Genomic DNA, 139,283 nt, shown 5'->3' on the forward strand with positions numbered 1-139,283 from the left:
TGAAGCCAGTGAGAAATAACCGCAGGGAGGCTGGCAGCTGGCGCAGCGGGCACGTCTGTGCCATGGGGCAGGGACTGTCACCACGAGGTGGCTGTGCCTGGAACAGGGACTGTCACTGTGAGGTGGCTGTGCCATGGCACAGGGAATGTCACTGTGAGGTGGCTGTGCCATGGGGCAGGGACTGTCACTGTGAGGTGGCCGTACCATGGCACAGGGGGTGTCACTGTGAGGTGTGCCTGGCACCAGGGAACAGGGATGTCCCATTCCGCCGCATGATGGCAGCTTCTCCCAAGGAATGAGCATGAGCCAACCCTGCTGCGGCCAAGGAGCCTGTGCCACAACCCCCGGGGAAAGCCTGATGGAAAACCATCGGGAAGGCTGATTCCTTTTTGGCCGTGACGAAGTGAGGAGAATCAGGGGGTTTGTTCAGCTTGGAACCCATAAATCAGCAGCTCCCTGCAGGTGGGGGCTCAGGTGCTTGGAAGGAGTTGTGGTGGCACCGTGTCGGTGTAACAGCGGCTCTGTCTGCGCAGCTCAGCAGCTCCGAACAGAAGGAGCTTTATCCAGGGCTGTTTACAGCCGAAGGGTCGCTATTCCAGCAGGAAGGCTGGATACTTCACACGATCAACAGAGAGGGGAAAGATGCTATTAAAAAGTTGCAAGAACTTCTTTAATAAATACTTTATTAAAAAGTAATTTGAGTTTTTATGTAGTACTGTATTTATCAGCAGAAGCCTATGATGGCCTGTGAAATGGCTGAGTTAATTAAATGGAGGCAGTCGGGGATCAGGGTCAGCAGTGGCTCGGTGGCAGCCCCTTAGGGCGGTGCTGGTTCCCCGGGATCTCCCCAGGATCCCCCAAAATCCCCTCAGGCGGTGCCGGTTTCCCCGGGATCCCCTCAGGCGGAGGCGGTGTCGGTTCCCCAGGATCCCCCGGGATCCCCCAGGGTTCCCCGCTCCCCTCAGAGCCGTTGGCGGGAGCTGCGCTCGTCCCCAGCCACGTCTCGCACCTGGCGCCCACAAGCGCGCACGCGTACAGAGCGGGTCGGCCAAGCGGGGTCACGGGGTGCGCCGCCATTGGTCCGCGGCCGTGACGCACTCAGGAGTGGGCGGGGCGATGGAGCGGAGCGCGTCGCGATTGGTCCGCAGCCGTGACGCGCGCGGCGGGGCGGAAGTGGCGGTTCCGGCCATGGTACGGGCTCGGGGGCTTGGGTATGGGTCATAGGAGCGGGATCTCGGGACCGGGATCGGGATCGGGAGCGGCATTCGGAGTCGGACTCGGACATGGGTCATAGGAGCGGGATCTCGGGACTGGGATTGGAGCCGGGGCCGGAGCAGGGGCCTGGGCATGGATTATAGGATCGGGACTGGGACCCGGAGCGGGACCCCCTCTCATAGGCCCCGGGCGAGCTGCGGGGCACAGAGGCGCTTCCCGCCGTCCCAAGCCCGTCCTAATGATCATTTCTCAGATCACTGTGTAGGCTTGTGGCTTAAATCTTCACGTTCGTCCCAAATTAATTCTGATTCCGAGGTGCCTCTGGTTTTCTGGGTAACGAACACTGTCCCGGGTTGAAGTTGGAAACGGTTTTCATTTTCCTCCTTTGCCTCTGTCCCCACCTCAGGACAGCAGTGATGACATTGAAGATGTGTCTCTCTTTGATGCAGATGATGATGTTTCCAGGAGATCCAAAAAGTCAAAAATAAGGTCAGTGGTGACAGAGGGAGTTTCTGAAATGTCTCTTCCTTGTGTCAGCGTCCAGGCAGTTCTTTCCCATATTTCCAGAACACTGGGTTCATGTTCCTGACCCTTATCCTCTGCATTGCTGAAAGATCCCTTGGTAATGTCACTTGTCTGCAGGAGCTGTGACTGTCCTGTCCTTCATTCCAGGCACCCAGTGGCATCATTTTTCCACTTATTCTTCCGAGTCAGTGCCATCATTGTGTACCTGCTCTGTGAGCTCTTAACCAGCAGCTTCATTGCCTGCATGGTGACCATCATCCTCCTCCTGTCCTGTGACTTTTGGGCTGTAAAGGTGAGTTCTCCTTGTGCTTTTTGTTATCTTTGCCTTGCTGTATAAAAATAACTGACAGGGATATTCATGTCTCAAAAAAGTCATTTATTTGTGCCTCTCTCACAAAAATGATAGCCCAAAACACCCTCAAGTACTGTGGTGGATTATAGAGTTATGAAATAAACTCTGACATTTCAGTGTACTTGGTTCCTTTTGAAAGTTAAGTGGAGAACATTTATTAGACTCCCTTTTGAGGTAGCACAGGCGTTGTTATCAGCTCAGAACCACCACAAATCTGCCCCTTGTGCTGGATCTCTGAGAAGATGGATTGTTGTGGATCCTGTTCTCCCAGATGTGAGGCAGACAGGCACCCTGGAAAGCAGCAGCACAGGCACTGAGCTTTGGGAGAAGGTTTCTTTAGCAGAAGACACAGAGCTCATGGGTTCTCTTCTCTTTCAGAATGTCACAGGGCGCCTCATGGTTGGCCTTCGTTGGTGGAACCAGGTGGATGATGATGGCAGAAGTCACTGGGTTTTTGAAGCCAGGAAGGTCAATGATTTTTTTCTAATCTTGTCCTTGTGTCTGCTTCATGAACCCCCTGGTAATTGGTGGTTCTGCTTGTGAGGGGACATTGCACAGGGAACATTTACTTGCAACCACAGATGTGTGACTGTTTTGTGTAGGCTGCTGGATGAGCTTTTTGATTGTTGAGTTATGAAAAAATGTTTGTGATACATTGATCTGGCTTAATATAAGTAATGTAAGTCTGTGTTTTTTGGAGGTAGGACATGACTCTTTTGGCTGTTTCTAAGCTTTGTAACTGAACCATGCAGAAAATGTCACTTTTCCCAAACTTACGTTCTGGCCCCAAGCATTCCAAGAGGTTTTGATGCTGCTGCCTCCAGTGATTCTGAGAGAAAATAGAAAAGATTTCCTTAAATGGAAACACTTCCTGTTGCAGAGATGTCTTTGTGTGATGTAGGAATTAGTCTTGGAAGTGCTGTTGTGTGGAGGGAAATCCCAGGGAATGTGGGGATTCTGCCCCAGTTTTAAGGACATCTGTAGGATGGAGTAGCTTGATCACTTCATTTCCTTTCTGTTTCTAGGTGTCAGCACAAGGGGGTAAAACCTCATCTGAAGCAGAGTCACGAATTTTCTGGCTAGGCCTGATCACCTGCCCCATGATCTGGGTGATCTTTGCCTTCAGTGCTCTCTTCTCTTTCAAAGTGAAGTGGTTGGTGAGTCCCCTCCTGAGCTCCACGCTGGATCTGGCCCTGTCTGAGCCTCCAGGTGACAGCTGGTGATGTTTTTTCCCTTTCACAGGCAGTGGTGGTGATGGGGGTCGTGCTGCAGGGAGCCAACCTCTATGGCTACATCAGGTGTAAAGTTGGCAGCAGGAAGAACCTGACCAGCATGGCAACCAACTACCTGGGGAAGCAGTTCCTGCGGCAGGTGAGCTGGCCAGGGCTTTGGGATCCCTGGGAGAAACGGGAAAATGAGCTGTGCAGTGGGACCCTTCACACACTGCTGCCTTGGGAATCTGAGCCCTGTTAATTAAGGCACAAAGCACTGCTAATTGCTGCCATCTAGCCCCATGTGCAGCACTATGGTATTGGCTGGTGCCATGGAGAAATGCCACGGGAATTACTGGAATATGACTGGTGTGGTGGAAATAACACTCCTGGCTAAACGGACTGCCAGTGCCCTTTGTCTTCTCTCCCACTTGCAGCCAGCTCTTCTCAGCAGTTCCTCTTCTCCCCCAGCTCTGAGTTTCTTCCTTCCAGGAAAGGGAACAAATGTTCCAGCAGGAACAACCACGTTCCACTTTACTGCTGCTGGGCTGCTTTTTCTGGCTGCATTGATGACTCTGGCAGAGGTGTTTTGGCTGGCACAGGTTCACAGATATTTGCTGGAATTTCTGCCATTAGTGTTATCAGAAGCTCAAACACTGATGGACCTTTCTTGGCATTCTGTGTTGGGCCCATCCCCTTGGTTTGCTCCTGAATTCTTGTACCCTGGCAAGGGTTACCCAGATGCCCAGGCCACTCTCAGGCTCTGGCAGAAATGAATGTTATGCCCCAAAATCCCAGCAGTGACTCACAGAGTTCTCCTGCCCTCTTTGATCTTGCCTCCTGCAGACAATGGCTACAGAGGACCAAGCAGCATCCTGAGTGTGGTGGGAGCCTCTAGCCAGGCTGTATTCCCAGCACTGACCAACAGAGAAGGTTGCTCTGACCAATTTGGGAGCTGCACACAAGGTGTGAATCAAAAGAAGTAAATAAATTGTGCAAGACTTGAAGTTAACACTCTTGGCAACTTATATTCCATTTTCCAATAGCAGTTTATGTTTAAGTTCGCTCTTTAGTTTGATTAACAAGAATAAATTTGCTTAAACTTTAAATTAAAAGATAGCCTGAGTGGGTAGCATACAGGTTTAGAACTACTGGATGAGTTAAGAGAAAACTGCTGGAGATTCTTCAGAAAAGCCATGTACAAGCTGAGCCTTGGGAACTCTCTTGATCCTTCAGCACTTGGTGCCTGGGTACTTTCAGTTATGGACAGGTTTTGCTCTTGGAGGTTGTTGCTGCTTCTGTTACAGTGTGGGGAGTGATTTTTTGGCCCTGCATCCCTCATCGTGTGACTCGAATGGCGCTGAGTGGTCAGGGAGGCCCATCTGAAGGAAATGGAGCTGCTGGGAAGATCCCTGAAGTCTCATGGCAGCTGCAGGAAGTGACCTGTGAGCAGGCCCTGGTTTTCTGAAGCATTCACAGACTTGGGGAACATCCTAAAGCCCTGAATCTGTGGGAATCCCTGCAGGCCTGGGCCTGTATGGAGAGAATGGCAAGAGTAGAAGCAGTTTCCAGGGATGGCTGCACCCCCATTCCAGCCAGGGAAGAGAGCAGCCTTTGTCTGGCCTGGCACACCGGGACCATGAGGTTCCTCAGGCCAGGAGCGTGTGGGGATGTGACCAGCACTTCCCTGGCACAGGGGTGGGACTGGCAGGGTTGTCCCCAAGCTCCCTGAGGAGTCTGAGCTGGGAAAAGCCCCTTGTGGGATCATGGCTGGAGTGCTCAGTGGGATGGCAGTGGGGTGTTCTGAGCTCATCTCTGCAGAGGGGTCAGTTCCTTCTCCTAGTGTTCTGTCCCTGGAGCTTGTGCTTCCACAGCAGCAGGTGCTGAACGCTGTGGTTGAGGAATTGTAAATGAAGAATGTGGTTTCTTTTAGACTCCTGGGCACTGTGAATTGTGGGGTTGCATTAACCTGGTTCCTCTCCCTGTGCTCTGCAGTACTGGCAGCTGTACATTTGTTTAACTCTTTGGATTGATACCTTCCTTTTGTAAACACCTATTTATAAAATCTTGAAATTAAAATATTGCCTTGTTTAACCAGCCCAGATATCCTTTCTGTGCTTCATCCCTTCTCAGCTTCATTTCTGCCCCGTGTCCTTGTCAGGCACCTTTAGCAGGAGTTTATTGTCCATTTAAACAGTGCTGTTCCTCCAGCTCTGGCACAGTTCCTGTCACCCAGGTCTCTGCAGAGTTTTCTCTGGGCAAACACTCTGCCCAAGCTGCTGGAGCTGTCACCATGCAGAGCTGAAGTTGTCTCTCCAAGGCTCATCTCCTTTTGAGGGCACTCAGACCCTGCTCAGTGCCCACACCAGAGGAACTTCAATGCCCATTTACATCCAAGGGATCAGTTATTTCTAGGGAATCAATGTAAAGAGGCCAAATTCAATCAACCCCCAAGTAAAGACCCTTCAGCAGCCACATGGGGACGTGCAGATCCTGCAGGGAGGAGCTGCAATCCTTCCTGCTCCAGCCCAGCCAGCCCCTGTTCGCTGCTGAGCCAAGGGGCTGGCACAGCTCCAGCCACGAGCTGCTGCTTCTAAAATGTGTTAAAAGGTTTGGACTTAATGTTTGTTCACCTGCTGCCAAAGCTCCCCCCAGACTCCTGGAAAACAGGACTTTTCTGGAAGTTGCAGTTTATTTAGCCAAGGACAGAGGCATTTCTTAGTAGGTGCCTTTAAATAGAGCCTTCTTTGGGTTATTTTTAGCTCTTGGCAAACATTCAGGGTTTTGGCTTCTGAGAAACTGGCAGTTTATTGCATTTCTGTCATGGATCAGAACCAAATTTCTTATCTCTGCTGCAGTTGGGTGTGAGTCTGGTTTGATTCTCACCCGCTGTGTGCTGGGGTTTCCTGGGGAGCAGGAAGTGGGAGTTGCCTCAGAGCAGAGAAATTCTCTGAATGTGCTTTTTTCCACAAGCCCCAGGACTCCACACTGAGCCAGCTTCTTGAGAATCAGCTGGGTAATGCTGGCCCCACCTCAGACCTAGGTGGGGCTGAACTTGGAGGGTTTACAGAGCAGAAATACTCCAGGAGTAGTAATAATAATAATGATAATAACAACAATTACTCTTTGCTCTGAAATAGTGGAATACGGCTGGGATGGTGGAAGCACAGCTGGAGGGTGGGCTTGGGATTATCCTCATTTCACAGGCAGAGCCCTGTTTGGGGTCCTTGAAATTTGGGCCATCAAGGGAGGAGCTGGGCTAGCACAGGCCCTGGGGCACTCTGGCTGTCTGAGGTGCTCACAGCTGTCGCTGTTTGGTGACATGGGGACCTGTCCCCTCCCCCCTCCCTCCCCCTGTGCAGGTGCTGGGTGCTGATCCCTGGAAGGTGCTGGGTTTAGGCACAGAGGCAGTGCTTTCTCTGGCCCTGTGCTTTAACACATTCCTGGGATGCATCAGGATGTTCTAACCCCAAAGACCTTCCTGGGCAGTTTTTCCCCATTCCCTTCCCTCGGTGCTGTCCAGGATGCTGGGGGTGCTGGGCAGCCGGATCTGGGCACTTGGAGCCTGCAGAAGCTCCCTTCTGCTGCCCTCTGCACTCTGGGGGTGTCCAGTGGGCACAGCTTAAATCCAGAGGTGGGGGAGGATGGCTGGGTTTGCCTCTCATGCAGCTTGGGAAGGGAAGCATCCTGCTTTCCTAAGGGATATTTCAAGAGGAGGAGGAGGAGGAGACAGGATTTAAAGTCCAGGAAGTAAACCCATGGAGCTGCAGCCCCCTGAGGTCATGTCGGCTACTGAATTAATTATTGCCCAGAAAAACGAAATCCGCTTCCAACAGCTGAGTTTGCTCCTATGGAAATGGCCTCTCTGATCATACCAAAGGTCCCCCTAACTCAAGCTCCCCTTTCTGAGCCTGCTTTATGCTGCTGCTGCTGAGGAAATGCTGATGGAAAATCATGAGCAGGAGCCCAGAGGCTGTGCCTGCACCTCCGGCTCTGACAGCTCTGAAGCTGCCTCAGGAATTACGGCATGGAGACCCTTCCATGGCAATGTATTCCATAGGGAGACTATGTGTTCCTGGGGAGCCCCTCTGGTGACCTTCCCTAGGGACAGAAACTCCCATGCTTTTGTTTTATTCCCATCTTTTTGATGGATTTCCTCCCCTCAACTATTAATTTATAAATTACTCAATTAATGGCTGTTAATGCCAGGTCAGCCCATTGCTACACATTTCCAAGAGCTTTAATATTTCCCAGAATGTTTGCCAAAGCCATGCTGAGATTCTTCAGCTCATTCTCTTCTCTGTGAACCCTGGTCTGTAGAAGTCCCAACATTTTGCAACATGGGAGTTGGACTTTTTGCTCTGTGGTTCCTCACATTCCTCCAAGAATCCTTAAAATCCACCAGGATCACACTTGTCCCATCCCACCCATCTGGCACCAGTAGAAGCATCAGTCTGGGGATTAATTGCTCCTGAGTTCATCCCTGAGCCCTCCAGACTCCTCCTGGAAACCTCCTGGGCCTGTGGAGTCATTCCTCAGAATTATCCCTCTCTGTGTCACCAACCTTATTCCATTTAGTTAATTTTGGGTGAGCTCTCCAGCGTTTTTTCCTCCTTTATTTTTCAATCCCAAAGCACTGTGTAAACAACTCCATAGTAACCACTGGAGCCCGTGAGTCATTCTGCTTTTCTGCCACGGCCACGCTCCCTGCTCCTGCTGCTGATTCCAGAGGGCTCAGCTCTTACTCACCGTTTCCTCCTCAGGGCATTCCTGTAGGGCCCAGCCCTGTTTTATGGTTTGTGTCGCTTCTGCCCTTCAGGAGGATGTTCTGCCCCGGTGGCACCTTCTGTGCTTGTCACCTGTCCCCTCTCCTCTAAGGTTTAAACACCTCCGTTTCTCTTCACCAGTAGCTGAATTATGTTTTGTTCTTATTGGAGCCCTCCCTCACATCCAGACCCTGTTGTAGAAGGAATTGGTATCACCTGTGGTCTTGGGAACTCCCACATCTCCTTCCCTGCTCCTGAGAGCCACCTGTGCCACCTGTGGGCAGACGTTCCAACCCAAACCGTCACCTAAATTCTCTTTGGATGAGGAAAAACTATTCCCTTGCCTTTTGTGAGCCCTTGATTTCTTGTGTTTTAAATTGCAGAGTTGTGCTTGGAAGTTTGGTTTAATTAGGACTGGACTGGATGGAGATAGGGACAGGGACTTTGCTTGGATCCTGCTCCATCCCTGGCTCACAGAGCAGATCCTTAGTGGGGCTCAGCCGGGAGCTGGGGCAGAAGTGGCCAGGACTGAGTGCAGGTTGGAGTTCTGGGATGTGGAGCCTTCACCAGGCACCCCCAGGCACATGTGGGGGATCAGACTGACCTCCCCAGGCTCTTCGGCAGCTGCTGCACACGGGACACCCCCAGTCCTCAGCACGACAGGAGAAAAATGCAGGATCTGGAAATCCCTGTGGGATTTTCCTTGCTGTTTGCAGCAGGATGGGGAGGGCAGCATCCCCCGAGGTGTGACCAGGCTGGGCAGCCTTTAGGGGACATCAAACCAGCGAGCCCCCGGAGAAAACCTCCTCATCACCACGGCCCTGCTGTCTGAGGGCAGCAGCAGCAGCGAACATCTGGAGCCGCACAGCTGGGCTGCCCCTGCCCCAGGTCCCTCCAGCATCTGATCCATCCTCTCCTCACCAAACCCTCACGGCAGCAGAGGGAGCCCTTACGCTTTTGTTTAAAGAACAATTAAATAAATAATAATTTAAAAACAGAGCAGAGGAAGCTTTCAGGACGAGCTCGTTGGAAACAACTCCCGGGATCGATGCTGTGCCGTGAGGAGCCAGAGCCACCTGCGGGTGGCACCGCGGTGTGCAGGGCGTCACCTCCCCGGGTGCCATCCTGGCCACGCTGCCGCTCCTCCCGTGCCTCGCAGAAGGGTGACAAAGAGGGGGACAGCCACCAAAACCAACTCTGCTTCCGCCAGCGCTGGGGCCGGGCAGGGAGAGAGCGGGATGTGAGGGGATATAACGGGAACATGATTCACTGCTCTGCTGTTACAAGGGGGTGTGAGCAACCCTGCAGCTGGAAAAAGGCAATAAAAAGTGAATTTGCTGCCAGCTCTGTGTGTGTGGGACTGGCTGACTCCTCAAACAGCCCTCAGGCCCACCCCGATTTGGGGGAATAAGCTGTGATTTAATAAATGCTCACTAGGAAAGGATTCGGCCCGAGGCCTCAGGTGGAAAAGTCCATTAAAAATCAGAGTCCAAATGGCCAGAGGAAGATTTTCCATCTGCATCCAAGTCTGCAAGCAAATACAGGGCATTTGTAGAAAGAGCTGTCATCCTGCAAGGATTTCTGCAAAAAAAGAGAAAGTCCAGGCAGGGAATGACAAATGGGAGCGGGTGGGAATGAACTGATCCCTGGGCTGATCCATAGACTGATCCCTGGACTCATCCCTGGACTCATCCCTGGACTGATCCATGGCTAATCCATGGGCTGATCCCTGGCTGATCTCTGGACTGATCCACACACAAGCTTGAGGATCCTGCAGAGTTTGGCTGTTGCTGCCTGGCTCCACCTTGCCCTGTGCAATCTGGTTGAGGGAAGGCAGATTTCCCTGGAAATCCAGATTTCCCTCTTCTGGGATGGCCTTTGCCAGGCTGGGAGAGGAAGACGTATGGCAGGGTTGGTGGGATTTGGCATAGATTGTATGGACTTTTGAACTTCAGTGGCTGCTTAACTTAAGCTCAACACCACCCAAAGGTAAGGAAGCAGCAGGAGCCTTGCAATTCCCTCAGGGAATAACTCCCAGCTCTGCCTCCTGAGCATCCTCCTCCACAGCCCCAGATGTGAACCCACAGCTTAGGTCTCTCCTGCTCTAAATATGTACCAGGAAGAAATTCCAGCCCTGGCTCCTCTTGGCAAAGCTCTTGGCTCTGCTCTCATGGTTTGAGCCGCTGGACCTCTGACTTCCAGCTGCAAAAATCTTGTAGTTACACAAGAGGAAGCGGCACAGCTCATGTGCACAGGAATTATCCTGTGTCTAAAGCTCTGCTGGGCCTGGAAGCCATCTGTGTGACCCTTCTCGGGGTCGGAGGGGAGACATTCCGTCTTCTCTGTGTCATTCCAAATCAAAAGCCAAAATCTGGCTGCTGCTTGCAGCCCTGGCAGACGCTGGGTCCGTGTGTAGGACACTCGGAGCTGTTTTCCTTAAATGTGATTTAGCAACGCCCAAGCCTGTCAAGCCGGGAGCTGCCGGATCCCGGGGATATGTCAGGGCCTTCAAGGAAAGGGAATAAAAAATGAGAACAACTCAAGGGCTGAAACATTGGAAGTCTGCAGGACTCAGCAGCTGCGAGGGGAAATGGTGACGATCTCACTGTCTGGAGGGAATTTAAAGCATGGACATAGATCCAATCTCTGTAAGCACTGCCTGGACACTGTGAGATGTGGTATTTATTGCAATTCATTGCCATTCATGACCTGTATTTGCTGGTAGCTGAACAGTATCAGTCACTGACAACCAGAGAAGGTTCCAATTAATTGATTTAGCCTTTAGTAATTTGTTCAAACCAACCCCATACAGGTGAAGTCAAATCCACCCCATTTTAAGCCCATGGAGAAGCCCTCAGGACACCCCCACATCCAAGGAATCACAGTGTCCCAGGAGCTCTCAGCAGGTGGGTTTGGTGTGTCCAGCTCCAGGTGTGACAAACCACCCCCAAAGAGCCTGTTTCTCTCAGGATAGAATAGAAATTACTTTTAATATTTCATTACTGGCGTTGGAGCTCGGTGTCTCCTCACTGCCCCTCTCCTTCCCACCAACACACACGTGTGCCAGGGCTGTGCAGATAAACCATCAATAAAATTACTTCCCAGGAGAGGTTCTGTGTCTGCTCCCTGGGGTGGGATCTTGGGGGAACACCTGGCTGGCTGTGCACTTCCACCACGGGAAGGTCACTGCAGGTTCGCTGTGTCAGACCAATGCCAAAGCTGCGCAGCAGGAACCTTTCATCCTGATACTTCCCAAAAAGGGGGGGTGCAAGGCCAAGCCCTGTCCTCACACACCGGGTGGGAGATGAGGTCAATGTGACTGTGGGTGACCATGCCAAGTGCCACAGGTGACAAAGCTCCCTGCCCCTACCAGAGGGTCCCAGGGCCTTGTCTGAGTCCCCCAAACCTTCTCCCAGTCCATCCTTTGGAGCTGGCACTGCTGAGATGGGCTGGGGAGCCCAAAACTGGTACTTTCCTCTGTCAGCAAAAGGACCAAGCTGTGAATGGGGACAGGGGGCTGGCACAGGAAGGAAGGAAGGAATTCCTACAGGGAATGAAGGAGGGACAGCAGCACAAGGAGGAGGGGAGGCAGTGACCCTGACTATTCACTGAGCTCTGCTGCTCCCCAACAGGAAAAGCTGTCCCTGCCCTGTCCCTGCCCTGGCAGGGCTGAAGTTGTTTGGCTGTGTCGGGAGAGGCTGGAGCTGTCCAGGCACTCGCTGGGACAGCACTCCCACCGCTCCCACCCCTTGGAACACCAGGGTGACTCAGATTTCCCGGAGATGTTCTTATCTCGTCCTGCCCTCTGCCATTCCCCAGCTTGCCGGGCTTTCCTGTGGATCCCACACACTCTGGGAGCTGGGAGGGCTGGGCAGCCAGACCAGGTCTGTGGCCCCAGTTCAGCTTCTCCTGCAAGGAAAGGCCACGTGGAGCTGGGCATGGCTGAGCAATCCTGGGAAACCCCTCCAGAGGGTTCAGCCCAGCCCTGAGGGTCTCTTAACCAGGCAGAGGAGGAAGAATGTCATGCTGGATGGAAAGGGATTTTTTGGGACCGTGGTGAGACCTCTTGGAAGTGATCCCAGGGAAGGAATGACTTGGAGGTGGCTTCACAGGCATTTCCCTGTGTATCCTTCATAGAATGAGCACCTCTGGCTGTAAACAATAAATCATGGAAATTGTTCCACTCCCCCTGCAAATCCCAAAGGCACCTGGAAAGCAGCCCAGCCCTGGGGAGGAGGATGGTGCAAGCCATGCCGAGTGTCCGGCTCTGCAGGGACAGGGATTTGGTGGAAGTGATGCAGAGTTTGGCCGGATTCATGTCACACCAGCACTGGCCTTGACTCCCTGTCTTGCTAGAGCCCAGCCTGGAGCTGTGCTGGCTCCAGTTGTCCTCATGCTGCTTTTTCCAGAGCAAGGCTCTTCCCAGGGCAGGGGGCTCCCAGAGGAAGGGATTATTCATTTCCAGGAACGTTTGAACCAGAGGGAGCTCCTGGAATCCTCAGTGCTGGGTGTGTTTCCTCAGCACTGGATTGCTGTGTCCCCTGGGGCTGGGGAACCCTCTGGCATCAGCTCCTGGTGCCACCTGGGCAGCTCCAGGCTGGGCTGATCCCTGGAGCAGCACAGAGCCTGTCAGAGTGGGCAGGGGGTGCTGACACCTCCTGTGCAGGGCTGGGCTCTGCCAGGGCAGGGACTGTTCGAGCATGAGTGCAGATAACTCTTCCCGATGGAAACCTCTTCCCTGAGCTCCCCGTGGCCCTCACAGCAGGACAAGCACAGGACCTGTGCCCCAGCCTATCACAGAGGATTCACAAACCGGAAAAAAACTCTTTTTGCTTGTTGTGAACCTGCACCCCCTGCTCTCGTTAGCTTAGCCTTGCAGGGCTCAGACCTCCCTTGGGGGTTGTTCCCTTCGGCCCTCCCGCTGCTCTCATCCCTCTGGGACGGGCCAGCAGCATCCCCTGAGCAGGAAACATGCAGTTTTCCAGGTGGAATAATGTCATCCTCAGCTCTGATGCCTTTTCCACCCTCTGCTGGGTGCACCCTCCAGCCCTCATTCCCTGCATCCCTGCTGCTCCAGCACAGGGTGGGGACACGCTGGGGCTGGGACAGGAGTGAGCTCAGCGCTGAAACTCCCGGCACTCGGCCCTGGGTGTGGGCCAAAAGCTGCTTTATTCACGGTGCTCTGTGCAAACTGTCACCGCCAAGGGGCTCAGCTGCAGGAGCACCCCGGCTCCCGGAAAGAGGGATGGAGGAGCCAGGCCATGCCCAGGAGGTGCCAGGGGTGGGGATGGAGCTCGTGTGACCCCCTGTCTCTGCCCACCCGTGAGAGGACCTGCCCCGGGCGCAGATCAGCCCTGCTGCCGGGGTTGCTTTGGGTGGAGTTCCTCGGCTCACTTGCATTTGCTGGTTTCTCCTGCTGTCTTTCTGGGAGCATCCTCCCATGCTGTCCCACCTCAGCCTATTCCAGCTCCCACCCTCTGCCCCTGACTGCACTGCTCAGGATTGTGATTGTGAAAAGCTGCTCCAAAACACGATAAAGATGTGCTGTCCTCCCCTCCTCTGGGGACACGGAGGGGTCACACCCTGTCACCGCCTCCGGGGTGACCCTGCGAAGGGCGGCAGCGCCGGGGCTTCGGGCACTGCCAACCCTGTCCCTTGGGCTCGGAGGGGAGCGGGCAGTGCCTGGGTGGTCCAGCTGTCCCTCCCTCCCCCAGGCATCCCCCGAGGCTCTCGTGGCACGAAAGGCTCCATTACAGACATCGCAAACTCGCTGCTCCCTGCCAGAGACGTTACTCAGAGCAGACACAGCGAGCGGCCAAATCGCATCCCGTGTGCAGCCGGGCAGGAATTAGAGCCCGGGCCCCACGGAGAGCCCTCCCCACTGCTGCAGGTGAAAATCAGCTCTTCCCACCAGGGCTCCGTGTTTCAGGTGGAAAACCTCTGCTCTGTGCCTGCGGGGGATGGCACAGCCGGGGCGGCTGCAGGGAAATCTGCCCCCCTCCTGTCCCCCACACAGGGGCCAGGAGGGCAAGCACAGCTCCGGGCAGAGCACAGCCAGCCCTGCACTGCGGCAGGAACAGAGGATCAGGGACAGGATGAAATCCCCGGAATTCCCTGGTGACCGGGCTCCTCCCCCAGACTCTGCTTCTGCCATTTGTGGTAAGGAGCAAACGGGAAGCTCTGGGAGGGATCACAAGCTCCAGTTTGTTGTAGAGAGGAAACTGGAAGCTCTGGGAGGGATCACAAGCTCCAGTTTGTTGTAGAAAGGAAACTGGAAGCTCTGGGAGGGATCACAAGTTCCCCAAGGCTTTTTGCAGAAAGCCTCCATGAGGTCACCCCATTCCTGCTCTTGCAAAACCTTTCCCTCTGTGGACCTTCTGTGTAGGGCGGAATCTGCCCTGAGTCAAACTCCTGCTCAGCAGCTCCTGGGGCTAGGCTGGAGATTTTTAAAATACATGGAGATAAAAGCAGAATCTTTAGAAGGGTCTGTGAGGTGATACACAAACAGCAGGGATCCATGGCAATGCCCCGTGGCTGTGCTAGTGCCTCTCAGCCCCCTCTGCAGGGACACCGCCCCTGCCCAGGGCACGGGGCTCACAGACGAGCCCACAGCAGCACCTGAACTGTTATTTCATGGCTAAGACCAGGAACCAGCTTTTATAGGACCTGCACTGCTACGGTGGGGATTCCTGTAGGATTTGTGTCAGCTGGCCAGGAAAAGGCACATCCTTGTGGAGAGGTAACCAGGAGACAGAGAAACACTTGGAGAGACAGATGAGCTGTACAGGGGCCATGTGCAGGACAGCAGGAACAACTGGAGACATCCAGGCTGATTTTAGGCTGGTTTCCTAAGGAAATGAGCTCTGGAGCACTGAGTGCCCCTGCCCTGGGAGCCCTCAAAGCAGCCAGCAAAGGAGGAATTCCCCAAGACCATGGAAACCCCTTTGGGGGGTGTGCGGGGGGTGGCTGGGGCTGTGCCCAGCCGGTGGCACTGACTGAGGAGGTGGCTCTGGGGGATACAAGCAGCTGGGCTGGGTTTAACCCTCCCTTTGACGGGGGCTGGGAGTGCTTTATGCTGTCACGGGCACCAACAGGGGCTGCGTTCCTGGGTGTGTCCTGGGCCTTAATTCCAGCAGACGCTGACCTGCTCTGTGCTTGGCTGCCGTATCCAGGGACTACGGTGGGAAAATGGGGATGAGTGAGGCTGGGACCTGGAGAATGGAGGGAGGAGCTGGGCTTGGGAAAGCAGCAATGAGAGAGAGGGCATGGGAAAGGAAGGCCAGAGAGTGCCTGCAGCCCTGGTCTGGATGCTCTGCCCAGCTGTCCCAGGGTCCAGCAGCACCTCGTACCCCAGTGCAGGCAGTCTGGGTTGGGAGTGTAACTCCAGGACAGCTCCTGACTGCACAGACTGGGAAGTTTCCTTAATAACCTGGGTTTAAGGAACACATGGTGTGGGAGGATGGGGCTGAAATATCTGTCACCAGCTCGAACCCTGGCTTTTCTTTAGAATAGGTGACTTTCCCACCTGCCTGTGCTTTCCAAAGCTGTGAGCTCCGTGTGCAGCATCCAATGCTCCAAGGCAGGTTCCAAGGCTTCCAGTTAGGCTCACCTGTGCTCCCCAGCCAGGCAGGAGAGCACCGGAACATCTCTGCAGGAACTCTGGCAGAGAGCAGTTCCCTGCAGGCTGCTCCTGATGCAGAACGTGGGTGCTGATTCTTTACACACCGCTCGGGGTGTACGAGAAATGGGCGTTTGTGTCTCTGAAACGGGTCCCTGTGTCTCTATTGGCCTCACGCTGCCCGGGTTGGTTACAGACCCGGCGAGTTTGACCTCCGGCCTTTAGGGGAATGGACAAACGGGTCTGTGCAAAGCCCACAGCAGAGCCCAGGGAGCTTGAATTTCCCAGCTTTGGAGTGAAATGTGCACAGACAAGGGGGGTATATGAGGTAGGTGGTTCGGGAAGGCTTCCCGGTACCTCAGCTGAGGGGGAAAGGAAGAGGGCAGCACAGGGCTGGTAGTTTGGGATAAAAAGAGGCTGCATCCCCAAAATCTCGAGAGAGACCTCATGGGGCATGGCCCAATGGACTGTCCCTTTATTCCAATACAGCTGTGGACTCTTCTGTCTCCTTTTTGGACACTGGCCTTTCGTAGCGCAATTTTTCACACACTCCTGACCTGTTCCTGAGGGAGAACAAAGGAAATAAAAAAAACCTCGTGGCCACGTAGCCAAACACTAATTTGTCTGTTTTGTACCCCCACTATAGATTCGGTGAGACAAATGGGGAGTTTTTTAAAGAAAATCCTGGAGCCATCAGAGCAGGATGCATTTGACCACTTGACATGGATGGAAAAACCTTGTATCAACATCGCGGGCCTGCACTCAGGTGAGGGCAGGGTCACAGCAGAGGATCCCCAGTGTGCACCTCCAGTGTGGGCATTTCCCTCGCGCTGCTTTCCTACAAAAATTGGGATATTTTTACTGATAACCTTAAATCTCCCCTGGGCTGAAACTCAACCCGTGGCTGTAGGTGGAGATGGTTTGTGCTGGAGCTCGGGGTTCTGCTGTGCCAGGGTGAAGGGTCAATGTTCTGGTTTTCCTTAGCTGTGCTGCCGTGCGTTCCTCCAGCACTGCGGGAAGCTTTCGGTCCGTCGGAATTTCTGCATCTCCCAGGGGAGTTAGATTTACTCTGATAAATGTGGGACGCGTTCCCTGAAATACCGGGAAATACTCGGATTTTGTTTCCGCAGCGCGGCAGAAAAGTGAGCCTCACTTTTAAGTTCTTGTAGCAGTTCGCTGCCCCAGGTGTAACTTCCCCCTCCCTGATTGCCGGTAATTGATGTTAATTAGTGGCTAATTGCAAGCATTAGCGCCTCGTTTGTCTCGGCTGCTCGGGCAGCGAGTTTGTGTTTGCACCAGGTGACACCGAAATGATTTTCTGGGTATTTGGGCGTGGTTCGTGCAGAGTGAACATTGAATTTTGTTGTGAAACATCCTCTGTAGAGATACCGGAGCCGCCCTGTGGGTGTGCAATGTCTTCACTCGTGTGTGGGAATCAGGGGGCGGAGTCCTTGGCATAATGAAGTCTGTAATTTAATTCCGGGTCGTTTGAGTTTCCCTGCATGTTTTCACCTTCTGGCAGTTACGTATTTGCTGTGCACGTCTGCTATGTGACTCCTTGGCCCAGCTCTGTAGCCACCCCAGGGTCAGGTGGAGAAGCCCTTCCACCCAGCTGCCAGGGTGCAGTCCTGCCCCAGACACCCCAAAATGTGCGACTGACTCCCTGTGGAGCCCTGGCTTCCCCCGGCCCGTCCATGCCCAGCTGGAAGGGTCGTGTCCGCCCTGCGTGCTGCAGAATTGCTCCGGGTGGCTCTGCTTGGTTTTACCTGTCAGGGTTGAGCTGCTTTCCAGCCCCGTTGGATGGGCAGGGATCCCTCCTGCTCTGTTTTGTCACCTCACCTGGTGCCGGGGGGGGATGTTCCTCAGGGAGCCCCCCACCCAGGTTTGCTGGGATTCGTGGCCGGTGGTGCTGGAGCAGACGGAGGGCCCTGCTGTGTGCAGACAGACAGACAGAAGAGTTCTGTGTGCACCTGGAGCGCTGCCAGGGGAACATGGAAAGCAGATGTTGGATTGGGACCTGCTGGAGAAGCCCTGGGCCGTGGCTTCCTCCTGTGCTTCTGTGGTCAGGGCTGGAGGCAGGAGCTGTGCAGGGATCAGGCGGGTTCAGTGCAGCTCTGGCTGAACGTGATGTCTGCTCATGTGGCGTTTGCAGAACGCAAAACCAGCCACAAGTCACGTTACATAGGAGCTGATCCAGAAAGGGAGGTGCTAGCCCTGCTTTTCCCAGGAAGCCTGGAGGTGCTCTGAGTTACTCTGGGGTGACCACTGTGGGCAGCTGGGTGTGAGTCCTCCTCAGAGCCTGCCCTGGCCACCCAGAGCTGACCCTGCTTGTTCCTTGAGGCTAAAACTGGTGATCTGGGCCCTTGGGCCAGATCCTCACATCCGTTTGAACTTCCCGAAGAAAGACCCCGATGGGTGAGATTCCAGCTGGGCTCTACAAACTTACCTGACTTCCACAAGCCAAGGAATGGGAATTCTCTCCCTTCTCCTTTGTCCTTTGCTGTGCCACCTCGTGCTTGCTCACCAGATATGGGGGCTGAGCAGTAGCCGATGTATCTGGGCCATGAAAAACGATCCTAATTCGAGTCTCTCCAGACATTTCCATTCCTGCCAGCCCTGGCTCTTGCAGCTCGGATGTGGCAGAGGAGCAGTTCCTGCAGCATAGGAGGTGTCTGGGGAAGCTGGAAGCCTTTCTGCAGCTTGGGGTTTCTTTGCTCTCAACAGCAAAAAAAAAAAGCATGAATTTTATGAATTTTAAGCTCTCTCCCGTAGGCTCTGCTTGCAAATTTCCAAAGGGGTTTGATGGTTCAGGGCTGGAGAGAGCAGACAAAGGTTACTACAGGGAGGAGGGATTAGTAATCTTCAGTGGAGTGATTTTGCTCTTGGAGTGAGGAACAGGACTGTTGGGAAATCCAGGCTGGAGAGGATGTTCTGAGGGACTTGTGCCTTTCCTGCTCCAGGCCATGTGTGCAGCTGGAGCAGCCCCAGCCCTGGCTGACTTTCAGGGTGGATTAGGGAAACTAATTGGATCCAAATGCCCTGATCTGGCTCTTCTAGCTATGGAGTATCTGAGACCCAATGGGTGATTAGAGGTGTTAAATGCCTCTTGTGTAGGGCTGAGTCCCACAGGTGAGGGCCTAGATGTGGCTCGTGGCTTGGACAGGAATTTTCTCTGGAAAAGAAAACCAGCACTTTGGAGGGGATTAACCTTTTGCCGAGGAAACTCCAGCCAAGGGTGTGTCAGTGTTGGCAAGAAAAATCTCTGGATGCTCTTGGACATAGTGGTCTGTGCTTTCATTTGAGGGTGCCTCTGTTTTTAGGATTCAAGTGCTTTATGGAGTGTTAATCCGAGACATCCCTTTCCTACCAGCGCAGGGGAAGGGCAGGGTGGGGAGGGGGGCACTTTGGTTTGACTGTTCTTGGCTTTTGCTTTCCTTGCCCCCAGGAAGATCGTTCTGATCTCCACTTCCATGTGCCATGCAATGGAGCTGAGGCAGGAGGAGGCAGAGGGTGCTGGAAGGCTGAGCTGGGGAGAGGAGAGTGAGCTGTTCTCCAGGCAGGAATTCACTGGCAGGTTTTCTTGAGCACAGCTCAGGAAAAGCAATGCTGCAAGTGATGAATCCTGCCGTGGGCACTCCTGTTTCTGGGGAGACTCGTGCTCCTGGTGCCCAGGCTCCTTTGGTGCTGGTGTCTCTTGGAAATCACACCCAAAGCTTCTGTGCAGGAATGTGTGAGGAGTGCAGGAAAGTGCAAGCAGAGCTCCTGGGGACACTTGGAGAAAAGCAGAGTGCAGGTTTCACTGTGGGTGGCTGATCTGAGGTTTCAGTGTGCCATCAGGTGTCCTGTTGGCTCCTCTGTCCCTCCAGCAGCTCCTGGTGGCCTCTGTCAGTCCCAGTGTGTCCAGGGCTGAGCCCTGCTGCTGGAGCAGCATCTCCTCTGGACAAAAGGATGAACAGCTCCTCCAGAAATCACCACAAAGCTCCTCAGGTCATTCTGGATGTGCTGCAGGACTCTGGGAATGCTGCTTTCCCTTCTGGTGAGGTGTGGTGTGAAAATGGGAGAATTTCCTGTGCTGAGTAGGTCTGGAGGCTGACAGAAAGCTGCGCTGATGGCAGACACAGAAAGGGTGACACGAGTGGTGACACAAGTGGTGACATGAGTGCTCTGAGTGTTCTCTTGATGACAAAGCTGTTCACAGCTCCAGCTGTCAGAAGTGACTTCTCAGCTCTGGATCATAGGGGAGAGGTTTGGTCAGGGAAGGGCTGCTCAGGCACAAAGCCCATCTCCCTTGGGAGAGTGCTCCTGCTGGCTTTGTGACATTCCCGGGAGAATCCAGGCCTGTCTTTTCCTCTGGGAGATGAATGGGTCTGTGGTGTAGGACACTCACTGGGTTGTGCTCATGAGGAGGAAAGTGAAGTCATCCAGACGTTGCTTCAAGTGACCTCAAATCACTCAGGTCGTTCCAGGAGGCTCCCAAAAACACACAGCCCCCATCAGAACTCAGCAACCACAACTCCTGGAGGGAACTTCTTCCCTGATGTGTAAACTTTATTTTTATCCTCGTGTGCAGCTGCTGCCCTGGCAGAAGCTCTGGAGACCCCGGGGCTGGGGAGGGATCTGTGCTGGGGTGCAGGAGGAAACACAACAGAAGGGTGGGACTGCTGCAGCTGAAGCACTCCAGAAAGTAATTAATTAAACAATAAATGTGAAACCGAGGGATAATCAATGTGCAGGACAGGTCTTGCTGCTCATGTGCTCCAGCCCTGCCTGGGTTATATTTGGCGGTGGGTCTGGGCAGGTTTTCCTTTTCTGCTCTTGTGTTTGCTCTCTTGTTTGTTGTGCAGGAATGAGGGGTTGGGGAGCCCATCCTGGCTCATCCTGGGTTTCCTGGGGATGGGCAGGGGAGGTTCCCTCCTCATGGAAGGTGAATTGTTCAAAGTGAGACAGAGCTGGTTGGACACTGAATGTTCCTGTCTCACATTTCTGGCGTGGCCGGGAGTTGTCACAGCCCTGCAGCATCTTCCTGCTAAAAACAGCTGCTGTCCCAGGCCTGCTCCTGCTGCACGTGGTGTCCAGGACAGTTTGTGTCCAAAGGCCCCTCCCAGGAATGCGGGGTGGGTCGGGAACGTGTGCTGGGCTGCCTTGGCATGCATGGGTAGGGGGCGTGGGGATGACATGGCCTTGTCCATCCTCTCCTGCTCCACGAACAGCCTGCCCAGGCCAGGGTGGCATCCCCAACACTTGGGGACAGGCTTTAGTGGTGGCTTTGGCTGCGCTGGGGGAATGACTGGACTTGGTGATCTTGGAGAGCTTTCCCAACCTAAACAATTCCATGAATCCATGATTTCAAAGGATAAGGTTGCTCAGGCAGGGCTGGGATATGAAACACTGAGTTCAGCAAAGCCAAAAGCCTGGAGCTGCCTGGAGCAGGGAATTGTGTGCCGGGGCGATGCTGCTGGCTCAGAGCTCAGGAGATGCTCGGGCAGTGACATCTCCTGCAGCTGGAGGGGGCTCAGCTCAGCAGGGGCCAGTCTGGGAGCATGTGACACCCCAGCAGGAACAGCCGAGCCCTGTGCCTGCAATGTCATGCCTGGGGCACAGTGTCACTTGTCCTGTCACTTCTTCTCTCAGCCCACGTGCTGATGGGGCTGGCTGGGAATGTTTCCCTGTGCTAAGGGGAATTTCATGGCAGAATGAAAACAAACAGTGCAAGTTTTCCATTTGGAAGGATTTTTTTCACTGAAAAGTGAGACTTTCTGTTTTCTTGCCTGATCACGTTTTTGATGCAAAGTGGATATTTTCCAGTTTTCATCTTGTCAAAAAGTCAACAGCTCTGAAAAGCAGATTTATTCCAGCAAAATACTTTCAGGCTGGAGCTTTTTCTTCCCAACTCCTTTTCAGCCAGCTCAACTCATTTTAGCTGTTGGGGTTGGATGTCTCCTCATATGAGTGCCTTCACACAGAAATCCTTTTCCCATGTTACAGAGCAGGATTTTAGTGAAAGAAGAAAAGACCATACAGCAGAAGACTCTCCATTCTGTTATTAAAAACCTGCTGGGCACTGCCCAGGCTCCTCAGGGAGGCTGCCAGAGATCCAGGAGCATTTGGACAGCGCTGCCAGGGATGCTCAGGGTGGGATTGTTGGGGAATCTGTGCCAGGAGCTGCACTGGGTGATCCTGTGTGCTCCCCCCAGCTCGGGACATTCGCTGACTGTGATTTCCAGCACAGCATGTGCTGTGGGTGTGTGGGCAAGGCTGTTCCCAGCCTGGGGAACGGGAGCTGGGGCTGGCTGCAGCTGCTCCCCGGAAGGCTTCCATCAGATGGAGCTGGAGATGTGCTCTGGGGTTTTCTTTCCGTCCTCAAAGTCTCACAGTGAACTGGGAGGACATTTCTGTGCCAGCTGCCCTGCGCTGCCTGGGAGGTGCCGGTGCTCCCTCGCACAAAGCTGAGCTGGTCCCTCCCGTGCCGGCTGGGAGGACACGCTCCTGCTGCCACCGGGGGTCACACGGCAGGACAATGGGGGCTTTGTCTCCTGTGTCAGCAGCCTTTGCACCGGAGCTGTCCTGAAACGACCTCTCTGCCCTGGCCGTGTGCTGGGCACGGCTGGGAAGGGGAAGGTGCTGAGGCTCCGGAGGGAAGGGAAGACACTGTTCTCCCTTCGGTGCTGAACGGTGAGGAGGGGATGTGTCTGCAAACAGCAGCAGCTGCAGCCTTGGTGTTAATGGGACTTTGATCCTACAAACTTATTTCGGAAGAAGGGGTGAGGGTAGGCAGGCCCAGGCACAGGGTGCCCAGAGCAGCTGTGGCTGCCCCTGGATCCCTGGAAGTGTCCAAGTCCAGGCTGGACACTGGGGCTTTGAGGACCCTTCCAACCCAGACCATTGTGGGGTTCTCTGGCTGCTGTGTCAGGGTTGGGTTTCTGTCACTTCACTCCACTGAGGCATCCCAGCCTTGGCTGTGCTGGATGTGAGCCCTCATTCCTGTCCCAGCTGCACTCCCGGGGCAGAGTCTGCAGAGGACGAGCTCTTCTATCACACATGGGCAGAAAGTGCCTCAGGGATGTGAGGAGCTTCAGGCTGAGCAATGTGGTGCAGTCTGTGCTCACTTTAGCCTTTGAAATGGCAGGAGTTCCTGGAAGGTCACCCAGATACATCCGAGGACCTTTGTAGGCTTGGAGAAATCCCTGCTTTTACCAAGAGGAGCTGCAGGAAGTGCTGTGTCCTCCAGAGGTGCTCCTGGGCTTGGCTGCTGTTTCTGGGCTGGTCCAAGCCCTGTGGGGCAGGAAACTTTGGAAGCAAAACCGTGGTGTGTAACTTCCACAAGTTAAACAGGGAGGTGACCTCAGCACTGATGGAGCAGAGCTGCATCCTGGTCCTTGCTGGGACAGGGATGTGCATGGACAGGGAGCTGGGCAGTCCTGAAAGCTGCTGTGGGTGGGCTTGGTGTCAATCCTGGGGACAGCTGAAGCTGGAGACTCATGTAGGATGATGGGCCCGAGGCAGTCTGGTGCATGGGCTGGGTCAGGCACAGCCTGGAGCTCAGCAGGGGTGGGGTGGGAGCTGCTGTCCCCTTTCCAAAGAGGGATGGGTTCAGCACTGGCTCCCTGCAGCACCTCCAGGTATGGTGGGAGCAGCTGGGAGCCCTGGGGCACCTCCAGGCTCTGCCCCTGTGCATGCTGGAAGCACTGAGGTTTTGTGGGGGACACGATTTTGGGGAGGCTGTGGCAGCAGCAGGGCAGGAGGTGGATATGGAGCCACTTCTGGACATCTTGCCCTTTGCATCCTGCTTCATCTGCACTGGAGTGCAGGGCACTGTGTCTCCAAGGGGAAAAAATGCCCAGAAATTCCACAGACCCTTCAATATGGTTTCTGTTTTACAGCGAGACAAAAAGGGGCCCTTTGTGTCAGGGCTGAAAGGAACAGCCCAGTCCCACAGCCTCCCCAAAAGCTTAATGTCAACTATTTGCCTCCTTGTGCTTTCACATAAACAAGCACTTTCTCTTGAATTTCTGTGCTCTGGTGGCTCCCCCAGCTCGGTGTTCCCTATTTGATGGCTCCTGTGGGATGGACACGTCCTTGCTGTCCATCTCCCAGCCAGGGTGGTGCCCAAGCAGGGGAGCTGGGATGGCAGGGGGGGAATACAGGAAAGGCAACTAAAGCTGGGCTTGGGGAGAAGTGAGCAGCTTGAGCAGAGTTTAATTCAAGACTGCTGCTTTTCTGACAGCAGAGACAAGCCCTTGCTTGTAGATCTGAGCTGGCTGAAGCAGCAGCAGCTTGGTGAATCCCCCCTGTTTACACCAGCCTGCTCCAGTACCTTCTTCTGGTCCTGCTGGGGCATCCCCATCCTGCTCTGGGTTCAGACATTCCCCTGCTTTGGTGCCTGTCAAACGAGCAGCAGCAGCTGAGGAGCTGCCTCTGCTATTCTGGGGTTGTTTGCATGGGCACTGGAGCATCTGGGGTGTAGCACCAATGATTTCTCTCCTGAGTCCACCTGCCCTATGTCTGTGTGTGTGTGTATGTTCTCTTCCCCTTTATAAAAAGAAAAAACCAGAAGTGCAGGAAGGATTGATGATGTGTCTGCAGAGACCAGAGCTGGACTGAAAGTGAGAGTGGCAGCATTCCTGTAGTTATTGCTCAGTGTTCCTGTTCTGTCCCCAGGAGCATTGTCAGCAGTGTCCCAGGAAGCCTGGGGATGCACTGCCTGCATTTTCCTGCTGCTGGGGGAACCCTTACGCTCTTTCCTTCTCTTCCACTGGCACTTTCCAGCCTTGGGGCTGTTTGTGGGGGGTAGTCCCAGAATCTGAACGTGGCTCCTGGGGTTGGTCAGTGGAGTGCTTGCTCTGGAGAGAGTTGAAGGGGATGTGATCCACAAGGATTCATTTCCACCTCCGCATCTGTTTGGAAGTATTTGGGAATGTGGTACTCCCGACCTTGGGTCCCCCCCAATCCACAAATCAGCCACCCCAGCTGGCCCCTGCCTCAATTCCCAGTTGATCTCAGCCCCATGAAGGCAGTGGATGGGCACTTGCCCACTCCACCTGATGCTGGATCAAGCCCATCCTGGAATAAACAGGAATGAAATACTTGAGCTATTTGTTTCTTCTGTTGGATTTTCACTGTAGCCCTAACACCTAGGCAAGGTTTTTCACCTTCCCTGGAATCTGTCACAGGATCCTGACTTCCCAAATCTGCCATGATGCCTCTTCTGTTGATCTGTTCCTGCTCCTCCCCTTTCAGAGCCTGTGATCCTCTCTTTTCATCTCCATCAAGCAGCCCCCAGTTCACACACACAGGGAGGAGCTTGGCTTGAGAGCTGCTCATGGAGAACTTCAAACAGTAGAATCAGATGAATGAATAAAGGGGATTTTTGTTGCTCCTGTCCTTTCATCAGCTTGATTTGCTTCCCAGCAGTTGATTTTGCAATTGCTGTTTCATCTTTGCGCTTAGGGTCCAATTAAAATCCTGCTGGAGATGGGAACAAAGTGCTGTGGAGTTGTACAGGACAAGGAAGGGCTGAATTTTCCTTCTGTCAGAGGAGCACTTGGTTCTCCTCATTTTGCTTATGCTGAGAGGTTGGAAAACCCTTGGGTGGGAGCCTTGGAGGCAAGGAAGTCTCTGTCCTGAGGATCCCCCAGCCATGCAGGCTAAGCAAGTCAAATGCAGCACTAAGATGTTCCCAATAGTGCTTGTCAGCCTTCTTGGCCTCCCCAGGCTTTGGGGCAGGAGAGACATCAGCTTCTGCTTCCTAAGGTAGTGCAGAAGTTTTCTGTGCTTCTCCTTGGTTGTAGGAAAAGATGTTTCAATGTGAATGAAAATCCCCTGTCAGTGGGAGCCATGAATACTGGAGAAGGCCCTGGGGCTGACTCCAGCCATGGATCTCACACTGCCACCCTCACCCCAGGGCCCCATTCCTGTGCTGTGCTCTCCATCCCAGGCAGGATCCTGTCCCTAAGCCTAGGCTGCAGGGATGTGTGGGTGCCAGGCTGCTCCTGCCTCCCCTGGCCACAGGGAGCCACGTGTGGCATCTCCTGTGCCCCAGCCCTTCGATCTGTCAGCTCCTGCAGGCCAGGCTACCCCAGTCAGGAATGTGGGAGCCACGTGGCCAAAGCCAAGTGAACGGGAAGCTGAGGGGGCCCAGGGCCTGACAGCAGGGACTGGCTTAAAAACAAATGAAAGAACAAAGGGAGAAATATTTCTAATGATTGTAAACTTTAGAAACAGAAAATAAAAGCTTATTCTTTTGCAGAGGTGCCTCTGCAGCCTGTAATTTCATTTCCCCCATTTGCTTTTACTGCTTGCTCTGGGCCCTGTCAGAACCCCCTGATTTACAGGCGACAGCTTTGGCTGTTTGTCAGGCGAGGCTCTCTAAATATAAGAGTGTGAAACCTGTCCCACTGCCAGCAACTCTGAGAATTAAACTCATGAGTTCTAGCATGAGGCAAAGTGCTGGGTGCTTTATGACTCAAATGGCTCTCAGAAACGCCACCCTCCTTTCTTCCTCTGGGGAGAGTTTTTCCTTGCATTCCACAGAATCTCTCGTCCTGCAGTCGGGTAATGGAAGCAGAGCAGGCAGGGCTGGCTGCTCCCTGCTCAGCTCTGTGTGCTGGCACTGCAGTGCTCGGCACCATGAGGCACAGCTTTGTTGAGCAAGGGTTTAGCACCAGGGCTTGGTTTCAGGTCTTGTTTTATTCTCATCATGAAAAGGCAAAGAAAATGAGCCAAATGAAGCCTCACACAGTGGCTGTGATACAGCACAGCCTGCTGAAGTGAATTGATAATTATGTCTGAAAATTGGGGAATGCCTGAGCAGATCTCAGCATGTGCTTTAAGCTCTGGCTGATAAGGAAAAGCTGTGTTATCTGTGTGATGATACTTCTGTGTATCTGTCTGTTCCTGTCTTTGGTGGTGCTTTTTTAGATGATGGTAAAAAACTGTGAACTTTTGCCTGTCAATGTATTGAAGCTCAGCAGTATTAATTTGAAGTGGGCCATGCGTGTCCCCACTCTCCCAGAAATCATAATTCTATCACGAACTATAAAATTCTGGGTTTGCCCATTTTCAGCATCACAAAAGGGTCATTGTTTGAGCAAGGGGTTTGTTACACTCTGCTCTCCAAAGGGGGCTCCTGTGGTGTCCCAACACCCTAGGCCTGATTTACAGCCTGACTGGGCTGAGCCTGGGCTGCTGCTGCCAGACCAGGGGAGAGCAACCTTAGGGGGCCCTGCCTCTGCTCTGGCTGCTGCTGAGCACAGCTGGATGCAGGGGGCAGCAGGAGGGGAGCCAGACCAGTTCTGCCTTTCCCAGGATCCCAGGGCAGGGCTGGGACAGCTCTCGCTGGCAGGTGCTGCGAGGAGAGGAGCTCGTGCTCAGAGCATTCCCAGGGATATCGTGGAGCCCTTTCTCCTTGGCCTCTGGAATCAGTTCCAGGCCAGTAGCCAAGCACAGACTGTAAATAACAAAGTGTGGCTGATGATCCCAGCTCGTTTTGCTTCAAGATGTTGTCAGCTCTGGGCTTTCCCTTGGCACCCTGTCTCCAGTGCTTTGCATTCTCATCCTCAGCTCCCAGGGCACTCTTGTCACGCTCTTGGTGTGAAGGAGTCGCTTCCGTGGGGGCCACCCCAGGGATGAAATGCAGGGAAAACTGCTGGATCCAGGCTCTGCAGGCAGGGAATGTTTGTGTGTCCTTTTGCTGTGGCTTCTTTATCATTTCTGCTTTGGGAAGGGTTAGAGAGAAGTTCAGAGGAGAAATGTCTGGGATTTATTTGCATCGGCCTCTGTCTCAGCTCTCCAACATGGGAAATTTGGCAGATCTTGTGGCCTTGTCTGGGGTTCTTTGCAGCCAAGCACCCACAACCACACAGGAAAATTCAGCTGGTGGTATCCAAAAGTTCCACATACCATCAGAAATCCAAACTGGGGATGTTCTCCATCACATTGCTTTTTTTTCTCTCACCATTTAGGAAAGTGTAAAACCCCTTTATTGCACTGCAGCTGAGCCCAAGGCCCTTTAGAGGCCTCAGGAATATCCCATGAGTGGCTGTATCTATCCAGGACTAAATAACACAGTAACCATTCCTGCTGCATGCACATGTCCTGCTGTCCTGGACGTGTGAGCTCAGCCAGTCTCTTCACTCGTGGAGCTGGGAACATCTGACTTGGTGCAGGGAAGGAGAAGGTTCCAAGGAAAACTCCGGTGGGAGGAGTGGGCTGGCTGCACATCCCAGTGCCATAACCCCCGTCCTTCCCTGTTCCACCACTCGGTGTGCTCATTCCTTGCCTTTCCAGCGCGCAGTTGGTGCCTTGGGTGAGGGGCTGAGCTGGATCTTCGCTCTGCAGAACGCGGGGGTGGCTTTGTTTGCTGGGGATGAGTCTGGACGAGTGTCCCTGTCCCCGCAGGGAGCAGGGATCACTGCTTGTAGGGAGCACGGGGGAGGCGAACAAACCCCCATCCCTTGGGCAGCGAATCGCACCCTGTGCTCAAACACAGAAATAAAGGCTCAAAGGCTGGAAATGATGGATATCAGCCGTTTCTTCCATGGATTATTTGGGTCTCGATGCAGTGCAGCCACAGGCACTGCTGTCCCTCGGTGCTGTCCCCACGGCCACAGTAAAGCTATGGCTGATCCCCGCGGGATCCTTGGCTCCAAAGAGCATCCCTGGTGCCACCAAAGGACTCCTTTGTGACCCTTCCCGGGCGGGGAACTGGCGGCAGCGCCCGGCTGTGCTCTCACGATGTGTTTTTGGGTTCTAGAGGATGTGCCTCCCTCGCCCAACGTGGGTCTGCCCAGCGTCCTGATCCCCCGGCAGCCGCCCGGGCCCGCCTACGTGACCCACACAGGGCGGCTGGTGCGCCTGCTGCTGCAGCAGGAGCGGCCGGGGAGGGCCCCGGCCCCAGCTCGGCCTGGCCCGGCTCGGCCTGGCCCAGCTCGGCCTGGCCCGGCTCGGCCTGGCCCGGCTCGGCCTGACCCGGCTCGGCCTGACCCGGCCCGGCCCCGCTCGCAGCCCCGCACAGAGCCCCGGGGCGCTGCGGAGCGGAGCCCCGTGCGGAGCGGCACCGCCGGCATCCAGGAGCGTCCCACGGGAACTCCCAGGGAGAAGAGCACTCTGGCACTGCCCACTGTTTGCCACAGGGTTATTTTTGCAAGAAAACCTCCCTCGACTGTGCTGCCCCAGAGCCCGGCGTGTTCCAGCCAGAGGGAATGATCTGGCTGCAGCTGAAGCAAAGCAAAGCAAAGCAAAAGAAGATGCTACTGAGTGTTTTGCAGACTCCATTAAACTTCCCTTGTGAGCAGCATTTGACTCCTGGGGTCTTTTCCTAAAAGGCTGATTGGAATGAAAGCTAAAGGGGGTGGAAATGCGTCCAGTTCTCTGCTCTCAGTTCTGGAGCAAGGCACAACCTCTGCATTTGAAATGAAATATTTAACTTGTGGCAGTGGAGAAAAAATGGATCCTTTTTTTTTGCTGTCAAAATGAAATTTGCTTAAGGAAGCCGTTTGTCCTGAAAAGCCCTGCTGGAGTTATAAACAACTTATCTGATAATCACGAGTATTTTCTGCTGCATCCAGTGTATGGTTCCTGCTATACAGCTCTTGGGATTTTGGCTGCTGTGGGACCGGTGCCACTTGGCTGCTGAGTGCTTTGGGAAAGGGTGTTTGGCTTCTGCAGGGAAAAAATGTGAAGAATGAGAAAGTGTGGCAAAAAAAAAAGAAACTGCAACTTTCTGGGGCTGGATAAATAAATTTGCTCCCTGCCCTATTTTGAGCCTGGTACCTCTCCCTGCGCCTGCAGCGGGTCACGAGCCCCGTGCTCAGGAGTGGCCCTGCCAACCCGCAGTGCTGGTCACCAGCCACAGAACTGGGAACAAATAAATAAGTAAATAAGTAAATAAATAAATAAATAAATAAATAAATATCCCTTTTCAGCTCTACCCTGGGGCGTTCTTTGGGGGATCCTGGAAAGGGGCACAGCCAAGTGCTGTTGAGGTGTGGGGGCAGAGCCGGCTGCAGGCCCAGGGGAGCTGTGTCCTCCTGCTGTGTGTGACAGGGGACTGTCCCCTGCATCTCCTGGGGACAGAGCTCCGGGGTGGGGGCTGAGGGTACCCATTGAATTACAGGGCTGTCCACGGCTGATGGGATGGGAGCTCCTGGCCAAGGTTTCCAGGGTTTGCTGTTCAATCCCACATTCCCAGGGGATCAGGAAAGGCACCCATTTCCCCATTTCCCCATTTCCCTCCAGGGTTGCTGTCAGCCAGCCTTGCCCATGCAGACGATGCTGGAGAAGCTGGGAGTTGTTTGTGCTTGCCCAGGGACCCAGGGACAGGGAGAAGGCAAACACCCCCTCTCCTTCTCCTGGCTGCACAGAAGCTTTTCCAGGGCTGGGGTCTGGTTCTATGTTCAACCATTTTCACATTGCACCTCCTCCTCCAGGAATGGCCTCCTCATCCCTCAGGTGGATGGCCAGAGCTATTTACAGGCAGTTCTGTGGCAGGAAATGGTGTAGGAAAAGGTTGGAATCATCCCTGGAGAGCCAGGAACGGTAGCTGAGGTGGCTGAGAAAACATTCCCGTTTTTCTTTTGCCTGTGGAAGTATTTGCACATGTGCTGGCACTCTGGGAAGGTGATGGAGCAGCTGCTGCTGCCTGTGCTCTCCGATCCCTCAGAGCTCTTCCCAAACCTGTGTCGAGCGCTGGGGGGTCCCCGGCTGCTCAGGCTGCCTGACTCCCACAGAGAGGGGGATTCTCTCCTTAGAGGCAGCTCAGGGTGGGTTTTGGGAGGGCAGATGGAATTGAGGGGGGGATTGTCCCTGGTCATCACAGGGGGCCTGGACACATGAGCTTTAAAGGTCGCTTCAACCCAAACTATTCCATGATTCTGTTGGAGAAAACCACTCCATGTTTGGCTGCTGAGGATGAGTCAGGGGAGCTGGAAGCCTCTTGGAGGAGTCCTGGCCCTCAGATGAGCCAGGGCAAAGCTGTGACAGCCTGACCTGAGCTTTGCTGAGTCATTTGTATCGGAGTCACAGAGCAGTGGAAAAGCTGCCATTTCCATGCAAGAATTCCCCTCCCCAAGCACTGCTCCGTCCTCCAGGACACAAAGATGCTTTTTTCCTGTCCCAGCACTTGTGCTGGGAGCAGTTGTGCTGCTCCAGCTCTTGCAGTGACACTGCCTCAGTAGGAGCTTGGTATGATGTCAATGTTTCGAGTGGGTGAAGCAGAGGAGGCAAAAATAGACATTTAGACATTTTTCCAGTTATGCCTTTTCAAAAAGGAATATTTATAGCTCAGTGCCTGAACATAGGCTCTCTTTGTGATTCTGCTTCCAATTGCAACACAGCACATCCCCCCTGGACCTTCAGGATGTGTGCAGGCAGCTTTGAGCCCCTGGCAGCAGGAGCCTCTCTGTCCCTGGACCTGCTGCAGTGTTCCCAGTCCAGGTATGAAGCACCCACAGGGATCTTGGGGTGCTCTGGGGCTGCATCCCTTGTACAAACTGTCCTGGCTCATCTCCAGGACAGGGGTGCAGCACATCAGGGTTTTGTGATTGACTCTGGAGCATAATGAAGACGGTGATGAGGGAGGTGTCCTCATGTCACCATTGCTGGATGTGGAAGGTCCAAATCACTGCATCTAACTTTACCTCTGTTTGCCCATCTGTGGAATTTGGATAAAGGGCTTCACCACACAGTTTTGAAGTGCTTTGAGACTTTCTCAAGATGTTGTTTCACCTGATCCGCCTCTCAAGGTCTTATCCTGCTTGCAAGGAGCTTTGGGGCTGTTGTCATGAGTTAAAGCTCTCTAGGTCCTCTTCTCTGCCTGCCTCAGCAGGAAGGGGAACTTGGGTGTGGGTGGCAGGTGAGGAGGATCCAAAGGTCAGGACTGGCTCTCCAAAGCCCGTGGGTGAGCTGTGGGAGCTGTACTTTCCATGAGGTTGTGCTGCTGCCCCTGGCCAGAGGTGCTGGATGGCTCTGGAGTGCTCTGCCACCTGGGCTGGTGCCCTGCAGGGCTTCGTTGGTTTGGAAACTTGGATTTAGGGATTCTGGGACACTTTGGAGATCAGCTAATGGAGGCGTAACTCTGATTTGTGTGGGGGCAAAACTCCGAGATCTTTGTGATGGAAAAAAGCCTTGAGAGCAGAAGGGTGGGGCTGATAATGCCTGCAGGCTCTAAGGGTCGATTCAGGGCCTTGAAGGATCACTCTTCTGGGATCCAGGGGGATTTAACTCTTGCACCTTAAATAATCTGGAAAAATAATCCTGATGAGCCGTAGGCTGCAGCCTGGCTCACCGTGCCCTGCGGCTCTGACAGGGAGCCTCCAAAACGCGGCCAGAAATCTCCATCTCGCCTCAAAGTGCTTTTCCTCAAGCCTTGGGCTGACCTCTGGCCTGTTCTCCAGGCTGCTGGAGTGTGACAATGCCCCTACTGCTCCGGCTGGGCTCCACAGAGCCCAGCTTTGTGCCAGCTCCTCAGGCTCCCCACGCTGGCTGCAGGCTCTGAGCCCTCCCTGCTCCACATCCCTGCCCGGCTCCAGCCGCCTCTGCTGCCTCAGCACTGGCATTTGGATTACTCCCCTGCACTGGCAACATCCACAAAGGTCGAGTTTAGGAACAATAGCACTGAAAATCAGTAGCTCTTCCTCTAGAAAATGCAGATTGAAGAGTCAGAGAATCACAGAAAGGGCTGGGTTGGAAGGGACCATCGGGAACATCAAATCCAGCCCCTGCCATGGGCAGGGACACCTTCCAATGTCCCAGGCTGCTCCAAGCCCCAGTGTCCAGCCTGGCCTTGGGCACTGCCAGGGATCCAGGGGCAGCCACAGCTGCTCTGGGCACCCTGTGCCAGCCCTGCCCACCCTCCCAGGGAACAATTCCTGCCCAATATCCCATCCAGCCCTGCCCTCTGGCAGTGGAAGCCATTCCCTGTGTCCCGTCCATCTGTCCCTTGTAAAGAGTCTGTCTCCATCTTTCCTGCAAGGCCACACTGAGGTCACCCCAGATTTTCTCCTCTCCAGGTGAACAATCCCAGCTGTCCCAGCCTTTCCTCCCAGCAGAGGAGGCTGAATCCTCTGCTCATCCTGGAGCCTCCTCTGCATCTCTCCAGCAGCTCCAGGTCCTCCCTGTGCTGGGCCCCAGCTCTGCAGATGGGGTCTCACCTGAGCACAGGGGCAGAATCCCCTCCTCGATCTCCTGGCTACTCTATCTTCCAAGAGTTTGTGCCTGGATTTGGGGGTTTCACAGCAGGATGGCAGCCAAGGCCAGCCCTGCTCTGGTGCTCACCAGGTCACTCCTCTGCTTTCTCTCTACCCACACATGGATGCAGCAGCACATTTCCTGGAAGATGCTCCAGCAATTAAATCAGCATTGATCGCTGGGAGCTGGAAGTGGCTGTACTGAGAGCCGAGGCTGTGAGGAGCTCTCGGGGGGAGATGAAAACCTGCTGGGGGAACAGAACCTCTCTGTGGCTGCCAGGGCTGCTCTGGGCTGCTGGCCAGGCTCCTTGGGCTGGATTAGTGGCAAAGTCCAGCACCAAGCACACAGATCCTTTGCAATGGGAGCTGATCCCAGCCAGCCGGCTCTAGAGCTGCTGATTCACTCGCTGGTGGATAAACAGGGATGCTCTGCCCATGCTCTGTGGCCGGGTGTGCAGGGAAAGGCGCTGTGGTGCACGCCTGCCTCTGTGGCTCCGCAGACACGAGTCAGCACTTGCACCTGGAGCTCTCCTCCCTGGAGGATCCCAGAGCCTGAGGGTGGGGAAATGACGGGGTGAGGCTGTAAAACTGGGTGGGGCAGGAGCTGGAGGAGCCTAGTGTGACCTCCTTGTGACCTTGGAGCTAGGTGAGAGCTGTTACGGTGCTCTGCCCTCTGCACAGCCTCGGGAAGGGAAAGGCAGCGAAAGAAAAGCTTGAAGAATCCACTGTAGGATGGTTTTGTGTAGGTTTTGGCTTGGAGAAACACATGCTGCTTGGACAAGCTGGTCTGAGGAGATCCCTGAGACCTTCTGGTCACTGGGTCCAGGGAGATTTCAGAGAGTTTGGTGCTTTCAGCTGTGCGAACCCCACTGTCCCTGCAGTGATGCAATAGGGCAGCCCTTACCTGACACTTAAAAATGCTTTCCACCTGAGAAAGGTGTTTTGAGGTAGAACCAGTTGGTTTAGGAACCTGGCTGTTCCTGCCCTGCCACAGTCAGTTCCTTGGCCCAGTGGGGGCACAGCCAGGCTGGGACAGCCCCGGCTCTGTGGACTGGTGGCACTGGGGCTGTCCCTGGTGCCAATCTGTGCTGGGCTGTGAGCACACACACAGGCCTGGTGACACTGGGGCTGTCCCTGTGCTGGGCTGTGAGCACACACACACACACACAGGACTGGTGCCTCCCAGAAAACTGCTCAGGCTGGGGAAGCCTTGAGGCACCCCAAGGCCTCAGTCCCAGGCTGGGTGTGCTTTTCCATTCCTCCTTATTTCTCAAGGATTGGAAGTGGGACAAGGGCAGAACACCCAACAAGGTGTTTTTTCAATATCTGTAGATCAGTTGAGTTAAAGCCAAAGTTCAATGGGACACTCTTCCCTATGCATGGACAGGACTCCTCTGGTGACATTCCTGGTGTGCTCATACTCAGCTTGGCCAAAAAGTTCCAGTTCTGACTTGCCTTTTGCTGAGTTTAACCTTAAAATGCTCCATTTTCCAAGCTCTGAGGACCCAGCACAGATACAGTCAGATACAGCCCCTGCTCTGCTCCCTGCAGGAGCTGGCCCAGGACTGAGTGGAGGTTCCTGCTGTTCCTCCAGACCAAGACCGAGATTTTGAAGGAGGCAGAATGAGGCTTCACACAGAAGTGAACTTCTCTGCAAATTTTGGCCAGGCCTTTGCTTCCAGGACTGCAAATGAGGCATATCAATTATTGTGAAACAGAAAGTGGAAATTACTTTCCTGGCTGTTCTGGCTTTGTTCCAGCCTCTCAGTGTGCTGGAAAACATTCCAGCTGATGTACTCCACACAGACTCCCTCTGGGATAAAAGGCATCTCACTGCTTGTTTCTATGCAGACCTCTCCAGCCCATCTCCGCCCGCCCCCCCCCCTCCCCGAGCCTTGTCCATGTTCCTGGAGTGCTGCAGGTGCTGGACAGCCTGGGAGCAGCTTGGTTACGGTTCTGAGCTGTCCCACGTGCTGTGCTGTGCTCCCTGGGCTCTGCACCCCAGGACAGGGACTGTAGGAAGAGATTTTTCCCAATAACTCAGCTTTTTTTCCTGCAGCTGGACAGGCTGAGACTGGTGCAAGTTTTCTGATGAAGAACCAGAGCCAAGACTGAGCCCTGCCTGGGAGGGACATTCCCAGGGTGAGCCTCTGCCCTGCTCCCACCTCCTGCAGGGAGGAGAAACCTTTCCCAGAGTTATGTCACAGGAGGGATGTGCTGAGGAGAGCTTTCACTTCTTCAAACAGCCAAGTTTTGGACAATTTCCAGAAGAGTTCTGGTGATGAATAAGCACTTTTGCCCTGGAAAACTCTTCCTCACCCTTCCTGGAGCAGCAGAGTTCTAATGGCCACATTGAATTCCAGGCGAGCCAACTCCTCTCCCATCTCCTCCCCATCCTTCCCAGTGCTGACACAGCTTTTGGGGAATGGATCTCCTGGGGGCTATGGGACCCTCTGCCAGCTCCACACCATACTCCAGGTGGGGTTGTCCCTCTGGAACTGGTGGCTGGTGACAAGCTGGGGTCACCAAGTGCAGCTTCTCTCATAATTTGGCTGAGGTCACCTTGCACAAGATTGTGTCACCTACTCCTTTCCTGGAGCAAACCAGGGCTGTCCTGATGAGGTCATTGAGGCTGTGGGTGCCTCAACAGCAGCAAGACAAACAACTCGTGCCCAGCTGGGTGTGGATCCATCCATCCCTGTCCATGGGACACGGGCTGGGTGTGGATCCATCCATCTCTGTCCATGGTGATGCCTTTAGTTTTAAGTTTTTCTATTCTCCTTGGATGTGCTTTTCTGATGTGCTAGGGTGATGAAGACAAAACAGTCCTATTCTAGTTAAGGACAGGTTCTCCAAACTTTAGGTCCTAAACACAAACTATGTGGAAAGGTGGAGGGTGGGTTCATGTAAATTAACCAAAACCTATAAAAGTGTAAGATTTTGTGACCAACCCCCTCCTTTCCTTCTATCTTGGAGCCATCCAGGCAGGGGCCACGACTGTGGCACTTATATTGCTGGGGTGTGGCTTTTGTAGGCCTTTCATAGGCCTCACAATAAATACCCATTTTATTCTCCTTAACTCTGTGTGTAGCCTCTGTTCCAGCTCCTCAAGGCATCAGTGGGACAGGGGCTGGGTGTGGATCCATCCATCCGTCCGTCCATCCATCCATCCATCCATCCATCCATCCATCCATCCATCCCTGTCCATGGGACATGGGCTGGGTGTGGATCCATCCATCCATCCATCCATCCATCCATCCATCCATCCATCCATCCATCCATCCATCCATCCATCCCTGTCCGTGGGACACAGGCTGGGTGTGGATCCATTCCTGTCTCTGGCCTGGACAGGGCTCTGGGAGCACCCAGCCCTCGCTGTTCATCCCCTGTAGGGTCCCAGGGCCAAGTGTCAGGGGTTTTTCTCTGAAATGCAATCTCCCTCTGAAACGTGGGGGGTTGGTGTTCCTGCTGTGCCCTGCCAAATGGCAAATGGGAGTCGGTTCTGAGCACAGGAGGAAAAGGGACGAATGGCATGGACTCACTGAGTGTCTCCTTGCCTTGGCTGAGTGCTGCTTTGCTGAAGAGATTTCTGCACCAAACACTTTGCACTCCCACTTTGGATTGACCTGAAAGAAAAAAGGGTGTCTAAACCTGAAGAAAATGTCCCTTGGTGCCTAAACCCCTTTTGAAGGAGGGTCTGGGGTTGTTCTGTCACTGCTGGGGTGGCTTCTCTTCCTTTTGCTTAGCTGTCTCCAAGTCTTGGGTGGCTCTGGAGAGAGGGAGAGCAGGTGCCTTTGCTCTGAGACAGGGAAGAATGCCTTGTCTTTGGGAGGAGCTGGGGGCAGAGGCTGAATGTCCCACTTGGATGTTGTCTTTCAGCGTTTTTGTGGTTTTGTTTTGGTTTGTTTGTTTTTGGTTTTGTTTCTGTTTTTTTGTTTTGTTTTTGTTTTGTTTTTAAATTAAATCTGATCTGAGACACAGGACTCAATTTTGACCAGTGGATCTACACCCAGGCTGCATTTGAAGAGCTGTTCCTGAGAGCATCCCTGGGTTTGCCCGTGGAAAACTCATCAGCGGCGTGTGATGAATGAGGCTCTGTTCTGGCACAGCGGTTTCAGAGCCAGGGAAGCCCCGCTGGGTTGTTCAGGATTCCGTGGGGCTCCGGAAACATCCCGGAGGGTGAGTGGGTGGGCGGGAGGTGCTGTCGGATCGCGGCTCCACTCAGCCCTCGCTGCCTTTCCTGTTTCCCTTTGAGGTTTCCTGGAGCACTTGGTGCAGTTAGGGCAGGATTTGGGAATGAGCACTTTGGAAAGGGAAGGAAGGCCGGCGGGCTGCACACACATCACTGGACCCCCCACTGCAGCCCCTCACCGATCCCATTCCCAGCTTCTCCCAGACAGCTCAGGGAATTCATCCAGTTTGTTTTTCACTTTGGGTTTTGCTCTTGTGCCTCTGCATTTTCCTTGCAGATTCCAACCAACTTGGATAAAATTTTTTTTCCAAGCCTTTTCCCCCCAAGGTTCCCTCACATTGAGGGGAACAGAATCTGGGGTCTGGATTCTTTCCTTGCCCAAACAATCAGTTTCATATTGACTCAAGCACAAATATGCTCTCTGCAATCCAAGGTAAAGAGCCACGGAGCCAGCAGCTCCTTCCAAGAGCTTTGTGGTGTGAAAATGAAGGAGCAGCCCCCGAGTCCTGCCCGGGCACTTGGGAGCAGCCACTCCATTGCCTGATGTGACACTGCTGGACACCAGAACGAAGCATGGGGGTTCCTCGTGATCGGGTACATGAACGAGGGTGTTCCCTCCTTGCAACAGAGATGAGGCATAAATGGGAACAAGCGTCCTTCCGTGGGGCGGTGGCTCTGTGTCCCCCCGGGGCTGCTGGGCACCGTGTCACCAGTGTCACCGTAGTTGGTGGTGGCAGGGCTGTGTTTCGGTGCTCGGCTGCTCTCAGAGGCAGCGTTTGCTGTGGCCCTGGCAGCCTCTCCCCGACCTTCTCACATTACAGAGCTTTGTGTCCCTGCGAGCTATAAAAAGCTTGTAGTGAAACTCAAACCACAGCGCAGCTCCCGGCTCTGCCGGTGGGATGTTCCTGTTCCTTTCCAAACAGAGCGGAGCACGAGGAGCAGGATGTGTGTGCCACTGTAGTGACCGTGTGTGCCACTGCAGGGACTGTGTGTGCCACTGCAGGGACCCTGTGTGTGCCACTGTAGGGACTGTGTGTGCCACTGCAGGGACTGTGTGTGCCACTGCAGGGACTGTGTGTGCCACTGTAGGGACTCTGTGTGTGCCACTGTAGGGACTGTGTGTGCCACTGTAGGGACTCTGTGTGTGCCACTGTAGGGACTGTGTGTGTGCCACTGTAGGGACTGTGTGTGCCACTGCAGGGACTGTGTGTGCCACTGTAGGGACCTTGTGTGTGCCACTGTAGGGACTGTGTGTGCCACTGCAGGGACTGTGTGTGCCACTGCAGGGACCCTGTGTGTGCCACTGTAGGGACTGTGTGTGCCACTGCAGGGACTGTGTGTGCCACTGCAGGGACCCTGTGTGTGCCACTCCAGGGACCCTGTGTGTGCCACTGTAGGGACTGTGTGTGCCACTCCAGGGACCCTGTGTGTGCCACTGTAGGGACTCTGTGTGTGCCACTGCAGGGACTGTGTGTGCCACTGTAGGGACTCTGTGTGTGCCACTCCAGGGACCCTGTGTGTGCCACTGTAGGGACTCTGTGTGTGCCACTGCAGGGACTGTGTGTGCCACTGTAGGGACTCTGTGTGTGCCACTGCAGGGACTGTGTGTGCCACTCCAGGGACTCTGTGTGTGCCACTGCAGGTACCGTGTGTGCCACTGCAGGGACCCTGTGTGTTCGGGGGGCATGGGGAGCACTGGGGCTGTGGCTGTCCCTGTCCCACTCCCCAGTCCCCAGGGAACTCTGTCCCCTGATGTAGCAAAGTGTCCCAAGGCAGGCAGGACACACGAGGTTATTTCAGAACCAAGCTCCAGCGTGACATCTGCAGTGTCAGAGCTGGAGCAGCCTGGGCCAGTGGAACCCATGGCAGGGGGCTGGGATGGTCTCATGATCCCAGCCCCAGCACAGCCCTGTGTTTGTGCAGGGCTGCTGCCCCACACCTCAGGCTCTGATTTTCCCATTGCTGGGGTCTCAGGGGAGGAAGCTCTTGGACAATTCAGCCATTTGTTTTGGCAGCTCCTGCGGGTGCCGGCTCCGGCCTTCCTGGATGTGCTGACACGGAGCTGCTGGGCCCAGAGCTGCCACAGGGCCTCCATCCTTCACTGCTCAGAGTAACAATGAGCAAAGGACCCAGAGACGTCCTTTCCCTGATCCTGGTCCTGTGTGAGGCTGTCCAGGGACTTTGGGATCTCCTCCTGTAAGAGGAAAGTACTTCATCCACCCAACCCTGCAAGAGCAGCATCCCAGAGGAATCCTGCCTGTCCCAGCTCCCCCTGCCCTGAACTCTGCAGAAATGAGACATCTCAACTTCTATAATAAAAGTTCTCATTCCAAATCTCCTTGCAGCCCTTTTTGGATGCAGCATCTGCCAGAGGGCAGGGTTAAATGGGATATTGGGCAGGAATTGTTCCCTGGGAGGGTGGGCAGGGCTGGCACAGGGTGCCCAGAGCAGCTGTGGCTGCCCCTGGATCCCTGGCAGTGCCCAAGGCCAGGTTGGACACTGGGGCTTGGAGCAGCCTGGGACAGTGGGAGGTGTCCCTGCCATGGCAGGGGTGGAACAAGGATGATCTTTCAGGTCCCTTCCAACCATTCTGGAATTCCATGATCTCCCATTGTCCCATTGTCCTGCCCTGCAGCGCCAGGGCAGGGGGTGGCAGGAACAGCTCACCCTGGTTTCCAGCAGCAGGGATCTGTCAGGATGAGCCGGGCGGCTCCCCCAGGTGACTCAGAGCCGGGGATAGATAAAGCTGCCAACGCCTCAGACAGTTGTTTGGGGTTAATGAACATCAAATAGACCCAATACTGAGATGCTCCCTTCAGTCTGGCTGCCCGGAGGGCCCAGCCAAGGCCGTTCCTGCCCCAGTGAAGGGCGGCTCCGTGGCCCAGTGACAGGGATCGAGTCACCGATCCCAGGGCAGGACAGTTCCCTGCAGAGTGCCAGCACCATTCCTGTTGGAGTCCCTTCTCCTCCACGAGAGCCAGACTGATGCTCTCTGATATTCTTGGAGCCATCCATCATTCCCCTCTGGCCTGGGTGTCCTGGATGGAGGCTGGGGCACATCCCTGGGCCTGTGGCTCGTCAGGAATGCACAGATTGCTGCTGATCAGAAGCTGCTCCGTGTAGTGCTGAGCACAGGGGCTGACCCTCCCCAGCCCCTGGCACTGGAATTCCAGGAGGTTTTCCTGAGCCAAGCTCCCCACACTCCCCAGCTCTGTGCTGCTGTCCCGTTTGCCAGGCTCCCTGTGCCTGGTGAGTCAGCAGCATTCCTTCTCTTCCTTTTTTTTTATGTGGATTTTTGCTGAGGCAGCCTGACTCCCTTATCTTGGTGCCAACACATTTGGGCAGGTCCCTGTGCCACTCCTTCCTGCTCTGTGGTCCCATGAGGATTGGTCACAGCAGGTACAGCTGTAGTCCCCGAGGAATGGCTCAGGCATCTCAGAGGCAGGAGCTCTGAGTTCCCCATGGAGCAGCCTGCTAGGATCCCCCAGCACTGCTGCTTAGGGCACCACTGCATAAAAGAGCATTTCTGTTGTTGGAAAATGGCCTGGGATACACGGATCAGGGAGTGTGGCACACTCCTCATGGGACAGGACAGGGAATGGGGCAGGATGGGCTGTGCTGCCCTCAGAAATGAGCCCCAGGGCCCCAAAGGAGATGCTGAGAGACCTCCTGGTGCCCTCAAAGCTTTCTCCTTCCCTCTTGTCCGTGGGGTGTTCTCATTTGCTACTGAAACCCGTCTGGAGGCAGCAGAGCCCTGAGCCTGGGGCTGGAGAGTGACCGGAGGTGACATTTGTGTCACCGCACCTCCACAGTCCTGCTCTGAGCAGAAGTGGTTTTGTCTTCTGTGACAGCCTCAGGGTAAATCCCCCTCACTACCTGTGCTGCCTGCACTCCCTTTTCCCCTTGTGAAATCAAAGTATTCCAAAGACCTCGAAGTGTGTATCTCTATAGCCACGCTTTCCTATTCCCTGTCCTGTTGCACCCAGCACAGTCAGGCCACACAAAAGCCAAATCCGTGTTTTGTTGCTATAGAGAAATGGAGATTTGACCCATCAGACCAGCAGAAGTTGGTTATTTAATCCTGAGGAGCCCATGGAGAAGTAAAGGGGGATGGAATTACTCGGAACCCTTTTTTGTGCTAACTTTCAGGAATTTGAAGTTGGAAAAAACAGTCTCAGTTTCTGTCTTTGCTGCTTACCTGTGGCACAGCATTTTAACTGCAGCACACAAAAGATGGGTGGGAGTATTGTGGGGATGAGTAGGATGGGAGTATCTCAGATAATAAAGCCAGTAAAAAATTATTCTCAGGATAACTTTCCATATTAAACAGCAGGTTAATTGAACCTGAGCCATGCAGTAGAAATGTGCTGATTCCAACAACATTTTCCAGCAGCAAAAAAAAAAAAGGAAATATTTTGTTTGAGCAGTATAGAAACTCCAGCAGAAGCACAATGTTTTTGTTCTGTCATTAAATTAATTTCATTTAATGTAGAGTGTAAATTTTCATATGTTACTGTCTTTCTAGATTGTATCACTCACACATGTGCAGTGTGATTTAGGAAAGACACAGGAGGGACAGGAATAATGGAAAGAGTCGCTGAAGTGAAACATTGTAATGGCCCTAAACTGCTGCCTGGGAGGAAATGTTGTTCCTTGGCAAACACAAGAATTCCAGCTTTTTGTGCAGAATCGGAATCAATCTCTCCCTTCATCTAAGGATTTCCCAGGCAATGGAAATTGCAGCTCCCAGCCAGGATGTTGTGAGTGTTAATGATTCCCTGGAGTCAGATGTAGCAGGAGATAACTCGAGGGAAGCTGGATAACGCCCTTGCTTTGAGCCATTCACATATTCACACCCCTGGCTGGCCGGGAACACAGGGCAGTGGGGATGATCTGATCCTGGGGATGGATCCTGGGGATGGATCCTGGGGACAGGTGCTGAGGATGGGTCCTGGGGATGGATCCTGGGGATGGATCCTGGAGATGGATCCTGGGGATGGGTCCTGGGGATGGCTCCTGGGGATGGATCCTGGGGACAGGTGCTGGGCTCCTCCCAGGACTGGAATGGTTGTGATCCCTGCTCCAGGAGTGGCAATGGCATAAGAACTTTTCTGACTATTCCACAACAAGCTTGTGTTCACCTTGATAAAGCAGCTGCAGCAGCACCTTCCCAAAAACCTTTCAAGGAGGAAAACAACTTTCTGTTTCTAACAAGGACCTCCAGCATCAGCTGAGCAAGCTTTATTTTCATTTTTCTTCTCCACAAAAGTTTCCATTGTGTCCAAAAGCTATTTTCTGTCAAAGTGGGTTTTGATAGAAAATATTTTACTAAATCTGTTTGCAACTGATTCCAAACTGTGCCAAGAAAGAAGGAATGAGTAAATGTGCTTCTCGGCACATTAAAGGGAATATCCCAGACTTCCCAGAGCCTCTGGAGGGTGTTTGGGTGGTCTTGGTGGAGCTGGGCCCATCCCAGCCTCCGGTAAATGTTAAACTAACAAATAAATCTGCTTCATTCAGCAACCAGAGCTGAGCCTTCGAGCTGGGGTGAAGCTTTTAAATATCACCAGGCATATTTTCTATAAAGGAAGGAAGGATCTTAATTCCAGCATTCCAACCCAAAATAGACATCCCTAAGAATAGCCCTTCCCCATGGCAGGGCAGGATGCTGCCAGGAGGAAAAGGGGTTGAGGGGAACAAGGAGAGCATTCCCTAAACAGGCTGGAATTGGGAAGTGATGGGGTTTAGCACTGGCTGTGGGTGATTGGCCCTGGAGCACCCAACCCCATGGAGGTGGCTCAGAGCTGCTCCTTGGGCTGGGGCTGGAGCAGCCAGGGGCTCCCGGGGTGGATGGAGCTGTTCCACAGGGCCCTGCTGGCCCCTGCTGTGGAGGTCCCTGCTGTCCTTCCCCCTCAGCCATGCTCCAGGCAGGCAGAGGATGCTCCAGCCAGGCTCTGTGTTCCCATGGAGAGGAGCAAAGGCATCCCCCTGGGAATAGTGAGGTTGGGCAGCACAGCCTCTCTTCTAGAGGAGTTATCCTGGATCCGGAGCTGCCAGGCTGGAGGGATGTCTCTGGATAGGGAAGACTCTTATTCCCATCTCTTCCAGTTTGAAAAGCACGGTGCTGGAGTACCCCAGGCTCCATGGAGTTCAACAAGAGATTAGAGGGATGGAGTCTGTGTTCCCACCCCTTTTCCCTACAAAGTAGTTTTGCACCATTTGAACACTTTTGACTTGGATATTCCCCTTTTTGGGTATCACCTTTTCCTGTGCAAATATGAGCTTCGGAGAAGAATCTTGGCATGAGAGATGAGTTTCTCAAACAGTTTCATGACCCTCGAGTTGTGGCTTTAAGAAAACCCCGAATTTCCATAGAAGCCCCAATGAAACAATAAAATCTGACAGCACAGGCAGCTCCTTCCGCCCCACTTCCTTCCTGTATGGGCTGGCAGAGCAATTTCAATTTGCCAAGTTATAAACACCCTCAGAAGCTGAGAGCTCAGCATCTCCTGGAGGTTCCAGCTGTACCTTCCCAGTTCCTAGAGCTTGTACATGTTCCTGGTACATCCTGTCTGCAGCTTTTGGGAACCTTTTCTGTGCAACTTCAGAATCACATTTGGATTAAGCTTTCCTCACAATCAGTCACTGGACTCTGGTGATGCTCAGCACTAAATAACATCATCCCAAGGTTTTAATGAGCACGTGCTAGACCTCAAATATCCTGATTTTGGCTTTAGCAAATTGCATCTTTAGTTTGAAAACAGCATTTTGAGGGCTGCATGTTCCTGGTGGAGGATGGGTTGTCCCAGTTCATATCCATAGGGAAAGTGTCCCCATGGGAGCTGGTTGTGGTGATTCCTTCAGCTCCCCGGGGGCAGAAGGGGGAAACTCTGGGGCAGAATCATGATCATATTAAATGTATAAGCAAGGGAATGAGCTGGCTCTGTTTTATAGCCCAGCTTTACAAGTGAGATGATTTATATATCAGGTGGGTTAAAAAATGTTGGTCTAAAACCAGGCAAAACCCACTGGGTTTGGCCAATTTCTCACTTGGTTCTTTGGGCCCCTCTCAAATAAAACTCCAGGTGGGTGTAATGAAATCACAAACCCCCAAATGTGAAAGATGCCTCACCCAAACCCTGACAAGCCCCAAGGAGCTGAATCTCACACTCTGGAAAGAGGGGAAAATAATCAGGTGGAAAAATGTGAGCTCCACCAGGCTGAAAACCTGAAAGCTTTTGGTGCTTGTTTGTGGCAAACTAAACCAAGGAGGGGAGCTCAGGGCAGAATTCCAGTGTGGAAAGGGCTGGGCCAGCCCAGTTGGCTATTTCCTGCTTCTTGCCCTTTCCAAGGGATAAACTCTCCACTGAGACAAGAGGGAAAACTCTTCCCATGGGATAAGGATTCAAACACACTATGAGCCCATGCTGTGTGCTGAGTCCTTGTAGTGCCTAAAGAGGCTCTGGGAGAGCTGGAGAGGGACTTTGGACAGGGGATGGAGTGACAGGACAGGGGGGAATGGCTTCCCACTGCCAGAGGGCAGGGCTGGATGGGATATTGGGCAGGAATTGTTCCCTGGGAGGGTGGGCAGGCCCTGGCACAGGGTGCCCAGAGCAGCTGTGGCTGCCCCTGGATCCCTGGCAGTGCCCAAGGCCAGGTTGGACACTGGGGCTTGGAGCAGCCTGGGACAGTGGGAGGTGTTCCTGCCATGGCAGGGGTGGCACTGGATGATCTTTAAGGTCCCTTCCAAACCAAACCATTCCATGATTCCAGGATTGTTGGTGATTGTAGATGATCAGGGCAAGCAGATAATGAAATAATTTCTCCAAAAACTGTGGGAAAATGCAGATTTCCTGGTATGCTTTTCCTGCTTTTGTTATATATTGCAAATGTCTTCTGGTCATTATTTGCTTCACATCTTTATCTGGTTTTATCTGTTCTCATTGTTCCAAGGTGCAGTCAGGGTGGTTTGTTTTGCTCTGTCTAGCTGATGGCTGAAGGTGGATCACGTTCCAGGGCCCCCCTGCCCACCCCCAGGCTCCTTTGTGTAATGGATTTCTGGATGCAGGTCACTCCTCCTTTCCCAGGCCTGTGGGTGACATGGGGAGAGCCCAGCCTGGTGTTCCTCACCCCACTATCTCACAGGCCTGGTGCAAAATGTCTGTTCCTTGGACTGTGATTGTGTACAGCAAAATTTAGGAAGAAACCGTGGGGTTTAGAGGAAAACTGAGAGGCTGGTTTTTGGGGGTGCAGGTGAAAATCCCAGCTCAAACCTCGAAATTGGAGCAAACCTTTATGAAGGAGAGTCCTCAGTGATTTTCATTCTTTCCTGTTAGTCTGAATGACATCCATCTCTCCAAAACATGCCAGAATTAACCTTTACCTGCAGGCAGCTCAGGATATAATCAGAAAACATCGTTTGCTTAAACTCCTTGAAAATATTTGTCACTACAAGGGGAAGAAGCCCGTGGCTTCATCCCTGCTTTCCATTTCCATGGGCAGGCATCGTGTGCTCCGTACGGCTGAGCGGACATGGGGCTCCAGGGATAAAAATGTCATGCAATATGAGAGAAAGTATCAGCAAAATATTTATATAATGAAATGTTAACGATCCCTCTAAAGGTCTGTGCAGGGCAGGGCAGAGAGGAGCCTCTCCTCTGGCTGCAGTGTGGCAGGGAGGGACAGATGCACAGAACGGCACTGGCACTTTATTGGGAAATCTGATCTGCCCTTTCCAGCAAAAAAACCCTGACAAACCATACCAAGTCATTTGCAGGATCTGATCTGATCTGATCGCAGCTGTCTTAATTATTTTTCATCTCTTCATGGGAATGGCTTCCCTTTGTTTTGGAGGATAAACATCCTGCGTGCTCCTCGGCCCTGCCGCTGCCCGAAGGCTGGAGCTCAGGGCTGGGCTGGGAGCGCAGCCAGAGCCAGAGCCAGCCCCATTTCCATGCAGGATCCAGCCTGGCATCCTGGCTGGGCTGGGGCAGCTACGGGGGCCAGGCACCGGTGTGAAAGAAAAGCAAATTCTCTGAAAGGAAAGGACAGTTCACAGCCAGGCTCTGATTCCAGCTGAATATTTGGCCAGGTGAGCCTGGCAGCTTTGTTGTCCTTACTCAGCACCTAAAGGTAGTTGGAGTTTTTCATATCGCAAATCAAAACAGCTCTTAAAAACAGACATTAGGCTTATCAAAGCCCTCAGGGCAAATCTGATCAAAGAAAGTGTTGTCTGGAGTTTGACAATCCCTCAAGTGATCCCAAATAATGAGTGATACTGAAATGGGAAATAATTGCTACATTTGTAGCAGAAGTAGCTCTGCAGGTGATCCCTCTGCAGGGGTGTTCAACAAGTCAGGCACAGCCTGGCTGGTGTTGAGAACCAGCTGTGCTCACAAACACTTGGTTTGTTCTGTGTGTGAGGGACAAACCAGCCAAGGCCACCTGGATTTTGGGAAGTTGAAATAAAAGCGGCTGGAATTGAAATGGTTGTGTTTTGGTTGCACCTCTGAGGTCCGCTGGGCACATCACAGAATCATAGAAAGACTTGGGTTGGGAGGGACCTCAAAGCCCGTCTAGTGCCACCCCTGCCATGGCAGGGACACCTCCCACTGTCCCAGGCTGCTCCAAGCCCCAGTGTCCAACCTGGCCTTGGGCACTGCCAGGGATCCAGGGGCAGCCACAGCTGCTCTGGGCACCCTGTGCCAGGGCCTGGCCACCCTCCCAGGAACAATTCCTGCCCAATATCCCTCTAGCAGTGGAGAGCCATTCCCTGTGTCCTGTCACTCTCTGCCTGGGTAAAAAGTTGCTCTCCCTCTTTTTTCTAATCTCCCTTCAGGCCCTGGCAGGGGCTCTGAGCTCTCCCTGGAGCCTCCTCTTCTCCAGGTAAACGCCCCCAGCTCTGCCAGCCCAGCTCTGGATGGCAGGGCTGCAGATGTTCGCTCTGCTGCCTCTCCTCCAGCCCGAGCTGTTGGCCGTGTCCTACAGCCAGGGAAGGAGGGACATGGGGGAAGGACAGGGTGGACACTGGCAGCGTGTCCCTGGGCTGGGGCAGTCAGGGCACTGCACACCCACGGCTCACTGGGTCCTTGAGGGGGTTTTGCTGGATTTCCCTGCCCTGGCTGTACCAGGGGTTTGACAGGAGCTCTGCCCAGGGCTCAGCCAGGGCATGGTGGGGCTGCAGGCTCAGAATGGATCCTCTCCTGCAGCTCAAGCACAGCATCCCATGGCTCCAGTGCCATGCCCAGCAGTTCTCTGCAGCCATTCCCAGCAGGAACATTTCCTGGGCATTTACTGAGAGAAGGGTGCACTGGGAGATGTTTTCCTTCCCGTGAGCTGGAGCTGGGATGTAGCAGTGGAAGGGGACACACGGGCCATTCCCTTCTGGAGCTGCAGGTCTCACGGGTACTTGGGGCTGCTGGGATTATTATGGGATTATTGCAGTTCCTGTAGCAGTGATTCTACAGGCCAGGAGTCAGGGGCACTTCTGCAGCAAAGGCTCCCCTCTGGCCGTGTCCTGAGTGGCACCAAAAGGACGTGGAGCATCCCCAGCTTGTGCCAGGGGACCGTGCAGGGCACATTCCCCCCTCTCCAAAGCCTGGGGAAGGGCATTGGGATGACCATGGAGGGGAGCTGAAAAGTGAGGAGATTTTGGAGACTGGGACTTCAGGATCTTTAAGGTCCCTTCCAACTCAAACCATTCTGTGATTTTAATTTTTTTAAAAGCAATTTCCATGAATGCTGGTTTGTATTTTTTTCCAGATGAGCTTTCTGGGCCCTTCCCCACCAGGATTGTGTTCAGCCCTCACTATTTCCCCAGGGGCAGGGGCTGAGGTTGTTCCTATCAGCTCTGCAGACATTTTGATCCTTTTGCTGCCTGTGGAGTCAGCCTGAATACGATGACAGGGAAAAAAGTCCTGTAACTGCCTCCCTTTCCAATGAAGCCCTTTGCCAAAGCAATAAAAAACTTTAAACAATGGCCAGTCATGATATAAACCAGCCCTGGATCTGTCTGCCAAAATTCACCTCAAGAAAAGATGTCCAGAAAAAAACAGTAACCTATAAAAAGCCCCACAGACTCTCTCTGAGTCCCCTCGGTGTGTTAATTGCTTTCACATCTGGCTCTGAAATGAGGAGTGTGTAAGGAGAGGCCACAAATAACTCACTGCAGCTGAGCACTAAGGCATGTGTGGATCATCAGTCACCAGAGCCATCCACTTCTACTCAGAGACCTCAGATGCTGGGGCTCACTTTTAAATTTTGTGTTTAAACTGCCCTGAAATAATGGGGCTGATGTTAATAAAAAGCACGTGGTTAAATTCTTTCACAGGTGGGATATTTCAAGGTAAATGTAGAGAGACTGGGTTCATTTCCCTTTTTCTCCCTCCATCAGTTACTGGAGCAGTTTTGCCTGCCCTTCTTGGGAAGAAGTCAGCCCCAGGGTAGGTGGAAGGTTTGATAATCAAGGGCTGCAGCAAGGTGGGATATACAAAGGAAAAATCTTGGGATGGTTTCAGGAGGTCTTTTCTGTGTGCTAAGCAGGTGACCCCAAAGTGTGACCTTGTGTGAGCTTGGCTGGAAGGTCTAAACTTCCCTGGGCTCCTGTCAGATCACAGGGGGGCAGAGCTGTGCTGGATGTTCTGCACCCCCTGCTCTGGGTTCCTGGTCATCTCCCAGCCAAGGTCTGCAGCTTCTTTGTGGCTCAGGCGGTGCACGGAGCTGTGTCCTCCTGCTCCACACCTGCTGCTTTGTGCAGCTGGGGGATTCTGTGCTGTGAGAGCCCCTGGGCTTGTTGGGTGCAGTTCAGAGCACGCCGGCCCCACTGCCCAGGACTTTGCAGTGCCCCCAGTGCAGGGAGCAAAGCCCAGAGCTCCCCCAGCCCAGGAGGGACTGAAGAGGCTGGAGGGAGGCTCTCTCTGAACTAAGTTTTTTATTTCCAATGGTTCCTGGGCACTGCTGAGAGCATCACTAGTAAGCGATGATATTTTCTGAGGTCACTGCTGCTGTAATTACAGGAGTGATCCCAGGCTTAACCTTGGGGATGAGCAGAGCCTGCCCTGAGCATCTGTGGTTTGGTGGTTGTGACTCATCATGAGAGCTCAGAGAGGGATTTGTGATGATTTATTCATGCCACATTTATTGTTTGGAAAGCTCAGTCAAATGCTGCTCTGGTTAGACTGAATAAGTCAGCTGCCAACCTACTTTTGGTTTGTTTTTGATCTCTTCATTGCTTTCTCTCTAAGAGCCTCATATTCAGAGGTGAAAGTCATCTCAGAATCATGGAATGGTTTGGGTTGGGAGGAAACCTACAGCCCATTTCATCCCACCCCCTGCCATGGGCAGGGACACCTTCCACTGTCCCAGGCTGCTCCAAACCCCATCCAAGCCAGCCCACTCTGGGGTTCTGTGGCTCTATGAATGAACAGTTGATCCCTTTCAGGCAGGTGCAGCATTTATGGGAGACAGAGGAGTATTCAAACGTGAGCCTAAGAGTGACTGGGCTGTTCTGGCTACGTGCAGGCTCACAGGGGGTGCTTTCAAGGATCTGGATCTGGGTATTTTCAGCAGGGCAGCTTCTGACCCAGTGTAATGCTGTATTAATAGACAGCAGAATGTAGAGCTGTGACACAAAAGATTGACAGCTCTTGGCAGTAGATTTTGTACTCAGGTATCTAAATGTATCCCTTGAAATTCTAGTTTGGCTAGGCTGGGCTGCCTTGCTGAGAACTGGCACCTCTGCTTCCCACCAGCTTCCCGGGTTCAGCCTGGTTTTATTCTTTTATTCGAGGCTTCAGCACAAGCTGTGTCCTCACGTGTCCATCCAAACTGGATGTGCCCCAGCACAACTGGGTGGGGACAGTTTGTAATTTTAGTGATGTTGCAGCTGTTGGAGTTGTAGTCAGAATTAAGGAACAGGTTCAATTACTCGAATAAATGGTGGTGGTGTAAACAGCCTGGTATTCAGAGATCTGGGATTTTGGCATCACCGACTCTGCACTTGGCAGCTACTTGAGAGTTGCTTGTGGTATCTGACTGTGTTACCTGTGCCAATTCTTCTCATCTTTGCAGCTTTTAGGATGTGCAAGAGGAGGTCTAGGGTGGATTTAGGAAAAGGTTCTTCCCCAGAGGGTGCTGGGCACTGCCCAGGCTCCCCAGGGAATGGGCACAGCCCCGAGGCTGGCAGAGCTCCAGGAGCGTTTGGACAGCGCTGCCAGGGATGGACAGGGTGGGATTTTGGGGTGTCTGTGCAGGGACAGAGTCAACGATCCCTGTGGGTCCCTTCTAGCTCGGGGCATTCTGTGATTCTGGTGGGACCTAAGCTCGGCCCACTGTGATGTCCTCACTGTCCCTCTGCTTGTGCTGCTGCCCCGAAAGGTCCTGCCTGGGCTTCACAGAGCACCCCTGGGCCCTTTACAACATTATCAAATTGTTATTGCCTAATTTAGCAAATACTTCAAAAGCCCTGGGGTTGCCTCCCACAATTAGTGGTGTCCCTGGCTGGGCAGTGATTCATCTGAACAGAATTAGCCACGGGCAGGGCGTGAGAGCCGAGCTGGAGCTGGGAGCGTGCAGGGAGCAGAGAACTGGGCTGCTCCCGGGGTGGGTGGGTGTCCTGCTGAGGGACAGAGCTTGGCAGGCTTTAACTGCCATCATTTATCTGGTTTGGCTGTAGAAAAACCAACTGATGTGTTGGATGTTTTGTTTCAGGTTGATGAAGCTGATTCTTCCCGCGCCTGAAGCAGGACGGATGTTTAATGTGAAATGAAGATGTGCTGCACTTTGTGTACACGAAGCACTTTGACCTCCATTTTCTGTCACTCTTTGGCAAGAGGCAGAGCTGCCCGGGGAGCCCAGCTCGGGAGGAGTGGCCAGGGTGTCACCAGAACCTGGGAAACCCCTCGATACAGTCAGGAGAAACTGAGGCTGTGAGAGGGCAGAAACACCAGCCATGGACACAGCTAGGAAATGAAGGAAATGAAAATATCCCTCTGGATGAAGTGAGACATGGAAGCAGAACTGGATCGTGTCCCCAGAAGCTGAGAGACCCCCTTGGATGAGCTTGGGTGCCTGGGCTCAGCCCCAACATCCCTCCCAGCTCCTCCCGTCTGCCCCTTCCCAGGCTAAAGCCAGACATAACTGGGAAAGCATTCCCAGAAATATTCCCAGTGTCACTGGATCACTGGTGCTTGTCACCCTGGTGCTGGGTGGGTCTCCTGGGGACATCTCACCCCCATGCTGGGGCACCCACCCAGCCCATGAAGGCTCTGGCTGGCCCAGGAACACCAGTGAGGACACTGGGTTGCCCAGTGAGGTACTGGTTTCCCAGGAGTGGCTCTGATGCACAAGGGCTATGCTGAGTTGTCCACTGATGGTTGCCCAGGGATGGGATCAAGTTGCCCAGGGGTGGCACTGGGTTACAGAGAGTCTGCACTGAGTTCCTGACTGGAATGCTTTTGGTTAGAGAGGACCTTCAAGCTCATCTATGCAACTCTTGCCATGGACAGGGATACCCCACACCAGACCAGGGTGTTCAGAGCCCTGGCCAACCTAGCCTTGGACACTGGGGTGGCACTGGGCTGTCCACTGAGGGCACTGAGCTCATAGGACCATAAAATATCCCAAGCTGGAAGGGACCCATGAGGATCCTGCTCCTTGCAGGACATCCTTCACCTAAATCAGGTAGCCACAAGTGTTATCCTGCCACTCAACACCTGCCCCTGGTTGCCCAGGGGCTGCACAAAGCTGCCCAGCAGGGCAGGAGGTTCAGGGCAGGAACTGGGATGCCCTGGGAGCTGTTTACTGGCCCTAGTTTGCCCACCCAGCAGCCTGTGTTACCATTGCTGTGGCCATTACAGGGCGGGTCAATGGGCAGGACGGGTCATAGAGCTGGTCAGTGTCACAGAACCTCCCCAGAACTCAGTCACTGGCCACGGAACCCCCCGTCCATAGCAACGGGGCCCTGCAGAGCCGGGCAGTGCCAGCACCACCACAGCAGCCAGTGATGAGCAGCAGAACCCCCAGGCACTCCCAGCCCAGAGCTCAGCCACGGGGGAGCTGTGCCTCACCGGGAGGGAGGAGCAGCACAGCCGGTACTGTCCTCAGCCCCAAACCTCCTCCATCCCACACATGTGCCAGGCTGGCTGGGCAGCAGCTCCCGGGCTGTGCCCCTGCCCAGCGGTGCTGGAAACTCATCCTGGCATGGTTTATCCCAAGGGGGATGCAAGGGCATTTATTTCAGCTGGAAATGCGGGGAAAAGTAATCCAGTCCATTCCCGAAGTATTTTCTATCTTAAACGCTTGTCTGTCAGTGTCTAAAGGGGAAGGTTTTATTTGCAGGGTGGGAGCCAGGAAAAGCATCTCCTACTCTCCAAATGCTGCTCCCCAGGTAAATAAGTGGCATGGAGATAGGGAATGGCAGTGGCCTGTCCCCAGCAGGGACAAAGGACTGGAATGACTGGCTTGTGGGAGCAGCACATGCAGGGGCTTTGTTGGAGCTTAGCACAGACATCTCATCCTCAGGTCTGCCAAAGTGACTCTGAGCCAGGAACACCTGTGACAGCCTTTGTGCTGAATTTGAGGGTATGAGTGTCCCACTGTCCATCCCAAAGCCTTTGGCCAGGCTAGATCTGAGATGAGACTCACTGGCCTGGGTTGGAAGGGACCACCCCTGCCATGGCAGGGACACCTCCCACTGTCCCAGGCTGCTCCAAGCCCCATTTCCAACCTGGCCTTGAGCACTGCCAGGGATCCAGGGGCAACCACAGCTTCTCTAGGCAGCCTGTGCCAGAGCCTGCCCACCCTCACAGCAGGGATCATTAGATTGACAGGGAAAATGAAGGAATAATAGGAAATTAGTAATTAAGGAATAAGGAAAACAAAAGTGTAAGATCTGTCATCCTCCTAAGCAGCCATTATTAATTTCTCTCCTCATTTCAAGACCTGATACAAGATACCAACAGCAAAGTTGGTATCAAATCCCTCCTTATCCAAATGCTTAGGATGCTGTCAGAGGGGATTTACATTCAGGAGATTTAGGGGCTGTGTGGGTGCCCTGGGCAGGGCTGGTCCCATCACAAGTTGGGTGTTGCTGTAAGAGGTACCACAAGGACAGGAACTTTCTGAGTGAGGTTTTCCTCTGTTCCCTTTGTGCAGGACTTGCACCAGCAGCATTCCAGGATGGAACTCTATGGCTATCCCTTAAAAGCCAAGTTTAACCAGCCACGACCACCACCTCCCAAGGTCCTGCCAGCTGCCAGCACTGTGGCTGCCAACAAGAACCACATTCCCTCTCATCCCGAGAGCTTCAGCATGCCATGGATGCCCAACTCCTACTACAAAGCAGCTGCCCTCAACCCCACCTTGGCTCCCCTCACCGAAAACTTCCCTGGGCTTCCCCCCACCAAGATAGTTCCTTTTATTTCTGAGAGACCCAACGGTGTCTTCACCCGGCACACGCTGGATGACTGGCACAGGTCCAACATGACCAACTACAAGGAGTCGGAGACGACGCGGCACAACGCGGAGCGCCTGCGCGCCGACCTGAACCGCGCCATCAAGGACGTGTACCAGCAGGCCAAGAGAACCCAAGGCGAGAGCACCAGGAACCTGGGAGAGCGCGTCAACGACATCGAGTACTGGAAATCCGAGCTCTGCATCGAGCTGGATGCCATGATCAGGGAGACCAATTCCCTGGCAGATATGCAGAAACGGCTGGAGAGAGCCTTGGCCGACACCGAGGGCCCCTTCCAGGTAGGGACCCTGCAACCCCCAGCCCAAACATCTGCAGCCACTCAAACCTCTCATAAAGTTCATCCCAGCTCTGTAACATTGGAAAGTTTTCATGAAGAGCCCATTAGTTGAGTCAGTGATAAACAAATCCCCTGCATCTGCTGCATCCTCCTCCAGCACATGCTAAGCACATCACTGCTGTGTTTGTTTAACCAAATATTTCTATATCCAAAATCCCGGCTTGGGACAAAAAGTCCCATGTCTTACTACGAGCCTCTGGGGAGGTCAACACCGGGCCTGGCACAGGTCCCTGCATTCAGCTGTGGTGGCCTGGGGGCACGTGGGCTCCCTCCCATTGATTCATGCTGATGCTGCACTCGCTGCTGTTGTCAGCTAACCCAGCTGCCTCGGGCAGCTTTTTCCAGGCTGCCATCCTGTGCCCACCTGTATTTTCTTTTCCTGCATTCCCTGACATGGCACTGTCCCTGCAGCCAGTGCTGATGTCACGACATGTCCCCACAGGTGGCTCACAAGTGTTTACTCAATCGGGAGAAGAGGATGGGCATCGACTTGGTCAATGACGACGTGGAGAAACAGCTCCTCACAGTGAGTCTGGCAACACACATCCTGTGTCTAAGTTATTTTTACCTAAACTCCCCTAAACAAGTTTGGCAGCCCTGTTCCCTCAGTGGCTCTTCAGTGCTGGTGAGATGCTGAATTCTTCAACCCCCCAAACCTGCTGGGGTTCCCACCCAGCAGCATGTCCAGGGCAGAGGAAGGAAGAGCTGGAAATGAGCCGGGTTTGTGTGACATGTCCCGGTCCTCTGACCCTCTTGGAGGAGTCTGTGAGACGGTCCTGCCTTTCAGAGTCCTGCCTGCACAGATCTCTCTTTATTTATATGACCTATCTCTGTATCTGTAGCACGTTCTATATATTACACACACACAGATGGAGAGGGCAGAGTGTGCCCGACAGCTTGTCTGCTTTCCCAGCTATATTAGTTGCTCTAATAAAAGATGTTAATTGCACTTCCCCCAGCTCTGCTTTGCTCAGGGCAGAGTGGCTGCAGCAGGACTGTCACTGTGTGCTCGGGCAGTGGATTTGATAGAAATCATAAAAACCTGCACTCCTGCCTGCCTTTATCTAGGCTGCTTTAAATCATGAATTAAAAGCAAACATGGCACAGCAAATGGGATCCTAATGCAGAGTATCACTGCCAAAGCCTCACAAAAGTGGGAAAGAAATTGCAGCCCCTGGGCCTGTGAAGCCACTGCTCTCTTAGAAGGTCTTTTGTTATGAGTCAGGCCCTGAAAAATTAAAAGATTAGTTTTAAGGTCATGAGGGTTTAGGAAAATTATCAGAGCTTGTATCTCCATAATGCCATTTGGGTTTTTGAATGTTTGGGATGCATTTAGGCTGTGCTTTCAGCTGGCTCCTGCAAACAGGAGGGATTGAAAATCCCTGGGTTTGGAGCAGTGATCACCTGTCTCCGGAAACCTTCATGGGTGCAACAGGCTTGTGCTGGAGTCAAGGGAGCTGAGAGCAGCATGAGCCTTCCTCCAGGGGAGCTGAACCCTGCCTAGAACTGACTGGGGGTTTACACCAGAGTCCTCTTGTCCCATATGGATGGGATTTCTTGTAGGCAGGAGAATTCCCCGGGGTTGGGATGGGGATGTCTGGCTGTTGGCCCAGGGCACTGCTGGCCCAGGGTACCACAGTTCCTGTTCATGTCAGGTCAGGATCCAGCCCTGTCTCCTTGTAATGGAGAACAGCCCCAGCCATTGATGTCAAGATGAAAACACCTGGGAACCCACCCTGAAAGTGATTTCAGAGGCCCTGGCTGTGACCACAGCCCCCTGCTGTCCCCTCCTGGTCCCTGGGCATGGCTCTGCTGCATAGATGGGTGCACTGGGGCTGGGGTCCCTTCCTGCACCCCATGTTTGCTGTGGGGGAAGGGGAAGTTCCTGCTGTGTGCGAGGCCCGAGGGGAGTGGTGCCCAGGGTGTCTGAGCACCAATGCTGATGGGGTTTGTTCTGCCTTTGCCCAGGAAATCAAGATCATCAGGTCCTGCCGGGAGAGGTTACAGCAGTGCCTGGACACAGTGAATGCCCAGCTCATGTAAGGAGGGCTCTGGGCTGCAGGGCTGATGTGTGTCTGCAGCTGTGCTCTGCCCCCCAGCAGATCCCTGCTGCACCTCTCCCTGGTTAGCCTGGTTTAACCCACGAGGTTAAAACCCTGCAGGCTCTGGGGAGGCAGGCAGGGGTGCTCCGGGAGCACGGAGGGGCTGAGGGTAGCGGGATAGGCAGAAAACCATTTCACACCTCCATCCCGACTGGGGCTGCTGTTTGTGTGTGCCAGGTGCAACAAGGAGGCCCGGCAGGAGCTGGAGAAGGACCTGGCTGACAAGCAGTTGGGCCACCACATCGACAGCAAGTGCTACCAGCTGAAGAACACCTCCAGAGACATCCACTTCTTCAAGGGCGTGGAGAGGATCGATGCCACGTGAGCACTGGGGCCTGGCAGGCACAGAGCCTGGCCTGGCAGGGAGCTGGGCTTTCCCAGCCCTCTCTGATGGCACCTCCACCCCTCCTGCAGACACCCGCCTCCAGGGATTGTTTCCCTCTGGGCTCTCCAGGGGGAGAAGAACCCTCTGCTTTCAGCTGGATGCTGAACACCCGGCAGGCAAAAGCGAGCCCGACCTAATTAAATATTAGATCAGGGCTCAGCCTGCAAACTAATTCAGCCCAGCACCTCTGCACAGCCCATTAAGTTCATGCATATTTTCAGAGATGTCTCAGTGCTTGCCTGAGTGCTCCTCACTAATTGAGGCTCATTCCTGTATGGAGAGGGCCTGGCAGGGAGCTGAAATGACCCAGAAAATCAAGAAATGAGACCATGGTCCTGGGACAGGATTCAGCTGCTTTTGGGTGCTAGAAATTGAGCTTTGACGCTGAAGTAAATGAACAGTGACCTAACCCAGTACTCACAGAGAGATGCCCAAGTGGCAGAGGGCTGAGAGAATAAATCTGCTCACACAAACCCATAAAGTTTATGGAGAGGCACAGATTGAGACCATTTTTCTAGTAGTTTGAATAATTATTCACAGTAGAACTCAGACATATTTAGACAGGCAAATGGATTGCAAAGGATTGAGGCTGAAATTCAAAGGGGGGTAAAATGTGCAGAGAATCAGCAGCTTTTAAATGGAGCTTATGTGGTATTTAAGTCTTTTGTTGACCTTGTTCTGGACTACTGCACAGGCAGGAACTTCATCCCAAATGCACAGACAGGGAATGGAGTGGGATCTAAAAGCTCTTTCGGTTTAGTGGGAGATTGAGATGGGCTGTTAGCAAAAGGAATTGACTGAATTGTGATCCGTGTGTCCTTGTGAGGCTGGGAATTCCTTGGCACTTAATCCCTCGAAGGTGTAATTCGGAGCTCCGATTGGAATCTCTGTTGTTTATGGGAGAATCTTTTGTTTGTCTGAGCTTTCACAAGTTCTCTTTGTGCACACGCCCTCATTTGATAACTATCATCACCCAAACTGGGTCCAGATGTTTCACTTCCACGTAATTTAATTAAGAGCACAGATTTCACGTGCATCAGGCTCAGCAGCGTGGCTTTGCTAAGGCGTGTGCTCTCCCCGCAGGGTCTCGGTGCCCGAGACGTGGGCCAGGTTCACGGACAACAACATCTTCCGCTCGCAGAGCGCGCGGGCGACCTCGGCCAAGCTGCGGGCGAGCACCGAGAGCCTCCTCATGGGCACGGCCGACGAGATGTGGCGCCAGTTCAGCAAGGTCAACGACGCCTTCACCAGCCGCATCACCGAGACCGCCAACGCCAAGAGCAAGATCCAGACACACCTGGCCAAGGTGCCCTACCCCCTCCTCCCGAGGGATGGCCTGGGCTCCCCGCCCTGCCCTGCCAGGCACAGCAGGGGTAGAGCGGGGAGGGGACCTGGCTCAGGACTCAAGGGAAGCTTCCTGGGAAGGGCTCAGACTGGTTAAGTTTGCAGCACTAGGGGCTGATGCCACATCCTTAAATGAGGAGCCATTAAAACCTTTCCTTGTAGTAGCTGATGGATGATCCATTCTTGCAAGCAGCGGTTTTGGGAAGCTGGTAATTCAATAGATCCATCAGTGCTCCTAAACCTCCTCTGCTCCCAACTCTCCTTTGATGTGGCAGCAAGACCAAAGAGATTTTCCCTGAAAATCTCTGCTGGATCCGTGCCTTGATGTGGCAGAGCAAGAGTGGCCTGAGCCCAGGGGCTGTTTATGGAACTTGGGTTTTTTTTCTGCACAAGCAGGAGAAAAGGGAATGATGTGATCCCTTGAGAAGTTATTTTTTTCATTGATACCTGTGTTTGTTTCACCCCAGACACGGCAGGAAATCTTCCAGATCGAGACAAAGATCCAGGTCATCCAGAAGACCATAAAGGACAAAGAGGCTCAGCTGAAGGTGGCTCAAACCCGGCTGGATGAGCGCACAAGGAGACCCAACGTGGAGCTGTGCCGGGACGCTGCCCAGATCCGGTGAGGCTGGGCTGAAGGCTGCCAGGGTTCGGGGGATCACTCAGGAGCATCTCTGCATGACAAAATGGATTTTTTCCCCCCTGAATATTCCTTCTATACATGCTCTGATCAGATCTAAAGCACTGAGCAGGTATCCCAGCCCTTGGGTGCTGGGAGAGCTCTGCACCTGTGACAGAGGCTGGGCACCATGGCTGGGTCCAGCCTGATGCCACCCCATAGGGAGATGGAATTTTCCCACTTGGGTAAACCTCATCTTCTCTCCTGCCTCATCCAGGTGGCTGAATGTGCTCAGTTTTGGAGGATAAGCCTCTTACTCTCCCTGCTAAGGGGGCTTAGAGAAAGGAGGGAGAGGGGCTTTTATACAGGCAGAGAGTGACAGGGCAAGGGGCAGTGGCTTTAAACTCAGAGACAGCAGGGATAGATGGGATATTGGGAACTAATTGTTCCCTGTGAGGGTGGGCAGGCCCTGGCACAGGGTGCCCAGAGCAGCTGTGGCTGCCCCTGGATCCCTGGCAGTGCCCAAGGCCAGGTTGGACACTGGGGCTTGGAGCAGCCTGGGACAGTGGGAGGCGTCCCTGGCCATGGTAGGGATGGCACTGAAAGGGCTTTAAGGTCCTTTCCAACCCAAACTGCTCTGAGATTCTGGTCTATGATTTCATGATTCTACTCTCTGACAGGCTGAGATTGAGAGTACTGAGCCCTTCCTTTTGGGTAACTCCAAGGAGCAGTGCACATGTGGAGCTGTCCTCCCCTCGGTGGGCACGCTGGAAATCCTTTCAAGGACTTTCAGATGTGCCCCAGGGAGTGCCCAGCAGCAGCCCTGGGAGGCACCGAAAGCTCACAGCTCCTTCTGGGGGCCCTTTTCAAAGTGATTTAAATCCAGCCCTGGAATTGGTTCAGCATCTCACATGCCACTGGTTTTTCCATCCTCCACTTGTTCCATGCTTCCCTTTAGCCTCTCCCAGTGTCCTGTCCTGCTGCATGTGTCTCCTGTGCAGGACCCCTGCATGGGGAAATCCAGGAGGGGGAACAAAGCCACAAAGCCAAACAGAAACAGGATACCATAGCTGCTCATCCCTGTCCCCGGTGGCACAAACTGCTTTGGCAGATGTGGCTGAACACATCCAGAGCTTTGGAGCAAACTTCTCCACTCCTCCCCGTGGAGGCTGGGAGGAGCTCTGTCCTAGGCTGTCCCATAGCAGGCCACAGGGTGCTGGATTCAGCCTGCGTGTGCTGGTGTGTGCTGTGTGCTGATGGGTGATGTGATGTGTGCCCAGAGGGCCCATCTGGGTGGGCACCACCTCCCTGGTGCTCTGACCAGCTCCTGCTGTCTTCCAGCCTTGTCCAAGAGGTCAACGAGATCAACGAGACGCTGCGGAACCTGCACCAGTGCCTGCGGGCCTCGGAGGACATGCTGCAGATGCTGGTGCGCTCCAAGGGGGTCCTGGAGCAGGACCTGGTGGTCAAGAACAACTCCCTGTTCATCGACCAGGAGCGCTGCATGGGCATGCGCAAGAGCTACCCCAGCACCGTGCAGATCCTGGGCTATGTCTCAGCAGGACTCACCTGAGCGCTCAGCACCGTGGAGGGACACATCCCCACTTTCCCTCAGCTTCTTTTCAAATACATTGTTGCCATTTCACAGATTTGTTAGGATTTCATTTCCTGGTGTAAACTCGGGGTAGAAATTGAGCGGTTTGTTTGTTGGGTTACCAGGATGATTCTGTCCCTTTGTATTTTCTCTTTCACTGTGTGCCAGGAAGGAGCTGAAAATATCCTGTATGTCACCAAATCCACCCACGGGGATCCATCCCTCCCCTTCCAGTCTGTGTTTTCAGGAGAAAAACTGTCGCATCTTCCTCCTTTTGAGTGTGTGTGATGTGGAAAAGGCACAAGGGGAAGTAAAGCTACTTGTCAGAATAATGAGCTGCTGACATCCAGGATGGATTTTTAATGGTGCAGCAGAAGAAACACAAAGTGTCCCGGAAAGAGTTGCAGTTTGTGCTGTTCCTAAAATAGAAAAATGTGCATTTTAAGCGGATTTCTAATGATAATTGTCTTGCTTTTGAAAAATGTTGAATGCCATCAAAAATGTCAGTGCTGGAGTCTTAAAAAGAGGAAGTAAATTCGACTTGGAGAAAGTTCATCGAAGAAAATGCTGTGGGTTTAACTTTGGGTTCCTAATTTAACCTCTCACGTGTAGTTTGTTGGGAGCACCAAAGCACTTTGAAGACAAAGAGATTAATTGGTGTTTAAGCCCCTCTGGCTGCACAGAGCTTTCTCTCCTGCTGCAAATCCAACTGATTTGACCAAGTATTGGAATTTTCAGAGGGATAAGTCTTCAATCAAACTGAGGGTGAGTGTGAAAGCCACTTTGCAGTTTTTCTCCTTAGACTATTATATCTCTTGAGTCTTTTAACCTCAGCTGTTGAGCTCAGCCTAAAGCCTGTGGGCACCAGGAATCCCAAAGGGGCTGGAGTCCCTCCCTCCCTCGGGAATCCAGGGCAGGGACCACCAGCCCAGCGTGGGGGCTCGCAGGAGCTGGGAGCTCTTTCCTTGTCTCCCATCCCCAGATGATTCCTGCTCACCCCCCTCTGCCCTCCTCACCCTCCCTGGCCCCAGCTCCTGCCTGGCCTCAGTGCCCTGGCAGGATCTCCCTCCCAGCACCAGCCCTAAACAGGAAGCAATTGTCTTTCTAACCTTTTTTTTTCTTTACTAGCACTTTTGTCGAGACTAAAAATAGATTTCCTCTACTTTGTGTGTCTTGGGGCCAGAATCCATCGGAGGCAGCAGCCTCCCTTTCCAAAGGAAAGAGACAACTGTGAGCAGGAGAAACTGCCCAGCTGATTTCACCTTCCCTTTCTCCACTTTCCTGCCTCCCAAAGAAGTCAGTGGCTCCCTGCTGTTCTCTGTCTTTGCTCTTTGCCCAAAGCCTTCCCAGCCCCTGGTGATTTTGGCTCCTCCATTTGTCTGCAGACCCACTCCAGATGTGCTCAGGCAAACTTACCAGGCTTTTGGGCCCCAGGAGTTTGTCCCCAGCTGAGTGTGGGGCGCAGAGGCACCCACAGCCCTTTGCTGAAAGGCTCCAGCCTTGGAATACCCAGAGCCAAGTCCTGGTATCAGCAACAGCTTTGCCTTCGTTTCACTTCCACCTTTGTTTTTGAGTCATTTCAAAAATATCTGAGCTCTGTTTTACAGTGAGGGCACGCCAGGATCAGTCTCCACTTTTCTCCAATTTTGCTTTTGGAGCTCCTCAAACACTGATCTTTCCCACTGACCCAGCTCCTTTAGGGCTTTCTCCTAACTGCCAGCATTTATGTGGTGCTGCAATTACCCAACTCCATTTTCTCTTGCTGTCCTGGCCTCTTGATGCTCCTTTCCACAGCACTGCCAAAGAGTTTCTTTCCTCTGTTAGAGCCATGACCAGAGGAATTTCAGCTTCAGCTCCTCTAATTTCTTTCACAAATACTTTCCACTTTCCTGCAGCAATTTCCCAGACGTTAGAGAATTCCCAGCTCCCTCTGGGGTTTCGTTCTCTCCACGCCAGTTTTCCATAAGTTGACAGTACTGATGTTACTTCTTCTGGCAGCTGATATATCCCAATTCCACCAGACACTTTGATCAGGGCATCCTATGTGTGCTTCAGTGTGAGCCTTCTTCCCCTGAGGGGAACCTGCCCTGCCACAAACTCCTGTCGAATGGCTCTGCAGGGAGAGGGTTTGGGTGCAATTTCAATGAACACGAGGCTCGTGGCCAGCTCTCCTGCACAGGGAGGGATTTGCTTTCCATGACAGAGCTGTTGCTGAGTGAAGCTGCTCCATTTAATCCCTGCAGGGCTGGCTTTGGGATTTGAGCAGCCTTTGATGTGCTCTAGGAGATGAAACAACAGCCCTGCCTCCTCCTGCTGATGGCTAAGATGCCTTTGCTGCCTTGCCATTAAATGATTTCCTTTCAGGGATCACTTCTAAATCATAGTCCAGGCCCATCTTCCACCTTTCTGTACTGAGGGGATGGCTCTTTTCTCCACAAGAACGATGTGTCTGCTTTTATTGCTATTTATTGCTGGTTTATTGCTGCCTCTATCAGCCAAGTTGCTGAGAAAGTAACTCTGTGGAAATTCCTTTGCATCTTACAACCATATTCCCACCCTTTTGCATCATTCCATTTGCATCACTGCTGCAGAGCTGGGTGTGTAAATTAATTGTTTACTGACTGGAGGAAAGACAATATATTAATAAACCCAGGACACTGTTGCTTCGTTTCAGTTTCAGGATCCAGGTGAACACTCCAGGCAGGCTAGCAAGAAACTTCTCAGAAAGGAGGTTTTGTTGTTTAAGAAAACAAAAACCATTGAATGTCCTGGAAGGGTCTGATATGAATTTGGGTGAAATCAAAGCTTGCCAAAACCCATGTTAACAATGTATTGCATAACTAGTGCAGATTATTGTGCTCAAGGGAGAGAGAATTCCCCAAACAGCATCAGCAGTCAGGAAAAAAACCAATCCTAAACTCATTGCTATTATGGAAAAAAGGGAGAAAACTTTGGCAAAATGCTAAAGGAAAATTTGGGCAGTGTAGGATCACAGAAATGCTTGTGCTAGCTCAGGCCAAAGTGCAGCCTCTGGTGCAGCCTCTGCCAGAGCCAACAGGAGATGCTGAGATAAAAGCACCAGAAGGCAGCAAGAGCTCTGTGAGATTCTCCCAGTCCACTTTCCCAGCTTCCAGTGATTAGTATCCCAAGGACTTCCTGAGCAGACAGGGCTGTCCTTGGGTTTAATATCCCCCAATGGATTTGTTTCACATGCTCTTGCTCAAGTTGCTCTTGGAGCTCGTGCAGCATCTGCTGTGTTCCTCAGCAGGGATCTGCGGGGCACAGATCATCCACACCCTCAGAGCAGCAGTGGCAACTCTGGGACCCTGGAGAGGACTGAAAAAGGGGCCACATCTGGCACCGCTGGAGCCAGATGTGTAAAAGTCAACAGTTTGGGCAAAAGTGTGGCTCGAAGCTGGTTTAGACCTGTGTCCTCTGGGGGATCTGTTCTGTGCTGGCAGGAGAGGAGCATGAACCAGCAGCTCAGAAAGTATCTGAGGATGTTCACAGTTCCAGCTGCGGAGCTCAGTTGATTTTTTGAGGGTTTTGGGGTCCGTGGGTAAATTTTAGTTTCCTTGAAGTCAGTGGGATTTTCTCCAGTGATTTCAGCCTGGCTCTATCAGTGCTGATGACTGGCTTGGAAAGGAAAGAAAAAAGTTGGATGAAGTTGGTTTGGGGTCATGAATGCAGACAGGACTAAAGTATTTTACAAATTCTTCTTGAACTTGTAGAAACCAAGTCAGGAAAAATAAGTCAATCCCTCCAAGATACATTACACCTTTTGTTATTGAAGTTTGCTGAATAGAAAGTCTCCCTTTATGTTTTCTTCTTGTTGTAATATTTTTCCAATACCCATTCCACCGGTGTAAATATATGTTTACATCTATATATATCTATACATTTGAATATATTTATATATTTACATATATATATATAATATATATATATATATACACATCTGCATATGTGTTCTTTGAGGGGACACTATAGATCCTGCATGAAGTGCAAACCATATCTTGCTCTCCTCCTTCTCCTAGTGGCACAGTAGTTTGAAAACAGGATTTTCCCCGCCTCGTTCCCTCCCCAGCCCCCAGCGAACGGCAGGAGGGGTTTGCTGAAGGCAGCGCCGATTTCGGCCCCTGCCCTTTGCATTTCAAACTCTCCACGCTCATGGTCTTAATCACCAGGGTAGGGAACAGGAAGCGAGTCCCTAAAACTGTGATGAGAGAGCAAAATGTGGGACTAAACAAGTTCATCCTCACAAAGACATACAGAGGAAATGTTGCCTTTTTGTGTAGTTGGGAATGGTTTGTCTTAAGAGGGGTTTCGTTCACCTGGCCCGAGGAAAGGGATGAGCAGAGCCCTGATGTGCTGGTTCCATTGATGCCTCACAGTTAAATGAGCATTAGATCCATTTCAGTCCATCCCTGCCTTGTCAGATTAGCATCTGAGCCCCATAAAGTGATAGAAACCCCACTTTGCCTCCTGGATTCTCATCATTTTATTCTAGAACTTCAAGCTAAAACTGATGTTTATTGGAAGTAGTCCTATGCAATAGATTCAAAGTGAGAAATCCACATTTTTTACCCAGAGTTTATACAACTCGTCAATCTTCCAGTGTTCCCAGCACAGCCTGTGGCGAATCTTGTTTGTACACAAAACATTTTTCCAATTTATTGTGGCGCCTGCTTTGACTTCGGCGGGGTGGCACTGCCACCGAGCCCCGGGGAGCGTCGGGAGCGCCTGCAGCCCGTCCCGCCTTGGCTGTGACCTTGTCTCTCCAGCAGAACCCCGAGGGCTCCGCTGTGACCATCCTCACTCCCCGAGGGCTCCGCTGTGACCATCCTCACTTCCTCGCCTCCTCTCTTCCCTGCACAGGCTCCCTCCAGCATCTCTGGCTGACAGAAAGCGTGGAGAGGAGCCTTGCCCCAGCCCGGTGCCAGAGCTCTGTCACAGCACTCACAGCAGCAGCTGATGTTTGTCCAAAGCCCTGCTCGGTTTGAACAGTGCACCTTTCCAAAAGAAGTGTGCTAGGAGCAGGGCTCTTCTTTCTGGGCATTCTCCACCGTTTCCAATCCACGGCTCTCAGCCAAAACTGGCTTTGTTACCTACAAACTGCTTTTTTTCCTGGTATGACTTTCAGGTATTTCTCCCCACGCTTAAAAAGCTGCTTTATGCATCTTTTTCAGAAGCGGAGCTGGGGCAATTTTGCTGTCCCGAGCTCACGGAGGAGCTCGGGAGCTGTCTGTGACCCCCACACCTCCGAAAGCCTTCCCCCACCCTGCGTCCCGCTCTGCTCCAGGGAACAGGTTGAATGTTTTGTCCGGAAACAACAGCCGAGATCTCAGATCCGCAAACCGAGATCAGAAACTGAGTCTCAGTCTCTAGCAGAGCCTGGATCGCAGCCCTGGGGACAAGACCTTTCTGTCTCAGCCCCGAGCGCAGGGGCTCCCTCAGGCACCCGGCTCAATCAGCCTCGTTAGCCAGGAACGTTCTGATGGTGGCGCGGATGTTTCGGTGCTCTGGATGGCACCGACAGGCGTCACAGGGTGCAGAGGGGCTGTAGCAGCAGAGGAATTGGCGAGATTTTTTGGAGGGAAAGGGAAACCGCATCCTTTGGAATCTCGTTTCAGCCGCTGCCTCTCTCCCCCGAACCCCCGGGTGTTCATAGCTCCACTCCCACTGCCTGGCTGGAGCCTGTGCCGGGACCCCTTCCGTGAGTGTGAGGAGCCCGTGCTGCGGGAACACGGCTCTGCTTGCCAGGAGAGAGGAGCCAAGCACGCTTCCCCAGCTCCCTTCTCCCAAGATTTACAGACCCGGTGGCTGGATGCCGAATTCCCTCGTTTGTGCAACAATGCGGGACGAGTCTGGAGCTGGTGCGCGGAGAGGGGAGGGTTGGGGATTTGCGTTAGTGCTCAAGAGCATGCAGATCTCCTGGCGGGATTATTTGGGAACTGGGGGTGAACTCTGTGTGTGAGGGGGGGTTGTCTGAACAGATTGGATGGAATGAGAGAGGGCGGCAGAGCAGCCACCCCTTCCTTCCCGAGCACCTGAGTCAGAGAATCACAGACTGGTTTGGGCTGTAAGGAACCTTAAAGATCACCCAGTGCCACCCCTGCCATGGCCAGAGACACCTCCCATTGTCCCAGGCTACTCCAAGCCCCAGTGTCCAACCTGGCCTTGGGCACTGCCAGGGATCCAGGGGCAGCCACAGCTGTGCCAGGGCCTGCCCACCCTCACAGGGAAGAATTTCTCCTCAGTATCCCACATGACCCTGCCCTCTGGCAGTGGGAAGCCATTCCCCGTGTCCTGGCACTTCATCCCTTGTCCCAAATCCCTCTCCAGCTCTTCTGGGGCCCCTTTAGGTACTGGAAGGGCTCTCAGCTCTCCCCAGAGCCTTCTCCAGTCCTAACTCTCTGAGTGTGCTCCAGAACTGTGGAAAATTGCACCCTCCGTTTAGTGAAAAGTTGCTCAGTTCTACCTAATTTGGCTCTCAAATGCTAAAAAAGGTCGACTCCAAGTGCTAGAATCTCTTCAGCTCAGCCAGATGCTCGTTCCCCAAATCTTGTGCCACGGATCCTGCCCAGGCCTGCACAAACCCCCTGGGCCGGGGTGAGAGGACCCCCAATGTGGAGAGCTCTGTCCTCTCCGGACACCGGCCGGTCCTGCTCACACACCCCGGGGCTGCAGCACCCACGCTGTGGGACATCCCCTACCCACGGGGGCTGCTCGGAGAGCGGGGCACGGCCACCTCTCCCCCGCCTTGCTCCACGGCTGCCTGGGCAGTGGGGGCTCAGGAGAACGCGGTGCCCGTCTCTTGTTCTCTCTCCAATCTCCTCGCTGTCGGGCGGGAGCGGCCGGGGCAGGGAGCGGCTCGGGAGCCGTGTCCCGGGGACCGCGGCGGCTCCGTGAGCGGCTCCCGGCCGTGTCCCGGGGGGAGGCGGCGGGGCCAGGGCCGGACGCTGCCCCATTTATAGGAGGGCGGCGGGCGGCGGCTGAGCCCTCCCCGTGCCGCAGACGCAAACGGGGCGGTGGCCCCTGTTAAAGGGGAAACTTGACAGCGCCGCCGCCCGCTCCGCTCCGCGCCCGCTGCTCCGCCGCCAGCGCGCTCCGCTCCGCCGCGATGTGAGTACGGAGCGCCCGTCCCCGCCGGGGGAGCGGGCGCACCGGGGGGGACACGGGCTGGAGAGACTCGCCGGGGACTCGCAGCCGAGGGGGAGGGGAGGAGCAGCCCCGCTCTGGGGCTTCTCTAAGCAGAGGGGTCAGGGCAGGTCTCCCTCTCCTCTTCACTGAGGGAGAGATGGCCTGGAGAATTTCCCCCTCAGCTCGGGACAGGGGCCAGGAGAGTCTCCGCTGGGACAGCCGAGGGGAGATGGGCCGAGGGCAGGGACTATCGCTCCTACTCCCCGCCCCCTGCCCTCTCTCCGGGGGTCGCCAGGGCAGATGACCCCGGTAAAATTCCCCCTGGGGGTGGGGGCCGACAGAATCACACTGCTCCCATAGGTGGGTGGGCAAGGCACTCCCGCCCTCCTTTCCCTGCGGAACGGGGCAGGGGCAGCCCCTCGGGTGCGATGCGCCGAGACCGAGCCCTCAACCGGGGCTTGGGCGGGGAGCACATTCCCGTTGGAGAGGGGGATCGGACCCTTCTCGGGGAGAGGGGCTGTGGGAGCGCCCCCCCTTTGAAGGTCCCCGGGGAGGGGACTGGGAGGAGCCCCCTGGGTGGGAGAGGGAGAACAGGCTCGGCGGAAGGTCTCGGGGGACCCCCGGGGGACATCGGGGAGCGGGCAGAGGGTTCGGACCCTCAGCGGAGAGAACCCCGGCAGTGCCCCAGCAGCATCCCCGCGCCGGGTGGGGCAGAGCGGAGCGTTCCTGCTGCCCCCGAACAGACGCACGGACAGACAGACACACACACACTCAGCATCTTCCCTGTCCCGCTGCAGCTCTGCCCTCCACCACCGCCAAGATGCTGCTCTTGCTGCTGGGGATCATCGTCCTCCACGTCACCGTGCTGGTGCTGCTCTTCGTCTCTACCATCGTTAATGTGAGTACGGGTTTTCCCTGCTTCGGGTTTTCCCTGCTCTGGGCTTCCACGAGGCAGGGACATGGCGTGGCACGAGCAGGAGGAGTTATTTTTATTTACGTCTGGTTTTACAGCCTGGCTGTTAGCAGGAACCCTTTTACTGGCTGGTTGCTGGTCTCAGTAACAGTAGGATTTGGGAGTTTGTGCTGTCAGGGAAAGCTTGGTTATGTTCTGTGGTGGCTGCCCAGGGCATCCACGTTGGTACAGAGACACGAGGACTGTTGGAAACCATCTCCTTATCTTCCCCAGGCTGGCTCACATCAAGGAGCAGCCACGGAGCTCCCAAAATCCCCTCCTTTGATGTGATGATGCTCTCCCCTTTCATAAGGGACCTCCACCTGCTATTGATCTTCACTTACAGGACCAGAAGAGCCAGTCTGAGCAAAGTCCCTAAACGGGGCTGGCTGGGCACGGACTCAGCACAGTTCTGCTCCCCAGCTTTCCTCCTTTGCGGCTGGGAATAAGGCACAGCCTCTTTTTCCTAATGCAACTTCCAAGGCTGAATCTGTGTGAACAGCGGCAGGAGCGAGGGCTGGATGCAGAACAGAGGCTTCCCAGCACTGTCCTGGGGCTGCAGCCCAGTGAACACGTCAGCTGCTCGGGGAGAGGTTTGAGTTGGCTTTAAGGCGGCTGTTCTGTGGAGCTGGTGACTTCCAAGCTTGCTTCACCAGGGGCTTCTTTCCCGTTTTATTTTTTTTTTTTTATTTTTTTTTTTTTTTTTTTTTTTTTTTTTTGGTAATAGTAATGGAAAACGTTACAAAAATCTTCCGAGCCGTTAGGAATCACGTGGAAGCACTCAAATATCCCGGCCAGGCAGCGGGCGAGGCCGGCGAGGGGAGGGAAGCGCGGCCTCGCGGGACTCGCTCCGTGTTTAAAGAGCATAAAGAGCTTCTGTTCCTGTGCCGCTGGGGCTAAAGCAGTTAAGGGCAAATATCGGGATTTACTTTCCAAACCCCTCTCTACAAGCGTGTTCCTGGGAACGCCTGGCCGGGCAGGCACGTGCGGGGCTGCGGCTGCTCCGTGCCGGAGCCTGGGGGAACACGGCTGGGGCTGGGGGGACACGGCCGCGGGTGGCTGTTCCTCCCCGGGCCCTGCTCACGGGCTGTGTCTGTCCCGCAGCAATGGCTGGTGAATGGCGACCACGCGTCAGACCTGTGGCAGAACTGCACCACCGGAGCCTCCTTCTACTGCCTGGCATCCTCCTCCAATGGTGAGTGCCCCCCTGGGATGGGGGCTGTGTCCCCCCTGGGATGGGAGCTGTGTGTTCCCCCGGGATGGGAGCCGTGTGTTCCCCCGGGATGGGAGCTGTGTGCCCCCACGGGATGGGAGCCGTGTGTTCCCCCGGGATGGGAGCCGTGTGTTCCCCCGGGATGGGAGCCGTGTGTTCCCCCGGGATGGGAGCCGTGTGTCCCCCCGGGATGGGGGCTGTGTGTCCCCCCTGGGATGAGGGCTGTGCTCCCCGGGATCAGGGCTGCTCCCGCCCGCCGCTTTCGTTCTCCCGCCAGCTCCTATGGAATCAAGAGGGATTAGCCCATGCGGATTATTTGGAATTCCTTCTTGGATGTTCCTGCGTCCACCCCATGCCCTTGCCTGCTCTGCTCTGTCCCCCGCTGGAGGAGCACAGCTCTGCTGTGTCCCACTGTGGGACACGGGGCTGGCCTGGCAGTGGGGGATTGCTCCCCCTCTCAGTCTCTGAAATTGTGATGGGTCTTAGGACGAGGACTAGAGCTGCTGCCCATGGCTCTGCCCGGCTGCCCTCGGGCTGAGGGGCAGGTCCTGGCAGCACCAGGGCAGGGTAACACCCTCAGCTGCACTGGCCGTGACTGGTCGAGCCCTTTTGGGGGTCTCCTGTTATTAGTACATTTTTTCTCTCGAATGCACAAACACGAGGTGTTCCTTGGGGCAGGGTCACTGGGCGCCTGTCACCCTGCTGGAGGCTGTGGGGCTCTTTTTGGCACAGCTTCCTGTTGCTCTGCTTGTGAGGGGTTTGAAGGATGCACACGGGGCCCTGAGGACACTCTGTCTCCAAAGGACACCTGTTCCCTACCTGGAACCGTTGTGCCGCAGGAACAGGCTGAGGTTTGGGCCCAGCCCTGGCCCTGGGTTTGCTGTGGGGCTGTGCTGAGTGCTCAGCCCTTCATCCCGTGCACCTGCACAGCCCCCGCGGGACCGAGCTGGTGAAGGCTGATGTCACACTGGGTGACATCACCCCTGAACTGTTTGCTGAGGTCAACAGGGGAGGAGAGTGTGCTGAGACACCGTGACATGCCGATTCCAGGGTGACCAGTGGCGCCAGGAACACAAAATCCGTGTCAGAGTGCTGGGCAAGCCTGTGCCTCAGTTTCCCTGGAAGATAGAGCTAATGTCAGTGGTGCTGAGGCTGGAATTTGTTTTCTTAGCCTGGCTTTTGCTTTCATGGGGAAGCAGATTGTCCCAGTGCAGCCCCCAGTGCCAGCAGCTGTGAATGTCACCGCTGTCCCTGGGAATGCGGGCCCGGGTAGGAGCAGAGCGGTGCCCTGTGGCCCTGGAGAGGGGGACACAGGCACACGGGGAGCATGAAATACTTCCGAGGGTCCCTCAGCCAACGGGGGCTGTGAGAGGCTTTTTGGAGACAGCGCTCAGAATCCGCAGCCTTTGGGAGCGAACCACTGGTGTTACCCACGTGTGGAGGCGATGCTGCTGCTCTGTCCCACCTTGCTCGCTGTGCCCGGGCTCTGGCTGCGCTGGCAGGGCCGCTCCCATCCCAGCGCTGGTCTCTGCTGACGCCTGCTGGTGTCCGGGCCAGCCGGGGAGCGGCTGGATCGCATCCCGGGCCCGGAGCCTTCTGGAGCCGTGTCCCGCACCGGGCTGGCTGGGCTGGCTATTGCAGCGTAGGCAGCCCCGCTTCAGGGCCAGTCATGCGAGCTCCGAAACTGCTGAGTCCTGGCTGTAATGAAAGGCAGCGCTTGCCCCCAGGAGTCCCAGAGCCCAGCGCTCTAAAGCCTCCCCAAATCTTTCGCTTTTCAAAGCTGCACCGCTCTTTCTGGATGTTTACAGGATGCTCTGTCGGGGCTGTCAGTGCTGAGAGGGGCTTGTCCAAGCTGTGGTTGGGTGGTTTCCGCACACCCGATGGTCCTGCCCCGTGCTGGGAGTGCCCATTGCCTGTTCCCAGGGCAGCTGGAGCCTTTCCAGTGCTGCTTTTTCATCATTAAAGGAATCATAGTCAAGATGATCCTGTTGAAAATGTAGCTGAGCAGCTGAGTTGGGTTGATAGCCCTGATTCAGTGGAAGGTCCCAGCCCATGGCAGGTGGGATCTGTAACATCCCATCCAACACAAACCATTCTGGGATTCCAGGATGAAGTGCCTCAGTGAGCTGCTCTTTGAGTAGAAGTTCTCTGTGCTCAAGGTTTAAGCAGCTCTCTGACAGCTCTCATGTTTCCAAAGGTTCTGCTCTGGCATCAGGAGAAGGGGGTTTTGCTTGGACGAAAGCCTGTGTCCCATTCACCCTGCAGCCAGGGTGTGGGAGCCATGGTGCTGAGGACTTGTGGCACCCTGGATGCAGTGTCCAGAGCCCACCACTGCTGTAGGAACATAAAATCAAAGGATATTTCCTGGGCATATGTAGGGCTTTTAAGGTCTGTTTGTAAAAGCAACAAAAATGCCACATGGTCTCCTTTCCAGCGGGTCCTGCTTCCTCCCTCTCCTGTCACTGCTGCCAGAAGCTGCTGTTGGCCCCTCTTTGGAGCAGCAGTGAGGTCACAGGGTAAGGACCCTGGCAGAACCACCTCCAAGGCTCATGCTTATCTCCTGCCTCATCTGTACACCCCTTTCCTAGGAATATGCTTATTTTCAAAATTAGGAACGATTCCATATTATATACCTCAAGCCATCCTTGGTCACAGCTCTCAGAACAGAGGCTGTGCTGCAGTAGGCTCCAGAGAGCCATAAAAATTAATTTACCTGTGCCTAGGAGGTACTGAGTGCTAATCCTGGAGTGCCAAAGTGCTCTGGGGAAACAGAAAGGAATCCTCGTTGGGAATTTTCACAGAACTTTCAGGCTTTCCACAGGGACAGTTTTTGCTCTGGCCATCATGGTGGCCTCTGGGGTGTGGTTACTTCTCTTTTCAAGAGGCAGTGGGACTCAGTGAGTGGAATTTGGGAATTAGATGGTGCTGGGTCACCTGTGTTCATCGTGGATGGGGACTTTGGGGGGTAGGGGTGCTGTGGTGGTCCCTTGGTCTCAGATGAGCCTCCTCTGTCCTGTCCCACAGGGATTCTTTTCTTAGTGACCTTTGTGTGGATGCCCAAAGAGAAGCAGAACTTTTAAATCCAGGCGCTAGCAGGACTTGCTTTCATTTCACCCCGGGGCAGGTTCTGGGCTGTGCTTCTCAGCCTACAGATCATCCCATGGGGATGGAGCAGGCAGCAAAGCAGCGCCAGGTCTGAGCACAGCGCTGCCCAGGTGAGGATCCCTGGGACATCAGCAACCCCTGGGCACGGGCTGGACTGCATGGCCTCGGTGGGGCTGAGCTCCCACCTCCCAGATTGCTCTTGGCAGGCTCGGTGTGTGTGAGGGCTGAGCCATCCCAGCAGGAGCCCAGGGCATATTCCCACTCCCTCTCCGTGTTCAACCGCCTGTTTGTTGCTTTGATTTTTGCATCTGCTGTTAGATAATGCTTTTTTTTTTCTTCAAGAGGCTGAGAACTATGGAAAAAATGTTGCAATCTTTGCTTCGTTTGCGCTGTCAGACATTCCTGGAAAAGACTTATCTCAGGAATTCAGCTCTGAATCCCGGGACTGTGGGTCGGCAGGGCCGTGTGCCAGCCCGGCTGTGCGGCCCCGTGGCCGGGCCCAGCAAGTGCTCTCAAGGAGATTCCATCCCAGATTTCCAGACAGGGATATTTTTTCCTCCAAAAATGGCCTTTTCTTTCCGCAGCAGAATGTTCTATGCAGGAAAGAAGACTTTTCTGCTGCTGTTCTACTCTGATCGTGGTGCGAGTGCTGAAAGTGGGGAGGCAAGGGAGGCCATCCATGGAGATCCCCACATCCTTCTGTAATGGCAGGAGACGTTTCTCCTGTTGTTTTCTCACAGTTTCTCCTGTGGGTGGCTTGTCCACAGGCAGGCTGGTGGTTTGGGGCTGTTTTAAAAAGAAAAGAAACCCCTAAACCTTGAGAAGTGCCTGGCTGCCAGTCCCCAACCACAGAGTGCTGGGGGACCTGTGATGCCCCTGCTGATTTGCTGATGTGATGGCCACGAGCAAAGCCCAGGTGGTTACCCAGAGCAGATTTTATTAATGTCATTAATAACAGGTGACACTGGCTTAACTCAGGCAGAGCTGAACCCTCTCTGCCAGCTCTGGGAGACTGGAACGCATCCCTTTGTGTTCTGGAATCAGCTGAGGGGCGTTCATAGGATCCCAGATGGTTTGGGTTGGGAGGGAGCTTAAAGATTACCCAGTGCCACCCCTGCCATGGGCAAGGACACCTTTCACTGTCCCAGGCTGCTCCAAGCCCTGTCCAACCTCCCTTGGGCACTGCCAGGGATCTAGGGGCAGCCACAGCTGCTCTGGACACCCTGTGCCAGGGCACCCTCTGAGTAAAGAATTTACTGTTAAAATCTAAAAGTTTTCTATTCCAAGAGAATATTTTATATTTCATATCAGTTTGTCCCATAACTTTCTTGCCTTCAATATGAAAGAGATTTTCTCTGCTTAAAACCACTTTTAATGGTTGTTCTTCTTACAAAGAGCATCTGAAAAGGAGAAGTCAGGAACTGGTGCTGTTTTTTTCTCAGCTGCTCCAGATGTCTTTGGCTCCCATTTTTTCTGTGAGAGTTGGGGTTGTCAGACAACCTTCCCTGTATTTGTGTTCTGGCCCACAGAGGAATGGGAGGAAGAAGGCAACATGTGGGCAAACGATGACTGTCAAACCAGAAGAAAGGATGGGGGAATCCCCTGCAGAGTGCGGTGCTGGGAAAACCTTCAACCAACATTTTTTTGCCTTGATGAGGCTTTGGGATGTCCCTGTGGGCACAGGCTGAGTGACTCTGCACCAGGTCTGTGGCCAAGGCACCACTGCTGCCCGCTCCTGCTGCCTGAACTGGACCTCACTGGGAGCTGGCACTGGAGTCCTTGGGAGGATCTGGGCATGGGATGATGGATCTGCCACCTCAGCACAGGCCAGCAGGAGGTCAGAGCCACTGCACCGAGGGTCTGGGAAAGGGCCTGCCTTGGGCTTTGTGGAGCTGTTGGAAGGAGTTTTTCGTGGTGCCAGCAGCTTTCTGCTGCCCCAGCTGCATCAGGAGTGGCCTCTGTGGGATGTGAGTTCCAGTGGGAGGTGGGAGTGTGGCAGCTCTCGTGAGCTCTGCATGTCCCAGCCTCATGGACTGCTTGGATGGAGCTTCAAGGAGAAGGAAAGGGAGCAGAGCCGAGAGGAAGAGAGGAGGAGGAGAGGAGAAGATAGAGGCTTGAGGGGTTCATCTCCATCTGAAGGAGCTGCAGAAGAGGAGCAGGAGGCCTTGGACAGGACTCAGAGCGCTGTGTTCAGTCAGTGCCTCCCTGCAGCCCCAGGGTTTCCCTCCTGCTCACCCCCTGGCCCTCACAAACGACTTGGGAGCTCTTTAGAATCTTCCTGTACCGGTGGGATTCCCAGGAATACCTCGATCCAGCACAGTGTGAGCATTCCCAGGGGATGGAGAGGGGAGGACTGGAAAGGAGCAGCTGTTGGGTGCCAGAGCTGCTGCTCCGGCCTTGAGCATCCAACAGCACCAGCTGGGAATGTCTGACAGTGCTGGGGGGAGGCTGGGCCACAACAGGACAAAGCTGCAGTGGAGCTGGATTTGCCCTGGCTTTTCCTTAAGACAGCACAGTGCCCAGCTGGACAGACGGGGAGGATGTGTCCCCTGCAGGAGAGATGTCCTTGCAGGAGAGATGTCCCTGCAGGAGAGGTGTCATTGCAGGAGAGGTGTCATTGCAGGAGAGGTGTCCCCAACAGGAGAGGTGTCCAACAGGAGAGCTGTCCCTGCAGGAGAGATGTCCTTGCAGGAGAGACGTCCCTGCAGCTCTGGGCTGGGGCAGTGGGGGTGTGGGCTGTGCAGAGCAGCACCAGAGGCACCTGAGCCTTTCTGATCCTGGGGTTCTGAGGGAGCTGTGTCTGAGGTACAGCCCAGAGAGTGCTGCAGCTGAGCTGGTGTTTCTGCATCTCCAGTTCACCGTTTTCCCACACTCCTCAGGGTGTTTGAACATCAAAACCACTGCAAGTCCCAGTGTTTTGCTGCAACCTGGCCACTTCAGAGGGGAGGATGTGAGCTGAGCTCAAGATCTTGGTCAGGCCTTGACACCTGAGAATCTGCTCTGGGAAAACTCTGCTCAGATAATGTGGCTTTTCCTGGCAGCCCTGGGCTGGTGCCTTTGTACCTGTGCTGCTTCTGACCCTGCTGAGATTTCATTTGCATCATGGCAGCAGCAGGTTTTACAGCTAGGGGCATGAATTTCCCTCCCTCCAGCTTTGGCTGTATTATATGCTACAGTTACCTCCTTAATGGATGTTTTCTTCCTCAGAAGAGATTGCTTTGTAAGTGTACAGAGCATACACACTTGGCAAAGGGAAAACGCCATCTGCCAAACGTTCCCATCAGCTGCAGATCCCAGCACGGTGAGGTTTTTAATGCACAGCACTAATTTAGGGAGTTCTCACAGCAGTAGATAAGCTGAGTACTCAAATAAGTGTCTTCAGTGTGCTCTTCAGTTTTCCTCCTTGGCTGGGACCAAAGAGGGTGTGGGGGTGTGAATTAAACCCTGGGGAGGCAATGCCTGTCCTTCAAGGCCTCTGCTCCCGGCCAAGGGCACCTGTTTCCCTGCCGTGTCAGTCCTCTCAGGGCATAAAACCTCCCTGCAAGCAGGGCTGAGGCTCTGCTGTCTGTCTGGGAGATTCATCTGCAATTTCTGCTCTGGGTTCCAATTTCTGCTCTGGGTTTCTTTCGTGCTGGATTTTAGGGCAGTGAAACATGGTGTTTATCATCCTAGGGCTGAAGTCTTCTCTCTACTGTTGTAAGCAGTGCTGTGAGCATATCAGGACTTGCAGAACTTAAAGGAATATTCAAATTTGTTTTGTAAAAACTTCTTGCTTTGTCTCTGGCTGCCTGAAAGGGCTCTAAACCCACTCCCGCCGGGTTGTCTCCGGAAGCAGCATGCAGGGTGTTATCTGTCCTTTCCACGTTGTTTCCTTTTCTTCTTCCTTCTGAAGAACAAAGATATAAACACAGAGCTGAAGAGATGCAGGGGAAAATGGGATAACCAGCTCGCTGCCCAGGGGAAACCACAAATAACAGCCTGGGAGTAAACAGTGCTGACAGCCCGGCTGCAGCTCCGGGAAACTTGCTGTGTTTGGAATCCTGAGGGCTGGACACTGCACTAACAGCCAAGGGGTTAAAGGCATGTGGGGCTGGGGAGGTAAAAACCTTACCTGCCATTACAGCGATGATTTTAAATGTATTAAAGGCAATTAGCTGTCCTAATCCAGCTGGAGTCTGTGGGCAGCTGGCATGGAGTTAGTGGAGCTCTGGAACTTGCTCTCGTGGGTCTCAGTCCTGGGCTGGGATCCTGCCCTTTGTTTTCACACAGGAGGCCAACAAAAGTCAGCAAAGGGCTGGATATGAGCCGGCCCAGAGCTCTGCTCTGTGGGATCATCTCCTGATTTCCCTGCTCCCAGGCTGGCTGCCCAAACCCTCCGGCCACGGTGGGCTCCCCCCTCAGTGCTCCTTTCTCTGCCTCTGACATGGCTCTTGATTACAATGGGATTTTGCAAAGCCCCTATAAATCATTTGCATTCAGAACCAAAAACCAGGCAGGGGAGGCGGATGCAATTAAAGGGCAGCTCAGCTCAGCTTTCCGTCTAGACAGCCCTCTCCTAAAATAACCAGCAGTGGGAGCATCCACCTCCCAGCAGAAAGGGCTCCTCTCGCGCCGGATCCCGTGGCCTTTGCAATCACAAAAGATTTGACTTTCTGGTTCTGGATGAAACTGCAGGGCTTGGCTTTGGCTCAGCCAGTGCTGGAGCTGGACACAGCATCAGGGCTTGGGAAGGGGTGAGAGGGGAGCTCAGCTTCCCTGCGCTGGGATGAGAGCCCTGTCTGTGCTGAGGAATGGAAGGAGGTGCAGTTCAGCAGCTGCACATCCTCCAAACACTTCTCTGGTCTGATCTGAGCAAGGATTGATGATGATTTTGGTGGTGCTGGAGCTGCCTCATCCCATTTCTCACTGGTAGAGGACAGCCAGAGCTGAAGGGGCAAGTGGGGCTGAGGCAGGGGCAGTCTCCCTGCCCGGCTACCTGAGCTAGGGGGACATTGGACATTTTTGTGTGCACATTGCAGTGAAATCCATGCTGGGATTTCCTGGAAGTAGCAATAGCTGCTCCTTCCTAAGGAATGGAAGCAGCTGGGGAGTATTTGAAATGGGAAGTGTGGCAGGGAGGGAAAGGACCAGGCTAGCTGTGAGGAGCAGGCACTGCTCTGGGTGGTTCCAGAGCTTTGGTAGCAGGGACTGCCTCTGCTCCATTTCCTGAACATCCTGAGACAAGAGGCAAAGACAAGGGGTAGAAATCCTGGTCCAAAGTCAAACCCATAGATGTGACTGAGTGGCACAGGATGTTCCCGCAGCTGTGGATTTGCTGGGAGTGCCCATGGACCATCACTGCCATCCCAGCAGGAGGCTGTGCACATTCTCCAGTCCAAACTCCACTCTGCCCTCCCTGAATGCAGCTCGCAGGGATTTGCTGGGGACCCAGTGTGGTCGCTTCTCTGGGGCACACGCTGCCCTGGACAGTACCAGCTGCCTCGTTTGCTGCTCCAAGGTCAGACGTGGCTGAGCTGAAGGGCAGTTTTGTTTGGAGGTTTTGCTCTATTTCAGCCATTTGCCGCAGGGAGCCAGTTCTGCAGGCGGGGGACTGAAATTGGTGGGGGTAAAACTGTGGCAGGAACATGGGACTGAGTCTGAGGTTTCAGTGCTGCCTAATCCCACCTGAGAATTCGGCCCCTAGTGTTATAAATTACTTTAATGTTTGGGGACGGAGTTAGCCCATTCATTTCACCTAGCAGGATTTTTCTGCCTTTCACTGGATGGTTTGTGGCTCAGTTTACCTGCACTGAGTCCTGCATTTTTATTTCAAACTTTGTAAGGAAAGGTATCCATGAGCACTGCCTCTTTCTGTCAAGCTGCAGGAGCTCATGGCATGGTGCTGCATTTTGTTTGTTTATTTATATTTTTTTTTTACGTGGGGAGTTACACACCCACTAAGCCTGGAAATAGCTGAGCAGTGACTCACATGGGCTGGTTTAACTGGTCTGTTCTGGGACACAGCTGTGTTTGGCAGCTGGGGAGGGCTTCCGAAAGGTTCAGCTCCACAGGGGCAGGGGGAGTTTTCATTCCCGTGTGTTTCTTTGCCCTCGGAGCTTGGCCAGCACGCTGTCTCAGAGTTTGTTGCACATGGCTTTGGTGTTTGCAGCACAGCTGAACAGCCAGGGCCTGGCATGGATCTGGGGGAGAGGCTCTGTCTGCTTTTTGCAGGTCAGGACTTTTGTCTCTGCTCTGTTTTGTGGTAAATGCGCCTGAGGCAGTGCCCAGGCCTGTGATCCCTTGTATTCCAGCAGCTGATCCATGGCATCCACATGGCACCCGAAATCCCGGGGCAGCGGGCCCGTGCTGGGGATCTCAGCAGCTGGGGCCGTGCTGGGTACAGCCCCCAGCTGCTCTCAAAGCCCGTGGGAGCCAGGGTGGGCTGGTGGCAATGCCATGGGCACGGCAGGGGCTCCATGGTGCCCTCGCTGAGGTGTTCTGTCTGTCCCTAGAATGGCTGCAGTCTGTCCAAGCCATGATGATCCTCTCCGTCATCTTCAGCGTCCTGTCACTGTTCCTGTTCTTCTGCCAGCTCTTCACACTCACCAAGGGCGGCAGGTTCTACATCACCGGAGTCTTCCAGATCTTGGCAGGTGAGCGGGGCTGAGCACTGGCACTGCCACCCGGGGCCAGGCTGAGGGCAGGGACAGGGCAAGGCGGGAACGAGCAGCTCCTGGGGCACATCAGGAGGGCCCTGGAGCTGCTGCCTGGGAAGGGAAGGGAAGGGAAGGGAAGGGAAGGGAAGGGAAGGGAAGGGAAGGGAAGGGAAGGGAAGGGAAGGGAAGGGAAGGGAAGGGAAGGGAAGGGAAGGGAAGGGAAGGGAGATGAATATTTCAGGAGTGTTGAGGTCCCACACACCTGGGATGGGGTCCAGCTCTTGGGCCATTGTGCATCCAGGCTCTTCTGCCCTTGCACAGGCAAGGTACAAGAGGGTCTCTGCCCCAGCAAGGGAGGCACAGGAGGGACACGGTGCCAGAGCCACTGGGACAGAGCTGGGGGCAGGATCACAGGGATGCTGGAACAAGAGCTCTGCCTGTTCCCAGGGCTCGGGGTGGGATGTTGGGTGTCCAGTGTGGCTGTGCTGGCTCTGGGACCCTTCGCCAGGCTGGGTGAGGCTTCCACAGCTGCTGGCAGGGTGGGGAAAGTCGTGACGATCCTGTTTTGGCAAAAGAGGGCTCGGTGACTATTTATAAACTTGCCATGAGGGCTCCTGGTGCTTTCCCCACGAGCACAGAGCCCTGGAGCTGCAGGGTGAGCTCTGGCTTGGACTGAGCTGCTATTTTTAACTCTTTGAGAACTCAGTGCTAGAAAGGAGCCACAGCTCACGTCCTATGCTGCAGTTCCCCAATTGCTGATGCTGTAAAGTCACTGGCTCTCTTTATGTTTCCACGTATGAAACCAGTGGAGAGGATTTTCAAGAGTTCAGGCTAAAAAATGTAATTGTGCTTCGAGGTCCTGGCTGAATTAGGACAGAGTGTCTGGGAAGGAGACTGATTCTTTTGTAGAGCTTTAGATGTTAAACTAGAAGGCACCCGAGATCTTGCTATTTTATCAGTGGAAAAACTCATTCACTGAGTTTAGACAAAGTTTCTGGGCATCCTCTAAGCAACTGGCCTTCCCAAACCCTGGAGAAATCCAGAGCTAACATTTCTCGGCATGAAATCCATGATGAGTGGATCTGCTTGGCCACAGTGTAGGTGGAGCTCAGATCAGTTCACCATCTCTGGAAAAAGAGATGTATGGAAACTGCTTAGAGCCATGGAGCCAAGGAGGGGAAATGGGCATTAATAATGCAATTACCTGCCTGAGAGCTTCTCTAATAGACCAAGGCTTCTCTCTCCTGAGTGATTGCTGCTAAGTCCTCATTGTCAGAGGAGGAGGAAATGGGATTGTAGCTGTGCTGGGTGTCTCGAGGGGATGCAGGGTCGTACACGGACCTACAATCTCTGAGCTATGGGTTAATGCCATGCCCAGCCAGTATGAAGGACAGAGAAAATGTGTCCTCATCCCATCAACATTTCCTATGGCCAGGGGAACTTGTAGGCAGAGCTCTGGATCCAGGTGGACCATGCAGAGGTGGGCACTGGTGGCCATCCGTGCTGCTCCCCCTGGCCAGGGCTGGAGGAGGAGGCTCAGGTCAGTTTTGATCTTTGTGACCCTAAATGTCAGGGTTGTTGGCAAGAAATAGGACATGGCTGTGCCAGCACTGCCAGGAGATCCTGCCTGCAGGTGGGAACAGCTATGGTCACAGGAGCTGAGCCTGTTCTGGTCTCCTTGCTGCTTGTGGGAAGTCAGGGCAGGAGCAGTGGGCTCTGCTGGGTGGCAGAGCTGGGCAGTGCTGCCCTGAGAGCCAGGGAGGAGGGCAGGGCTGGTGCCCACTGCCTGCATCTCAGGGATACCAAGCAGGAGAGGGAAGGGCAAGAAGAGAAGTGTGAGGCCACTTTGGTCTGTGGTGCAGCAGCCAGGCAGGATCGTCCCCAGCGCCTTCACACAGTTTGGAATCATCCCCAAAGCCGAGCTGGATTTGTCCTGATGGGATCAAGAGCATCAAAAGGCCCTCAAAGGCTCCCCTCCATCCTTGGTGGGTCCAGCATATCCATGGATAACTCCTTATACCTCAGCATGGCAGAGACATTGGTTTGGGCCTCTTGGGGTCTGACCCAACTATTGCATCCTTCTCATCCTCACTTTTATCTCTTCTCTCCCACCTCTCTCACCCCAGAGCTGCACCCTGTGGGCTCAGCCTCCAGGGCTGTGCCTGCCCACATCCCACAGCTGTTTGCAAACACCTGGCTTGGAGAGCTGCCCTGGAGCTTGCACAGCCCCAGCCTGGTTCCTCTGCAGGGCTGGGGCTGCTCCAACACGAGCAAACCCTGGGAACAAATGTCAGGAAGTGTTTGCCCTCCTGACCTGCCAAAGCAAGGCTGGAGCATGTTCCCAAAGCCAGGCTCTGCAGGGATGGTGCATTATTGCTTGCAGCAGTGCAGGCAGCTGGCTGCAGCTGGGCCTGCCTGCCCAGGGTGTTCTCAGAGCAGAACAGGTGCCCCAGAAGTGCAGTTGTAGCCCTCGCCTCTGGCTGGCCAGAGTCCTACTGCAGACAATCGCTGCTGTGTGTGGCTGGCTGTAGGTGAGCGGGTGGCCACACGCCTGTCCCCTGTCCCCCAGACAATGGCTGTGCTCTCTGTGCATGGGCTGGGCAGTGGGAGTTGGCTCCCGTGCTTGGAGAATGGAAACTGCTCGGGCAGTGCCTTAATGAAGTGAATTCCCACTTGTGCACTTTCCCCAAACAAAAGGAGCAGTGTCAAGTGGAATTACAGCTCAAATATCACGGTGCTGAAATGTAGGTGGTCCTGAGGGCCAGGCAGGGGATTTGGAACTCAGCTCCAACAACAGCCCCGACTGAATAATAGAACTGCTGGGATTGACTCAAAGAGCTTGTTTGGGGCAGGAATAGAGGTGGCTTTGTGTGAGCTCCGGGCAGTGCTCACCCCTGATGTTTGTAACAAAACTTAAACGCTGCCCACCAGGGCTGGGCCTGGCCGGACACCCCTGGGACCTGCACGAGCCCTGGCTGGCCAGGGGGTGCCAGGGAAGAGGAGGGAGCCATGGGCATGGACGGGTTTGCAGGGAGCTGGGGTTTCAAGGAACAGGGTTTGTGGGGACCAGGATTTTCAAGGAGCAGTGTTTTTTCAAGGAGCGGGGTTTGCTGGGAATGGAGTTTGCAGATGAGCTTCTGGTGCAGCTGTGAAGGATAGGGGATCACAGCCAGAACATCCTGAGGCCCAGTTGGGTTTGTGATTTTTATCACCTAGAGAGGTGACACAGAAACCTTCTTACTTTGAAAGCCCAGCTCCATGTCTGAGCTCTTGCAGCACTGCAGGGAAGTGGCTCAGACCAGGGTTTTAAGCAAGGCACCAGGGGAGTGGGGCTGGTCTGGAGCAGAAGCCCTGATCTGGGGCTGTCTGAGGGATGGGTTAGCCCAGGTGATGCTCCAGCCTGGTCTGCTCCAGAGCCTCTGGCTTTGCTTGCTGGGCATGGCAGAGATATCCCTGCTTACCTCCAGGCAGGCCAGAGCCTAGAGCATCCCCTCCCCAAATGTGAAGACTCCCAGTTTTCCAGGGAACAGGGTCCAAGGGGACAATAACAAAGGCAGTTCCCGTGCTGGTGTTGGGTGCTGTCCTGTGTGACTCTGGGCTCCCAGACATCCCAGACTGACATCCCCTGTGCTTCCCCTGCAGGGCTGTGTGTGATGAGTGGCGCTGCCATCTTCACAGTGAGGCACACGGACTGGCACCACGCCTCAGAAAACCTCTCCTACGGCTTCGCCTACATCCTGGCGTGGCTGGCCTTCCCCCTGGCCCTGGCCAGCGGCATCATCTATGTCATCCTCCGGAAGCGCGAGTGACGCTGTGGGACGTGGCCCGGTGTGACAGGGGCATTGGCAATGGCCTCACAGGAGACGGAGGCAGGGGAGAATAGACGAGAAGATGAAAAAGAAAATTAACAAAAAAAACCACAAAAAAAACCAAACAAAAAACCAAACAAAACCAAAAACAAACAAAAAAAAAAAAAAACAACAAAAAAAAAGGAATAAACCCTCCCATCCAAACCAAACCAACCCCCAGAGGAAACACTCAAAGAGTTCCTTGTTAATTGAAGATGTATATAGTATCTATGGTTTAAAAAACCTATTTATAACACTTTTTACATATATGTACATAGTCTTGTTTGCTTCTGTTGACCATGTGCTGTTTTAAAGCCTAAAGCAAGTGCCTAAGGAACTCTTACTCCTAACAGTGTAACAAGAGCGCAGTGATTTTTCTCTCATGCAAAATCCCCTTTGAGCTGAACTCTCCTGCCCTGCCCCAGCCCGTGTTGCCCTGTCAGGGCCCCCAGCTCTGGTTTGAGGCTGGCGTGTATCAGTCACGCTGGTCCTGCAGCCGGAGGGCTGGGCCCTGCTCTTGCCACATGCTGTGATCCAAAGGGCACGTCCAGATCTGACGGGAGATGCTTCCAAAAGGTTTGAAGGATTTTGGAGCAAAGGCTTTGATTGCCCCAAGTGCCTAAATGACTTACGTGCCTAAGTCCCATTGCCTTCCCACCACACCCGCTGGGAATTTGGGCTTTTAAATCACTTAGGTGGAGCTGCAATCCAGCCCAGCTGTGCTCCCTTGCGTTGGGCTGTGCCGAGCCGAGCCCTGGGAACTGCTGCTCCCAGCCTGGAACGTGCTCTGTCCTTGCCGTGGAGCTGAAGTGCCCTGAGAAAGCAGCCAGCCCAGTCTGTCCCTGAAATCCAATACCAGATGTATGAAATGGTGCTATCTATTTGCCATTCCTTACCCTGCTAAGCCATTTAACCTTAGTCACTGGAAATTCAGTTAACGACCTTGAGGTAAACAACCAAGCTAGAAATGAGAAATAATTCTGTGTAATATAAATGAGCTATAACTGCTTTTGTACTTAGATTTGCTCTTACTATTATTTTTAATAAAGCATTTATAACCAAGATTCCTTTTTCCCCTCCGTGGTGCAGAGGAACAGAAGCAGCTCTGGCTGGAGCCCGTGTGGCTCTGGCACCAGAGTGAGATGTGAGTCCTCTGTCTGTCAGCAACGAGTCTGGCCATGAATGGAACAGGCACCAGCACAGACCCCGGGCTGCCTCTGAGGACTCCAGACACTGTTGCTTTTTTTGATTAATTTTGGTTTTTTATGGGGTTCTACTTTTTTTTTTTTTTTTTTTTTTGCTTTGCTTTTCTGATTTTATACCGACTGTGTGGACTAAGAAGCAATGAAATAAAAGTCAGAATAACTCAGGTGCTTCTGCTTTTTGGGAGTTTGGGCCAAAACACAGCCATCACATGGAATCATGGAATCACAGAGTGATTTGTGTTGGAAGGGACCTCAAAGCCCATCCAGTGCCACCCCTGCCATTGCAGGGACATCTTCCACTGTCCCAAGCTGCTCCAGGTCCTATCCAGCCTGGTCCTGGACACTCCAGGGATCCAGGGGCAGCCACAGCTGCTCTGGGCACCCTGTGCGAGGGCCTGCCAACCTCACAGTGTATTTATTTTCCTGTGTGTTTATTTTGCTGAGCTCCAAGCCTAGGAGTGGATCTCACTTGCTGGAGCAGTACTGGAGCTCTTGTGAGCTGCAGCCCTAGGACATGAGGCCACCCTGGGTCCTGCTGGGTTTGGCACCCAGCAGAGGGACAAATCTTTCCCTTCTGAAGAGCAGGTAGGATCACAAGTGGGTTTTCCCTTCCCGTGGAGAAATTAGAGATATTCTTCCTCGCTTTGGATCAACATCTCAGAAAGCAGAAACAAGCTGAGCACTTCAGTTTTGCCTCTGCTCTTTGGCCATTCACAGGGTAAACAAGTGAGTGGCATCGATTCAGGCCAGCACTCGGGCTTGCAGGGCTGCTTTGTGTCGAGGATCCTTTGGAAGTGCGTGTAGCAAAAGGACTTTACAAAGAAGAAACAAGGTGAAGGATTGAGAACCTTTTGGAAAGGGTCCCAAGAGAAACAGCCACTGATTTGCAGCAGAGCTGACATCCTGTCCTCCAAACCGGCATGGAGCTGTGTTGGGAGGGTTCGGCTAGCTACCAGGGAAATGTTCTTTCCCCAGAGGGTGGTGGGGCACTGACCAGGCTCCCCGGGCGTCTGTGCAGGGCCAGGAGCTGGGCTGGATGATCCCTGTGGCTTCCTTCAAGCTCAGGATACTCCGTAGTTCCATGGAACTCTTGCTTAGGCTGACTCGGGTGCTTGAATGATGTCAAACCCTGTTTCCCTGGCTCTCCACCGGGGCTGCAAACACTCGGCACAGCTCGGTGGGGATGGGAGCTGCTGGGTAACACCCTGCACCAGGCACTTCGGCACCTCCTTTGCCCATTTCCCCGTTATTCCCCCGTTATTTTCCCGTTATTCCCTCATTCTTCCCCTATTATTCCCCCCGTTATTTTCCCCATTCTGCCCCTGTTCTGCCCCTGTTATTCCCCTTGTTATTTCCCCTTTCTTCTCCTGTTATTTCCCCATTATTTCTCCAATTATTACTCCCATTATTTCCTCCATTATTCCTCCCGTTATTGCTCCCATTATTCCTCCGTTATTTCCTCCTTCTCCCCCCCTTATTTCCCCATTATTTCCTCTGTTATTCCCTCGTTATTCCCCCATTATTTTTCCGGTTATTTCCCTTTTATTTTCCCCTTCTCCCCCCGTTGTTTCCTCATTATTCTCCCCGTTATTTCCCTATTACTTCTCCATTATTTCCCCGTTCTTCTCCTGTTCTTCCCCTGTTATTTCCTCGTTATTCTCCCCGTTATTCCCCCCCTTCTTCCCTCGTTATTTTCCTGTTATTCTCCCCGCTATTTCCACGTTATTTCCCTGTTATTCTCCCATTATTTCTTCGTTATTCCCCCCGTTATTTTCCAGTTATTCTCCCGTTATTTCCCCGTTATTTTCCCGTTATTCTCCCCGTTGATTCCCCGGTTATTTCCCCATTACTTTCCCGTTATTCCCCCGTTATTCTTCCCATTATTTCCTCATTATTTCCTCGTTATTATCCCCGTTATTCTCCCTGTTATTTCCCCATTATTTTCCCGTTATTCTCCCCGTTATTTCCCCAGCCCGTTCCCGCCGGTCCCGGCCGAGAGCGGAGCGCGGGCGCCCTCCGGTGGCTGCGGGCGGAGTGGCGGCCGCGGAACCCCCCGAGCCCCGCCGGGCCTGGGGACACACCCAGCCAGGTCTGGGGACACACCCAGCCAGGTCTGGGGACACTGCCGGGCCTGGGGACACACCCAGCCAGGTTTGGGGACACTGCCGGGTTTGGGGACATGGCTGGGCTTGGGGACACTGCCGGGGAGGCAGCAGCAGGGAGGGACAGCTCCAGCTGTGAGCAGCGCCTGGCAGAGCTCTGGAGTCCCAGAGTGTTTTGAGTGGGAAGGGACCTCAAAGGCCATCCAGTGCCACCCCTGCTATGGCAGGGACACCTCCCACTGTCCCAGGCTGCTCCAACCCAATGTCTAACCTGGCCTTGGGCACTGCCAGGGATCCAGGGCAGCCACAGCTGCTCTGGGCACCCTGTGCCAGGGCCTGCCCACCCTCACAGGGAATTCCTTCCCAATATCCCATCCAGCCCTGCCCTCTGCACCTCGAAGCCATTCCCCTTGTCCTGTCACTCCATGCCCTTGTCCCCAGTCCCTCTCCAGCTCTCTTGGAGGTTCTTTAGGCACTGGAGGGGCCTCTGAGCTCTCCCCAGAGCCTTCCCCTCTCCAGGTGAATACCCCCAGCTCTCCCAACCTGGCCCCATAGGCTGCTGTTCCTGTGGTCAGGTGGTGGGAGATGGGATGCAGCTCCTACTTGTGTTTAGCAGCATGGAGAGCTGCCTTCCTTCCAAAGGCAGCGCTTACTACCCACTGGGAATGGCTGAGTTAAAGAGTTAAAGTTTATAATAAAACCACAAGGTGCTCTAGAGGTCTTTATTCCCATCTGCTTCTTGCGTGTGTCTGCCACCAGCTCTGGGCTGGGCTGTGTTTCACCCAGCCTTGAAAACCTCCAGTTGTGGAGAGTCCCCAACACTCCTGTGCTGGAGAAAAAGCCTTTCCTAAACATCCCAGACCTCAGCCTGCCCTCATTGCATCCACTGGCCACAGCATCCATCCTCCCAGGACTCCCTCTGCACAGGGAATGTGGGCACCACCATCAGTTTCACCCCCATCCTGTGTGCTGTGCTCCCCACACGGCTCTTCCAGCTCCCAAAGTGACAGAAGGCATTAAAGTAGGCCCCAGCCTTTCTGCCTGATCAGCTGTGAGCACTCTCAGAGCTAAATGAGTCTCCAAGTTTCAGTGCTCCCTGGGGCTACAGCCCAATTAAAATCCAAACAGCCCATAAAGCAGCGAGCTGAGCACAACAGCAGCAGCGCTGCACGAAATGGCAGAGGGGTGAAAAAAAATATTAGAGAAGTTTCTTTAATGTGTGTTGCGTCATAAAAGCAATTGTTTAAATGGTTTTTGTGGCGTTCTCAGCAGTAAATACTCCTGGAAAATGAGCTGAGCAAATCCCATCTCCCTCTTTCATTTACTGCCTTGTAAATTGAAGAATTACGGTGGGAATTATGCCCGTGGGTGCCCGGGCACAGCTGCGGGTCCCGGCGGCTCCGGGCGGGGGCGGCCCCGGCCCGCGGAGCAGGAGCGCTCCGGGACTGAGGGCCAGCGGCGGGGTGAGCGGTGTGGGATATGGGATGTGAGATGAGGGATATGGGATATGGACAGGGCACCGCCTGGCCCCAGCGCAGGCTGCAGCAGCCAAGCCTGGGAGAAGGGGTTCCCTCTGCCCAGTCAGGTGAGACCCCACCTGCAGAGCTGCTCCAGCCCTGGGGCCCAGCACAGGAAGGAGCTGGAGCTGCTGGAGCCAGGCCAGAGGAGGCCATGGAGATTCTCCAGGAGCCCCTCTGGAACCAGGCTGGGAGAGCTGGGAGTGCTCACCGGGAGAGGAAAAGGCAGCACGGAGAGCTCGGAGCCCCTGGCAGGGCCTGAAGGGGCTCCAGGAGAGCTGGAGAGAGACTGGGGACAAGGCATGGAGGGACAGGACAAGGGGAATGGCTTCCACTGCCAGAGGGCAGGGCTGGATGGGATATTGGGCAGGAATTGTTCCCTGTGAGTGTGGGCAGGGCTGGCACAGGGTGCCCAGAGCAGCTGTGGCTGCCCCTGGATCCCTGGCAGTGCCCAAGGCCAGGTTGGACATTGGGGCTTGGAGCAGCCTGGGACAGTGGGAGATGTCCCTGCCATGGCAGGGGTGGCACTGGGTGAGCTTTGGGGTTCCTTCCCACACAAACCATTCCATGGTTCTGTGATTCCCTGCAGCCCTGAGCACACTGCAGAGGGCTGGGCTGGGTTGGGTCATGCTGCAGGTCCAGGTAAGAATGACTGGGGTGTCGCCCAGCTGTCCCTGCCCAGGGTGTTGGCCAGATCTCCTTGGCTGGTGCCAGCCATGTCTCTTCCCAACTCTGCAGGAGTTATCTCCAGTTGCTCAGAGCTGGGCAGGGAGCCAGCAGAGCTCCCGGGCTTAGCACAGCCCAGGAAGGAGCAGGTCATGGCTGTGTTCCGGGATCCATCCTCTGCTCTCCCCCCACAGCAGAGGCTGTTCTTGCCCTTCTAGCCTCCCTAAGCTCCCAGCATTAACACTACTTCCCCCCGGCTGATGAAAGGATAAAAGCTCCGTGTTGTCCCTGGTTTATTTGCTTCCTGGGGCATAATTCAATATATTTAGCTTTCCTCAAGGGTGAGCTTTCCTGGGGGAATCTTTAGCTGGCACTTTGCAGGTTGGTTTTATTGCTCCTCTGCAGGCACTGGGTGGAGAGAGGCTTTATTTTAAAGTCCTTTAACTGCTTCATTATAGTCTTTGTCTGTCATGTCTCCTTTCATATCCACTTTTTCAGCTTTCATTTCCCAGGGCTCCCTCTTATCTGGCTTTAGAGGCAGTCCTTGTAAAAAAATTTTTAAAAAGGAAAATCAAACCCCAAAGCTCTGTCCCTAGGCTGCTCACAAGAGAAAGGCCCCTGCCTCCTTTCAAACCTCTTCTGAGAGGAATAGATCCCAACCTGGCATGCGTCACAGCCTCCAGGAAAGCCTTTGAAGTAAATTAAACCAAATTAGTGTCTATGATATAGATGAGCAGAGGCGCCCCTGCTGGGCCCTTGGCCTTGCCCTTGGCGTAATCCTTAACCCCTATCCCTTGCTCCACTCGCCTCTAATTGACCGTGAAGCACCTGGGGGTGGTTTGGGGGGGGATCCCATCTGCCCCGTGCAGGGCTGGATCCAACTCTGAGGGGACGGGGAGGGTTTAATAGGCTGAGCGAGGCTGGGATAATGAACTACCTTCCACCTCCCCTTCCTTGTGCTCAGTAGCTAATTCTGCTGCTTCTTCTCATTCCCCCTTAATGAGGCCCCCCCGCCCGGAGCCCAGGGACCTCCCAGCCCATCCCATGGCCCAGAGCTGTGCTGGGGGAGCTGCGCCTGACCCCAGCTCAGCCGAGGAGCCCGGCACTGACAGCCCTGCAGGGGGGCTTTCCTATGTCCCCGGGCTGTGACAGACCCAGGGGGGCTTTCCAATATCCCAGGGCTGTGACAGATCCAGAGGGGACTTTGCCCGTGTCCCCAGGGCTGTGACAGACCCAGGGGGGCTTTCCAGTGTCCCAGGGTTAGGACAGCTCTGGAAGGTGGGCAGCTTCTGACGGGAGCATTTTCCAATACCCTGACACTGTGGCAGTTCCTTGGGGGCCTTTCCCAAAGGCTCCCCCAGCCCTTGCTGTGCCCCTCCGAGTATTGGAGGGCCCTGCCGCCCTTGGCATGAACGGGGCTGAGCTGTGCCGGGGTTTATTTGGTCAGGATGGGGATTTTGGGGATGTGAGGGGGATTTGAGGCTCCTCTGGCCCTACGTCGGGTTGGGAAAGAAGCACGAGGTGGCCTTGCAGGTTGGGCAGGCTCAAGGGAAGTCCAGGGGTATTTGCATATGCAAATTACATCACACCCGTGCGAGAAAGGATTTATACTTCCCTCCCCAGTCCCGAAGGCCTGGATCCTCCTGAGCCGTCTCCAACATTTGGGCTTCACTAACCCACAGCAGGGTCACCTGCTCCTCTTTCTGAGGGGTCTCCAAGCAAACCTTGGGGCCCCCCCGGGACAGCTGTCATTGTGCTGGAACATCTTCATACGGTGGCAGCGGGGTCCGAAGGGCTTTGAGCTCAGCTGGTGGCACCAGCTGTGCCCCCTGGCAGAGAGGGACCAGGAGGGCTGGGCTTGGCCAGAAAGGGATGGGAACAGGAGCATGAAATTTGCTGGTAATACTGACTGAATGTCCTGGTCGGTGGGAGGATGTTCCCCAGTCCCACGGCAGCCTGGCAGTGTCACCTGGGGCTGTCCTGCGGTGCAGAGGCAGCGATTTCGTTCCCTGAAAGCACTCGTGCGCACACAGGCTTCAGAAAGGGCTGCATATTTTATGAGCGTGGCTATAAATAAATCACGGCCAAATTAAATCATGAAGCAAGAAGAACCTCCCACGGAGCTGAGAGGCAAGCAGAGTAAATCCCCGATGCCCGGGAATGTGCAGGAGGGGGCGGTAGGTCCCCGCAGCCTGGCCCTGAGCTCTGAGCTGAGAGTGCTGGGACTGGAGCTGAGTATCCCGGGCTGGCCGTGTCCCTGGGACCCCCGATGGGGACACTGGTGTCGCAGGTTCTGTGGCTGTCAGAGACCGAGTCGTCCCTGCACTGAACAAGCACCCAGAGCATCCTCCTCCTTTTCCTCCCCAGGGCTGGATGAATAAAGCCACACCCGGGCATTGGATTTTGCTTATTCCATGTAAGGATTCCCAGACAGGAGGGTTTTTACTTTAAAGCAGCAGCTGAGGATTCACATCAATACAGACCAGCTCAGACTGTGCTCAGCCTGGCCAGCACAGCCCGCGGGGTTGGTTTTTGGAATGAACTAGTCCATTTGCAGAGTGGATTTGTGTCCTCCCAGAGTCTGGTGCTCAAGCCCTTGCTGGGACTATGTGGGGAACTTGCTCAGATCTCATCCAGTCTTGGACTTCTCTGACTGGTGTCTGGAAAAATCCAGCAGTACCATGGTGAGGTTTAATCCAGGGCAGAAGGAAGAGCCAATAAATCTCTATGAAAGCAAAGGGTGTCATCGGCCAAGGTGTGCAGTGGGTGAAGGGACTACGGGCAAGGCAGGTGACTCTCGCTCCCAGGTCACACGGGGTTATCTTGAAACATCAGGCAGGGAGTGCAACTCCCCTGAATGGAAAACCTGGATTTGTACCTAGGAAATGTAAGGAGAGACCTTTTAGCTGTGAATCAGAGCAGCAAAAGGAATTTCTCCTTTCTGAGGGTGATGGGAGGAATTATTGGTTTAGTGGTCTTAGTGAATTCTTCAAGTGCTCAGAGGGAAAAGACATGAGGAGAGGAAGCAAATGACAAGAATAAGTCTGACTGGCATCTTCCCATGGATCTGCAGGATTTCCTGATGTGCCAGGGTCACCAGTCACTTGTGCCTTGGTTTTGAGCTTCATGTGGATGGGAGTGCTCTCGATGAACATCCTGCTGCTCTGCTCAAACCACTCTCAAGCTTACCTCTTCCCACCAAGGCAGATTCAGCTCTCCCTGTCTAACTGGTGCAGGCATTCAGCCAGAATTCAGCCAGAGCTGCAGCCCCCCAGGACAGCAGGATCCCTCTGTCTGCTGCATCCCCAAAGTGCAGTTCCTGAGCTCACACAGCCAGGGCTGCTCTCTCCGAAGAGCAGCACTCACTCAGGATTTCCTCCTTCTCTGAGAGGCCAAGCCTCGGCTGAGCCAGCAGAGGAGGCTGTGCTGCAGATGGAGTGGGACTGGCCCGAGGGCAGCACTGCCTGCACCCCTGCCCTCCTCTCCTGTGCAGCGTAGGTGTGCTGGGCTGGGACACTCAGGTGGCCGTGGGGGGATGCCAGAGTGTATCCTGCCCCTGAACCAGCCAATGCTAAGCTGTAGCTGTCCTTGCCAAGAGCAGAGTGACAACAAATGCAGCAGAAGTGGCCTCAGCAGGGCTGCCCAGGCACAGGGATGCTGGATGCTGCCCTCTCCTCAGAGCTCCCAGGTGCTTTGTCTGAGCCTGGAGCACTGCCCACGTGAGCAGGGCAGGTGGGCACTCTGACTGAGGATGGGCTTTGGGAGGCCCAGGGCCACTGGAATGCTGTGGCTCCAGCTCTGCTTCTGGTGGCAGGACATTAGGCAAGCAGGTCTCACGATGTGGCCTTTCCCTGCCATGGAAATCAGGTGAGGAGCACGTTGGTGGCCATGGTAAACTGCAGCAGAACAGGGAACTCATGGGACTGTGCCTTTCCCTCGTCCTGTGTGTTCTGGTCTCCAGAGTTACTGTAAATAATAGATGGGGTGGCAGGGGTGAAGCAGGAGGGTAAGTGACTGCTCAGGGTGCCACTGGTGTCCCGTTAAGCATCTGGGATGGCTGGATCCCAGCAGTGCCCTCCAAAACCCGAACAGGGGAGCTGGGGCAGTGGGGAGAAGGGGTGGGGATCCCCAAGTGCTTAAATATTCTAATCACTCCATCTTCTGGGAGATAATACTTTTAATTTTCGCCACACAAAGAATATATCTTGAACCAGAAGGGGTTTGCCTAATTCATCATGCTTGCTCTGCACACAATACCAGGACTGACAAGCAGAACATTTTAAAATGAGAGAAGTGGACATAATTAATGCTCATGAATTGCAAACGCTTCTTTATTAAAGGGCTTTCGCTTGCCCCAGGACCATCTGCTTCATATCACTGGGCTGGGGTCCTCAGGCTATAATAACTTGCAGCTTTAATAATTTTACCTCTTAATTAAAGCTCATCTCAAAGTACAAGAGAACAGACATGTTCCAAGCCCAAATCTGATTTTTAACGGAGCAAACCTTGAGGGATGGGTAATAGAATTTGCATCTTTTCCTTCACGACCTCCCTGCAGCGAGGCTGAGTGAAGCTGCAGCCTGGAGAGGACCACAGCATCAGTGTTCTGCACTGTTGGGATTTTAGGAGCTGCAGGATCAGGAGCTGTGCTCCTGCTGGGGTGGCCACACACCCAGTGCAGGGGGTGGAGAGCAGAGGGGTCCCTGCTGCCCTCCCAGCCCTCGGGGCATGGAGCCCTGGCAGGTGGGGAGCCCTGGTGCACCCCATGCCTGGATCCCTGGCTGAGGCATTGGCAACGCTCCTGCCTGAGCACGGGGAGGCTGATGGCAACGTCCCCCTGCAAGGGGATGCCAAAGCTGTGTTCCCTGGAGCTGACTTAGTAAAGCCCAGGGCTGCAGGCAGGGTGGTCCCGACTTAGCCTGGTGCTGCTGGGCCTTGGGGCACCCCATGCAGTGGACCCCAAACCTTCCCAAAGCTGACACCATCCACAGCTGCTCTCCCCACGGATCCAGGGGGATCTCCCCCACTGGGGGGCTGTGCTCCACGGGGATGGGATGAGTTGACAGCCCATGAAATATGGTGGATTAATTCTCACTTCATTGTGCCAGACACGAGGCCGAAGGTCGAGGTCCATTAAGAAAACCGGGTATGAATTAATGCCCTGCACTTCACACGTCGAAATCTTCTTATGGACAGAACATTTCACTGGATATGTTTTAATTATTTATGTGTTAATTGAGTGCTGTAGAACTTGATTCAGTGAAGGCCCATTAAGAAGGAAGAGTTTGGGTTTTGAATGACACTTTGTTTGTCCAAATTGAAAAATCAATAAATAACCTAAGAACCACAGAGACATCTTGATCCTCTCCTCTCCTCTCCTCTCCTCTCCTCTCCTCTCCTCTCCTCTCCTCTCCTCTCCTCTCCTCTCCTCTCCTCTCCTCTCCTCTCCTCTCCTCTCCTCTCCTCTCCTCTCCTCTCCTCTCCTCTCCTCTCCTCTCCTCTCCTCTCCTCTCCTCTCCTCTCCTCTCCTCTCCTCTCCTCTCCTCTCCTCTCCTCTCCTCTCCTCTCCTCTCCTCTCCTCTCCTCTCCTCTCCTCTCCTCTCCTCTCCTCTCCTCTCCTCTCCTCTCCTCTCCTCTCCTCTCCTTTCTTCACCTTTTCCTTCCACTTCCCCGTTTCTTCCATCCCCTTCCCTCTTTCTCTTTCCCCTTTGCCCTTTCCTTTTTCTTAGTGGCTGAAATGCTCCAAGTAAGCCACAGACTAAAGTGTCTCAGAGTGACCTGACCAACTCCATCAGCCTGGGAAAGACGCAGGGACAGACAGAGCTGTGCTCCGGGTGGGGGAGATGCGAGCCCTGCTCCAAGGGGATTCCCAGGGGAGCAGAGCCCCTTCCCCAGGGAGTGCCCAGGGCCGGGTCCCTCCTGCCCCAGCAGCAATTCCAGCTGGGTTGGGAAGCAGCTCCGGACAAATTCCTACGCTATCCAGGCACTGTCCTGGTTTGGGTTTGCTCCTGGAGAGCCCTTGTCCCATCCTGCTGAGCCCCCCCAGAGCATGAAGGGGCTGCGATGCTGCAGGCAGCAAACACTCAGCATCTGCAGCAGAGCCAGGGCACTACAATCGAGTCGTGCCTTTCCTTTATATTCTTGGAAGTTCTGAGGAAAACATTTATTTTAGTCGTTGCGACAGTTTCCTTTTGTTTTTGTTTTGCTGACTGAAGCAGCTGCTTTTCAAAAACGTTTTAAAGAGCAACCTTCTGGTTTTGGTTACAGAAAACAAAACTAACAGCTGCTTTTCTGTAACCAAAATTTACTTTAAGGAAAATTCTTGCTTTTAATGAAAATTGGAACAAATGATTGATCATAGTTTTGTTGTTTTTGTTTTTTCCTGCAGAAATTGTAATTTCCAGTGACATGTCTTCAGCCAAATTTCCATTTGGATGGGAAGTGCACAGCCAGCTCTGCCGCTGAGTTTCTGCCTGTCTGGGCTCACCCAGGAATTAGGGGATGTCTGTTTGGATCTGTGACCCTGCAGGATGCAAGGAATCACCCAGGGGAGCCCCTGCTCCCGCTGGCTCCAATTAAAACCATGGGAGTGTGCAGGAAGGTGGCTCTGCAAGGAAAGCACTTGTGGACAAGGAGCTGTGGCACTGGGCTGAACCAGGCTGCAGTTCAGACTTCCACTCGTTGATTATAGTTAATTTTTGCCCCTCAAAAGGAATCCCCCTTGAAAGGGGATGGACAAAAAACCTGTTTTCTTCCTGGCTGGCTTCCTTCACCAGAGACACAGGGGCAGGGGTTCCTGGCAGCTGACTTCTCCTGAAGCTCATCCATTGTGGATGGAGCTGGCTGGGAAGGGCTGTCCCCACGAGCTCTTGGTGGTGTTGTGTCTCTAAGAGCCTTCAGTCTTGCTCCAGGAGAAGGTTCCCACCACCTCCGTGCATTTACTTTCTGTGCGTCCCACCCTGTGCCCAATGTCGTTCCAGCTCCTGAAATGGGTCCTTTTGACAACAAAATTCCTGACAAAACAATAAAACAGCAGAAAGAATATTGCCCATATTGAGCTCCAGACCATGCCCAAAGTCTTTTCATCTCTTTGGGGACATTGATACTGGGCATGGAATAAACTACCAGGCACTCAAACCCACTTGAGCTAAACAACCCAAGGGATCTCCAATTCTTTATCTCCAGTGATTGTATTGGACCCTTTGATGGCTGCTGGGCAGGAGCTCTGCTGGAGCAGCAGGGGACACTCCTGTCCCTGTTGTCACCAGGGCCAAAGGAGGGCAGGTGGGCTGGGAGGGAGGAACAGGCTCTTTGTGGGGACTGAGTGGAAGGCTTAGAGCTGAAACCTTGAGTTTTCCCTCTGCCCTCCCCCTGGGACCATGGCCCTGTCCTGCTATCCCTGAGTTGGGGACACCACAGCAAACCCAGAGGCTCAGAAAGAGCTGGCTCTGTCACCTGCCTGTCACCCTTTGGTCACATCCAGGGATCCAGGGACAGCCACAGCCCCTCTGGGCACCCTGTGCCAGGGCCTGCCCCCCCTCACAGCCATCCAACAGAGGGTGGGAGGCACAGAGAAATTACAGAAGGTAAGCTAATCTTTCCATTTCTCTCCAAATGAGTTATTAATCATATCTCATTTACATATTCATTAACCATAATACACACCATATTTTTATTAATGTGGCAAAGAAACAATTACCAGTGAAAAATGGGTTGTCTGTTTATTTTATACAAGGATCTTGTTCCTCATTTGCATGAGTTAAAAATTGATGGTTTTTCTTGCCACACAAAAAAGAAACTGCTGGGGATGTGTCCCAGCCTGAGCTCATGGAAAGGGGTGTTTGGATGAGCAACTGGGAATCAAAGCCACTGGCACTGGGGGGATTTTCTTCGTTTTGGCCAGGAATGGGTTATTCCAAGTCAATCCTGGGCTGGGACAAGGGGGAGCAGTCTGGAGCAGGGATTTTCCATCCAGTGCTGCCTCCTGTTTGAAAGGTTTCAGAAGGTGCCTTGGGAAGGTTCTGCAAACCAGCACAGAAATCCTCTCTGTGCATTTCCACTCAAGCAAGAGAAATGTGAGGAGCAGAACTAAGAAATGAATATTCAAAGCCCAGTTCTGAATTGATTATGAAGGAGAGCCATCCAATGGTCAATAGTTTCTTTTATTCTCATGGAAGTGAACTGAAGTTCTGGGTTAAAATTCCTGAGGAGCTACATCCCCAAGTCCTTCCCACTTTCCTCCCCGCAGTTTTATGATGAAAATACTGGATTTCAATACTTTTTTTGTGAATCAGGCATGAGCCACTAATTTAAAGGGGAAACTTTGTTTTTTCCCACTGCATTGCCATTTCTTTGGTTCATAAGTTTAAACTGGACTTAAGCAAAATGATGTGGCAGAGAAAAAATATATTGTTGATTAAAATCTTGTATTTTGAGGTCCTATGGATGACTTGTAGTGTTGGGACCACAATGGGAATCAGGGGAGCTCCCTTTGCAGCCCCAGCAGGGCTGTGTTACATGGGCATCAATTCCTTTCTCCAGAGGATACACACCTTGTACAGCTCTGTCAAAGGTGCTCTTCATCACAGGGCTTTGCTTTATTAATTACAGCAAAGCTGCTTTCCTGCCGTTTGGACCAGCACGTGCCAACACTGCACTAACCCCAAAATCACAGGAACATCACACAGTGCCCAGCAGGATCTGCTTGTAACCAGTGGGTATTGCTGTTCTCACTTTCCAAAGGGGAAAGACATTGAATGCCTCTGAGCAGCCTGGGGTTTGAATGAAATGATCTTTAACATCCCTTCCAACCCAACCCAACTCAACTCATTGCATGATTCTGTGATTCTCTTGATGGCATAAATTCCCTGGGCAGGACGAGTGCCAGTGTGCCCACACAGCACAGCCCAGCAGTGCCTTGCCATGGCTGGACCCAAGTGCTGTCACCACAAACATGGCGGCTGCTATGCCAGTGACCCTGAGGGCTTTGCAGGACTGGGTTTCTCTGCCTTTATTCTGGCCAGTACATCAATCCTGTGACAGGAAATCACCTTCTTTATAAAGTTTGTGATTACTGGGTTACCTGAATTCCCCGAGCCTCCCACCTTCTCTCCTCCTCACTCCAAGGTGCCACCTCTGGCTCGGGACCTGAGTCCCTGTGAGGTGATCCCAGCTCCCAGCTCAGCACAGGAACCTGTTTTGGCAGGCTCAGGCCCCATTCCTGCAGAGCCTGGCGGCAGCAATGCCTTTCCAATCCAGCTGCAAGGAACGTGCCTCTGTAGGATTTGCTGCCCGGGCCATTCCCAGCGAAGCCCAGAGATTTATCAGCAGTGAAGCCGGGGCAGCCAGTTGTCACCAACTCCATTTCTGCATCGTTATCAGCCCTGTTAAACCCAAGTCATCTCCCCCTGACCACTGCCCCCAAGCATTTCTTCCCTCCTTTGTTTTCATCAGTGCTTTTCTTCTGTCCCAAGCCCTTAAACAACCTGGACTGCGACGAGCTGGCGATGGCACAAAAGCACATCCGTTCCAAGGGAAAATATTGATGTTTCTGCGTCATCCCGTGGCACATCTGGGGTCCCAGGGGCCCAAATACCAGCCCTGCCCAGCCCGCCAGGCCAAGGGAAGCAGGAGGAAGAAAAATAAATGTGATGACAGTTGGGCTTTTGCAAATGAGTCGTGGTCTGAAAGAAGCCAGAATAAGCATCTTGTACTGAGTCACACATGGGGCTGGAGCGACAGTGAAAGGGGGAACGTGCAGCGTTCACACCATGGGGGCAAAGGTCTGCAACATGAGCAGCACCGCTCAGAGAGGCAGATTTCCTGCCTAATAATGCTCCAGGAAATACCTGGGCACTTGCTGCTCAGCCGTGTCCAATGCCTGCTGTGTGGAGCAGGAGGAGGGAGAGTGGGAATGCTGCAGCAGAAGTGCCTCCAGCCCAGCTCTGGGCCAGCACAGCCCTCGTCCAGGTGTGTGCCCGAGCTCTGGAAGCCTTCACAGGTCCCTTGTATTTTGGCCATTGTGCTTCAGCCTGAACTGTCTGGCCTAAAACCCACTCTAACCTCATGCACAGAGATGTGCTTTGAGCCTGAGCTTGGGTTCAGCTGCTTCCAGAGGGACTGAAATGGGCTGTTCACAGGGACTTCAACTCACTGCTGATGGGCTCTGGGTTTGAGGACAGGCTGCTCCTGAAGGCAGGAGGATTTTGTCTCCATCTTCTTTGCAATGAAGAGTTAACTTGGACTTCGGACGAACAGCACAGTTTGGGGTTTATTGTCCTTCAAGGCCACCAAGCAATTCCCTGGGCTGCTTTTTCCAGCCTTTTTAGTTATTCCCTTTTGTCTCCTTCCTGCACACCATGAGACTCTGGGTGGTTTGTGCACACTTGTCTGTGGCTCAGATGTCCGTGGCCCTCTCCATTCCTCCAGCATCTTTGGGTTCCAGTTAGCTTCTGCTCCACCAGAAACCTGAAAAACTTCTCCAGCAATGTCAGAAAGCTCCTGCAGTTGATATTTATTAAGGCTTTTGCTGCCTGTAAGAAATATGAAAGCCACTCTGCAACTGATTGGTCTGATCTGTTTTGCTCTGTGCTTTCTTGGCCAGGTTGAGATTTGGCTTGAATTAATGAAATCTGGAATTCTCTTTTGAGCAGCAGCATGGTCAGTCACAGCTTCTGGTCAGAGACAAAATAAAGGCAGAGCAGGACCAGGCAGTGAGGGCCAGGTGAGATTCTCACCTGAGCCCTTGCCTGTCTCACCTGCACTGTGGTGACTTCCAGAGATCCTTCCCAACACTGGCCAGCTAAATCCATGGGCAGCAACTGCAATTGGGTTATTTATGCACCATCTGCATCCAGAGCCACATCTGCCCCGCTTGTCTGGGGACAAGTCACAACTCCTGCCTTCAAAGCAGAGCCAAGCTGCCAAGTTTCAGCACAGTTCCTCACATCCACTAAATCTGAAGAGGGTTCCCTGTCTGGGCGCTGGGGAGGGGTGGCAGAGGCAGAGCTGATGGGAAGATGGCAAACCCTGGCACACTGCAGGGGCTGGGCTGTGTCTGGGCAGAAGCCTCAGATGGAAACCAGGCTCAGAACCACTTCTTTCAAAGACACTTGGAGTCATGTCATGGGGAAGAAAATCTGCCCAACCATGCTTGCAAGACTCAAGCTGTTCAGCCCTACAGCACAGGCATTTGTGTTTGGGTTACTGGTCCTGTCCTCTCTCCTTCAGGAATTACCTCTCCTGGCCTTTTTCTGCCTCCAATCAGAGCCTTTCACCTGTGATTCTCCTACTTGTATGAGAGAGTGTCTAAAAAGGGTGCAAGTAGTGCCCCACTCACTGGCACCGCTCTGCTGCTCCAGGACTGGTGTCTGTGAGGCAGCACACCCCAGATTTCACACCAGGGAACCCAGCAGTGAGCTCAGGGGACACATCCATGTATCACACCCTTGGAACAGGCCCTGACCTTCCACTGACAACAACTCACACTTGAGGTGTTATTCAGGGCAAGGCTGCAAAGTCTTGGTGATGAATCTTCTATTTAGACCAGGTGGGAAAATGAGGACTGGGGTTAGGAGCTCCCCTCTAAATCCCAGCAAAGCCAGGTGAAAGCCTTTGTCTCCCTGTCCACCAGACCACGCTGCTCCCTGGGCAAGTCCTCAGGGAGGTTTTGGCTCCTGGGGAAGATAGAACTGTGACTTTTCAAATCAAGAGCTGAGGGAAACTCTCACATTTTCCCACAAGCTGGAGCCAGGGAGCTGTTGAGCTGTGAGGTCATGCTCCAGGAGATGCTTGTCCCATGAGCTCACTCGGGGATGGGGAGGGAGCAGGTGGCTCTGTCCCACACGTTGGGCTCGATGGGCTCCTCCAAGCACACCCTGAACCCTCCCCTTGCAAAGAGACCAGTGAGGACAACATCCCAGGGAAAAGGGAGTGGGAAATGTTCCCCTAAAGTAATATTTTTTTTTTTTTTTAGCTAAGGAAGTAATTATCAGCAAAGTGGGAAGCTTATGGTTGAAAACCATTTGGGTTTCTTTCAAAGAACATTTCCAAATGGAACATGGGAGTGTTTAAGAAAACACCTCAAAGCAAGACACAACTTGGAAGTGGCGTTTAGGGGTAATGAAACAGCTCAAATCACGCTGGTCCATTACTCGTGACAAGAGAGATGAGGAGTTGCTGAGCACCCCTGTCGAGGAGAGGCTGAGCTCGGTACAACAACGTGCCTGGAACAATGAGCTCATGTATCTGTCAGCACGGGCTCCACATCCCGTTTGCACACGCTGGCTGTGCTGACAGCCCAGCCTGGACTCTGCAGAGAGCCCCCAGGGCAGCACAGCCCAGGGAGATTTCCCTCAGCCTCCAGGAGCTGTGCTTGGGGCCTGCTTGTGCAGAGCTGGGAACAGGGGCTGGACTGTGTTCAAGTTTTCCCACTGCCTAGTCCTAAATTACAAGTTTACTGCTGGCCTTGCAAGTTGTGCTGAGGAATATTGCACTGATTTCTGTTTGCACCAGGCCCAAGCCAAGCAGCAGCATCTCTCACCTGCTCGGAATCATTTGTACCACGAAGCTGTTGATGGTTCTGTCTCATGGCCTGTTCCTGAATATCAGTGGTGGGAACAAAGCCAATCCATCCTAGTAACAGGCAGATTTCTTCTGGGGCTTGGCACTGAAATGTGGAATTTCAGCAAAGGGACCTTCTTACCTCAACAGCTGAACAAAACACCACAGTCTGATGGGTTTTGTCATGACAAAAGCTGCATTTTGCAGCTGGGTTGGCAGTTTTCTATAAGATGTGTGCTGTGATGCCGTGGGATTATTTCCACACAGAACAAGTGGAGATGTGTTGGATTGTTCTGAGGATGTGACTCAGCTCCAGGCTTCCATCAAAGCTTCAGTTCAGCAGCTTTTCTCCAGGTTGGAATATGGCAGGGAAAGGGCTGTGACCCAGGGCGAGGGCCCAGCTCTCCCCTTCAGGGCTGTTGATCACCCCTGGGGACAGGAACGTGCTGCTGTGACTCCTGGTAGGCAAGAGGAGCATCTTGGGACCTGTTGAACAGAAGAATTTTAATTGGCATTATTAAAATGTTTTGCATGACATCCAAAGCTGGGGATGTAATTTGGGAAACAACCCTGTAATTTATGCCCAGATATTACTTGGCACATTGGCTGCTCCGTGACAAAGGGAACTGAGAGGGAACAATATTCCACCTTCTTCTTGCTCCTCCCACCATCTGCTTGCAATGTTCCTGCCTGAGCACATAAAAACATTTGTGTCCAGAGGAACTGGCCCAGCTCATCAGGCTAAATATGAACCATGTCAGAGTGATTACAGGAGAACAGGGCAAAAATGGCTTAAACATCCAGCTCCCCTCATTAATAGCATGTTATTGGCACCACTGATGTGTGTTACCATCCCACACTACGCTCAGCCAGTACATAAATGTTTTCCTTAGCATATTTTTAATGTTGCTAATTTATCTGTTACTGTCACACTGGGGCTGTTAGCTTTGAACAAATGGCTGTTATTAATCACTGGAGAGCTGTTAGACACCACAGCCGTGGTGTTAAATCAGCTCAGGAGTGGCACTTGTAGGAATATTCAAACAGAAATATAAAATTGCCTTGGTGCTGGGCGTGTGGTTGACGCCTGTGGGATGAGAGCCACGGAGTGCCTGCAAATACTGCTCCTGTGTGCCCAATGTGCCCAGTGGAAATTCCCTTCTCTGAAGAGTAATTTCATTTTAAGACCTTATTTATTATGAAGTTGCTTTGGGGTGGAGTTGAACAGTGTGGCTGTGCCGTGCTTGGGGGGTTGGGGCTCTCTGATCAGCAGAGGGTTCGTGTTCCCTGGTTCCCCTGCCAATCTGCTGATGCTGGGGAAGGACAAGATCAATATGATCTGCCGTCTCTGGGTGAGGAGGGGGTTAATTCTCTGTACGAAGCTCGGCTTTCTGGGAGGCTGTACCAGTCTGCTCATCTCTCCTGGGCACAGGCCATACCCCCGATGTTTGTGAGATGGGAAGAGCAAAGATCTTCAATGCAGTCCAGGCTGCAGGAGAATTTGGCTGATATTCTCCCTGTTTTCAACTTTATTTTCATCAGGAAAAACTGAGCTACAGGGAGATGAGCATCTTAAACAGCACTAAGCTGGTCTCAGACCCAGATGTCCCTTTCAGTGCCCTGCTCTCACCAGTGTCAGCAGGACACCCCCATTTCTCCAGTCTCTGGCACAACAGGTTCTCTTTAAAATGATGGCAAAAACAGAATCAGAGAATCCCAGAGTGGTTTGGGCTGGAAGAGACCTTAAAGATCAGCCGGTGCCACCCCTGCGATGGCAGGGACACCTTCCACTGTCCCAGTGTCCAACCTGGCCTTGGGCACTGCCAGGGATCCAGGGGCAGCCACAGCTGCTCTGGGCACCCTGTGCCAGGGCCTGCCCACCCTCCCAAGGAAAATTCCTTCCTAAAATCCAAACTAAATCTTTCCTCCTAAATAATAGTTGTGGGTTAGACCTGCACACTCTGGCTGGGAAGCATCTCTGCAGATCAGGAACTTCCCAGGACTGAATGGAGATAAAAAGAAGATGGAGCTGAACAGAAGGAAGGGAACTTCCACAAGAGCTCATTCAGAGGGGAGATGTTTTAGACAAATCATTTAGGGTTTAATGGATTTGTGTTTTCCAGCAAGACATTGATTAATGAGAAACCTTTGATTCATGAGGCCTGCTGGACTCACAGACCCATGAAATATATGACTGCTGTAAGGGAGGTGCCAAAAAGCAGCCGTGAGTGGGAGATGCCTGGTGGTCACCTATGGTGCTCCACAAATGTTTCTTCAACTGAAAACAAATGGAATTTGGCACAGTTTTATTGCTGTTTTGGAAAGCCTGCTGTAATTTTTTATCTTCTCCCTCTTCTGTAAGCTGAGTCCATTTGGAAGGTGAAATCCCAATAGCAGAGTGCTTTTGTCATTAACCTTGTGGAAAACTTCAAAGGGAAAACTTTGCAGGGATTTTGGGGTCCCATGAAAATGTTGTAGCCCAGATCTGGTACTGACATTTCCCAAATCCACTGTAACTTCACAGCTTTCTGTGGCTTCCACTAACACTGGCTCTGTACCTGTACCCTCTGCACTGCAGGAGAGTTATCCAGGGAAATTCCTCAAAGACTGGGAATTAACAGCAGGTCTCTGCTTGGAACAGCCCCACAGAGCCCAGTCACCAGGGGCTGCTGCTGAACAGACTGAGAAAAGGCACTTTTCTCTCATTTTGGCCGTTTTCTCTCCTTTTGGCACTTCCTGCAGTGTTTTCCCATACTGTCAGTGGGCTGGGGACACATGTGGGTTGGAGAAGGTGTGCAGGGAGCTGAAAGGCTCTTCCTTCCCCAATGTCCCAGTGCTCCTGCTGCATTCCATGGATTGTGAGCAGCTGCACAGAGGTTCAGCCCAGGGCTCTGTGCTGCCTCTGACTCCTGCGTGTTTGCCTTGTGCTTCTGTCACTGATTGGAAACATCAAGCTGGGTTCTCACGTTTGGGATAAACCTAATTGGGGGCCTTTCTCAAAAACCCACTGTGCAAAGGCAGAGCAGCCCCCAGAGATGACCCAGCCTGACCTCCTGCATAATTCAGGTCCGAGATTCCCACAAATCCTGTCTGTGTTAAGGTGCTCATGTGGGACTGAACACGTGTAGGGACAGCCAGGATTTCAGAGTCTGCACTTCTTCAACCAAGATTTTGCAATTTGCACTTCTTTCCAGACAGTTTTGTTTAACTTTTGGTGGGCAGCCACTAAATCTTGCTGCATCTTTGCCTCTTGGTTTTAGAGCTTTCTCTGGAAGTTTTGTGATCAGTTTCCTTCTCTGGTGAACAAGCTCAGGAAATGGAGCATCCCAAGGATGGGCCTTTGCTGTCATCACTGTTTCCCATCACAAAGCTCCCCACACCAGACAGCTGCCTCCCAAATCCTCCTCTGGCCATGCAATTAGTGGAAGGGAGCAGAGGATGGGAGATTTTTCTTTAACACACAGCATCATTTTCTCCCCTTGAGAAATTAATTCTGTGTTGGTTCCAAATGGGTGGCCCCAAAGATAACAACCCTTCTCTAAACAAGGTCCCCTGGGGTTCCCCAGCCATCAAACCCTTTTCCAGGCTGCTACATGAGTGTGCCACGGCTTGGTCTTACTGTAGAAAAGGCACAGGGATGCTCTCCCTCCATGGCAGGCAGGTTTGCTGCCAGTTCTAACCTTTTCTGGGCCTCAGAAGAGAGAATGGTGTACCAGTTGTTTTAAAAACCTTACCAAATTTCCACTGAGATTCTCCCCCACTCAAAAAAAAACCCAAAACAAAACAAAACAAAACTAAACCAAAACAAAAACAAACAAACCCCCCCCCCCCAAAATAAAAATCAGTTGAACTCTCAGTCTCTAGGTGCTCCCTTGGAAGCAGCTGGTCCCCAGCACCTCCCTATTTGAGAGCAGTGTTAGGGTAAGGAACTTTTCCGGAAGGTTTCCACCCTTTCTCTCCTCAGGACACATTTCTGGCAGCTTGCACTGGAGATCCCCAAGTGCTCTGTGCTGGCTGCTGGGCTGTGGGGAGTTGCAGGCAGGTAAAACACAGACAGAACACATTAACTGCCTCATTCCTTTACGCCCAGGCTCTTTTCTGGCTCCTAACAGAAACCCAAAGCTGGCCTTTCTTTAAACTCAGATCTAAACAGTAGCTGCTACAACATATCGGGCTGGAGAATGAGCTCTGTATGAAAGATGAAGGGGAAATGATAAATTTCAAAAATTATCTCAGTGGATCCTAACTTAAAAGCATCTGTAGAAATTCATTGCAAGTAATATGCTCTTAATTATTCATTTTCCTTGGCACTGGTTAAAGAACCAAGTAAGGCTTCTGTCTCTTTATATTTAGTCTGTTATTGTTTGAAAAAGGCCAGGGGAACGCCAGCCTTGGGCAGAAATTATATTCCCCCTTATATCCACACAGCCATATTCCAGCAGCCCCAGGAAAGGGGGATATAATCAGCAGCAGCTGAGAGACAATGACATTTTTATGGAGCTGCTGGCAAACCTGCGGTGGGAGAGAGCCTGACGAGCCCTTGGCTTCCCACCACATTCCTGCGAGAGCTGGGGCAGCTCCCAGCTCCTCCCAGCCCTGGAATCAGCTCCTGTTGGCCACACAGCAGCTGCTGGGGCTGGGGCAGCAGGAGTGAGCACAGGACAGGGAGAGGGACAGGGACAGAGAAAGGGAAAGGGACAGGAGCAGGGACAGGAGCAGGGACATGGACAGGTCTCAGTGCTGGAGCTCCTGGGAGGACACCAGAACTCATCCTCTGCCTGTTTACCCAGGCCAGCAGTGGGAGCCCTGGCGTCTCCATCCAGGCTGTCCCCATCCCGAGGCCCTGGGGCAGGAGCACAGCTGGGCTCTGCTGGGGAGGGCCACGTGGAGCGAGCAAACTTGGTTTTTCACCTCAGAGGAACCAGTCATGGGGATTCAGCTGGTCTGGCAAAACTAGAGAAGATTTCATTCATAGAATCATGGAATGGTTTGGGCTGGAAGGGACCTCAGAAGCTCATCCAGTGCCACTCCTGCCATGGGCAGGGACATCTTCCACTGTACCAGGCTGCTCCAAGCCCCAGTGTCCAACCTGGCCTTGGGCACTGCCAGGGATCCAGGGGCAGCCACAGCTGCTCTGGGCACCCTGTGCCAGGGCCTGCCCACACTCACAGGGAACAATTCCTGCCCAATATCCCATCCAGCCCTTCCCTCTGGCAGTGGGAAGCCACTCCCTGTGTCCTGTCCCTCCATCCCTTGTCCCTTGTCCCCAGTCCCTCTCCAGCTCTCCTGGAGCCCCTTTAGGCTCTGGAAGGAGCTCTAAGCTCTCCCTGGAGTTTTCTCTGCTCCAGGCTAAACAGCCACTGCTATCTGTCATTTTTGCAAGGTCTTATGCTTGAATAGCAGAAGAGACCTGGGTTTGTTCCCATGGGCACCTTCCAGGCTCCGAGGGGTAAATCCAGCTCTGCCCTTTGCCTGGTTAGGGCTGTGGGATGGATCCAGAGTCTCTCAGCACCAAGTCAGTGCTGCAAGTCCTTCCCCCCAGCTCTTCCTGGTGACATTCATGTGATGTTGATTATTTTTCTTTTGGCCTGACAGAAGCAGAGTCAGTGGTTTTCTTTCTGTCTGGAAATCACCAACCCCTCCTCATGTGTTCAGCCATCCTGCCCAGGCTGCCAGCCCTGCCAGGGGGGCTCTTTGCTCCAGAACCCTCAGCACTTCTCCACGGTTTGTATCCTGCTCTCACCTGAAAGAGCCACTGCTATTCTGCTTTTTGCCCTGAGCAAAGCCATGTGTGCAACTTCTGCCTTTACAAAATTCCAGGGTCTTGGGAAGTGTCTGCTCCTTGCCAGCTGCTGTCCTCTGTAAATAATAAACATTAAAGCGTTAACAGTCTCAAGCAGTTGCAGGCACCTCAGCTTAATTCAGAATAGATGAGATGAAGACAATTTTAGGGGAAAAATTTTGATAAATTGTAAATAAAATGTTGAGATTCATCTAAACATTAGAGACCAAGAATTTCTGGGGTTTGGCAGCTGACAAGTTAAACATTTCAAGCCGTTCTTTGGCAATTCAAATAGAAGAGAATTAGCTGCATGGTCAAAACTAATGGGATCTGCAGTATTTTCCCTCTGACTAGTTGGCAAGTTCCATTTCTCAGCTGTCAAAGACTTGAAAGATTTGTACTTTGACAGAAAACCCTCAGAATACCACCAAGATGAACATTTCCATTGGCTCAAATGAGTCTGGTTTGGAAATGCCTTGAATTGAAAGTTTTCATGGTCTCCAGCTGATGGCCCATTGCTTCAAATCCTGACTTCTCTGAGGTTTACTCAACCCCACACCTTTTTCCCCAAAAACAGCTCGTGTACCTCAGGCAGCTGAGGTCATGTTTAAATTCCCCCTGAACACAGGCAAGTTTTGCCAGTTTAAGGGTGTTGGGTTTGGGGTTTTTGGGTTATTTATGTGTTTCTGGAGCCCTAATTGCAGCCCTTGGAAGTGCTGCCAAACGATTTCCCACTGGCACTGTTCTTTCCTGCCAACACGTGGGAAGTCTGGGGCATTCAACATTCTCATTTAATGTTTAGTGGGAGCAGAGTCCTGGTATCTGACAGCTCCGTTTGCCCTCTGCAAATCCAAGGAAAAGTGTGGGAGCAGCACCTTTGGGCAGGACAGGAAGGCCCAGGTATGGACAGGGCGAGGGAACCCCCAGCCTTGCAGACATGCCAACATGAAAAACTGTTCCCAATTTCCTACTGAAAGCCCTAATTAACAAAAGGAATGTTCCCAGGATGCAGAGCCCCAGGACCTGTCACACACCAGAGTCCCCATGTGCCTCTGATCTCAGCACCCTCCCAGCCCTTCCTCCAGCCTTCTCCTCCTGCATCCTCAGGCTTTTGTCCTCTCCACACATTGGCACCCATCCTTTTCCCACAGAGCCATTTTTTCCTGCTTCACCCAGGCATGTTTAGTGCCAAGTTTCACCCCAGGGCTCCCACACGAGTGTGACTCCTTCCCATGGCATGACAGGTGACAGGAGAGCTGAAAAAGGGAAGACAGGATTTGCATGGACCTCTTTTCCCAGGTGTTCCCTGGATTTCCCAGTTATCTCCCACCAGCTCCACGCAGTCCTTGCCTTTGGTGGCCCCTTACTCTAAACCATCCCTTCCTTCCCCTACTATCCTGAACTCACTTCAGGATCCTTTCTTGCCCATTTGGATTTGCCCTGAAGTGGTCAGCTGTTGCACTGGATGGTCATGGTAGATCCCTTTCAACCCAAACATTCTGAGTGATTGCCTTGCCTTGCCTTGCTGGCTGCAGCAGGAGCTGCCCATGGCACAGGGACAGTGCCCTCAGCACCTGATGGTTGTGCCTTCCCTGAGCACAGATCCAGTAGCACTCCTGGACTCTGTTTCCTCAAGCTTCTCCCCCAATTTTCCCCAAAATCAAGTACACCTGTCCAAGGAGATCTAGAGGATTCTTTGAAACATTATAATTTCCTCTCCTTTGGATAGGAATATTTGATGAGTGCAAGAATAGTTTTTAATTCATTAAAGACACTTTTCTGCTGGAATTAGCTCTTTTTCAAAGTAGTAATGATTATTATGATGAAATTTTTTCCCATATTGTTTCCAGCTTTGATAACTGTGTATTAGTTTGGATAAGATTCCTTTGGCACAGAAAAATGCAAAGAAAATGAACTGAGCCCTCCCTTGTGGGAAGTTTTCCCTCTGCTCTGCCCAGTGCTTCAGCCTCAGGAATCTGAGGAACTGCAGCTTCACTGAAATGAGTAAGAGAACTTTTTCTTATTCAGGCTTTTGCTTAGGAGATAAGTTGTGGCTCTAATTTGCTTTATACCTGCACTAAACCACAAGACAAACTGGAGGAATCATTTTTAATTCTCCCATTTGTGCATGATTAATTTAAGGCTTCGACTCCTGTTGACACATTTTGATTTGCTGCTTGGAAAGTCCAAGTGGGGCATTTAAGTTTGAATCCCTCTGACATTAAATCTTATCTCACTGCTCTTTTCCAGAGGCTGCTCTGGGAATTCAGGTCGGGGTGGGAGTGCTGCCTGGCTGGCACTCACATCCCACACAGCTCTCTTCTGCTCTGACAGGGCAAGTCAGGGCATCAAAGAGGTGTAAGGGAGGAACAGGATGTGGGAAATAAAATTTTCAAGATACTTTTCCCAGTAATCACCTCTGGGACTGCTGGATTTCCTATCACACTCAGCTGAGTTTTGGTCTGGCTGTTAAAAAATGGCTGTAACAGATATTAGAGAATCCCAGAATGGTTTGGGATGGAAAAGACCTTAAAAAACTGGTTCCACCAGTTCCACCCCTGCCATGGAGCTCCACTGTCCCAGCCTGGCCTTGGACACTTCCAGGGATCCAGGGGCAGCCACAACTGCTCTGTGCCAGGGCTTCCCCACCCTCACAGGGAACAACTTGTTCCTGATATCCAACCTAAATCTCTCATTTTTTTAAAGTCTAAAACTAAATATCTGGAAAGATACACTGAATACCTGGAATCCTTTTCGCCTCCTTTCTTGTGTCATCCCCAAAGTCCCGCCAAGTTTTCCCCTTGGAAAGAGGGGTGAGTCACCCTGAGGGGAAAAGTGATGCTGATGGCTGTAAAATACAAGGCTGGATGAACTCAAATGAATTATGTGGTGCAACACAACTTTCACCAAACCAGTCTGTGACTGGGATCTGCTGAAGACAGAGGGAACAAAAAGGAGTGATGGCAGTGGAACAGGAGAAACACCCAGGGATGGGACAGGGGCTGTCTGAGCAGAGACAACTCCACACTGTTTGAGATTGCAAATGTGGGATGGATTCCCAAAGGTAACTGTGCAATAAAACCAGACTAGGATGAAAGAAGCCAGCTGAAAGGAACCTAATATACCTCTGCAGAAATGAGCCTACATTTATATCATTTATAGGGAAAAATTCCTTTCTGTGTCTGCATGGTTTCTGAGCACAAGAGATTTCTCTAGCAGGGTTGTAATTCCCTTTTTTCCGCCCATTCTTTAGGATATACTAATCCTTGGGCTGTTGAATATTCCCTACAACTTCTTTTTCAAAGAAGTCAGAACATTTCTTTTGGGGCCTTTTTAATAAAATGCTATTGGCATTTTTAACTGCCTCTGTTTGATAAGGTACGAAATGAAAGCATTTCAAAAGTTCACAGTCACTGAGGCAAGTAGGAAAGTGAAATTTTACTTGAAATCCATTTGCAAATCCTGCCTATTTATCATGGATCTCTGGCATGCACTCCAGCCAGTGTCCTGCTTTTTCCCATCCACAGTGCTCCTTTTATCCAGGAGTGCCAGGGCTCTGCATAATGGCCACATTCACAGGACATTTTTCCAGCAGACCTGACAGCTAATCCAGGGAATGACGTCGCAGTGAGACACCTCAGATAAATGGAAAGAAAAGAAAGGAGAACGGGAAATCTCATCAAGCCCAGGGGAGCCTCCCCTGCCTGGCTTTCTTCAGGAGGCACACGGCAGGTCCTGGCATTCCTTGTGAGCACCGAGATGTTAGGAAGGAGCAAACAAAGCCTTGGCTTTATGCAGAGCCTGGGTTCAGGGGATGCTGGGGAAGCCACAGCCTGTGCCAGGGCCTCCCCACCCTCCCAAGGAACAATTCCCTCCATATATCCAACCTAAATTTCCCCTCTTTCAGTTTGAGCCCAGTCTCTCTTGTCCTGTCGCTCTAGTTCCTGTTGAAGTGTCCCTGTCTGGCTTCCCTGCAGGTCCTGGAAGGTGCTCCAAAGTCTTCACAGAGCCTCCTCTTCTCCATCACGGGGGAGCTGCCTGGTGGGACATCCCCAGTCCCCACCGTCCATGCAGGGCAAGAGTGCCTGGGCACGACCATGGGGACACAGAACCAGGCCCAGCAAAGCCCTCCCCAGGCCAGCAGTTCTGCTTTAGTGGTGGAAAAAGCAATGCTGCATTAAGGGCTGGATTCCAGGGCCTTAAAGGTCTTTTCCCACTGAAATTCCGTGACTGCTGCAGGTGTCAGTGATGCTGTGGGTGGGCAGGATTCACTCTCGAGAGGAACAAAACCTCACTGGGGGTTCCAGCACAGAGGCAGCACAGGTTGGTGTCCCTGTGCAGAGCTTACCTGGGAGGTGCCAAATGCTTTGTGGGAGCTCCCGAGCCCACCCAGCCCCTGGGTGCCTCCTCTGTCCCTCTGTCCCTCCCTCCTCCGTCGGGGACTGCAGCTTCTGGAATTACGAGCCAGAGAAATCAGTGATATCTGGAGTATCTCAACATGGCAGCTCCTGGTGCTCCCCAGGGTACAAGTGAAAGCATCTTCACAGGGAGCAGAAGGAATTTGTGATGTCAGCCCATAAATCTCCTGTCTCTTTTCCATCTTCAGCTGAACACAGGGAATCAGTTTCTGATAACATCTCCAAATTGCTGGGAGCAATTTTGCAGCTTGTGGTAATTGCAATCTTCTGTTGAATGCCCTGAGCTCTTAATAACTTTGTAATTAAAGTGCAATTAACAAATTATCTTGTATATGTCAAATGGAATGCTAATGTTGTTGTTAATGAGGAGATAATTAGCTGGTGTCATGGAGAGACTCATGGGGCATCTGTGAGCTCCAGAACCCTTTTGGCTCCTGTAGGAGGTTAATGGAGTTTGCTGGGAGTGAATGAATGAGTGAATTGTCCTTGGATGACACGGTGGAGCAGTTGGAGATATCCTGGTGAGTGATGCAGGTGAGTGATCCTACAGCCAGGGAACAGAGTTCCCAGGCAGTCACCTTGGGCAGCTGCCAGTGTTTTACAGAGTTTTCTACAGCACAACTGGAACGCTCCTTAAAATACACAGCCGGGCTTTGGGAAAGGCTTAGCAGGTGATGAAACTACTCAGCACCATCCAGGCCTGGGGGCAACATTCCCACTCCTGAAAACTCTGCTCAGCTTCAGTGCTGTGCTCTGGTCTCCTTCTCCAAACCCAGGACACCTCTTCCCACCCCATCTCTGCTGGACACAGGTTCCCTCTCCAGATGCTGTCACAATCTGTGTCTGTACCGTGGCAGTCTGGCAAAAATGCCCATATTTGTTAAAAGTGGCTCCAGGAGTCAATCCCAAATGGAAATTGGGTATGGGCTGCTCCCTCATACACTGGGAAAGCACAGACCAGCTTTGGCAGGAAAGGGTGGGAAGTGGGACGTCAGAGAAAGGGCAGAAACACTCCTGCCTCACATCTAAGAAGTTTTGCCTGCAGTGATGGAGGAATTTGGGTGAGGGGAACCCAGGGAACTGTGCGGCAGTACCTGGGGGATACAGGAGAGCCCAGTGGACAATGAGGCAGGACCAGAAGTTGCCCACATAGCCCACATGGCTGCCTGGGTACAGCAGCCTCTCCCAGCTGCTGATCTCTGAGCTCAGCTTTGCTCCTTCTGATCCCACCAGGAGTATCTCCCTTCATCCACCTCCCCAGGCTCTTCTTGCCTGTGCTGAAACTGCCCTGGACACAGCCAAACTGCTTTCCAGTTTCATTGCAGGTCAGAATCCTCTTCCCCACTGCCAATAAAGGATGTGACCTGGCTGAGAAAACCCCGGTGCTTTTGCAGGCAGAAGGTGCAGGAAGGAAGCTGTGGCAATGCAGTGATGCTGCTCTCACTGTGTGCTCATAGCAGGGGGACGTCCAGACACCTTTACATCACTTTTGTGTAAAAAACTGGGCCTGAAGTCACACGTCAGCCAGGCAAATAAACCATTACTGGAGAAGAAAGGAACTGCTTGTGGTCTGAAGCCTCGGTTCAGTCTCAATGACTTTAAATTAATGATGTGCCCCATACTTTGCTGAATAGCCGTGTTTTCCTGTCTTAGGTCAGCCACAATATCCTACAGATAAACATTTCCCTCTCCCTGGATCTACAAAGAGAGGTGCCTTTGGCCTCTGTGTTTCCCCACTTACTCAGAGCTATAAATTGGACATTTCTGCTGCATACATTCCCTTCAGGACCTGTGAGACTGCACACATCAGCTAAGTCATATTTTACTGGGATTTCCTTTAATGACTTCAGAAGTGCTTATTCCTCCCCTCAACCAGCATTGCATGAATAACATAATTCTACAATTAATCCTGAATTACTCATACACTGCACTCCATTTTCCTTTGCATTCAGGACAAATTCTAAAAAGTTATTGCTTTCCCCCTCCTTTCTCTTTTTTTAAAGACTTCTTTAATCAGACCAAATGGGCCTTAAAAGTACTGGAAATGTCTGGTTTTCTTTCATACTCAGCCTGTTCAAAATCAAGCTAATTGCAAAGGACAAGCAAAGTGCTTTGCATTCATGGGCTGAGAGAAGGGACACGAGGGACAGGGAGTCCTTCACACATTGCTGATGCACACCTGGAGACAGGAATCTTTGAACAACTATATTGGGTCCCTGGTGGGGGACAGTGGTGCTTTATTCCCACATCAGACCTGTGTTTTGTGACTGATCTCTACAAAAGTGCTCAGTTTAGGGTGAGTTTAAAATTCCTTGAAAGCTGAGTTTATGCTTGAAGCAGATCCTGACAAGAGAATGGGATGGGCTTGAGGAAACAGAGTAACCCCAGATATGGTCAGTGCCAAGGTCCCCGGAGCAGCCAGGTCCCCTCTAGACACAAAGGCAGACAGGGGCAGCCCAAAGCTGGAGCTCACCCAGTCTCAGATGTTCCTGGGGGGGATTGTCCCTCTCTACTCTGGGGTTAAATGTTTGATCTGCTGAATGGCAGTGAAAGGGAACACCCGAATTCTCCTGGCCCTGTCAGCTGCCAGCACCTCTTGAGAGTGGGCACCTCTTCACTGTAAATGGGAACTCCTGGGTGGGGCTGGGGAGCAGCTGCAGGGCATTATTGGGGGATTTAGCCCTGCTCTGGTCACCTCTGCAAACCTCAGAGGAGATCCTGCTTTAGGGAGCCCTGGAGAGGGTGGTGGTGTGGCCGACCAGAGGGAGACAGAAGTTGGTTACACCTGCTGAGATGAGAAAATGGATCCTTGTTTCTTGCCGAGCAAGGTAATTCCTTTGCTTTCTTTCTGTATTTCAAATTCTCATAAAAAGGATTTACTTTTAACATCAAGTACTTGGTGTGGGGCTCTGAACCTGCCTGGCTGGGGACTGGTTATGAAATGGAGACATTTGCAAGTCACTGTTAAATTTGCCAGGCAAGAAGAGTAGGTGTGGCTACAAAAAGCTGATGGACTGAAAAAATCCAAATGTTTTCTTTTGAAAGTGCTGAAAAAAGGTTGTTATGAATGATGTTCTATTTTTCCAATTTATCAAGCAACAAGATTAAATTTAATAGTAAGTTTTTAATAGTAACAAAATGAATATAATTAAAGTATTGGAGATGAAACAATCAAAGTGCATATATTTAAGAATATACAAAATTTGGCAGTAAGTAATTTAGTATAATTGAGGTTCATATAAAGCATAAGCAAAACCGACCGGGGAGGGGCCCCCCTCCGACCGGGGATACGAGGAGGGACTTGCCATTCCTCACGTACCAAAGCATTCAGGCTAACAAACCCACTTACATACTGTAGGCTACAGAAGTTTCTAGAAAGCTCCTCCTAGTTTCTATTCCTGAAATCTATGTCACCGTGTTGTACGACGCATGCTCTACTAATGGGTTAGGGGGTCTCTCATCCTTTTGAGGGTCTTATTTCCGATGAAGGCTCGTTGTCTTCCTCAGTGACCGAGGTGTGACCCGCAGGTAGCACAGGTGCACTGTGTGACTGAGCAGATGTTTTCCATAACAAGACTTTAATTGAGTCCCATGCTTGGAATCATCCCATTTTGGCCCATTTCAAGGTCAAAACTTTCTATTTCTAGATGCTGCTTGTCAGACCTACATCATTCTACTGTTCTTGTTTGACTTTCTTCCAACCTCCTTCTTTGACTCTCAACATCTGGAAGATGTCCTGTGTCCTGTCTCACCCATCTACCCCCTCACTCTGTAACAATTGTCTTCTAAATACAATTTTGTTAGTATAGTTACAATTTAATTAGCACGAATCACATTTATCACAAGGTACTGCTTTTTTGTTGTTGTTGTTTGTTTTTAATTGATGAGATGCTGGGGTTTAACTGATGGAATAGCTGGGTGCATCCAGGGCCCCATGAGCTGTGCAGTGGTGCTGGTGTCCCAGCACAGCTGGGGGGGGGATGAGGGGGCACAGGGATGTCCCCACACCCACAGGAGCAGCCTGGGGATCTCTGGGCCCCGCTGAAGCCCCGTCCCAGGGCAGTGTCTGTGCTGGGAACTGGCAGAGCTGTGTCTCCTGGGGGGCTTTGCTGAGCCCAGCTCACCTGAGGCTGCAGAGCTCTGCCCTGCTCAGCCCTGCCTGTGCAGGGCAGCAAATGAATCCTTTGGGGAGCACGGAGGGCTGAGCTCCTCCGGGTTTCTCTGTTTAGTCTCGGCTCTTAGACTGAGCAGTGACTTCAGGGGCTGGTGAGAGATTTACTGGAGTGGCTGTGGGTATTTATGGCCCTGTGAGCTCCCAGCCTGGCTGCTGAGCCCTGTGCAGACTCCTGACTTACCTGCAGTGCTCCCTGAGATGGCTTCTTTGGGAGCCTCAGGCACAGCACCTTTTCAGAACAAATCTCATTTTGACCCTTGGGCAGCTGGTGAGGAGTGGGAGAAGCTTTCTGGGTGTCCTTTCCTCTGGAGACTTGGAGAGGTCAAGCTCATGAACTAATGCATATTATCCCTGTGGAAAGGCCACTGTGCTCCCCCGACTGCCACCAACCCCTTCCTTTAACCCCAGCAGTGTTGGCTGGAATGCACGGAAAGGAATAAATTTGTGCTTTGACAAGAATAACACTCAGCATCTGCTGCTCGTCCTGAACTGCAGCCAGATTGCCCAGGGGGCATTAGATGGACCAGTAATTATTCCTGCATTGACTTAAAACAAAGTTTTCTCTTTCTATAAATGTCTTTGCAGTGTAAACATCTCCCCTCCCAAGGGAATTAAGCTTTCTTTTTCTTTACTTTTCTTTTCATCCAGTCCCTTCTCTGCAGCGTTTCAGGTTTTGCACATCATGTTCTGCACAGCCTTTGTTGTTGCCTGTTCTTCCTCCAGGCAGTCACTGTTTTATTTGTAGGGCATCTCCTGCGCATCGCACACCCACACTGCTTCCTGCTTTGCAGCCACGCTCCACAGCGGGACTTTGGCAAGCCCTGGGACTGCTCTGTCATGCAGAGTTCCCCCTTTGCTACCCTGGAGCTGGTACAGACCCAGCCAAAACCCAAAATAACAACCTTCAAATCCATGGTCACTAGAAAGGAAAACTCAGGAGTGTACAAATAAAAAGAAAAGAAAAAAACCCAAAACATGGGAGATAAATGTGAAAATATGCATTGCTTCTATTTCCACTTCTGTTAGGGGAGCAGGAGAGGAAAGGACTAATCCAGGAACATCCTGGCAAGAAAGGGGAGGCACAGCCTGTTTTCTAAGTCTCCTGCATTGACTTGAAGGTGAAGATGCTGCTGACTTACCCCGGGTGAGTAAGGGAGGCTGAGGCTTTTGGCTGCTGTTTTCAGCCAGGTGCAAAGCCCTGGGCAGTGCCAAGGGAAGGGCAGGACAAGGGGCTCTCCTTGCTTAGCCCCTGGATTTACAGTCAGCTCATCCTGGCCACCTTTTGCTGTCCCACATCAGTGACTGTGTCCAGCTCCTTTCCCATCCCTGCACCAATGGACGTTCCACTGGCACTTTCCTCACCTATCCTGCTGCAAGAGGCTGCTTGGAATTTTTATGCAAATCCACGGCCCTAATCCTGCCTCCTGTTCCCTCCCTAATCCCCTGATATTTGTGAATGTACCCTCATTCAGACAAGGCAGGAGCCTGCAGGCGTGCAGGCTGTTGCAGACACGAGCTGCCCCTCCCTTGGTGGCTTCCTACCCATCCCAGGAAGCTGGGGACCTCCCACATCAGTTAGGAGCCCACAGCACCCAGCCCCTCTCACCCAAGGAAAGCCCCAGGCTGTGCTCCCACCTGGGATCAGGCAGGTGAAGTTTGTGGGTGCATTCCAGGCCTGCTCCTGAGGTTCCAGCAGGAGGTGGGGATGGTCCAGAGCAGGGAATTGCTGGGGCAGACAGGACTGGATGTCCCCACAGCTCCTGAGAAGCACCTGGCAGCCTGAAGAAAGAAAACAGCCAGGTACCTGCAGCAGCCTGGAAAACACCTGTGCATCCTCTTGGTGGGCTGCTGAGTTTTTCAGCTTCCCTGGAAAGCCACTACATCCTGGTTGAATTCAGTCCTAGTGTTTCCTTCTGTGAGAACAAACTTTGGGATGGGAATGACAGCAGTGAGCAGAAATTAGTGGCAAAATCAATCCCTTCATGGCAGCTGAGAATCCCATGATTTGCAAAGGAACCCAGATCAGGTCTTGGCAAATTTCTTCATCTGAGTCTTAATTTCAGAGCAGTTGAGCCCTTGCTGTCAACCCTCTGATTTTTGGGGAATATCCTGGGGAAAGCTGTGACCTTCCCTGTTGTGTGCTGGGCTCCTCGAGTGCCTGCCCAGGTTCACCCCTCACACACTCAGTGTGGCTGGAGTCCTGTACCAGGATTAAATGACACTCTTAGTTTAGGGTAAGCAACACTTGGGGCATCAGCCTGGCTGGCTGGCATTGGTGACACATGGTCCTTTTGTCTGTCTGAGCTCCTGGGGGCAGACAGCCTGTGCAGGCTCTCTCCTTTTCCCCTACATATCAAATTTTGGTTCTGTGCAGGTTTTCAGGACCAGCTCTTTGTCCTCTAGCAAAACCAGCCCCAAACCCATCAACTCTCTTCACAGCAGGTTCAAACCACATCTCTTCTGAATTTGCTTCTCCCCATCCCCCTTTCCCTCCCCCTGCTCCCCCCACCTCCAGTTTTCCCAACTCGAGTTCATCAGTTTAAATCGCATCTTGGTGTAAATTGATTTCATTGCAGCCTCTGCTTCCACCTCTGCCTTGCCTTTAAATTGTATCTTGTCTTAAATCAATCTTATCCCAGCCCTCAGCTGCTGTGCTTTATTCTTCCACTTCAATTGCAACTGGTTTTAAAGGGCCCACCTCAGAGAGATGCTTTTCTCTCTCAGCCTCTGCTGCCTTCTTGTTTCATTTCAGTCACCTCCAATATTAGGCAGGGACATCTTCCCCTCACATATTCCCTGTTTTAACCAGTTAATATTTCCCCTTCGCAGTTCATCTGGTTTTAAACCAATTGGATTTTTTTTTCAATGTCCATCATATTATAAATTATTCTTTATTTTCAGACCTCATCCCAACTTTTCTTCTACTTCCTCTGTGTCTCAGCCCACGGGGTAACCACAGGGTGTCACTGGACTGGTCGCTGTCCCCAGAGCCATCCTTGAACCAGGGGCTGGAGAAGGTCCCAGCTCTCCCTCCTGGGGTGACTCCCAGTGGTGGCACTCAGCAGATCCTGAGGCAGTGGAAGGTTCCCAGAGGCTCAGGAGGAGCCCTTGACTCTTCTCCAGACATTTCTTCTTCTCCCTCAAGCAGAGCCCACTGTGTTCAGAGCCTTCCCCTGGCTGTGGTGCCTCTGCCCTCCGTGCCAGGCAGGCGATGCCCTCACTTGCTCCTGTCACATGGAAGAGATGCCAGGCTCGGAGCTTACAGTGGGAGCATCACGAATCAGGAGTGTTTATGGAAGCTGCTGGGGTGATCTGAGAAGTTATGCCCTGATTCCAGTGTTGGTTGGTTGTTAAGTGCCTGAAACTATAAGATGAAGAGTTCTGATTAAGAAACCCTTTTTTCTCCCTGGAAACTGAATGGGATTTAGGCTTTTGGCTTTTTTCCTATTTTTCCCCCCTATTGTAAATGATGACTGGAAGTAGAACATTAATAAGCAAAACAAGCATTTGCCTGAAACGTTTTTTGACCTAGTTTTAAGTACATTTGGGCCAATGTTTTTTTTCTCATTTTTGACTGCCAAAATAGAAAACAAATCTTTTGTGATAGGTCATATCTTTTAATTGCAAAGGTTGCATGTGCTCCTGCAAGGTCTAAGCAGCAATGCTGTCTAGTGGCACATGTGCATGAGAGCTCTGCAGATGGATGCCACAGGGAAATGTGGAAAACCAATCCTTTATTATCATTAGGTTGCAATTAATTTGGGTTCTTTTCTTTGTAAATCTTGTTTTTTCTAGTTGTTTTTTTTGCAGGAACAATATTGCTCTTTTAGCTTTGATGCTGCCGGGCACTGCTGAGAAATATGGATGAAATTCCAGGTCCTCAGGGGTCTGTGGAGCTATCCTGGGCTTTATGACTGTCAGGAAAACTCAAGAGCCTCTGGACAGTTTTGTCAATGCAAGTTTGGAAAGGAAAGAGTCCCAAGGTGCAGGAGAAGGAAGGGCCCAACTGAGCCCTCCCAGCTTTGAGCCCCAGGCAGCTCATGCACAACCAGGTTAATGTGTGGCTGCCTCGGGATCTTGTGTCAATCCCTGGACATCTCCAGAAGAATTCTCATTTTCCTCTGTGTGCTTTGGATCAGGTGCTCACTGAGCCACCCCGAGAAGCTGCCAAACTCCAGTGCTCCAGGGTGAATGCAATGGCCTGGGATCTCTCTGTCCCCTCTGCTCTCTCCCTTAGGAAGGTGGAAGGTGCAATTGCTGTGCTAATGAGCAGAACTGGGGCAGGTTTTGGCACAAACAAGACAATTAGAGTGGTCTGTGGCAGAACAGCAGGAAGTATTCCCAGCCCCACAGAGGTGCTCTAATTGAATCTTCACTGAGTCCTGATATCCCAAAGGATCTGGACGTGGTAATCACTGCAATGCTGTACAGAGGGTCCCTTCCTAAAACATATAATTATTTAATAGAGAAATAATGCCAATCAGGCATCTGGCAGAGAAGATTTGGCCTACTTATCTCTGCCTAAAATCAATGTATGCATGATGATGTTGATAGATTCAGAAGCCAGAAAGACCTAATGGTAAATACCTTTTTTTTTCTGCTGATGAAATGCCACCCTGGTAGTTAAACTGAGCAGACAGGTCCATAGTGCCGCTCTGCGGAATTGTACTGCACATGCTGCTTTACACCAGCTGAAGGCTGTGCCCAGTTTGGGGGTTCTGGACACATTGATCCACAAATGTTCATACCCAGCAGTGCCTGGAGAAGGAAACCCTTGACTTCCAGCCTTGGTCGCTGTGGCCCTGGCTGAGACTCTGGCTTGTTAAGGGTGTGATTGGCTGATTCCTGGGCCTTGGAGTTTACCTGCCCTGGGAACTGCCTCCAAGCACCATTTCCTTGTCCTCCTGGTTGCTGCATTTTTCCCAGAGTGAGAGGTGACCAGACAGAGAACAAACATTGTAGCAGGCAGGGAGAGATGATGAGTGGGACATGAGGCTGGAGCAGCAACTGCTTTTCCCTTTTTCTTGGAATTTCTGCTGGGACACAGAGGAATCCCTTGGTCTTGTGGTGCAGCAAGATCTGTCTGCTGGAATAAATCATGGGCAGAAAAGCCAAGGTGGAGGGCTGGTATGGCTTTATCCAGCTTTTCTTGCATCTCTGAGACTCAGCTGGGTTTTCCTTCAGCCTTGCAGATGCAGCTGTGAGAGCACCATGGCTCCTTTGTACTGTGGTGAAATGGGGATAATGATAAATACTATCCCTGTCGAAATTCTTAGAAAACCAACCAGTGACTGCATCAGGGCCAAGATGTTACTGGAATGCCTCCCTGGATATCTCTGTGTGCCTGGGTGCTGCACTCAGTGCAGTAATAACTGCATGAAACTAAAACCTGCAGAAAGGAGTAATGGGATATTGTGCTGGGAATTCAGGTTTCCAGCATTTAAAATGTGTCTGTTTTCTATGGCTGTTTGGTTTTCCACAGGGATAGAGCAGAGGGTGGATTAGCACTGATATAAGGGATTGTCTTCTGTGTTCAGGGCAATGTCTGGCTCTGTAGATGGGTTTTTGTATGAGATGCCTGCTCTTACAGTAATCCTGCTAAAGCAAGAGCCTGTGGAAGTACAGTATGGAGAACAGGATTGTGCATGGCACAGGATATCACGGGCACCAGCCCCACAGATAAACGGCTGAGCTCTGTCCCCTTGGTGCAGGCTGGTCCTGCTTTATAATCAGGCTTCCTAGAGAACAAATGAGAGCTAAGTGGGAGCAATGGCAATGACTCAAGGGAGAACCCGGGCTGGATAATCGGCTTTCACACTCCCTCCCCACCACCCTCCAAACTCGCTGACACCTTTCAATGACTGCAGGGCTGAACAACATTGCCCCACTGGCTCCTTTTATACAAATAATCACCCATGACCCATCCAGAGCTGCATGAATCCGGGGCTACTGGGGGTGTGCAAATATTGATGAATGAAGAGTGATTGTCCCCTGATCCCGAGCAGCCATTCCCACCGGTTCCAGGATCTGTCTGAAATGCCCCTTGTTGCTGTTAGGGTTGGGTGGGAGATGGCTTTTACCCCCACACACAAGGATTTCTAGGAGCTGGAAAGTCTCCAATTCCAAATGGGTGCATGCAATTCAGACCTTGAAACATGAAAAATAACTCAATTTTAATGAACTTTTAAAGGCTACTTTTTCCTTTTTTTTTTCCTCTAGAAATGCCAGGGATCTCTGAGTGTGAGAAGTTGTGTTGAGTGAAGTACCTGCAATTTGAAAATTCAGCACTGTCAGCTTGTTGCAACTGCCCCAGTTTAGTAAAATTTGCATTTTGAATGAGTGTTGGGGATGAGAAAAAGGTACAATCCGGGTCACCAGAAAGTGTTTGATCAGTTCTGGGCAGCTCTGCTGGAGAGGCTGACTTTGCAGGGTGTTGAAGGGACAGGGAGATGTCCCAGCTCTCTCTGCCTGGGAAAACAAGCAGAGCATGTGTAAGTAAAAGGCAAGGGAACCTTTTACTGTTGAAGGGGTGATTGGCTGGTTCCTGGCCTTGGAATTTACCTGCCCTGGGAGCAACCTCGGGCCAATGCACACAGCTGGAAAATCCCACATGCTGGCAGGGTTGCACCTGGTCATGTGCTTTTTCTGGAGGAAAGAGAGGCGTCCTTTGGTCCTGGGATAAATCCACACCTTCTCATGCTAGGAATCCGGAGTAGAATCCTGAAGTCCTCTGGCAACCTCAACTCTAGCAGTAGGGATTGCCCAGCCTGAGGAAGTGGAAGACTGAGGCCACAACAACCTCATCTCTCATTCCACATCCCTGTGTCCCAGGCTGGGACCTTTCTTTAACATCTGGGAGAAATTAGAGAAAAATCCCTGCCTTTCCCCATGTCAATAACTGCAGTGGGGAAAAGGGACAGTAAGAAATGGAGCAAGGAAAGGTTGATCACAGACCCAGACTCTGCTCTCCAGCAAATGCAGACCAGATAGTGCTAAATAAAGCTATTTCATTATATATTTGATCCAAGTCATGGTATTCCTGCTTTTCAGGCAGCTGTTTCTCTTGCAATTATTTTTCCATGCCAATGACTTCTTGGTCTGTGGGGTTCAGCCACCTCTCCCTCGCACGTGCCAAACTTGCATTAACTCTGGGAAGTTGTGCCTGTGCATGGAGAGGAGAACAGATCCCCTTTCTGCTTTCAAGAAGAGTTTGTGTGTGATTTATGAGCCTGGCAAAGGAGCATGGAATATTGGAGTGCCAAATTAAGGCATGCCCAGCAATTGAAAGGACAAGGCGAAATCCAGGAGGCTTCAGAATTAATTACTGGAACAACAGAGCCTCCGTGAAGCGATGGGTGCTCACAGTAGCTGATCCAGCCAGCTTCAGGTGCAAAGGTGTATTTGTTCATGGCTCAGGGTTTTCATCTTCGTGCTGACAGGGTGATAATTCAATCCTATAAAGCAGCAAATTATCACTGCCTGCTTAGCATTAATTTCCCTCCCCAATGGACACCATAAAAAAGTGAATGCTTTCTGCTCAAGGCCTCAGTGCCAGAATTTCTCATGTTAGCCATGAGTTACAACTCTATCTCCAAAGGCATCCTGTAAATAGCACATCAGGATCTTAATTCATTAAATAAATCTAATGCCTTATCCAATCCATAACACCCAGGATCTTCAAGTCTCCTCCTAACGAGGCTGTCAGTGCTTTTCCCCTCTCTCTGAGGTGTACGTGGAGCTCATGGCACAGGCACAGGTGGATTCATCCACACCTCCCCACAGACACAGCAAACTGTCTGTGCAAGCACCTGGAGCATTCCCAGGCTGTGGGGAGTGGGCCAGGGCAGATGTGGGCCAGACTGATACTTTCTGTCCCTCCAGGAGAGCCCTACCTCCATGGCTCTGTTAACAATTCCTGATGCTGGCTGGTTGCCTGGGGGGCTGGCACTAAAGGCACAGATCAAACTGGAGATGCTTCAGCACAGGTTTAGGTTGGAAGAGACCTTAAAACCTATCTCATTCCACTGCATGCCATGGGCAAGGACACTGTCACTAGACCAGACTGCCCAAAACCTCATCCAGCCTGGCCTTGAACACTTCCCAGGAACATAGAGAAACCCTTCCTGTTCTCTTTTACACTCCTGGCTCGGTTCTAACTGGGCCTTAGCTCTCCTACCCTCACCCCTAGCTTTCCCTGTATTCTTCCCAGGCTGTCTGTTTTCACTGTCACCCTCTGAAAGCTTTTTTTTCTCCCAGCTTGTTCAGCAACTCCTTATCCATCCATGGAGTCCTCCTGGCATTTTTGCCATCCCTTGCCAGGATGCATCACTGCCGAGTTTGGAGGAGGTGATCTCTGAATATCAGCCAGCACTCCTGGGTCCCTCTGGTCTCCAGGGTCCTATCCCAAGGGTATAGGATGCACAGGTTCCTGCAGAGGCTAAGGTTTGCTCTCCTGAAGTGCAGGCAGGTGAGGCTCCTTTTGAGCAGAGAAAGAGCATTACCAAGTATTGCTGTGCCTGTGCTACCTTCTTTCCCTTGGGGGACACACTCCAGCCTCTTTGCTGCACACAGGTGTTTTTGTGTAGATGAGGTTTCCCCGTCTTGTACCAGCCCATAATTCACCTTTGTCCAGAGCTGTGATGAACCCTTTCCCTGGTGGGCATCCCTCCATCCTGGCCCTAGGGATCCTGCTCCTGTCCTGGAGCTGGGGTGAGGCAGGGACAGAGCAGAGGCTGCTGCCGTGATCCTGGGAGCCAGTGGAGCTGTCCTGGATGTCCCCTGTCCCTGTGGGGCTGGCTCTGCCCTCACTCCAGCTGCCCAGCCTTGTGGCAATGTCTTCGTCTGGCAGCTGGGGTTTTGGGAAGTTCCATGCTCTGCTCCAAGGCCACTCGAGGTTTTTTATGTGCCCTTGAAAGAGAGGCACCCCAAAAAATGGGAATTTTCATTCTTCAGCTGCATAGGAACACTGCAAGGTGGCAATTGGCTTGTGAGCACATGAGAGGGCTTTGAAAAATTCAATTTTCTAAGAAAATGCTGAGCTGCTGTGAATCTAATAATTAATCCTGGAAGAACTGCTGGAGCCCTGTGGTATGTTTGTTTCTGCTCTAATTCATGCTGAACGGGGCACATTTTGCAAGGATTGTTTTCGTTTCTAGCAGGATAATTTCCCCACTTTCTCTTTTCCTTTTTGATTAGCATAAAAGGGCTAAAGAAAATTAGCTTTCTGCTGGACTAATTTGGTGGATGTTTTACCATGGAGCATCTTTTGATTGCTGAGTCCTACCCTGCTGTATGATTGTGACAGGGAGCATGGCAGGGTTTTCTGATTTAATGCTATTTTGGGCATTGCCGATTAGATAGGACTTGCAATTTTGTTGGGTTTTGGTTGGTTTTTCTTTTAATCTTTTTTAAAGACTGGGGGGAAGGGATGGGAAGGAAAGAAAAGACCTCAGTCAGAAAGAGGTTTTGTATTCCTTGTTTCCCTGGTCCAGATTCAAGTGACATTTTCTGCTGAATCCATTACCCTGAGTCTGTACAAGTGACACGCCAGGTCCCTTTGTCTCCTCGCTCTTTTCCATGGGGTGCCACAGCTGAGCCAAGCTGCACCCCAGCCCTGTCCTAATAAAGCACTTAATCTGCAGACATGGTTTTGCTAATTGCAGCAGGAAGTTTTGGCAGTGCAGTTTTCCTGCTGCTGTGCCCAGCGCTCCCTGTGGACCCTGAGAACTGATACCCACTGGAACCCGGGCTTCCCTTAGTCCCAGCAATTCAGAAGGAAAACAATTCTCCACTTTCTCATTAAAACATGAAAGAGAAGAGCCTTCGTCCCCCCCAGTTCTTTTCCCTTAAACACTGGGTGATAATTCTGTGCTGAAGAAGCTGCTCCTGATTAGGAAAGACAATGGGATTAGCTCAAACTGAGTTGAGAGGCCTTGGCGACTCCTTTGCTGGCTAAATTGTGGACGAGGGTGGATAATGGGAGATTGATTAGGGTTAATAGACTTATTTTTCCAGGTCACCCGCACAGCACTCTGGGTTGCAGGGCTCCAACACATATTATTGCAAGCCATAAATCAAGGGGCTTGGAGGGACTTCAGGGCTCCCTCCCTCCCTCCCGATTGTTGGGGAACAATTGCCTTTTGTGTCCCTGGTGCCAGTGCTACCCCTGTTTGGCAGGGCCTGATCCTGGGGGCTCTGCACCCCCTCCCCACCCTCAGAGCCCTTGCCGGGCTGTGGAGAGGAGCCAGAGCCTGGCTGGGCAAAGATTCCCTCTGGATGTGCCCCAAAAGGCTCGATTTGTACAGATGGGGACTGGGGGTGGACAAGAGGGGCTGAGCTTTGTAAAGTGTGTTTTGTGAGGTTTCTGCTCAGGGATGAATGGGAACCTTGAAAGCAGCTCTGTGGGACTCCCAGGTTTGTTTTCTCTCATTTCTAAGGCTACCGAGCGTGTTCCAGCAGCTGGAACAACTGGCAGGGCTGTGCACGGCCAGGCCAGAGCTTCCCGAGCTCTGGAGGGAAGGACTGGAGGGGATAGTGAATTCCCACCAGGTTTGGGGCTGGTTGGGCTCCAGCACCGAGCAGTGAGCCCTGCTGTGCCCCCGGGGCTCTGCTGAGGTGGCAGTGCCAGGGCAGTTGGTGTATGTGGGATATCCCACCCCGGTAAATCCTACAGGAATGTGTTCTAGCACGGGGGGAAGGTGAGAAGAGCTGGTTCTGTGAAGGGCACTACGGTGTTCTCTCGAACAGGGAGGGGCTCTGCTCTGTCTTACACCGGGACAAAGCTCTGCTGCTTTGCTGCAGTTCTGTGCTTCTCACAAAATGTTAACTCCTCTGGTTTTATGCCTCTGTCCCTTGGTCCCAGCTGGGAGTTCTCATATTCTGCAGTGGGCAGGAGCTCAAAGGACATTATATAACTGCACTGCAATTCATGCTACAACAAACTCAATAAAAATCCCCCCGACAGCATGGCCATGGTGTTACAAGTGATTGCTACCCTAAGCCCTATCATTAAGTGCCAGTCCTGTGGTGAGCACTACAGCTAGTGGAGATTTTTTCCACTGGAAAAATTACCTACAGAAAAGTGTCCTGTTTGCAAAATTTTCCAAGGAGAAATGCATATTCTTGCTATTTTCCTCCCTTTCTGCCTTTGACTGCCTCCCACACAGGCATGGTCACATCAGAAATTTCCAATTGTTGTTTTCTTGAGGAAAAAATTGGGTTTATTGGAGTTCAGGGAACTCTGCACCTCTGCATCGAAATACCATTCTCACACACTTGATGCTGTGGCACTGGGGATGCTGTGGGCAAAACTCCATTGCTTCAGAGAGGCATCACTGCCTCCATGGCACTGCTGGAACTGGGCACACCAGTGCAGCTGCTGGGAGCTGTCACACTTGGTGATGCCTGGAGCACCATCACCCAGGCTGGGTGACAGCAAGATGCCCTCATTCAGCAAGAGCAGGATGTGCATTCCAGGGAAAATGCTGAGATGATCTCTGGGTATTCCTGGCTGGAGATTAGAGCAAAGAGCTTTAACTCCCTCAACATTGCTGCAGTGTGTGAGAACTGCCCTGGGATGATCTGATCTCTCCTATCCTGCTTTTCCAGCCTTCCTCTGCTTCCTGCACCTCGCAATGCACCCGCTGATTGAAGCTTCACAGAGAGACCTTTCTGGCTATGTAAGGATATTTGGAGGCTTTGGGGAAACGATCTGCAAATAGGATATAGGATTAATTTTAACATGGATCAGGTGTCATGCACTTGTATGGATTTGAAAGCAAAAGGAGGCAGAAATAAAGTGCAGTGACCAGCTGGCGTAGGAAGATGAACCAACTGCAATTGGGGGATCTTTGCTGGCACTGTAATCATAAGAAATATATTACTGATGTCTAGTAATTTTGTACGAAGATGATATAGGGCTTCACCAAAAAATGCCTTGGAGTACTCCAGAGAGGTGTGTTCTACCTGACAGGAGGGTGGAGCCAGGTGGGATTTGGCCTCTTCTCCTGGGTAGCCATTGACTGCACAAGAGGATATGGCCTCAAGCTGTGCAGGCAGATATTCAGGCTGGACATGAGCAGGAATTTCTTCATGGAAAGGACAGACAGGCATTGGCAGGGGCTGCCCAGGGAGGTTTGGAGTGCCCATCCCTGGAGGTGTCCAAGGGAGGTCTGGATGTGGCACTCAGGGCTCTGGGCTGGGGACAAGTTGGGGATCAGGCACAAGGTGGACTCGATGGACTGGGAGGGCTTTTCCAGCCTCAGTGGTTCTGTGTAATTGATGTGTCTGCTGCATTTGTGAATCCGAGTCAGCAAGCATGTAAATGATGTGTCCAGGATCATCCAGTTGTTCAGTGGCAAAGATGTTGGAATTCAAAGTTCCTTCGCTCCCCGGAAGGGTCTGGCAGTATCAGGGGCTTCAGTGCAGATCACAGAATCATGGAATTGTTTGGGCTGGGAGTGATCTGAAAGATCAGCTGGTTCCAGCTGGGCAGAGACACTTCCCACTATCCCAGGCTGCTTAGAGGGATGAGTGCAAAGGAATTCAAAATCCCCTCCTAAACTAAAGCACAGTTTGCAGCATTACAATATTGCTCATCTGGCCAAAGGGATTTGCCATGTCCCACTCTGCAGCATCACCCATACCTGTCCTGAGAGCCCCCAGGTGTCCAGCAGAAACCACTCAGAGGTTTAAATACATTTACACCACTGAAAGCTGTCAATTCAACATGAAACCTCAATCCTGGTGCTGCACAGTGCATTGGGAAGTGCCAGGGTGATCCACGGGAGGAACAAGTTCAGTGCTGGTGGCAGAGTCACTGCAGCCTGGCCCAGGCTGGACTCTGAGTTTGCCTGAAGCAAGGAAGGCTCATCCCCCGTTTAAGCAGCACCGTGGTTGGTGATGGGTGGGGTCACTGCAAGCAGCTTTTTGTGGACTTCCCTCCCCTCTTTTAGACTGGGCTTTAACTGCTCTCAGCTCCCACTCAGGTTTGGAGCAACCTCCCAAAGTACCCCCTCCTGGTGTGACTCTCATTTCCAAAAATGTCCTTGCAGACAGCATTTCCTTCCCATGGATGTTTGATTCCAGTGCTGCTGGAATATGTTTGCATTTCTTTATGGAAATATAGAACTGCAAATAATTTTTGGCAGTCTTATCCTGGCTCACAGCAGTACAGCACTAACAGAACATACATGAAGTCGATGACAACTTTATAATAACAACAAAATGCAAGCAGATAGACCATGTGTACCTCTTCTTATGTCTTCACTGTGAAAGGAGAGGTGTTTTTACACAGAGATAATTACTGTAGATATCCACCTCTCTGTACATTGCAAGCTGTGATAAGATAGTGTTACCTAAAAGGGACTGGCTGGCTTTTACTTCCCTAGGTATATCTGGGCAAAATCTATAATTCTTTGTCTAGACAATGATCTCACAACAAGAGAATGAACTTCAATTAGTTGTTTTGATGGGAAAAACCTTTTGTGTAATGGAGACAAAGCCAGAGCACTTATGAGCAACCTTACAAAAACAAACCTGTATGTGCATAAACACAGGAGATGGGGAAGGGGTGGCAGCAGCAGGAGGATTTAATTTCAAAGTGTCACACAGTTGTTCCAGATGCTGGCAAGCACCTGCCCTGGTGACAGAGGGAAAGGCAAAGTTTGCAATTCTCTTCTCACAGCTTGTGTCAGACAAAGGAAGGACAGGGAGCATTATCCCTGCTCATTCTGCCTCTGGAAAGTGCTAAGCAGGTCAATGAGACTAGATGAAGGCAAAAGCTACATGGCCACGTGTTTAAAGAGCTGCTAGGGCTGTGGCAGCGGAGTCCTAGGGAAAGGAAAAGCTTCAGGTCGTGCCTGGTGTCCCTGCAGGATAACGAGGGCCCCGAAGCTCTGCCCTTCCTGTGATCATGGCCCTGAAATGCTCTCTAAATAAAACATCTGTCTTTGGGGCTGTTTCTGTGCAGAGTGGCGGTGCTGAGGTAGCTGCAGACCCCGCAGGGGGGATGCCATGGGCAGAGGGGCTGCAGGAGGGAGCAGCTGGGGCAGGTTGCTGTGCTGGATGGGGCTGCCAGCTGCTCAGAGCTCAGGCACCTTTACAGATGTGGAGCTGTTCCCATGCAGGGACACAGCCCGAGCCCTGTGAATGGGGACAAACAGGAGCCACACACTTCCAGCCCTGGGTGTCCCCCTTGGAGCACTGCAGGCCTGGACCTGGCAGGCTGTGCCAGAGCTGTCCCACTGCAGGGGTATTCTCTGCAGAAAGTTGTTCTCATGGACTGTGGCAGTGGGGCTGCTCTGCTCCATCCGGCCCTGGGGCTCTCTCTTATCCCAGGACTTTTTTTCCCCCAGAGGGAAGACACAGAGCCACCCTGACACCAGCCGTGTTCCCAAGGGATATCCCTGAAGATGAATGAAGTTGGGTTTTCCATGTACATTCTGAATTAGTTGTCACACCAGCTGCAGCCCATGGGGTATCCACTGGGGGGGACCTGCTGCTCCTCTTCAAAGCAGAGCATTTAACACATTCAGCTTTCCTGTAGGCTTCAGTGTGGACTCAGATCATTCATCAAAGGTGACTTTTGATCAGAGTCCCCTTGGGAGGGTCCTCTCAGCAGGAAACTTGAACCAGAGAGGGACAAAAGAAAGATAAGATGAGGAAATAATAATACTCTTTAAGCACTGCCCTTCATTAATATCTTCAATAAACAAACATGTACATCTGAACATGACTTCTCTTACACACAGCTGTTATCACTCAGCTCTATTCCACATGAAAGCACACATGTCATAAGCCATTTCAACTCCCATCCCCAGTTAATGTATTAGCACTCATTTCATTTGCATTTTAATGGCAAGACTACACTTTTCAAATAAATGACTGCACTTTATCAAAGGATTACTTCATTTGGGCTGTAATGCTGCTCTGCCATGCAGGAACTGGGGAGTGTGGAGGTTGCAAAAAGCCCTGCAAAGGAGACACACTGGGTTCAAGAGCTCCAGCCCTGCTCTTTTCAGCTCCAGCTCCATAATGGGGAGGAAAACAGCAGCACTGGGGTGTTCTGGCTGCTCCTCCTGGGCTGCAGGGAGATACTTATGATGTAATTTCACTCCCACATTCTGTTCATGCATGGACTCCTCCAGGGAACATCATGAAGGGCTATAGGTGGCCTGAAATGAACCTGTGGATAGAAATCCCTGAGGTTTCTCTCTGTCCATGTTTGACTCTCAGCTGAAGCCTGTTCTGGTGCTGGGCCCGTTCCCAGCAGATCAGAGCCTCCTGTGGAGATGGATCAGCAGCCCTGGCTCAGAGCAGGGGAGAACACAGTGGCCACCCTGTGGGCTCAGCTGCAAGGTTCTGGGACTAAAGAGCCAGATGATAGACATAAAAATAAAATCAACCTTCACTTCAAGAAGTAGAAAGACATTCCAAGCTGCACATGGATTATTAAATCTTTGGGTAGCAAAGAGAGCAAGAGAAGAACAGGAAAAGAAGATGGAGTTGGTATGGGGAGAGGCTCTGTAGCAGCCTAAAGCAGCACTGCATCCCCACCTTTCCAGGGGGATCAAGCAGGAAGTGTCTGGATGCTTCTGGTGTTGACACCTGGCTTGTCCTAGCATGGAACATGCCTTGGCCACACCAGGACATAGAAGAGGGGCTGCAGCCCCTTTGAGGGGCCAGTTTGGCTGCTGGGCTCCAGCTGGTGAGGGGCTGGAGGGAGATGAGTGTGGAAGCAGGCCCAGGTGGAGATTTGGGGATGGAGGGAGGTGTGTTATGGCAGGACTGGGAGAAAGCTACTGGAAAGATCCATGGAGGCTCCTGCAGAAGGCTGAGCACTGAAGTGGGGGTGGATGTGGTGGGATCAGCCTGGGAAGGAGTGGAAATCCATGAACCAAGGCAGGATGGCCTTGAGGGCTTTCCTGGCTGGTTATTTTACTCTTAAGTCTTTTCCTTGTACGAGTGCTGGGAGAGTTTGGAGGTGTCCCCAGGTGCTCCTTTGCTCTCATGTTGAACACCTGGCTGAGTGAGAGCTGCTCACAGGGAAATGTGCTGTAAAGTTGCACAGGTTTGGTTCTTGCTGTGTGTAAAGTTTCTGTAGCTGAAAGGAAAATCTGTACCACCAAATTTAAAATTTCCTCCTTTCCTATGATTGTAATTCCATTTATGAACTTCTGCTTGCTGGAGAAAGCTGGTTCATATTGCCCCAGTGCAGGGGTAGGCAACCGAACTTCCCTAAAACATCAGCAAGTTTTATTTTAAATCTGAAGTCAATCTTCAGCTTGAATTGGAATAGAAGTGAGGTGTCAGATTGCATTTGTTGATAGGAATGCTGTTGTGACAAATGCTATAAAAAGAAAAAAAAGTCTATGTATTAAACACTACATTTAGTGGGGGCAGGGTAATTCAGTGATCTCAAGCCATTATTTGTAACCCAGGATAATGAGGGATGCTGAGGAACCCTAACGTGTGAAATGCTGGTGGACATAGTAGAAATCTGTAGTAGTTTTACTGCTTTTTCCCCTCCTTTTTTTAAATCCTCTGCTCCAAATCAGCCCATTGTGCTGCCAAACCAGCCCTGGGCTGCCAAGGAACTCCCCCCTCCCAACTGTCTGCTTGCACCAGCGCTGCAGTCTGGGGAAAATTCAAGTGTCTACTGACTGGAAATGCTTTATTTCACCTGGAGTTTCCAAGCTGGCAGAGTTTATCCAGCCATGCAGATGAAGGATGGCGGATGGGAGCAGCAGATGCTCCTGGAGAGCCTCCAGGCTCCAGCAGGTGCTCTTGCTGTGCTGAGAGATTTCCCCTTCCTTGTGTCCTGTGGTGGCACCCTGGGAGTCCAAGGCTGTGCTCCCGGGGCAGTGAGGCACAGTAAGAGTGACCTGTGGGATTAAACTGGAATTGAATTTCATATCTTGTACCTTTTAAAGCTTTTCCCATTGGGAATTTCCAGTCTGACCTTCTGGACTGGTCTCCTCTGGAAGCTGGGGCATATCAAATCCCTCTCCTGTTTGGGGTTTTGTCAATATGGGGAGTTCTCAATTTTAAGATGTGCCTTCCCTCGTGGTGCAGATCTCTGTCCCTCCATCCTTCCTGTGCTGGGGAAGGAGGCATAGGCCAGCACTGGGAAGAGTTGTGGCAAACGGGTTAAGTGCCCTGAGGATTCTGCAGAGAGCAAAAGAAATTAGGATCTGGAAATGGAGGTTGACTCAGAGAGAGGGGAGATGGATCCCACAAGACAGCGGGGAGAGGGTAAAGGGATACCAGCAGTAGGTTGCTCTCCTCCTGCCAATTTGAAGTAGGTAGGAGAAGTCGTGATGGAAATAAATCCTGAGGTCCCTGCTAAATCTGCAGGTGAAGGGGCTCTGATTTACCCCTGGGGTCGTGTGTGCCCTGAAGGAGCCAAGTAACCCCTGGGCTGCAGCTTCTGGAGAAGGGCACAGGCGAGGGGTCTGGCTGGTGACATCCCCCAGGTCCAGCGTAGGTGGGAGTGACTTTAGGGGTGACCCAGGGGGTACATGGGCCTGGCACTGGGGCTTTGTGGCACCCACCCCTTGCCCACAGCCCACCTGCTGCAGGTGGCTGTGCTGGGACAATCTTCACCTTTCTGGCACATCTCCAGCCATACCATGGACTTAACCTGTTAGTCATCAATATTTTAATTATTGCACTTCTGACCATATGCCTCAGCTATTTCATAAACACTGGCTCTAAGTGCCCTGAACATGTTTGGAATATTTCCTCAGGCATGCATGGACAGGAATGCCTGCATTCCTGCTTGGTTATCCACAGTTCTCCTGCAGCCTGGGCTGACTGTGCCTAGCTGTGTTTAGACCACAAAATCCCCTTGGCACTGCCCAGGGTTTGAACTGTGTCCTTGCCATGGGCTGCCCAGGGAGCTGAGGAGGCAGAGAGACTGAGTGGTGGCTCTGTGAGCCTGGAGCTGGAGCTCTGAGCTGTGTGCTGCACACACAGAGCTGGGGGTAGGTCAGCTCCAGCAGCACACCTGCAGAAAATCCCCTTGCTGGGATGTTTGGCACAGTCCAGTGCCTAATCCGTGTGGGATCAGCTCCACCTTGGCCATTGTGAGAGAGTTTTGTGCAGCTTACTGTAGAGGATATCAGTGATGAGAGCTTCAAACTTCCAGGGAGAACTTGTTCAATGGAGCACCCTGGCACTCCCAAGGAGAAACAGGAGAGGGATCCCAGCTGAGTGGGGAATTGTCTGTGCTGAGCCTGGCTGAGCTGCCCTGTATCTGTAGCCAGGTTGCCCCAGCACTGGCTGCTGCTTGAAAGATGGCCCTGCCCTCCAAGGAAAGCTTGTGCCTGCAATGAAAAAAGCAGCTGTGACTGACAGGTTGAAAAGAGATGAGCTGATGAGGCAGAGATTTGGGAATAATCCTTATTTTTCATCTCTGCATCTTCCAGAAGAGGGGATGACTTGGTCCTCGGAGCAGGTCCCCAGGAGAACCTGCCAGTTATAATGTCCCCTTGCCCCAAATATCCTTCTGAAACAGCTCCATCAAAAACGTGCCAGCAGCCTGGGGTGTGACTTGTGCTCTACCTACTGCCTATGGTGCAGGTTTTAGACAAAGCCATCCCGTTTAGAAAGCCTTAGCACACTCTCAGCACAGCTGGCTTATCCAGGAGCCTGTAGTCTTGTCAGGAAAAAAAAAAGCTTGGTTTGACAAGCTCACCAAAAGCAGGTTCTGTGGTGACTCTCCCTCCTTGTGTGTGAGCCTGTAACTCCCTGGTAGTCCTAATTGTCCTGTAACTGTGTGGTAACACCAGGGCTAATTGTGCCACAGTTCTGCAGGTTTGCTCTTTCAAATGTTGGAATTGTATTCCTGAAATCTCATCCCTCAGGATCTGTAGTCTTGAAAAGTTAGTAATAAAAATCCCAGGTCCAGAGTTCCCAGCCAGCTCTTTGGAGACTTGTGGGGGTAACTACACAGTGCCAGTGGTTCTGAAGGGGCTTTGGGGTGTGACCTCTCCCTCCTCCCTGTCACACAGCCACTGAAGTTAGACCAGCCCAGCTGTGCTCCTGCCTGGCCTTGCAGTGCTCAGCTCTAGCGATGACTGTGCTGGGAGATACGAAATGCAAAGCAATGAGTGAATGTGCCTAGATTGTCATTAAAATAAAACTGTTACAGTGCTTTTGCAGCCTCCAAAATTAAGGCTGCAGATGATAAAGCAGCAGTGGTGCCATGAACCTTTTTCAAGTAGGATTTTATTCCTAACCCAGGCTGGGTTGGAGCAATTGTGCTGTACAACCCTTCAATTTCCAGAAGAAGAGAGCTCACGTTTAATGTGCTGCCTTATGGGGCTTTCTTTGCATCCTTAATGCCTCACCATTCAATAGCTCTGTGCTTTGCAGGGCCCTGGAGATAAAAGAACTAATATTCCTTCAAAGGTTATTTCCAACACAGGAGTAGTTAAGAAACCGTCTGCACACAAATGACAAATTATTGTAATCTGAACAAAGAGCAGGAAAGATCCCACCAGTTGGAAACTTAAAAGAAGCCATAGACAAAGATGTAAAGATGGATTAAAAAAAGAACTCTTATGTTTCCAAAGGCAGCAATGGGGCTAAGTGGTACAAATGAGGGAGGCTGCAGAAGCAAACTGGAAACTGAATTCCCATGTTCTCATTCTCCTCCTGGGAGCTGCAGTGGCCTGTGCAGCACTGCCAGGGCTGGGAGCTCTCTCAGTGCTCACAGCTCCAGTGGGAATTGTGTGATCCTGCCTGCCTTGGTAGGGAGCAGGAGGCCGGTCCTGTCTCTGCTGTGAAATCAGAGGGAAAATATTCCTGCATAGTGCATTTCTTTCCTAATCTCACTTTATCAGCCTGGCTGGCAGCTCAGCACTTTGGCTTCTATGGTGGGAATAACACTGGGGCAGGAGCTGCTTTCCAGCTTTGTGGGGTGACAGAGCACAGTGGCCTTAAAATCTGCAAGTGTCACTCTGCTCCTGTGTGAAAAATTCCCCGAGGCCTTTCTGAGCTGGGGTAGGACAGCTTCTGCTGGGTGGGTGAACCCTGAGGGGGCTCCCAGGATTTCCTGCCTGGGACTCCTGTGCAGAAAGCAGTGCCTGAGGATGTGCCTCAGGGTTTGGTGGGTACAGGGTGCTCCTGGTGGCTTGAGGAGGTGACCTTACAGGATGTGGCTTTTGGCATTCCCCCTCCAGCCTTTGGGAGCAGCAGCAGCAGCAGCTGGGATTCCTCACTGGGAGTGCTTCAGGTGACCAAAAAGGCATTGCCTGCTGCTCTTCCTACAGTGGTTTTTATTTTTGGATGTATCAGAGTGTGTGCCATGGGAACACGCTCCTGCCAGGCTCTCCAGTGACAGAGGAGCCCAAAGGGAGAGGGCAGCAGGAAAGCTAGAGCCAGCAGAGGCAGGAGCAGAAATCCCTGTGAGCACAGCCAGGACCACAGGATCTCCTGGCAGCATTCAAAACATTCCTGACAGAGAGGTTTGGGTGTGGAAATTCAAGCCAAACCTCCAAGGTCTGCTCAGTGTGAGTGTGAAAGCTTGAATTGGATTATAGTTGCACTAGGCTTGCCTGGCACTTTGTCTGCTGTTAATCAAGCCTTTGCAGAGCCTGGCTTGGTTTTAGCTTGGCAGCAGGACCTGTGCCTGGGCAGGTTTACCTTGGCTTTGTGTTTCCCTGCAGCCCTCTGCTTATGGATGGTAAATCAGATGAGTTTAAGGGATAAGTTTAGAGAGGGCCTGGGCTGAATCTCATAGATGCTATTCTGTTGTTTGTTTGGAGCAGTGTGTGACAAGGTCACCCCATCTCATAAAAATAGCATGAGTTTCATGTTTCTTGACCCCACCAAGGATGGTGGGAGGAAGAGATGCAGGGATTGCTGCAGTCCTCTGCAGTGTGAAGGAGATGGATGGTACCTGCAAAGACAAGCAGCCATGCAAGGCACCCTGTGACCCTGGGAAGCTGGGAAAACTCCTGTTATGTTGTATAAACTTTCTATTACATTCTGAATCCAGGAACTGCAGTAAAGCAGGGCAAGAAGGTTGCTTATTAAATAGGCATAAAGTACTTGGAGAGTGATTAGTGCCTTTCTGGTTTGATACTAAAGTGGTTCTTCAGTGATTAATGAAGTCCCTGTCGGGACTGATATCCATTTGGGGCCATTTGTGCTTTATTTATATGATATGTGGTTCCCTGCTGCTGGAGCATCCCTCTAGGAGGGCAGGGACTCATGGAGCCTTCCCTGTGGCCTGGGCAGGTTCTTGCCAGGCTGCTGTGCTTTCCCTCTGGTTTTCCTGTGCTGTTTTTCCTTCAGACCAGCTGCCACTGGACACTGCTTTGGTGAAGTGTTTTGTGGAGTGCTGGTTGGGACAAGGTCACCTGCTCCAGGTAGCCTCAAGCCATACATACACTGAAAGCTTCAGATTGAAATTAAGAGGGTCTTTATGAAGTTGGGGAACTTCTAATAAATCTGTTCTGTCTTTGTGTCCACAAATCCTTGGTGGAAGATTTGGTGCTGACTGTTGGAGACCTAATTGCTCTGTTTATCTGCTGTCCTCTTCCTGAGCACTCAGATCCTTGTGCACCAGGGCTGGGATTCAGGTTCTTAATGCCAAATCAGCCCCAAGTGAGAGTCAGGAGTTAGTGCCCCTCTTCACAATGCTGCCATTCCACTGAAGAAACCCTCCACATAATAAAGATGATACTTCTAAATGGAGAAACAGAAGGGAAGAGGTCTCAATCAAATTTTAATGTGTATCTGCTGTCTGGGCTGACAGGGGGACTTGTCTCCAGAGCTTCTGGGAGTAAGAGAAAGCAGCTTTCCACAGCAATAACTGTTGCAGCTCTGGTTTAGCACCCCTGAGAAATGCCTGTGTACACACCTTAAATACTTCCAGGCATATTGAACAAACCTGTTCAAATAACTGCCCTGATTAAACATGCCATTACCCGAGGTTAGCTCTGCATATGGTGCTCTGTGAGGGTTAAAGGAGGGGTGGATTCCTTGGATTTAAACCTGCCCTGGCTAATTTTAGTATGTTCTATAAATAGCCCTCCCAAATACTTGAGCAATTTATGTTCTACTCTCTAAAGGCAGAGAAGGTTTCTTAGGTAATGGAAATCATGGTGATTAGTGAGGGCTGGGGATAAAAAGAGGATATGAAAGTAGCGCAGAAATTCTTTGATATATCACTCACTGTTCCTGAGGCATTTTCTCCTCCTTGTCTTGACTTTTAGTTTCCCTGTAGCATGTGAGTGAGTCTCCCTCCTAAATTCACACTCTTCAAAAATACTTTACCTTGCTTTTCTGTGTGAAAATACACTTTCCTCCTGAGCTGTGCTTGGAAGAAATGCAAAAAAATGCTGTATAAAAAAAGAATCAATCTGACAATATTGATTTGAATCTTTATAGAAACATTTTAGACTAGTATGAGTCCCTGCTGTGTTCATCCAGGGAGCAATACATAGGTAAAGTAATTAATTCACCTACGTTTTTAGCTACCAAAAATTAGGCATCTGTTATTAAGCCAGTTGTTTGGGATGGTATGCCAGTGCTGCTGAAGGAACAGCTGTGAGGGCAGTTTGTGTTGTGGGGTGAATCAGCCCCTGAATGTTTCCATGGGCATGGGAAGGGTTGATGAGAGTGGACACAGTCAGTCCTGGGGGTGTCTAAAGACACATCCAGGGCCAGCTCAGCCCCACGTCCTGCACAAGGTGTGTGGAACCAACAGAGATGCTCTGGGAATTCTAAAATGTGGCTTGGTGCTGATTTAGGCACATAAATCCCATGTCTAATGCTTCGACCCCTCAGTTTGGTGAGGGTGTCACTGACTTTCCCTGGCTTTCAGAACCTCAGTACCTGGAGTGACACATCTGCAATCCAACCCTTTTCCATTGCTGTTTGAAAGGAGCTCATGAAGTTGGTAAGGCTTTGGGAGGCAAAGTCCATGGACATGACCTTATGTGGCCGACAGGATGTTCCCGCAGGACTTTGAGTGTAGCAATTCCCATGAAATCTTTCATCACTTCTGGTGTCCTGATGGTCCCCAGTGATACTGGGCTGAGGCAGGACAGGACCCTTGAGTTCCAGGCTGCAGGGCACCCACAAGGTATTTCCACCATCAGAAGAGTGCTGGATTCAAGGTTGGACTTGATGGCCTTAAAGGCCTTTTTCTGCAGGAACAACCCCATGATTCTGTGACTCCTGTGTGGATATTGGCCGAGAGCAGTCCCTCAATGGGCTGTTACTCCTTGAAGCTGTGGTGCTGTAGGGGTCAGGTGTGTCCACGGAGATGCTCCACAGTCTGGCACCACTGCACAACTGCCATCCTGAATCACTCCGTGGAGAAATATGGGGAGACTTGGGTACAGAAATACATCCTAAGTGGGTCTGCATTGCTTGCAATAAAATCTGGGATGTTTGGCTGGAAGTCAAACAGTCCAGATCAGCTGCCATGACTCACCAGAGGTGTCCCTACTGCCCTGGTCGTGATGCTTCCCAGCCTTTGAGTATTGAGCTCATGGGCTCTGAAACAACCAGCACGGAAGGAACAGGTGGAACCCAGACTCTCAGCAACACCTGTAGCAAACAACGAGTACATTCTCAAAGTTACATTGCAGCTTAATTAACAAGGGAGAGGCCTGTCAGACTTAATTTATTTTTAAAAGCCCCATCAAATTTAATTTGTGAGAGCAGCTCTTCCATCTGCTTCCAGACATTATCTCTGGAGTTCAGGAGAAAAACATATGTCTTGTGGTTAATAAGAATTTGTTTTAATGGATCATATGACTGGGTGATTAATAACTGCTCAGCTCTGATTGTTCTCATTATAAGGAGAACACACAACCCCTCTGCCCAGGCCCAACCTATTGAGAAAAGAGATCCTAAAATGGGAGATGAAAAATTCCTCTGCTTGAGATGAAAACAAATGGATCAAGGAGTTGGCTGCACAGAGCTGTGGAGGGAAAGAGGCTTCCTATGGTTCTTATTATTCCTCTTTTGGGATTATGTATCAGATCATCAAATGTGCTCCAAGCAGGGCACTCCAGTTTGTATTTG

At 52.4% G+C, this 139,283-nt stretch overlaps 4 protein-coding genes across 5 annotated transcripts; all 4 read left to right on the forward strand.

Moving 5' to 3' along the window:
* The first annotated feature begins 1,102 nt into the window (after positions 1-1,102).
* TVP23C (trans-golgi network vesicle protein 23 homolog C) lies at positions 1,103-5,400 on the forward strand. The gene is made up of 7 exons (XM_014891230.2): positions 1,103-1,191; positions 1,622-1,704; positions 1,888-2,032; positions 2,471-2,560; positions 3,118-3,249; positions 3,335-3,463; positions 4,150-5,400. The coding sequence occupies exons 1-7, from the start codon at positions 1,117-1,119 to the stop codon at positions 4,180-4,182; spliced, it is 687 nt and encodes a 228-aa protein (XP_014746716.2). The 5' UTR covers positions 1,103-1,116; the 3' UTR covers positions 4,183-5,400.
* Positions 5,401-27,259: 21,859 nt separating this feature from the next.
* Positions 27,260-29,540, forward strand: LOC148221601 (uncharacterized). Its single transcript, XM_088176823.1, has 2 exons — positions 27,260-27,561; positions 28,439-29,540. The coding sequence occupies exons 1-2, from the start codon at positions 27,312-27,314 to the stop codon at positions 28,888-28,890; spliced, it is 702 nt and encodes a 233-aa protein (XP_088032949.1). The 5' UTR covers positions 27,260-27,311; the 3' UTR covers positions 28,891-29,540.
* A 7,262-nt stretch (positions 29,541-36,802) lies between these two features.
* TEKT3 (tektin 3) lies at positions 36,803-60,604 on the forward strand. Its single transcript, XM_088176808.1, has 8 exons — positions 36,803-37,049; positions 50,770-53,811; positions 54,313-54,396; positions 55,839-55,909; positions 56,150-56,293; positions 57,441-57,663; positions 58,169-58,323; positions 59,662-60,604. Exons 2-8 carry the CDS (start codon positions 53,239-53,241, stop codon positions 59,891-59,893), a joined length of 1,482 nt encoding a protein of 493 aa, XP_088032934.1. The 5' UTR covers positions 36,803-37,049; positions 50,770-53,238; the 3' UTR covers positions 59,894-60,604.
* A 56-nt stretch (positions 60,605-60,660) lies between these two features.
* PMP22 (peripheral myelin protein 22) lies at positions 60,661-83,872 on the forward strand. Of its 2 annotated transcripts, none has more exons than XM_088176809.1 (5): positions 60,661-60,679; positions 67,855-67,955; positions 69,114-69,204; positions 78,819-78,959; positions 82,605-83,872. In XM_088176809.1, exons 2-5 carry the CDS (start codon positions 67,878-67,880, stop codon positions 82,769-82,771), a joined length of 477 nt encoding a protein of 158 aa, XP_088032935.1. In that variant the 5' UTR covers positions 60,661-60,679; positions 67,855-67,877; the 3' UTR covers positions 82,772-83,872. The 2 variants fall into 2 exon arrangements, with proteins under 2 accessions (XP_088032935.1, XP_014746715.1); XM_014891229.2 differs by lacking the exon at positions 60,661-60,679 and adding an exon at positions 66,911-67,039.
* Positions 83,873-139,283: the final 55,411 nt, after the last annotated feature.

The sequence above is a fragment of the Sturnus vulgaris genome, chromosome 20, assembly GCF_052056855.1.
Source record: "Sturnus vulgaris isolate bStuVul1 chromosome 20, bStuVul1.hap1, whole genome shotgun sequence".
In the NCBI taxonomy this organism is placed as follows: domain Eukaryota; kingdom Metazoa; phylum Chordata; class Aves; order Passeriformes; family Sturnidae; genus Sturnus; species Sturnus vulgaris.

Excerpts from the sequence above, each read along its gene's own strand:
- PMP22 (XM_088176809.1), top strand. The coding sequence starts at position 67,878 with ATGCTGCTCTTGCTGCTGGGGATCATCGTCCTCCACGTCACCGTGCTG. Across the intron at positions 67,956-69,113 it reads TCGTCTCTACCATCGTTAAT|CAATGGCTGGTGAATGGCGA; the intron begins GTGAGTACGGGT and ends TCTGTCCCGCAG. Across the intron at positions 78,960-82,604 it reads AGTCTTCCAGATCTTGGCAG|GGCTGTGTGTGATGAGTGGC; the intron begins GTGAGCGGGGCT and ends CTTCCCCTGCAG.
- TVP23C (XM_014891230.2), top strand. The coding sequence starts at position 1,117 with ATGGAGCGGAGCGCGTCGCGATTGGTCCGCAGCCGTGACGCGCGCGGC. Across the intron at positions 1,705-1,887 it reads TCCAAAAAGTCAAAAATAAG|GCACCCAGTGGCATCATTTT; the intron begins GTCAGTGGTGAC and ends CCTTCATTCCAG. Across the intron at positions 2,561-3,117 it reads GGGTTTTTGAAGCCAGGAAG|GTGTCAGCACAAGGGGGTAA; the intron begins GTCAATGATTTT and ends TTCTGTTTCTAG.
- LOC148221601 (XM_088176823.1), top strand. The coding sequence starts at position 27,312 with ATGAAATGCAGGGAAAACTGCTGGATCCAGGCTCTGCAGGCAGGGAAT. Across the intron at positions 27,562-28,438 it reads CACACAGGAAAATTCAGCTG|AGGATGTGCCTCCCTCGCCC; the intron begins GTGGTATCCAAA and ends TTTGGGTTCTAG.
- TEKT3 (XM_088176808.1), top strand. The coding sequence starts at position 53,239 with ATGGAACTCTATGGCTATCCCTTAAAAGCCAAGTTTAACCAGCCACGA. Across the intron at positions 57,664-58,168 it reads TCCAGACACACCTGGCCAAG|ACACGGCAGGAAATCTTCCA; the intron begins GTGCCCTACCCC and ends GTTTCACCCCAG. Across the intron at positions 58,324-59,661 it reads CGGGACGCTGCCCAGATCCG|CCTTGTCCAAGAGGTCAACG; the intron begins GTGAGGCTGGGC and ends GCTGTCTTCCAG.